At 33.1% G+C, this 116,747-nt stretch overlaps 1 protein-coding gene across 1 annotated transcript; it reads left to right on the top strand.

Annotated features, from left to right (window-relative positions):
* Nucleotides 1-5,817: 5,817 nt before the first annotated feature.
* LOC129233675 (soluble guanylate cyclase 88E-like) lies at nt 5,818-113,410 on the top strand (the record flags this gene model as incomplete). Its single annotated transcript, XM_054867655.1, has 13 exons — nt 5,818-6,096; nt 14,080-14,436; nt 44,772-44,898; nt 51,426-51,510; nt 53,298-53,427; nt 76,648-76,794; nt 83,414-83,560; nt 86,972-87,128; nt 94,282-94,391; nt 96,748-96,837; nt 104,780-104,998; nt 108,348-108,402; nt 113,235-113,410. Coding segments are annotated over 13 exons (2,079 nt in total), but the record flags the coding sequence as incomplete, so codon positions are not given.
* Nucleotides 113,411-116,747: the final 3,337 nt, after the last annotated feature.

The raw sequence follows: 116,747 nt of genomic DNA, 5'->3' as shown, positions 1-116,747 counted from the left end.
CACATAAACTAAAACTATTCTTTAAAACTGAATCGAAAACCTTTGATTTTGGTAGAACGAAGTGTACAGATATGCTTTTCTGTAATTGAACCGGAACGAAATAATTACTGTTTGAATCCCTTGTTTACTCTGCTTTTATTGAAGTGTATTATATCTTCTACATTTAGCAACCCGCATCGCAGAAACGCTGTAGTGTTCAATTTAACCCTTACTTTTTTGTCCACTGAATACCTCTTGAGCATATAATCAACCTCATCATCATATTAGAGAAATATGTACAAGTTTGAATTTTATGCGTAGAAAAATATTAATGAAGCCCCTCCCCCCCCCCAAGCATGCAGGCTGGCCATAATGGGGTTGTTTCCTTCAGTCAAAAGTAATACTTTTAGTCACTGAAATTAATAGAATAAGCAAAAAAAAAAAAAAGAAAAACATTTAACCAGAAAATGATTTTATTTTCCCAACAATTATTTTCTAAATTAATTTTTAAACTGTCCGATTTTTTAAACAAGGCGTGGTCTTGATGACGTTACAAATGATGCTCTTTGGCGCATCTTTCTACCGCATTTCCACGTTATGATAATCAAGAAGCGAATTAAAATTGCTCTCTACGTTTGCTATCACGCTTGTACGCTTGTATTGGAAACGATATCGTTTCTTATACAAGTGAGTAAAGATGCGAATTAAATATTTTGCTCTGTGAATGGCAACACTGAATGGCATTTCATCTTTTGTGATGTCATCGGCAGAAGCGTAAACAATGAAAACGCACCTATTTAAGTAATTTTTAAAAATATTAAACTTAGTCAAATTATTTAAATAATGGTCAGATCCTATGTTTTTAAACATGCTCTTTCAGAAAAAAAATACTTTTAAAATTTTGGAAACGACCCCATTAAACGACTTGACTTAAAATGTTCTTGCGACGAAACTATTTCTCAGAAAGAAACGAAATTTAAGGATGGGGATTTATTTACGCAAGTAAAAATATTAGTTCTAAATTTCGTCTGAAGAGGGAGTTTTTTTTTAATGAAATACACACATTTACTACTGCTTTTTCAGTTTAGATTTCACGATTGTTTTTCGTGTTAAAGACGTCGTGAAAAATTACTTCACAAAAGAATGTGTCATCAACACGGAGTAGGAAGAAGGAGAGAAATGTCCTACGGGTTTGCTAGTGTAAAAGTGGCAACGATTGTTCATTTTTACCAGAGCGCGCTGTCGGCGAACCGCTCCCGTCAATCGCAGCAGATCAATGTAAATGATGCTAAGTTTCTTATTTTTTTAGAGGCAGCTATTAAAGCAAAAAAAGAAACAAACTACTGGAAGTTGGTTGTAATAAGGGGACAATATAGTGGACGATGTACGGCTTTCATACACAGGAAGTTAGCGCAGTATTTTGATGGAAAAATTTATTTTATTTTTCATCACCAACTTGCCGAATTCGTCTGCTATTAATTAGTTGCTACCAAGTCGACCGCCAAAAAACGACCGCAGCGTTTCCGCACGCGGTTAAGTGACGTCACCGGTCCCACCGCAAGCGTTCCCGAACGCTTGCGATGGTACCGAGACGACCGAACCTTGTTTCTGAATGCACCCTAAAAGTTTACCTGATCTTAATAAAGTCAGTCTTTCCCGATATGTTCCCAGCATTTCCCAGAACACACTGCGGCTAGTTTTTAGATCATGCTATATTACGATTCCAGAAGGTAGTTGAAAATAATGGCCATCATGTTGAATTCAGTTTGTAGCAATATTTATTTTTAAACCGTCGCAAATCCTATATATAGGTAGGAGCTCCTTAATCTTAACGGTAACTGTATCGCTAAGCCGTGGCGAGCGGAGCGCATTGGAAAACAAGACGTGAGTAGGGGCCGTGGTAGCCCGATCGGTAGAGTGTCGGATTCGGGGCCGGAGGGCCCTGAGTTCGAACCTCGATGGTCGAAGACCCACCGTCGTCATTAAAGGGGACTGGGCGACGTTAAATATGCTCGTGGTCTCAATGTCCTACAAGTCAAACGATACCTCTGGGGGTGCTAGCACCAGGTAGCTATTAGCTCCTGGACTAGTTCTAAATTCTCATTAACTGTTCGATCCGGTGATGGTGCTGCCATCTATCGGTATATAAAATAATTGAGGCAAGGCGCTTAGTATGCAGTCCTCGACATAAATACAGTTGTAGTCAGTTGTGACTCTGAATAGGAATAGAAATAGACGTGAGTACGGTGCAAGACGCTAGTAAAAGATGGTTGAATTGTTCAGACGTGCCCTGGACACCGAAGTTTTACGTTTGTTTTCGTATTTATGTTCGTATATGTATGTTCTCATTAAACGTGTTTCGTCTACTATTTTCGTTTTAATTGGGATAAATTCACACATATATATGATAGCGAATGATCGAATAACCCTCCTGTTGTCAACAACAATGAAACTCACGTCACGGCATGATAATTTGATAATATATTTTGGTAATGTTTGACATGCAGGGAAATGCTTTAGTTTGACGAGGCTGAACTGGATCCTGTAACTTGACTGTCTTACTGGTAGGATTCATTTTAGGAGAATGAAGAAACGAAAAAATTGTCAATAATGAGCGCTACCTACTGGAGTTTAGAGTTAATCCACTGGAGTTATGGTTAAAATTTCAATCATTAAAATATGGCCAAGTAGGCAATTGCTTTGTTTAAATGTAGAAGCAATTTTCACCCGTCATACCTTGACGGGCGATTTTCTAGTGCATAATAAGTGTGTAAGGCATAACAAAATGCCCTCTAGGGGAGAAATTTTGAACAATTTTTCTATTTCCACAAAAAATTAAGATACCTTCATTATGTTCTTTGCGAAATTTCGTTTATTTTTGAGCAATAGTTTCGTCACTAGACAACTTTAAAGTAGGGTCATTTAGTAATGACCTCCACGTATGCAAAAAAAAAAAAAAAAAAATAATTTGAATTTTTGGCATCTTGAATTCAAATTATGTTTTTCGCAATCACGAGCGTGTGTGTTTGTGTAGGCGCATGTGTGTGGGTGCGTGGGTGCGTAAGTGTATGTATGCATGTGTGTGAGTGAGTGTTGTGTACGTGCGTGTAGGCGTTCGTATGTGTGTGTAGGCGTTCGTGTATGTGTCTGTGTAGGCGTTCGTGTGTGTGTGTAGGCGTTCGTGTGTGTATGTGTGGGCGTTCGTGTGTGTGTGTGTGGGCGTTCGTGTGTGTGTGTGTGTGTGTAGGCGTTCGTGTGTGTGTGTGTGTGTGTGTGTAGGCGTTCGTGTGTGTGGGACATGGACGCCACCGCCCAGCAAAAGTGGATTTCGGGGGACAGTGCTCAGGACCAGCCGCGCCGCCGCCGGTGGACGGTGGTGCTGCAGGCCTGGTCCAAGCTGAAAAAGGAACCACAACGCCAAAGACAGTCAAATGAAAGCAATAAGCAATCGTGATTGCTCAAAAAAAAAAAAGTCTAAAATTTTTCAACAGTACAAAGATGTTTGAGCATAAAGTTAGGTTTAATCTATTCTATATAGAAGCACTTGCACGTAACTCCCTGTAACGTAATTTATGCCAATTAAGCCAGTTAATTCATTAAACCGACGGGGAAAAAAACAATAAGCACAAAAAGCGTTCTTAAAACTGGTATCAAGTAAAATCACTCTTATCTGTCAAATATTACGAACTAATTTTATAAACAAAAAGGTATTAAAAATGAATTTGTCGTTGTTATTCTTCCACTTTTAAAAAATGAAAACCTATGAACTTTTCCTGCTCCTCCTATTTTATTTTTACAAAATAATCATTACGTAGAAACCAAGAGTACTTGAAGAATTCACTTTAAACTCATGATTAAAAAATTTCATTTTGACTGTTCAAAGAATTTAATTTAAAGAAAAAAACAAAACATGTAGACCAAAGTTGAATTTTTTAAAATTTTCTATAGGCATTATAAAAACAATGTAAACTTAAATTTGCAATAATTTACAACGAATAAGAACATTTTTCACGTATTCAACAATTGCGGTTAATTAACCCCACTAGATTTGGAAACCGAAATTTGAGCGAATTTTCATTTTTTCAAGAAAGGCAAATCCCAATCTGAGCTGATTATTAGAAATGCAACATGTTATTTTTCCTTTTTATGAATACGCAACCCTTAAAATGGAATGTACTTTTATTAATTTTTAAATATAGAATATAATTTATAAATTCAAACACTGAATATCATTTCTTCTCAAAGAGTTACACATTTTTAAAATTTAAATACTTTTTAAAGTATAATTTTAAAATCTCCGGTTTTAGCAGGAAGTAAGCTGAGATTTTTTCAAAAATCATTCACGACGTCCGAAAATTTCGAAAAATATTTCGACAACGATTAATTTAAAGTTTCGCTGCGATGTTGTTTGTTTTTCCTCCGAGATCAAAAGCTTTTGTATTTCATTGAACAAGCGAATAAGGCAATTTAGAACAAACTGAATTTCAATGAATTCTTTATGAAAGTTTGAAGTTGAGCTCCTTAAATTTACTACTGAATGCGAAAGATAATTCAGATAAGGACATTCGAGATAAAACTGTTCTAAGAAGAATTATTCATTTCGAGAGAGAATTAACAAACAAGTTTATAATTTTCTGCTCAAGTTTTGATTCTTTAAAATTTTAAAAGGATACAAAATGTATGACGGAACAAGATAAAGAGATAAAAATATGAAGACGGAAGAATATGTAAAGTTTTCTGGTTTTATCTCTCATCCTGTTTCACATGATGTGAATAAAATGGTAATATCTAGTTAATGTACAACGGTATAAGCGAGATAATATTTTGTGCAGAGAGACATATACTTGTGTTGTAAGTAAAACATTGCATAGGGGTTTTTAAATGTGTGAAAAATTGTGGTTTTATCAAAATTATCTTATTTACATCGTTTAATCGAAAAACCCCCTTGTAATACGCACGTACGCTTTTAATTGAAACCATATAGGTCGGAACCAAAAAAAGGGCCAATATTTAAAGGTTGGTTGATTTTCGCTGGATTTTTGCTGAGTTAACTTTTTTTAATGTTAGCAATCTTTTTCTATTTGTTAATATCACCAATAAAGTTTATGGAATCAGAAATACATTAGTCAAATTACAACGACTAATTAAGCTTGGCCATTAATATTGGTTAATTAAGCTTGGCTAATTAAGCAAGCCATTGGCAGGTAGTCCTGTTTTACTTTTTTTTTTTTTTACAATTGTAAACATGTTTTAAATCGTGGGAAGCCTAGTGGTAATCCATCGGACTCTGTATTGGAGGATCTCAGGTTCGATATCGGAGCCATGGACTATTTGCGGTTAAGTGCAGAATAAATCTGTAGGTTCAAATGTCCTTGTGTCGATTGCTGGACACGTCCCACGGGGGCAGGAAACCAGAGAAAAATTCCATCCCCTGAATGTTTTTGCATAAGTTGTAGTGTCGGAGATGACTAGTAATGCCATCTCTCGGTGGTTATTGCCGTTCTGTTATAGAAAATGATGGTACCTCTAAATAACCACTTCCATGACATTGACAATGGAACCTTCATCGAAAAAAAAATCTTCCATTTAAGATACACTACGTCAACAAGGAAAAAAAAAATCCCCACATTCTGAGTTATGTAGCTGGATCTTAGACAAAAGGGTATTTTCATATTCAGTCTTAAAAAACATTGCTTAATAGAGATAGGAAAATTCAGGCTTAAAATCTGAAATGTTTTGTAGAATTGTTTTTTCATTTAATCTGTTAGTTATCTCAAAGCTGTCTATAAGTTTTTATAGTTTTTCTAGTTCCATCTTCTTTATTTTTTTATCTTGCAGGTGCTAGGAGTATCGGAACGTGAATTCCTTGACCAGATGGGAGTCTACTTCGTATCTTTCGTGGGCCAATATGGCTACGACCGTGTTTTGGGAGTCCTCGGTAGACACATGAGAGATTTCCTCAATGGACTGGACAACCTGCACGAATATCTGAAATTCAGTTACCCCCGCATGAAGGCTCCATCTTTCTTTTGCGAGAATGAATCTCCCACAGGACTCACTTTGCATTATCGAACGACAAGGAGAGGGTTTTTGTGGTACACGATTGGACAAATACGGGTAACAATACATTTCATTATAATGATCTATTTTACTATGAACCGAGCTTGAGGCAGAAAATCTTTGCCTCCAGCTCGGTTATTTACTACCGCACGGCGATACCCGTGCTAAGAATTCAAAAGAAGTCCGATGAATAAAAAAAAATCCACGCCCGCCCCCCTCTTCTGATGTGAAATGGTCATTTCTCTTCAACTAAAATGCGTACACACCTTTTCGAAAAACCTATTAAAGTAAGTCTCTTTGGAATTTAAAATTATTCGCCAAAACACATAAAAAGATAGCCGACCAGCTGGTTCGCCTTTCTATGCAAGCAGTCCTAAAGGAGGGAAAGGGGGGGGGGGCGGTTACTCACAATGCCCAATTTGTCGGGGGGAGGGGGGAAAGCACGTCCACTTTTATGTGAATGTTTTATTTTTTTTTTTGAAAGTCAGAAGAGGGGGGGGGGGGCGGGTGGCATTGATCACCCGTTGAAGTTCCTTCAATACGGGCCTATCTTTTGCCGACCACCTACCTATATTGACCTCTATATTTATCTATCGATTATGCATACCTACCTCTGATGGTAATTAGCAATCTTTTTCTATGTATAAAAAACAAAGATCATGCGTATTTTTGAAACCTTTTTTTTCTGAAAAGGGTGAAATGTTTTTAATATTACATTGTTAAAATTTAGAAAAAAAAACCGGCATTTATACATTTTGCGGGATGAGCTTAGAAAAAATTAAACCCAGCCATAAAAGCGAAATAAGGGTCTTTTTTTCAAAAACTCATAAAAATACAAAAATCTCTCAATCCGCAAAAAGTTTTTTTTCATCATACTCAAAATTAAATTTCCTACATTTTGGTACAAGAAATATTTTTTCTGGTGCAATAGTTTCGGGGTTTGTGGGGTAAAAAGTACTAAAAACTGCTAAAACTATAAAACATTAAATAGCTTTTTTCTAATTAATATATCAAAGTAAATCATAGCATATAGCCTTCCTCAATAAATGGACTATTCAACACAAAAATAGTTTTTCAACTCGAACCAATAGTTCCTGAGATTAGAGCGTTCAAACAAAGAAACAAATTCTTCGGCTTTATATTATTAGTATAGATTTCGGACTCATGAGTCCATAACAAGAAGGAAACTGGGCTCAGGAAGGCATAACCGGGATGTCGGTATATTGCATGTAGTTCTGTAGCACCCCTGGCTTAAGGACGGTACAACTTACTTCTCAATACTTACTAGAACTTAAAAAAAAAAAAAAAAAAAAAAAAAAATCAGGTGTGGCCCTATTGTCGCCATTGAGTGATATCACAAAATTTTGATTTCCAGTTTCTTTGCGGTTTTACTTTTTTAATGACAATTATTATATGATTATGTTAGAGTACTCAGAAATCTTTGAAACAAAACATTGTTAATATTTACAATGAGAAAAAGCAAGTCAATCACGAAAATTTATTCATCGTAAAACTAAAGAAATAATTAAATAAATATCTAAATAAAGGGAGGGTGAGAAACTAAATGAGAGTAACAACGGCATTCAAAAGTTCACGTGGTATAAGACTGAACAAAAACCAACTACAAGAATTAACTGTTTTATCAAAGAGAAACAATACATAATGAAATTTTGATTTCTATTTGCTTTTCAACGTCTATAAGAAGGATAATATAGTTTATAACAATACTATTAAGGCAGTGTACTCAGAAACCTTAGAAGAAATGTATTGCTAATGATCCCAGTGAGAAAAAAAAGATAACAATAAAACTGTATTCATCATCAAAAATAAATGAAAGAATAAAGAAATGAGTGAATAAAAAGGGAATGGAAAACCCACCCTGAGTTGGAACGTTATTGAAAAGGAAAACAACATTAGTTTCCCAGAATATTTTTAACTACTAAGTGAGAATTATTTAAAAAAAAAACTCGATTTCTCAATTTATTCAATTAATAAGGAAATATAGTTCATGCGAAAACGAGCGTAATGAGCAAACACACAATCAGGAAACTATTGACACTTTTCTCGGAATTGAAAAGAAACACCTTTATTAATGAAAAAAAAAACAGAAGTTTCAATAATAAGAAAAACAAAAAGCTCTTTTGACTTCTCATACTTTGAAGCACACAGTAAAATTACAATAATAATTCGGAGTCTCGGTAAAAATTGTAAACAGAAAATACTTTAAAAAAATGTTTCATGAAAATAATGATTTTGTATTACATCCCAAGAAAAACTTACTTCTTTCGTAGAAGCTGGATATCAAATACACCGCAAACGTTAGTGAATTTAGAAGTTTATTGAAAAGTAATCGTGCATTCAACAGTCAAAAATTAGTCTTTTGTTCATATAATTAATCTTAATGCATATTCAATCAACGACATTGATAAAAATTGCTTCGTTGCATTTTAAAGAGATTTTTTTTTCCTTTCTTTCTCCAGACTCAAACAAAGCTTGTTAACAACTATGTCTTAAATTAGTTAAAAATGTCGGGATTCATTTTGATTATATTAACTAAAATTCGCCGTTTTGAATGCAGCGAGGCGTAAACTATTTATGTATTTTATCAAAATATGATTGAAATACTTTATCAGCTGTATTTTCAAAGGAAATGTTAATTAAAATACTTGAGGAATAAATTAAAATGTTTTCACGCGTGCTATTTGTTCATATCGCAACACGCTACTATAGAACTACAAAAATGCAGGTATTTTTAGGCAATATTTAAAAACTACTAACCTATAGAATTAAAATTGCAATTGATGCAATAAACTGTTTCATTTTCATTCATCATAAATATTTAATTACATGTTAGTATGTTAGGAACAAATGTGCGAAAAGTTAAACATTAAATTAGTATTTGTTCACTAAAAAAAGGAATATGAAATGACTTTGCCCCAAAATTATTAAACCTAAGCATTGACCTGAAATAAACGTTGAATAGTTTTTTAATGGAACTATTAAAAAATAAAAAACCAACATTAATGAAGTATCGTGGTTGGAATGATAGTGGCGTAAGAAATTCTGAGATAGCTTCGAGTCTCTCTAAAAGTTTCGTATATTTAAATGTCTGAAAAAAAAAGAATTTTGACATCTTGAATTCAAATTATATTTTTCGCAATCACGAGTGTGAGTGTGTGTATGTAGGCGTGTGTGAGGGGGTATGTTTGTTTGTGTGTAAGGGGGGGGGTATGTGTATGTGTGTGTTGGCATGCGTGTTTGTATGTGTGTGTGGGTAGTTGTGTGTGGGGAGGGGGTATGTTTATGTGTGGGTAGTTGTGTGTATGTGTAGGTATGTTTGTCTATGTGTATATGTAGGTGTCTGTATGTATGAATGTGTGTGTAGGTGCATGTGTATGTATGCGCGTGTGTGTGTAGGATATGGATGCAACCTGGAGACTGTTTTCGTTAAAGGAGCAGCATCGTGAGGCGGCCGACCGACGGTGGTGCTGCAGAGGGAGGGGGGGGGATAAAATTATAGGAATTCAAAACTGTCACAATAAGCAAAAATAAGCAATCGTGATAGATCAAGAAAAAAAATCAAGGCTGCGTAAACTTTAATTTCAAGGAAAGAATTTGTATCCAAAGATACTTTTTTTATTCTGCACCAACTTTATCAAAAGTTACTTGTGGATTAATTTAAAGTTTGCTTTAAATGACTTACAACTCGATCATTCTAAAATTACGATGAATTTTATAGAATTTGTGTAGTATAAATTTGACAAGATTTATGGGGATGAGGTTCCGGAGACTATACTGACAATGGGGCCTTGACTCTCGGCGGCCCAGAAGGAATGTTATGGAGTGTGCTCCAATCATCTGCATAGAAACTGACTCATGCCACTGTCATTCTCATTAGAACAGCAGTTTGGGTTATTGGATAGTTTACGTGAGTTACTATAGTAGGCAATATATTTCAGTATTTTTCTGCGCAATTAACAGATGACCTAAATAGAAACCAAAATCCATGCTTGACTGAATTTGTGCAATTTTTAACTTACACGACTATTATTTTAATCCATCCAAATGTAAATAATTCAAAAGGTTTTGTTTAAAATGGGACTTCTCATGATCAAGGTTCGTAATGAAATATTTTAGTGTCCATTGAATGAAATGCAAGATAATCACACTAGTCGAATTTCAAAACTTGTGAAACTTTCAAAGGTATTTTTTGAACATACCCTTTAGTTCACACAATTTTTAGTATAGAATGTTTTTCTGCATATAATTTTACATTACATGTGAACGATAATTGTTGTAGTGTACTGTTTTATAAGAAATATTTCTAAATGTTACTAAAATTTTTCCACTTACCATGGAAAAAAATTCCGAGAATCTATCAATCAATTTATTCCTGCATTCAAAAATATTAATCAATTTTTTGGTTATTACCAATGATTTCAGAGTCATTATGTATAGCTTTTATAATTATTTAATTTAAAAGTAAGCAACAACTTGCCACCCCCATAGCCTGAGCTAAGGTAGAATTGCAATGAAATACTGAATAGTTCGTTGCTCTATTCACATACTGCAGTCTCACCCTTGTTTGGGATCGTCTATCCGGAGTAGCTATAGCAGCCGTGCAACAAACCTTGTATGAAAGCCAGTGGCGTACCTAGCATGGGTGACGCCCGGGGCGGTAATTTATGGTGTCCTCCCCCAAACAAACAACACAGACGGGGGAAAAAAAAACATGAAAACACATAAAATTCGAAAACAACTACATTTGTAGTGTTACGAAATTTCAAGTGGACTAATGTACAAAAAACAAACAAAATTGGATGGTCCGGGCGTTTATCCTCCGGAAAATTTTCGAATTTGTAGTCTTAAAAAGCATTTTTGCTTCATATTTTTAAAAAACTTGCAATTCCACTTAGGGTGTAACTTTCCAGACCGATGACAACCAGAGCGTACCGCCCCCCGTAGTAACGCCACTGTAAAAGCTGAGATTACTTTCACAATACTAACTAAAAGGATTTCAGCACAACACTGACAGGCTCAAAAGTTGTTCACAATTTGTTTTCTATTTTGAAAGTAATTTCTTTAAAATGCATTTTTTAATAAAAATGAGTGAGCTTCTTTTTCAGGAAGCTGAAAAGTAATCCAGTCACTTTTAAACTCTGCAAAAACAATTTGGCTCTGGAAAGGAATATAAGATAATTTTCTAACGAGTTTAAAAAGGACTTAATAGTCTTTAGTAAAAATATGATTATCCACTAGCTTTAACTTGCTCATAACAGTTTATAAACTTTATTCTTACCATTATTATTTTACAATGACTGCATATGAGGCAGTGAGAAGAAAAGGGATGCAAGTCGCAAAATTAAAAATTTGGGGAAAACCAGTACAAATAGTAGGGAAACCTCTCCTCTGCCTTGAGGCAGAGATAGTATTAGTAGCCCTGGTAAGGTGCTGCTGAACAGCATGATTTAGAAAAAAAAATCAATGAAAGCTTACCTAGAACCTTATGTTTAAACGTGTTTTACTCAAAACTTTAAAATGTTCACTTACATCCCTTCGTTTCTCAATGTCGCATATATGTAATAAAATGTTGTGTTTTATTCGAATTTGTTGTTTTAAAACTGCGTTGCAATATTTTTGGTATATTTTACGGTTTCGCTCGGGGGGGGGGGGGCAGAAAATTTCCTGCATAATCCTAATGGAAACACTCAGAACCGAAAGTTACTCTAATATCTGTTGTTTAAAATTACTTATAATGCTATTTTAGTCAGTAATTTTTCCTTTAAATGATTTTAAAAATATTAAATTGATTGCTTTTGACGGAAAAGTTACTTTGGACTTTAGCTACGAGTTTTAGCAAAGTATCCATTGATTCATAATTTTCAGTTCAATTCAATAAAAAAAACTTAAAATTTATTTCAGAAAGCAACTTAGGGATGCAATTGAGTTCAGATGCACACACGTGCTTACAATAAAGCTCCTTAGCTCGGAATCTTCTTATGAACAGCCCCATCTGATCAAAATTTACAAGACACCCACTTCGCACTAATTCGAAACAAATCATTATTCCAAGGAAATACTTCCAACATCCTCACTTTAATAAACTAAGTATTAAAGATGTGGAAACCGTATGACTTCCGCAGCATTTTTATGACTTTAAGATAGAATGGGGAGGAAATATATTACTATAATTTTTGTTTATATTTAATATGATGAAAGGGAGATGAACGAAAGGCATGTATACTACTGCATCTCTGTTTACGAGTCAAATAGTCAGAGTTAAATGGTGCATTTTGCATGGGAAATGCAGTACACCGGCTTAAAGCGGAGAATAAGGATTTCCAATAAAATCCGTTTACGTGGCAACCTACAGTTCTCCAATACTATTCTGAACGAAAACTTTGGTTAGGAGTAGGTCGAAAATTCCACCTGCAATGGTTCTTTTCCCCCCTATGAACAGGGAATTATCTTATTGCAGTTTCAAAGAATCCCCAATGAGCTGTATGTAAAAGAGCTGTTCAAGGTGCATGCCAAAATTCACGTATTTGCATCATTCTTCCATCATGTTGAAGATGATAAAAAAGTGTGTCAGCGTATATATCTATCGATAAGTGAATCTACCATTACGCAAAACCTTCCTATTTGCGTTTGTAATACATCAAACAACTGATATCCAAAGTTAAAGCATATTACCAATAACCTAAATTAGTGCTGCACTTCAAACAAATCTTCCATCTTGATAATAAATTACCATCTTTCATTCTGTTTTCTAGTATACAAGTTTGCACTGCCAATAATGTAATTCAGCGTTTCATTTCAAACAGATCCGTCATCTAATTATGAAATTACCATCATGCATTGTTTTTCTTATAGCCAGCATGTTAGCACAACCAATATAACGTAAATTAGAGTTCCTTGTGAATTAGATCTCCCATTGAGATAGGTAATAAAAACTTTCACGTTCTACGTTTTATGACCTGCATGCCTACTGTTTGTACTAGCAATAATGTATCTCAGTACTTAAAACCTATTAGCCAGAAAGATAAGATATTACCATCAATTTTTTTGACCTACATTTTGGTATTACCAATAACGTGAATCAGTTTCTCATTTCAAGCAAATCACCAACAGAGTAAATCGGGATATGACGCCCGTCTAAGCAGAAACGGAAAAAAAACCTCTATGCTTAACGAAAAATAAAAGATTAGGTCCTGACGCTGTGTAAAATCTATCATGACCAAAAACTACGAATTAAACTTTTTATTGGAAAAGAAAAAATTGCTGCTTTAGGGTTCATTACAGACAGTTTTTTCCACTCCGGTAGGTTATGTGCCCCGCTCCAGGCAACATCATAAAACTTGTTATGATAAGCAAAAATAATTTAAAATTAACTGAGTTAGTGCAAATCAATACAAACCATACTATAAGTGACAAGATGAAACTTCAAAATCAATTTTATTCTAGCAAAATTAAAATGTAGGAAAATCTGTTAAAAAGTGTCATCCTTGCTTTTAGTTTTGCTATAAATCTGTGATTACCTCTAAACATTCACTGAAAATGACCGTACTGTATGCGAAAAAGTTCTTTATACACAAATGAGGCAGTGAGAAGCAAAGGGATGTAAGTGGCAAAATTAAAAATTTGGAGCTAGCCAGTACACATGGTAGGTGAACCTCTCCTCTGTCTTGGGGCAAGAGATGGTACTAGTAGCCATGGTATAGTTGCTGCTATGCAGCATGATTTAGAAAAAAATTCAATGAAAGGATACCTAGGATGTTATCTTTAAACGCGTTTTACTCAAAACTTGAAAATGTCCATTTACATCCCTTTGCTTCTCACTGCCTCAACTACTCTTGAAAAAGTCAACACAGGCATACTCTGTTGCTGAAATCGTTAAATAAATACATGTACTGGGGCGTTTTACCTTTCGAGGCGTGATACTTCGACTTGCTAAACCGTCACGCGTTTTCTATTCTGAATGTTTGACCACAGATAGTTCCGAAAAGTTTAAAAATCATGATAAACATTCATATTTCTTAGGAAGTTGGCCGTCACTTCTACAAAACAGAGGTAGCCATCGAAGTTTTGAAAGAAGAGACTCTCTTTGACACTCTACATGTGACCATGCGTCTAACTTTCGACAACAGAGCTTTCTTCAGGACCCTGGCTGACCAGCGTCGTTCTTCATCACAGAAGGGTGGAGCAGATGGAGCGATGATGCCTGTTAGAGCTTTCATGTTTCTAGAAATCTTTCCGTTCTGTGTGGTGTTCGACGAAGAGCTGTTAGTCAAGACCATCGGGAATAGTCTCCAGGCGGTGATGCCTGATATCGTGGGCAAAAAACTGACTGCCGTCTTCGATCTCGTGAAGCCACTTATAGAATGCACGTGGGTGGCGGTAAGTGTTCTTTGTTATTGTTAGCAGCGGTTATTACTTCATCTGCATCTATCAATTAATGCTCATGTGTTAGTATTATACTGCCGTGGGCAGAAAAAGGGCAGTAGCTGAAAAATTTCCTTTTTTTTTAGTGTTTTTGTCATGTGTTATGTTTTAACTTTATTGTACAAGCTTGCCTATTTAGTTTCCGCTACAAAAAACTCTGTAAATTCTATTATTTCCTTGTTCTTAGTATGGAATCCAAACCGTTTCTTCAAACATCTCAGCAATACATTTCAGCAGTTAATGCCATTTACCTGCCCACGGCAGTGTGGCTAGTTACAAGCCAAATTTTCAGAAGCAGCTATGACACACTATACATACACGTCTAAATTCAGGAAACTTTTATGATAAATATTACTGTAAAACGGAGTAATTAGAGTGCAGAAAGTTTTTTCAGAATTGTACCGAAAAAAATGAACGATTGCAGCGTCAACTGATACACCACGCGATTACAGTACGAAGCAGCTAACACCGTATTTCCTCTAGATCAATGTCGCCAAATAGTATAGTGATCAGCAAAGCCGCCTACTAGTACGAAGTAGGACTCGACCGATACATAGGCCTGGCCGATGCTAACTTGCAGGAAACATCGGCCCATCGGCCTTAAAAAACATCGAAAAGCCGATGCAATTGGCCGATGTTTTTGAAAAAAAAAAAAAAAAAAAGGACCTTTGATGGTTTTTTTTAAAAACAAAGTAAAGGAAGTTACTGTTTTCATACAAAATTGTTTACTTAAATTTCTGTATGACACCCCTATCAGTCACCACTGAAAGAGTTTTTAATACTGCATTCTTAGGTACCAAACAAGTTAATTATTGCTTTGTTTCTTGCAGCTGGATGTACGTATGTATCTCTCATAAGTTATAACTCAAAAATGGTAAGCTGTAGAAGGATAAATTTTCGCATGTGGGGTGTGCGTTAGGGTGGATCGAAAAAAATGAAATTTCTAATCTTAATTTGGAATACCCACCAAAAGCTGTGCATGTGTAAGAACAATACACATGTAAAATATTATCAAGTTTGAACAACTCCTTGAAGGTCCTACCAAGGCTTGAATTTCCCCAAAAAGAGGAGAAAATGTCAATTTTTCCAAAATTTTTATAAAAATAATAAGGTTCAAAATTTTTGTTCTAATACCATTAAAATGTTTCCTTTTAACACGCTTTTCATGTATCTTCAAAATTATTTATATTCTTTGCAGTATTAGGTTCGCACACAAATTCGTAAAATTTCGTAAAATTTCCAAAAACTGACTTTTTTCAAGCCTTTTTGCACATTGCAATATTTTTCTTTTAAAGTTCAATTTTTTTTGCAATAACTTCAGAATGCAATTTTAAATGGAAATGAAGTTATACTTTATTATATTAACAGCCCATCATCTACGACAAAGAGCGTAATTGCTTCAAACTGGACCAGTGGTAAATTATCGCACCTGTCTAGCAATTTACCTATCGGTCCAGCGAAAATTCACATGGACCAGCAGTTTCACTATCAAGTAATGTGAACAGGTGGCTCAAAGGCTGCTCGTATGCAGTTCGCAGATCAACCATGGGACAGGATTCCAATTTTATTCTCTATGGTCGCAATTGCACCGTTCTTTTTTCTGGTATTCGTGGCCGTGCCATCACAGCCAAAAGCTAAAAGATCCTTAAGGCTTAAATAAATTTTCAGTTCAAAAATCACATTGCTGTCGCGACATGCTTTTCTGTTCCAGAAGTTGGCGTCACATGACCCAAATAAAGAGAATTGTATTTTTCAACCATGGGTTCCTCACTTCTGGTTCTTCTATGGTATATGTCTCCAACCATTTTTTTTTTGTCATAGTTTTGTCTTCTCGGCTATCGAAAAATGTACTTTTCAAACCCTTTCACTTCTAGTTTGCAGGTTTTGAAGAGAAGCACGTACTTCGTGTGTGACACCTGTGACACTTCCGTCGCTGTCTTCGAATTTTATTCCTATCAACGACTATAGAGCGATAATTATTTGACGCAGTACCAAAATCTTGTAATGCTTCTGAAGCAATTGCTGCAGCACATCGCACATCTATCAGAAATGCCGTACTGGTAGCACACTCTTGATAACGTTGGCAGAGAAAGCCTTATTTGTTCCACTTTTGAATTGACATCAACACCAAAAAAAGATGATGGCTCTGTTGGTGGGAGTTGTAAATTTTTCTTCTTCTGGAATTGAAACAAAACTTTGCTGTTCCTCATCAGTGTTACTACAGCATCTCGTTACGTAAGTGAAAATCTGAAAAAAATATTGACCCTGTCATTCAACGAAATGCCTATTTTTGCCACCCGGAAAATATTCTCTTAACAGTGATTACTGATGAACGAGATACATCAGAGAACTGACTTGGCGAAGATTTTGAATGTCAATAAGAGACTTCTATAATTCATGGATTAACTTTAATGCATCAGACTACTCTGATGTTATCAACCGGCAAGAATGTGCAATATAACTGCCACCCCTCTTCTATTTTAGCTGGCATATCTAATGAAAGTCTTTAACAATAGATTGAAAACACCAACGCCGATTTTGCGTTTGTTTAGTTTCCCTGTCACACTTGGTGGTAGAACGCTGTGCTAAAATGGTGACAGAAGCTTCTTTGTGATTAGTCAATCGGCAAGAGATGGCTTCATATGAGCAAAAATCAAATCTCGAAGTAGCATGTCTTCGTTTGAATCAAAAAGAGATTTCATGAATGGATGTGACGAACTGACTATTTTCTGTGGCTTTAACTAACTGATACTTTTCAAGTCCCTCATTTTGTGAAATATTGATGCTTATATGTCAGAGCTACTGTGTGTGAATAACCATACATTCTTTGTAACCAATGCACTTCCCTATATGTTTTTTTAGTTAATACAACTAAATCATTTTGATAGTTTACTTCTAATGTAAAATGAATAATACATTTATACTTAATACACGTGGCTCGGCAGATGGAAAAGGTAGAATGGAACTCGAAATGCAGCCACCTCTTTTTAGTGGATGCTGGGCTGTTAATGTAATAAAGTTTAATTTCACTTCCGTTTAAAACTACATTCTGTACAGGTGTTGTAAAAAAGAAAACTGTTCTTTAAAAGAATATATATTGCAATGTGCAAAAAAGCTTTAAGAAAGTCAGTTTTTGGTTAATTTTGCGAAACTTAACGGCTTATGTGCGAACTTAATGGTGCAAAGACTGTAAATAATTGTGAAGATACATGAAAAGAGTGTTCAAAGGAAGCATTTTAACCGTATTATAACAAAAATTTTAAGCACTAGTATTTTCATAAAAATTTTGGAAAATTGACCTTTTTTTCTATTTTTGGCGAAATTCAAGTCGTAGTAGGACCCTCAAAGAGTTGTTTAAACTTGATAATATTTTACATGTGTGTTGTACTTACACATGCACAGCTTTTGGCAAGTATTCCAAATTAAGTTCAAAATTTCGTTTTTTTCGATCCACTCTAGTGTGCGTACGTTCCAGTTGTGCACTTCCCTTTTTGTTTTCGATCGCGTGTTCTGAAAAGCCTGTTTACTCATTTTTTGTGGCTATTAATTACTTATTTCAATGCAAAACTAATATAGCGTCTCTGACTGATGATCATTTGGTGATATATTACCGATTTAGAGACCATGGAAACAAATATGAGATGGCGAAACCGGTTTTTGTGTCATTTTATTAGATTCCCGTTGAACCGACGGTAATTTTTAATTTTTCGATATTTGTAACATGAATCACAGTAATGCAGTCTTTTCTGTATCGCTTCGGCGGAGTTACAAGTTTGAAGCCCGTCGAAACACATTTTGGGGCCCTATTTTTCTATCATAGAAGTTGTAAAACATTTATCAGAAGCATTTTTGTAACTCCTACGGTGTCCCTGTGGTTATGAGGTCTTTCGCGCAATTGCAACATTTGCTATATTTTATATCCGCCACTGCACGTCAAAACAAACTCGGATGCAAGTTTTGAAATAGTTTTTCTGCTCAATGTTTATGATTATTTTGAATTCTATTATTTATGACTATTTTTTTAATTTCCGAGAACACTTGCGTGCCCCTCCTCCCACTCCCTCAATTTCTGAAATGAAACTCTAGTTGTACTTCTGAGTTGTTTAAAACTAATACCATTCATAAAATTAGCGATTTTTTTTTCAAACTTTATCTATTGTTTAGGAAGACATTAGAGCATTAATGTAAGAAATTGATTAAAGACGTTTTGAATAGTGACATAATTCGGAAATCAAAGGGACTTGAATTTTTTCTTCGGAGGTGCTGAAGTAGATTCGGAAACTCTTCCGAGGCGTTGGTGGTTGCGGTTCTGTACTAAAACGAGCTAAAGTGTGCTTCACATGACTTCTTTTTACCCCAACTTAATGTTATTTCCCCATTATTGGCAATTTTAATGTGATTCAATAGTTAACTCTCTAAATATCACCAACAGCGGCTAAATTGAAACCAGATTAAAAAAAATAATAAATATATTTTTTAAATCGCCAAATTTGTCGCCAAGTTGGAAACAAAACTTGGCGACCAAAAGACTGGTAAATTATCGTCAAGTGTCCGCCAAATTATAACACCACTTGAGTTTTCATCGAAATTAACAATGATTCCCCCCCCCCAAAAGGGGAAAAAGCCCCCTCTAAAAACACCCGATTGCAACCAAAAGGGGAGGTGCACAACTAGACCCCACCAGGAGTCTACGTACCACATTTCAACTTTCTAGGACATACCGTTCTTGAGTTATGCGATATACATACGCACATACATACATACGGACGTCACGAGAAAATTCGTTGTAATTAACTCGGGGATTGTCAAAATGGATATTTCGGGTTCTATACGTTCTTAGGCACTTATCCGCGTGTGGTTGGTTCAAAAAAAAAAAAAAAAAAAAAACTCAACATTCATTTAGGGGTGAGCAAAATGGAAATTAAGGCTGATTTTTTAGTGAAATTTTTTTCGCGAATACAACACTTCCTTTTTTTTGTAAAAGGAAGTAAAAATGAGGCCGAAGTGTGAGTTACTCCAAAATCAGTGGGTGACCCCCCTACCCTCCCTCGTCGTTTCAAGCATTTCTTAAATATTTAGCGATTATTTATTTTAGTCAAGAAATGTCATTTTGCGTATTTCTCATACTTGTTTCACCTATATTTCGTAATGCGCCATCTTTTTTGCATCATTAATAGCGATCGATTTTTTTTTCTGTTGTAAGTAGCTATTTTTATGTATTTATATAAAATCAATGAATAAGATATTTTCGGTTTTTATAGAAAAGTTTCAAGGATTTTCTATTATGCAATTTTTTAAATTTCAGAAAATTGTCAAATTGAAAAATTTAATTTGAACTTGTTTGAAAAGCTTCATAAAAGATTAAACAATCAAATTGTTCAATATTACGTGTGCAAACATCAGATCAAGAAGTATATGTATTCAGTTATTAACTTGGTGTAAATATTGAGTTTGTTTATTGTAGCGGCGTTTAAAGAACCTCGCTCTTTTCATGGCTATTTCTTTTTTCAGCAAAATTTATGTCACTGTTATAGCTTTTATGAAAAATGCAAACTTTTCTATTCATAAATTTTAAATAAGTATAAAAATATTCCTATTTTGATTTAATATTGTAATTTATCTGTAACATTTTTTTTTTTTGGTTAATTTGATGACTAAAAAATGTCTACGTGCAATTTTTCCACTTTAATTGCGTGATTTGTTGACGGTTTCATAGTTTTATTCTTATTTTTTTTAATGATTAAACAACATAATTTAACGTTTTTTAACTATGTTTAATGTACCTAAATCCATACATTATTACAATATTAGTGAAATCTTAGTTGAATGTTCAATTAAAAAAAAAAAAAAAAAAAAACAAATCAATTGGTTATTAAACAGTCTCTTTGTTTTTCTTCCTTTTTCTTTCTTTCTTTCTTTTTTTTTTTTTTTTGGCTGTTGTTCTTTCTCTTTCATCATACAGCAGTCAAAAAAAGGAGAAGCATAACTACAATCTATACAGATTGTACGTAGTACGATCCAAAAGTTTGGGGACAAGCTGTATAAAACCTTACCCAGAATAGTTTACATTACTGAAGCACATCCACCTTCAAAAGGTCACCTTGAAAGACTAGGTACTTCTGCCAATGTTCTTATAACTTTTGGGAACACACCTGGAAGCCATTTTTCGCTACCTTCTATGATGCAGCTTTATCTTCTCCTGGCGGAAGAAAGCGCCGTCCATGCAAATGTTTTTTGCTGGGAATAGGTAACAGCCGCATGGAGCTAACTCCGCCGAAACGTTATTATCAGAGTATTGACCAATCAAACCGTGCATCCTCAACATGAAAATCGCCTTCTTTCCCACGATGAAGTTAAAGCAGCAGCGCAAGAGGCCTTACAGGAGGTTGCGAAAAATGTCTTCCAGGAGTGCTTAAAAAAGCTACATGAACGTTGGCAGAAGTGCATAGTCGTTCAAGCTAACTATTTTGTAGATAGATGTGCTTCGGTAATGTGAACTATTCAGGGTAAGGATTTATAAAACTTGTCCTCGAACTTTTAGATCATACTACGTACGTATGAGTTTTCAATTTACTATTTCATAACGTTTTTGAGTGACGCAATTTTACGCGCATGACGACATCACAAGAGAATTTGCGATAATTAGCTGAGGAGGCTTTCAAAATGGATATTTCAGTCAGCTATATGTTCTTAGGTACATATGCATGTACAGATGTGGCGAAAAAACTTGCGAAGTATAGATTGGGTAATCGTAAAATAGAAATTTAGGTCGAAATCTGATTTTTTTTTGTGATTACAATTCTTTATTTGTAGAAAGGAAGTAAAGTGAAATGAATCAATGATCCTTTAAATCAATGACAATCTTATCAATTTATTTCTGTTTGATTTTTTTTTTGCCATCGACAATCGGCCATTTGGAGGAAAACAATCGGCCATCGGCCATCTTTGAACAATCGGCCAACAATCGGCATCGGCCCATCGGCCAAAAAATGCCATCGGTCGAGCCCTAGTACGAAGGTTCCGAGATCAAACCTGCTGCTCGCCCCCCCCCCCCCATGTCGCGTTTTTCAACTCTCCTTTATTCTACCTTAACATTTTACAGTAAAAGGGCATTTTAAGGTAAAAATTACTGGCCAGAATGAATGCCAATAACTTTTACCGTAAAGCTTCAGGATTTTCTGTAAACAGTGTAGTATAAGGGATGTACTATTGAAGGGATGTACTATTTATACTACTTACATAGTATAAGAGTAATTTGTGTGCTTTATTTTGTGTCATTGTAATAAAAATTTTCAAGTGCGAGATAGTTTGTTGGTCCCTGTGTAAAAACATAAAAGTAACTATTCTAAGGGGATTTGTAATCCTTCTTTTCTTCTGCTCTTTCACTGTATTTTGAAGAAAAAAAGGAAGATTTGAAAACATCCATTAACAACCTTGAAGTTTTTGAAGCATTAAGAGAGCTTATTACTTTCTTCTTAATACATTTGAAATTTAAGCAGTAGCAGATAAACATGAAAATCTTTACTGATTTTGGAAAAAAATGTGATGAAAAATGTTCGCAAGCACTCACTCGTTTTACTTTATATTTGTTTAATTCTTTTCTGACATCAAAAGAACTAGGGAAAACTAGGGAGGTTTGACCCATAGGGAGACTTCACCCATGAGGATTTTTCCATGAAAAGAAAATTTAGGGAAAATTTCAGTCATATAATTGGTTAACCGGTCACAAAACAGTATTTTTCAGGGACTAGCTGTTTCAGAATTATCAGTGGTTTTAAGAAATTCAGTGATAAATAATATTGCACCTTAAAAGTAAAGTTAGAAAATTTTGGAACTTCTTAGATTTTAACCTCCAGTTTAGAGGGAAATGAATTTTAAAAGTGTTCATGTTTTAGTCACTTTTCTAGCTATCTATTGATATACAACAGTAGTTTTATGTAACTTTAATCTAAGTTGCTAAAAATTTAAGGTAAACAAAAGAAAGCTACCTATGGCGCTTAAACCCCAAGCAAACTAAGGAGACTTGAATCAGACTATTTTAATGTTTTTGTTTAATTTGGTGTTTTCTCAATGAATTTTTATTTTTGGGTCTAAAGATTTGATTTTATGTTAGCAATAACTCTAATATTGTAAATATTTAGGCCTGATTTTTTTTCTTTTTTTAAATGAATAACTAATGTATTATACTTTGGTCTAAAAATTGTTTTTATATGACAAATAACTAAAATACTAATAATATTTGATCCCAATGTGTTGTTCCTTTGTAAATTAACTGAAATATTGCTTAGGTTTGATCTAATAAAGTTTTGAATTCGACTTCTGCTTTACTGCTAATATGGAGAAAGATTAATTTTTTTTTTAAAAAAGTAACACTTCACCTAAAGAGTGAACATTTAGTACATTTACTTCAAGTATCACTTATTTAAACAAAAAACACCATTTTGATTTCAAGATATATGAGTTTTCTTACATCCATAAGGAGGGGTCATGTCTCCCTAAGTGTTGGGTAAAATCTCCCAAGCTCTAGGGACACTTGACCCGTATGCAGAGTTGAGGAACATAATTTTTTTGTACCATTTCTACTTAGAGTTAGGCTATTATTTTTAGCCATAATAATGTGCACAATGGCAACCTATTTATGTATATATTTTTTATTTCGTTCTAACTATTCTACAAAAAAAGTTAAGTCTCTCTAGTTTCCTCTATGACTTTCAAATGCATAGTTTTTTTTTTATGCGTTAAAAGTTTGAAAGAAAAAAGTTGAAGACTTTTTGATAAAATACCTAGGGTTTCTACATTATTTTGTCATATAACTCTTGGCTAATCTCCCGCTGTCTAAACGGTCACAAGAGTTTTTAAAATCAAAATTTGTGAAAAGGAGAACAAAATATCAGTTAGATAAAACGATGATTAGACTCGTGCTCCCTTATGGTTCAAAAACCTGGGATACGACGAAATCAAATGAATATCGGCTTGCTATCTTTGAGAGAAAAGTTTTGAGAAAGACTTTGGATCCAGTAAACGTCGATGGTATTTGGTGGCATGGGTATAATTATGACTTGTGGACAATTTTCAATGGAGATGATCTTATCAAACATAGAAAAATAGCAGTAGAAAATTTGCGAGACAGATTTTCAGAATCGACCCCCACTCTTTGACATCCAAAGTCATTTGCTGTTGTTTTTGTTGTGTGCCAGCTAGGCTGGCAATTTTGAAGTCCGACTTCTACTGTACATACCTGCCACAAGGATCCGTTTATAGGGTAGAAAACCATTAACAGCCCAAAAACATTCACACAAAGTAAGGACAAGGGCAGGAGAGAGAATGTACGTCCATGCCCGAGCCGGGATTCGAACCTGAACCTTCCTGTCGCAGTCAGACTTCTCTGACCACTAGACAAGGCAGGCGGCATCCAAAATGGAACCAAAATTAGAGCCTGACTCAGATTCACGTGGGTTGATTCTATTGATGAGGATTTTAACACACTAAAACTGACCAACTGATTAACAAAAAGCAGAGCAGAATGGAAGGACATTCTGAAGAAGGCCTTGACTCCTCAAAGGGCTATAGAGCAAGCGAAGACTTTTAAATGTATGCAACAGCAGTCTGTTGTGCAAAGGTTCGTTGGTAGACACCAAAAACTTTAGCTCTCCAAAATTTAGGAGCAGCAGTAATGTGTTTTTGTTTAATTAGCTGGCTAGTATAAAAACGTTTAACAATGAAAGGTTAACGTTGACACCTGTTTCGGGATACGATGTAAATTTTTTTTTTTTTTTTCAAAAACAATTCCTTGTACGGCCGAAAACAAGTGCGTGCAAGGTTTCTTTTTTTTTTGGTCACATATTGTGCTATAGTCAGTTACATTTTATCATTTATTTTTCTGAAGAAATAAAATCGTTTATATATTTTATCAATTAAATCATATTTTTAACTTAGACAAATGGTTCATATTTCATAATTAATTCTAAATTATGTATTTTTATTTTAAAAACAAGAAATGAATCAATAAAAAAAGAAGATGAAAGAAAAGAAACAGTAAGAGAAAAATGTTGTGACTGCAAAAATTTTGAAACAGTTTGCAAACACGTGTTTCGGGAGAAGCATTTTCGATGCAGAAAACTGAGTTTATGGAAGTAAAATCCTCTGACAAAAAAATTCATAGTCTTAAGAATGACTTTACATCCATAAGCTCACAATTCATTGCTTTAAGAATAGTTTTCCTTAACATCTAGAAACACACATTTACGCGATTATAACGTTGTACCTCTGACTCTTATTTCAAAAGCAGTTGCACATCGTTGACACAGTTCAAAGTAAACTATTGGAAAATTGCTGAGTCTATTAAAAACACTGTATTCACTTAAGAAGTAATGGAGGGATGATCCTTTCTATTTTCGAAAACTTGCTTCAGACTCCTCAGTTAGTTAATGCATGTTGCAATGCTGCTCAGGTAACAGATAAGAGCTTAAACTTCAAGACCTCTTCTGCCGGTGTATGTTTCCAAAAGATCACACGAAAGCGACAAAACGTTTTAACTTGTACCACTCAAGCCATTCATATGATGTTCAGGATGAATGTATTGATTTGCTTTAGTGTGTAGCATAAACATTCATTGCAGAAAACGTCAGTTTTATTGCATAAAGTTCGTCCGTTTTAACGTTAAAAGAGTGACTTCAAGATCAATTTGCAACTAAAGTTGAAATAAATTGAGTGCTTTTGAACGTCTTCAAAGGATACGCAACGTGGAGATCTCTTACCATTTCTATTCTGCAAAATTAGTTGCTGTTAGCTTTGTTCCCTGCTCTAGTTCAAAAGGGTGAGTAATCGTGTTTAATACAGTGAAATCCGGTTACAACTAAACTCATTTTAGCCCCCTCAGTCGGAATATATGAAATACCAAAAAAACCAAATACGGTTTTTTTTCAGACAGTGTACTAGGGAGCATGTCCAGTATTCCAGACATGCATTTTTTAAATACATGGGGACCAGTTTAAGGCAGAGACTCCTCTTCCACATAAAATGTGTCACCCTTGTGTGGAGGATTTGATGAAGTAGTAGAGAGGCACGAAAAAGTCTTTCTGTTTTCGTTATGGAAAATTCAGCAGTGAAGATATACATGAATCCAGACTACTTTAAACAGTGGCAACTGTTTTAGTTGCCATGAAATGAATATCCATGGTTAACACGTCATTTCTAATTGTTTGATGCACAATTTATTCATTTTTTAAAAAAAGCTTACAGATATTTTGTAAAGACTTTTCTTTCAGAATACATAAAATAGGCTTTTTTTGCCCAAATATAACTAATCCCATTTTGAGAAAATTCCTTATGCAATTGAAAAAAATGGATGCCATATTTAAATTCAATATAACAAAGTATAAAAGTCAGTCATTCCCGTACAATCACTTTTTCATGACCCGAATTTGGCAGGCATGTGTAGTTAATAGTATTCTTTTCTAAAAAATAATTTAAAAAAAAATAGAAAATACAAGTTCCAAATTAAAACTTTCTCGCAATTTAGAAATTTAATGAAAGAATATTATTTTTCCTAAAAAGTTTCGTTTTCAAGTTAAAAGACTAAGTTTTCAGGTTTTTTTTAAATTAAAGAGTATTAGTTTTAAAGTGGACAGAGAAAGATGCGGTCATAATTAGAAACACACGCAAAAGGAACTTTTAAAGGGAACGGAAACAGAGCACGAGGAGAAGGGGTGAAGACTTTTGAAAGTATACTCCCCTAATTAGATACCAATTACTGACAAAAAAAATTTAACTTATCTCGTTTTTCTTCCGACAAAAATCTTTTATTAACTAAGGTCCTCAAGGGAAGTTTTCTAATGTGTCAGCAAGTTGGTGCTTGCCATCTTGTCACGTGCTGTATGCGTGAGCTAGACTATATAATTCTACTAGAGGACCCGACATACGTTGTTCTGTTCAAGTTTCGTAAATTGAGAAGTTGAAAAACTTCAATAAACTATCAAGTGTTTGAATCGTTTTGTTGAAAAAAAATAAATAAATAGAAAATGTTTTAAGCTGCTTATAGTCAGAATGCGTATATTTATTACAACTTGATTTGTCTAGTGCCCACTAAGCAGTTGCTTATTCAACTATTTTTTCTCGCGTACTTGAAAGATCTTCATAGATTGTATGGTTTGTTCCTTCATCCATACCCAAAAGATAAAAATCATCCTCTGATATTAAGTATAAAAAATAACTACCCATGTAGAAAAAACGGGAAATCCCGCTGCAACGTCCCTCATATGAAAAAGAATAAAACAATCGAATGAATATCGTTTAAAAAAATGATAAAGATAAAAACAGTTCCCTGAATAAACAAAAATCACCGTCCTCCTTCCTGATGTAAAATAAAACCGTTCGTCAAATAAAATAACTAAACACTCTTTAAAAATCAAAAACAATTCTTTGCAATTTAAAATACTTCACCAAATGAACAAAAAATACAATAAATTACATTAACAGTAGTAAACAAATAATCACGCAATTGTATTGTTATGGCCAATGTCGTCAAGCCACCACGTTCGTGTAATCTAGCCGATCAGTGAGCGAAGCAAACTCCGACCGATTAGCGATCCCATCTTTTGAACGAAAACTTCATTTATTTGCCTAATTTGTTCTTTCCACCAAAGCTAAAAATCTTCCACTGCACTGATCTTGTGTGTACAGAAATACCCTGTCATAATTTATCTGAACGAAAATAAAATTTGTTTCGTCTTCAAATTCCACCATCTTTTCCTTTAATAATGTACTGATTAAGCAATAACTGATTAGTTTGATAATCCTTAAAGTATTCTTGCCATTGGTGCCGAAACTCAGATGGATTTGAACCGATAAACAAATGTTGTTGTGTACGGTACAATCCGATCATTTGGTTAAGAAAACCTAAAGCATCGATCCGGTCACTTTAACAACGACCAAAAATACGCGTTTTGCGTGAACCTAGTGAAAGAAACCCGATTTCTTTCAGTACTTTACTTTAAAATATATCACTGAACCTAAAATCGTTGCTTTCAAGAGAAATGAAGGCTTCACTCTCTCTCTCTCTACGTTTTATCTATTCGCAACTCCAGCGCTCGAATACGCTACCTTGCGGTGATTTACAAAACTGCCGGAAAAACTAAAACATTGCCACATTGCGTTCCACGTAAGTCTGTTGACTTAAACATAGGCAGTTTATTCTGAGTATTTATTAACGCGATCGATTTGTCTTGGATTGCTTTCAGCAACAGAAAGTGTTCGAGCTCCTCAAAATAATGTTAGTTTTCATTATTTCCCTCTAAAAAGTGATTTGATTGAGAAATGGTGAAAGCGCGTTAACACCAGAAAACTCTGGATTAACAAACTTGGATAACGTTATACAAGGTAAAAATTTTATTGTTTTGTGTGAATTTGTAAGAATATGGGTTTTTTTAAATCTTAAATTAATTTAACAAACCATATTTTACAGCAGCATTTAGTTGGAATAGACAGTATGCAAAAAATTTTCGTGAATATATTATCGTAGAACGAAATGAAAAATGTTTAACCGAGAAAGAATTTATTTTGTTGCTTTTATTCTCAGCTGAAAGGTTTCGCCAAATTTGTTTAGGGTTATAGTTTTAGTATTGTGCGAGCTAAGTATCCTTGGCGAGATTTCGCGTTTTTAGTTAAACCATTTTTAATTTTTATCATGAGTGGAATAAAATGGTAGTAAGATTACAGAATTCGATAAGTAAAAAGAAATAATGGTCAATCAACTGAAAAGAAAACTACCACCATATATCCGTGAGGGTCATTCCATAGAAATGTCAACCTCAACCTCAGAAATTTTTTTTCCACAAAGCCTTAATTGTGACCTATTATTTCATTCAACATACTTTCTAGTATATAAATCCAGTAACAGTTTGCGAAAATTTCATTCGGTGTTTTTCTGCTGGCTCTAAACGTGCGAAGTTGTAGAAAAGGCTTAGCATGTGCAAAAAACACGCGTCTACGTTTTCTTGTGTAATGTAAAAAATTTTGAAAATTTTTGAAAGAACAATGTTTATTCTAAATGATTAGATGTTGGCCCAATAAAATTGACTGTTCTTTTTGCATACATTATAAGGTAAGTATTTTAATTAGTTTGGTTATTTCACTGAAAATATTTACGTTACGTTAGTCACGAAAATGTACTATTTTCTGCTTAAAAACTAAACCAGATGATTGAACCAAACAGCACTTTTTATTTTCTTACATCTGTGTCATATCTACTTAAAAAGTGCAAAATAATTATTTCAGTATCAGTAGATATAAAATAATTAGTGTGACTAACGTAACATTTGAGCTGTGACTAACGTAACAGTTTGCATGTGACTAACGTAACATTTAAAAAATGACTGCTAATATTTAAAACTTATTTAATTTAATGTACATTTTCATGAACAATTTTGAACATGTAGGCATTCTATATTGATTAAAAATATAAAGGTTGAAAAATACCAGTAAAATTTCATTGTATAGACCTTTTGTTTACTTAGAAAAATACTTTTTTAAAGGTCTTTATAAAGATACTTCCAATTTAAAGAATTATTAAAAAAGAAGAAAAGGTGAGTAAAGCAAAATGAGTACTCTGCTGAATGTGCATTCAACACAAGAATCCAAGCTTAAAAATTAAGATAATAGAAATACTGTCTTAACAAAGGAGAACGTCTCTATTTTTTAGAAAATACATTATTAAAATGAAGTAATGGCTGCTAGTTGGAAAACATTTGAAGATGTTATATGATCAAGTGACAATAAGCGCTGCTGCCATACATTTCAGAAAATGCAAGAATGATCATTTAGAAATTCAAACATTTGCGGTGATATCTGGAATTAAAATGCATTTTGAAAAAACGTTCGAATATTTTTTTTTCAATATTACATTTTAATTCAAAATTATGCACAACACTAGTCGTTCGATGAATCAGTAAACCTTAAAAAATAATATGACATTGAAAAGTATTACGGAGTTTCTTGTGACGATAACTAGTATATCGGCAGAATACTAGAATTCGATGAAACTATCAATTTGCATAAAGTTTATTTTTTAAATGACAGATATATAGGATTTAATAAGCCCAAGAATGATGTTATTCGGTTTTTAAAAGCAGTTTTCTTTATTTGTTTATTTTTTCGCACATTCAAATTGAGTTAATTGAACTGATACCTTCCATTCAATTTCTTACACTAATATAGAAAAAAAGTAAAGAAAGAACCATAATGCAACACAAAAAAAGTTCCTAAAAAAATAAAAGTACTATAAGAGCAAGAAATTAATTACAAAAAGTTTTTTATATGCATTCATTGCTTGTTATTCGATGGTTACGTTAGTCACACACAGTTTTTCGTAAAATTACCATTAAGGGCCAAAAAAGATTCCTCTGTAACAAATCTGTAGTACATTTGTAAAAATAGATTGTTTACTTCTTACAAATATATTGGCCAATTTTAAATGCATGCGTAAGTTTCAGAAAAATTTGCCTCGAAACATAAGCATTGTTTCTCAGGGTTGCAAAAATGTTACGTTAGTCACGATGCCTTTTTTGGTGAAAAAACACCTGCCAGCGCTTATTTTGCTTCAAATTCTTGGTAGAAATGAAAAATAGTCACCTTGTACATTTTAAATCTGCATATTAAACCAAAACACATTTATTTTTACTCCCGGTGTAAGTAAAAAGAGTTTGAAAATCAGCTGCGAATGTTACGTTAGTCACTATGGAATCACCCGTGAGAATTTTGTTGATGATTCGCATAACATGACACAATTAAATCGTAGCTCAGAAATGAGAAAAATCGAAACAGAAAAATTTTTAATTAACCGATTCGGGAATTCGAGAGAAATAACTCAGCTACAAATGCAAAACAATAAGCGCTAGCCAAGCAAGGCAAAAAAGTATCATCTTCTTTCGATAATAATTTGTAATGTCATATTGAATTTTCTAGCATTCATTGTTATTCTTGTCAGGCCACAATTATTATTTAGTTTTATCAAGAATTGATAAATATCGAATTCAACATCGTGGAAATAGCTGCTTAGAACTACGAACTACGTAGTTTGCATTAATCTTTGATGTTTAGTAATGCTTCTTGAATTCTTATTTCTTTCTACGTGGGCCAGAATATCCACAAGACTTTGAAAATTAATTTAAAAAGAATAAAGCGAAAAAATCATGCATACGAACAAAATTTACTAGACTTATTACCATTTTCTTCGTTACCACATGCGTTTGTTTTAGTTTTTTCGTTCGCCATTAGTCAGTGACTGCAGTGCCCCCTATTGTTCGTTGGAGTTGCGAATTCTCAATTGACATATATCAAGTAGGAAATTTCATTACAAAAAGCAGAGCGGGCTTTCTTATTGTCCTTTGGCAACGGGTTAAATATTTATTTCAGTTCTCGATCAACAATAGGTTAAAATAAATATTAATCATTTTGGAGACATAAGCATCCAATATTATTCATTAATTAATTAACAAAAACGTTTCCGATTCGATCCATCGCGCTTCGAAACCATGCTTGCCACAACTTAATAACACACAAAAAATTTGATCAAAATCGGTCCAGCCGTTTAAAAGCCTTATGGTGACAAACGTCCGCACAAAAGATTTTATATATTTAGATGTATGTACAGGCGTCCCACGCATAACACGGTTAATTCGTTCCGCATAGTATCGAAACCGTGTTATACGATACTTTTTTAAAAATAACTTCTAAACTTAATTTTTAACACTAATTAATCCTGTACATAGTAAAAATCATGTCAACATGTATCGTGTTGTATCGAAACCGTGTTATACGAGATTTGGAAATAATGTAAATCAAGAGATGTGTACTGTGTTATATCGACACCAAGTTTCATAAAAACAAAGTAAAAACTTATTAGAGTTATCAAACATTAACAGAATATTTAAAACAAAACTGAAATTCTATCTTTATTAAAGATAACATTGGTATTATATCAAAACCATGAATAATAAAATTAAAGTTTCGTACCGTGTAATATCGAAACCGTGTAATAATAATCGCAAATTTGGTACCGTGTAATATCGAAACTGTGTTGTACAAGTATCGTGTTATACGAGGGACGCCAATATGTATGTTTGGAAAGCATAGAAGCAGTTCTATAACGTACATGATGCATAGTTCAAGATAAAATAAGGAAAAGTATCGGAAAATCCATTCTTAGTCTATTCTGAAGTTACAATTTTCGTTCCTTTTTTTCGGCAAATTTTAAAACATGCGCTTTAATTGTAATCCTTGCACAATGAGAAAAAATTAAAGCTATTTCCATATTCAGCTTTAAAGAAAAACATAACTCACTTATCAAATGTCAAGGAACTTGACACAACCCATACTTAGTAGATTAGTGTTATTATAACTTTCTTTATTCTAGTGAGATTTTAACTTGTTTTGTTAACAGAAACTACAGTTTGGTGAAACTTGATGCATAACTAAGAATCTAAATTTTCCTTACTTGATTAACAATTCGATTTTTTGAAACAATTGTCTCAAAGTGAAAATGAACATTTGAGGCAGTGAGAAGCAAAGGGATGTAAGTGGATATTTTCAAGTTTTGAGTAAAACGCGTTTAAAGATAAGACCCTAGGTAGACTTTCATTGAAAAGTTTTCCTAAATCCTGCTGCATAACAGCACCTACCAGGGCTACTAGTACTATCTCTTGCCCTAAGACAGAGGAGTGGTTCACCTACCATTTGTACTGGTTATCTCCAAATTTTTAATTTTGCCATTTACATCCCTTTGCTTCTCACTGCCTCATATGAAATAATAGGAAGCAGAAAACTGAAAAATAGATGTTTACGTGCAGGAAATTAGACTCACTTAGCCCTAAAAAACCTTATAATGGGGCTCATAAGCAAACATTTACAATAACGCATTAAAATTGAGATCTGTAAATAAACTTAAATTTAAATACACTCATGTTTCTGAAAATTGCAACACCAAGAAGGAATTATGCAAATGAACTGAAATTCACAGGAAATGTATAGAATGATAAGATATGCAAATGATTAGAATTACAGAGGCATCGCACATGCGTGGACCGAGTTACGCCCGCTGAACTGCGGCATAGATACTGTATATAAAGGGTTTTTTGGGACCATTGTATGATTATCTGCCGATGGTAGATGTTTCTCTAGTACTCAATATGTCTCGTCCAAAAGGCAGAGCATCATACGAACGAGTAACGGAGTTCGAATGGGGCTGCGTGATCTGCACGCGTGAGGGTGAACTTACGCATGGAGAAATCAGTGCCCGCACGTGGTGTATTACCTCAACTGTGATGCGTATTTGTAAAAGATGGACAGAGGACGATGAAATTAGCCGAAGGAGCCGCACCAGCCCAAGCGAATGAACGACGCTACGGGATTATTAACACCTAACCCACTTAGCTGAAATGGCTCGTATAGCGTCCTCTAGTGCACTAGCACAACGTTGGAGTATGGCTGCAGGTGTCATATTTGCTGCTTCCACAGTTCGTCGACGTCTGCTGCGCTAGATCCTGCATGCAGGGATTCCCCCATAGAGGATTCCCTTCACCCTCAATTATCGTAGTTTCCAGCTTCAATGGGTCTACCAACAAGCTCAATGGCGTGCGGACTAGCAACACATCGTCTTCTCGGATGAGTCTAGATTTAATCTGCACTATATCGATGGACGTGCACGCGTCAGATGTTACACATGAAAACGTCACCTCCCAGAAAGCGTAGTCCGACGTTTTACCAGCATAACGTCAGGCGTCATGATCTGGAGCGTTATTAAATATCAAGGGCAATCCCATCTACTCCGAATTACGGGCAATCTCAATAGCGAGCGCTACTTCAGGGACTCTGTGACGCCTGAGGTACTACCCTTTCTTCAGAGCATTCCTGGTGAAGTGTTTCAGCAGGAAAATGCACATCACATGTCGCACGTAACGTACAAGTGTTCTTCGGTGCATGACAGATTACGCTACTTCCTTCGCCTGCCCGTTCTCTGGACATGATGCCTATTGAGTATGCCTCAGATTGCGTTTGTCGGAGACTCACCCGTGTGTCTCGTCCGGCAGTGAGTGCGGATGAACTTCGGCTTCAGATTGAAGCCATATGAGATACTATTCCCAATCGTGGCATTCAACACCTCTATGATTCGATGCCAAAACGTGTACAGGCTCTCACACCTGCACGGGGTAGGTACATTCGATATTAATCTAGGCCTCTTATTTTCATTTCATTGATCAGTAATTTTAATCGTTATTTGTAGCACTATGAGTAATATGTGCAATAAATTTTATTCCTTTCCAATGAAGTCTTCATGTTGTTGCAATTTTCACAAACATGAGTGTATTATATAGACGTTTTGTGTTTACTCTGTAACACAGATGTTTTGAATTAATTTTATCATACATTTTGAAATTCAGATATTAAAAGTTCGGATTATATTGAAAACTGATATATAAAAGCATAATGATATTCATTAAACTCCACTGAGCTCCATAAAATATTCCTAACTCTAGAAATTACAAAAAAGAATTTTTTCGTGAAATTTAACAAGCATTATACATCAATGGAATTAGGAACTATATTTTGCTTTTCCCAAGGAAAATTCTACTCAAACAGTGTCAACAGTTGAGTTGAATGAAATCGAACAATAGCGCTTCTCGAAAAATAATGATGTGCAGCCTTTGTTTATGGTTTGCAAGCAAAGAATAAATAAGCACTCTCTTTGAAATCAAATGAATATCAAGACGAGAGACGGTTGTTTGCTTTGAACTATTCTTCATAGTTGACTTAGACGTAATGTTTTGCTATTCGGATAGTTAAAATATTTGCAATCGTACAATGTCAATATTCTAAGAAAAGGATGATATTTCTCAAAATTTCTTGTAATTTGAAAATGTTTTAGAATGGGGTCGTTTCCGAAATTTTAAGTATTTTTTTTTTCTGAAAGAGCATGCTTAAAAAGATAGGATTTGAACATACTTTAAATAATTTGACAAAGTTTAGTATTTTTTAACAATAATTTTAATCGGTGGGGAAATTCAATTTCATTTTTACACTTCTGCACACGACATCACGAGTGATGAAATGTCATTCACTGATGCCATTGACACAGAGAGCAATATTTAATTCGCTTCTGTATTAGCATAACCTGGAAACACGGTAGACAGCAAGCGTAAACATTCGGCGCCAGTGGAGTGCGCGTCGAAGTGCATCACTTGAGACGTCTTGTGGGAAAAATCGGACATTTTTAAAAATCAATAAAAAATTATATGTTGTGAAAATGAAAGTGTTTTCTGTGTCCATATTTTCAGCTCATTCTACCAAATTCAGTGGGGCGATTCTCGGAAAAATGTCCCGTGCGTAAGGCTAAGTTTTTTTATTTTATTCAAGTAACTATTAATTAAATATGGGATAAACTGTTATGCTTTGATAGTATGTTAAAGCATGTATTATTCCCAAACAGCATTATTTTTTGAATGCTTTGGCTAGCTGGAAAAAATAAAAAACTTAGCGTTATGCACGGGACATTTTTTCGAGAATCGCCCAGTGACTAAAATTATTATTTTAGATGAAGGAAACAACCCCATTCGAAACAAAGTATAAGAAAATATTGAGAGCATTTTAAGCCTCCAAGCTTATGTTAAAGTATTTTAAATTTCTAAGTTTACACTGAAATGACATATCTTTATATATTAATAGGCAAGCCGTTTTCTTTCGGTACCGATTCCTCCTCTGTTTGTGAACCGATTTCCTTCATTCTTTTTTTTGTTCAGTAGCTTCGGTCACTCGGCTGGTCTGTGCTTATTCTACATTAGCTAACAGTTTGTTTGGCCCTCTTGGCTTCCATAAGAGGTTTTCCATCTCCAGCTCAGTCACTTTCCTATGCCGGGCTGATGAGTGCTAATAAGCACGAAACTGCAGTCCTCGGCTGGAAATGACTCAGCTGGCGGTGTATTTCATGTACTTCTGCTTTAGCCCTGTCTAATGGGCGGTAGTTTACTGAATATACCATGCCTTGCCATCAATTTTCGAGTAGGACCGAACCATTGCTTCGGTCACTCGGCTGGTCTGTGCTAATTCTACATTAGCTACGTTTGGTTGGCTCTCTTGGCTTCCATAAGAGGTTTTCCATCTCCAGCTCAGTCACTTTCCTATGCCGGGCTGATGAGTGCTAATAAGCACGAAACTGCAGTCCTCGGCTGGAAATGACTCAGCTGGCGGTGTATTTCATGAGTTTTGATGCTTCATTTCATACGGGAAGATTTCGAAAATTGGATAATTGGCGATTTTTATTCATTGGCGTCAAATTTCTTGTTTCCAATGCCAGGGCCAAAATGTTTTTCCTTTGCATACGTAAACAAAGATAGAAAAATATCTATTTGAATAGGGTTAGCACAAGGTATCTAAAATAAAATTGTTCAAATCAAGAATTTAACGAGCACACAAATTTCTCAATGGGGTTGTTTCCTACAGTCAAAAATACTACTTTTAGTCACTGAAATTGATAGAATAAGCAAAAAAAAAAAAAAAAAAAAAAAAAAAAAAAAAAAAAAAAAAAGTGAAGCCAGAAAAAAAAAACTTTTCACAACAGTTATTTTTTATTAATTTTTTTAAAAGTCTGATACTGGAAATAAGGCACTGCCTTTATGACGTTACAAGTGGTGTATTTTGGTGCGCGGCTCCATTGCCGCTCTAAATGTTTACGCTTTGCTGTCAACCGCGTTTCCAGGTTACGATAGTTTGCGATGTGCGCTAATGGCATCAGTGAATGGCATTTCATCGCTTTTGATGCAATGTGCAGAGGCGTAAAAAATGAATTTGAATCTGCGCACCAATTAAAATATTTGTTAAAAAAATATTAATTTGTTTTCAAACTATTTAAAAAATGGCTAAAACCATGTTTTTAAGCATGCTCTTTCAAAAAGAAAAATACTTTTAAATTTTCAGAGATGACGCCATTACCGAAATATCCCCTTTCATCCATTTATTTTGAGATTAACAGACAAAAAGTAAAATTGGATTGAATTACTACTCTCTGGTATTGTATGTGCACATAAAAATTCTACGTTTTCCCCAATATTCAGTAAACATGAGAAAGATCAGAAATAAAAATGTTGGAAATAATTAAATTCGTTCAAGTTTTCTCAAATATTCATTTATGAATATGGTCGAGTTTCGACCACTGGGCGAAACTAGTATATGCATAATCTGAGAACTTTGACTATTTCGAAATAAACTATGTAGAGCATAAGGAAAGATTGATTCCGTCTAAAAGATTTCAGAGTCTCTGTACCGCTATGTTAACCAGGTTATACATTTGTTCAGCATTAGGAGCTTATGTAAGCGAAATTACTGTTTTGTAAGCATTCAATAGATATTCAAATTATAGTTAAACCCCGCAAATGCGGACACTAACGGGACAATTTTTTTTGTCCGCAATAGAGGGGTGTTCACAGGCTATGGGTTTAATAATATTATTTGCCTTGGAATTGGGGAATTAAAAAATCGTCCGTGTAAGTGGGGTGTTCGCATTTGAGGGGTGTCCGTTAGGAGGGGTTTTACTGTATTTATAAAATACAGGCGATTTCGTGTATAACGGGCCCTGATTTATGCTTTCAATTTCTTTTATTATTGTTTGAAAAAAGTTGCAAAATGATGTTTTTTTTAGTATTTAATCTTTTTTTATCTGAAATATTAATTTCAAAAATATTAGTCCGGAATATTGGGGCGTCTCGCAATTATTTTACTTTTTTGCCTACAAACTTGAAATTTCGTCTATAAGTTATTTTTTATTATAGTACACTGTGTATCAAATATAAAACTATTTGATTAAGTATTTAATAATTCCAACTGCAGGGGTTAACAAAAACTCGGTTTTAGCGAGAAAAATTGGTTGGTACAATGTTAAGTCTACAGTAGTGTAACTCGCTTTTAAAGAAAAAAAAAACATCCCGCTTAAAGGAAGCAGTGTTTATGTGATTCATAAAATTTCTATTGACTTTCAGCTCAGTTTATCCAATCTTGGAAAATTTCTTCAGTGACGATCAGTCAGTTTTATCCCAAAGGAGAAACGGAACGTGTTACCTCTTTAGCTAATTTTTTGAATGACTGTAAGGTGGCGTATTCAAGCTCTAAAGCAGCGAATTACCAACTGACGACAGATTTTAAATTTTCTTCAGCCTCATTTGAAACAGCCTTGAAACAGCGGTCAGGGGAAAAATATTACAAATTAATATAGAAAATGATAACAGTAATAAATTAAAATTTGTTGAATTTATACTCTTCTAGAAAATGAATTTAATGAAAACTGTTTAACGCGGAATAGTACTAACAATAGAAAAACGCCTTTAAAAAATTAATAATAAATTCATAATATGTTGTCTAAACACTGATGAATTTTTTTTTCATGATTATACATACCGAAAACATCAAAATTAATTAGCAGTTTATTTTTCTACCATGAAGATATTTGATCTTCTCTCGAGGGCACACTTTTGCTTTTGAAACGGAATTTCAAGAGCTTCTTAATTAGAAATGAATTACCGCGCTTGAAATTCTCCGAACTAATTCTTACAGATTTATGTAATGTAATGTTACATTCTAACCGTATGTTTATTGAAATGTTGAAAATTTGAGATGGATTCAATTTCATTTCGGGCTGAAAAGTGTAGAAATAGTATTTACGTTTAGTACAGGAAATGCTTTTTCTCGTTTAACAGAGGAATTTTCAATTCCTTTGAAAAGAGCAAATTTTCATACATTGTTCGAAATTGTTAAGATGGAAGGTATTATTTTAAATGATTCACTCGTACAAGTTACATTAATTAAGGAAGCCCCGAAAAGAAAATTCTTTGATGTATTTAAAATTTCAAAAAAAAAAAAATAATAATAATAAATAATAAAAATAAATAAATAAAAAAATTAAAAATAAATAAATAATAATAATTACAAAATAAATAAATAAACAAATAAATAAATATCAGAGCATATCTTCATCTCATAGTCATCCTTAGATCAAAAGATTCAAAAATTTACAACGGGTTGTCATATTGATGTGGACACTCAGAAAATTCCATGACTCCTCATTTTACGTACATTTCACGTTATTACTGGAGGTGCTAAGTCACGTTATTACTTTGTTTAAGAGTGTAAACTACTTTTATTTTATGTAAATAACTAGAAAGCCGCCCGTCAAGGTATGATGGGTGAAAATTGCTTCTTTATTTGAACGAAGCAATTGACCGTTGGGTGAAATTTTGATAGTTGAAATTTTAACCCTAACTTCGGTGGATTGACCCTAAACTCCAGTAGATAGCGTTTATTGTTGACCCCTTTTTCGTTTCTTCATTCCCTTGAAATTAGTCTTACCAGTAAAACAGTTAAGTTACCGGATCCAGTTCAGCCTTGTCAAAATAAAGCATTTACCTGCATGTCGAACATTACCAAAAATTATTATCAAACTATAATGCCGTGGCACAAGTTTCATTGTTGGTGACAACAGACCCATTACTCGATGAGTGAATTCGCTATTAAATATATGAAAATTATTTTTTTTTTAGTCTTGAGTGTGCATTGCTATGAAATACTAATAACTTTGCTTTCAGTACTAAAATTCGTAAGAATAACAATTTACTTAAATACAAGATTCCAACCCTACCATACTGTTGTTCAATATTCCTAGCCTCACAAGAGGTTCTCTTACTTACCGCTTACCTCTTGTTAATAATAGTATAAGTTAATCAAAAGAGGATTTCATTGCAAATAATCTTTTTATTTTATTGCACAACAATTATCGGTCAACATTTAAATCGTTATTTGCAGAAAAAATACATGATAAAAGCGGCTCCATTACTTACAGATACCTCCCCAATGGAAGATAGCAAATATTTCAGGTGTTTCCAAATCAGTCGTTAGCAAAATATAACGTAATTTAGATGTGAGCTTCATAATTTCTACGAAACGAATTGCATTTGTGACAGGAAAAGTATTACAATACCATGTTCTGACAAGACAACTGAAAATCTTTTACGAAACAGGAAAATGTGTGCTGTAAGTCTGAACAAATTTGCTCAAAAAGGAACCTTCCAAAGATGCCTGGCAGACGAAAAATTGCCAAGGCATCTTTCTGTTTACAAAAAAAAAATCACTTGACATTTGAAATTGAATAGGCTATGAGTTTGATTGAATTAGTGGCGCGATTACAAGCAACTGTCGTACGAGATGACAGAGAGCATTGTACGAGACTACTATGCCTTAATGCTCTACTGTATCGCTTCATGCACTCACTCTAGAAGTGGCACAACAGGGTACTTAAACCTCCATTCCTTTGAAATTTTTCCAGTAATAAATGATCATTTTGCTTTCATTTGTAATCACTTCTAATATGAATGTTGCCATTACGCGTGTGAACTTTCGTCGTTTCATTTTGACTGCTCCTTCTTAGTGTTACATTTTGCGTGGATCGAAGTGTATATATATATATCGTCGCCTCAGAGCAACAGTAGGATATCTTAGTGTTATTTCTGGGATTAGATGTCTTACTGTTGCTCTGAGGCGACGAGATATATACAAGGTGTTCCATTTTAACCTGCATGACCTTTATTTTCGCAACCATTAGTCCTTGATGTATATATATATATATATATATATATATATATATATATATATATATATATATATATATATATATATATATATATATATGTGTGTGTGTGTGTGTGTGTGTGTCTATGAACAACTAAAACGTAACGGTTGTAGAACCATCATGTCTCAATAAATAATTTCAATTGAATTTTAAAACTTAGATTAAAATTAATAATTAATACTATTCAAATATCTCGGTATGCGTAGATTCATTTAATTTCGACAATCTAAATTGCATAACTGTAACAATGCCGACGATATCACTGTATGCGATTTTAAATTGACGATTCTAACAAAAAATTAAAAAATTACGCAAAATCACTTTTCCAATGTCTCTTCTCAAGTCAGTTTTAATTTAATCTTTACAAAATATCGTTAATCGTTATGCAATACTTCCAGAATATATGAATCGAAATTTCTGAACCATGGCAAACGTGAAAAGACAGCACAGAATATCTCATCTTTGAAGAACGAGTGACTCAGCTTGCAAGTACTGACAGAGGCTTTCTGACGTAATGCGACGTTAATAAAGATCATCATGAATTACCTATGGTTCAGCTTAGTACCTCTAGGTTATTGATTAGCATTTCAATTGATTAGCGTTCATTATTAGGCAAAGTAATTTCACGTAATTTTTTGTTAGAACCGTCAATTGAAAATTGCAGACAATGTCATCGTCGTCATTGTTACAGTTAGGCAATTTAGTTATTGATTAGCATTTTCCCAATGTCTCTTCTCAATTAAATTTTAATTCAATCTTAACAAAATATCGCCAATCGTCATGTAATTCTTCCAGAAAATACTAACCAAAATCTCTGAGTCATGGCAAACGTGACAAGATAGCACAGAATATCTCATCTTCGAAGAACGAGTGCCTCTGCTTGCAAGCACTGACAGTGGCCTTCCTGACGTAATGCGACGTTAATAAAGCTCTTCATGAATTACCTCCGTTTCAGCTTAGTACCTCCAGGTTATTGATTAACATTTCATTGGAAGCAGGTTTCTATAAATGATGGTTCGTTAAACGACAGTTTTGGGATTGTAACTCCGAAATGACAAGAAAACATATGGAGTTCCAGAGAAATGTATTAACTCATGAATAGCATCTGATTACCGAGAAAATGCTAAAATGGGAGTCTCTTAACATTTCATTTCGAAATTTTGTAAAGATTTATACATTGTTTGGTTTCTGAAACAATTGTTTATTCCGAGAATTAGCTATTTAAGCTCTTTTTAAAGTAGCGGGAATATTTAATCCTAAAGTAAATTCTCAAAACTTAGTAAGGCGTGAAAGTTCTAGCGAAAAGCAGGGTATCACTTTACTAAAAATCTGCTTATATTTATTTAAAAATAAGAACATTTTCAGTTAAATTGAAGTATAGGAAATTAAAAGAATGTTTTTTTATAAACAATGTGCTCGATTAAATGTTAAAACTAATGTATGAAGATTAAAACTATAATTACTGTTTCTTTTTAATATTTTTTAAGTTAACACACGCGAGCACAAGAATACATATGAGGCAGTGAGAAGCAAAGGGATGTAAGTGGCAAAATTAAAAATTTAGAGATAACCAGTACAAAGAGTAGGTGAACCACTCCTCTGTTTAGGGGCAAGAGATAGTACTAGTTGTCCTGGTAGGTGCTGCAGTATAGCACGATTTAGGGAAAAAATCATTGAATGCCTACCTAGGACCTTATCTTTAAACGTGTTTTACTCCAAACTTCAAAATCTCTACTTACATCCCTTTGCTTCTCACTGTCTCATATACATACATTATATTTATGAACAGAGGATGCCAGCTTAAGTTCGTTGTCACCCATGAAAATGGTATGTGACATAAAAAAGTTTTTTAGCAGAAGTGAATTTAAATAAACTATATAGGAGGCGGTACAGTTTCTGACCAAAACTATGAGAGAGGTAAAACCGTAGACCAAGGATATAATATAACTAAATACACAACACCACATTGGTAACCACTAGCTTCCATTGAATACGAGAGGATTGTTTAATCTCGAAAGTAACCGGGCAAAAGTTATTTGCGTCACATATAACAAGGAATCTGCGCCTGTCGGTTGACACTTGCAGTTTTTTGTTTTGCATCTAGATGATACTACATGTATAAATAAAACAAAGGCTCACCCCCTTATACCTATTAAATGAAACATCTGCTTTGTCTGCTAAAATTGAAATGTTTAACCTCTTTAGCTAGTTTCTTATATCATCGCAAAGTGGCGTATCTAAGCTCAAACTGTGAGTAGTAAAATTGCCATGCGCTACGCAGTTGTTCAAAGCACCACCGGGTGTGACCAAACTTTAAACAACATTCTTATCTCAAAAATGGTATAATATACCAGAAAATAGTCAGTTCCAAAGATGCTCAAAATGAGAATCAGTTGTTTAAAATTTTATGTTTCCATATATTTGATTCAAATTCCATTTTTACAGAGTTTTTTTAAAACTATTTCCCTTAACGGATTGATCATAAAACATTCTATATAGGTGCAATATGTCATAAAGAACCACCTCAACTCAGGTTTGATAAAAAGTGCAAAAACAACTTTTGCGCTTAGCACGGCAGATGGTAGTGGCATAGAATGGCCTCTGTGATCCCCTGATCTTAACCTATAGATCTTCTTTTTGGTAAGAAGACATCACACAGCAATTGCACGCAATCTTTCCTCCAACATTGCATTAACTTTGAAACCGTATTAAGTATGCTTATGCCAGCGTGTCATCTGTCATATTGTACAATATGCAGCTGGAAATGCAATCCCATGTCCAGATGCGTATTTGTGCGGAAATGCACCGTTTTGAGCCTTACAGATATATAAGGCTCATTTCCGGTAAGTGCAGTTTTGTCCAACACTACTAAAATAAGGGGCGTTTTACACCTACTTTTTTACACTACTTTGCAGAAATGGGACATCTTTTCTTTCCTTATTTGATGATGCTGAGCAACTTAATAGTTATTTACCCCGTATTTCTTACTGTTTTTGATATAGGAGTCCTAACTCCAAAACTTGCCGCTAAGTGGTGCTGTAAAAGCCTTCATTGTGTAGTACATGGCAACTCTACAATATCTAGTATCTAGGCCTCAATTTTATTTCTATACCTCCTCCCGTTCAGAAACTATTCAGCTAATTAAAGCATATCTATCTATTTAGCTATATCTCTCTCTCTCTCCCTTTATATATATATATATATATATATATATATATATATATATATATATATATATATATATATATATATATATATATATATATATATATATATATATATAGAAAAATTATTTTATGTTTGATTGTTAATCTACACAGTGCTCGACACTATTAGAAACACTGATCAAAGAGCATCACGCGGAAAATATTACGAGACAAAAAAATCTGAAATAAGTATTTTGGAAAGGGTTTTCCTTATAATGTTCATGTTTCGAAGCATTTGACGTACCTACTCTATAAGAGATATTTTAACTGTTAACATTAAGCTTATAATTCCTTCAAATCAAAATATTGGCTATGAAACTATCGGAAAATGAAAAAAAGAAACTGAACCATCTCCAAAAAGGGGTGGGTGATGTTGAAAAATCTTGTTCACATTTGGATTCAGAGGGTCATTTTATATATAACAATTAGCAACAATGGTGTCAGAAGCATTCAACAAGAATTTTTTTGTCACGTGGTATCATTTAAATTCGTAAACAAAATTCAGTTGGTATTGGACATGATAAATAGGCCCAAAATAGGGCGATACATTTTTCCGATCATTTTCCAACAATTAAAATTACGAGAAATGCGCAGACGACAATCTATTACGATTTATCTTTTTTATTATTGCATTAACAAAGTTATTTTTATTCGCCTAAATAATGGCAAAATTCAGCTCCTCTTGGAGCGATTGGCACAAAAATTAAATCAGCGCCTTTTTACGTGTAGGTTCACATTTACTCCTAATTGAGAGTGATCCGAATTTACATGTGAAGATAATTTTTGTCTTAGACCTTCTTTGAAGAAAAAGTTAAATTTATTCTCTGCTGTGATCATATATAATCATCGTCACCGTTATTAATTCCGAATGAAGCAGTATTTTTCATATTTCGATGGTACTTAGGCAAACAGCCGCGCCCATCTAAATCTTTCGTCTGCAGACAATTTATGAGGATTTATGCAAAGGCGCGGTTTTTACGCTGAAGGCTTTAGCTTTTCGAGGTACCGAAAGCATTAAGAATCTTGAAACTTTAGTGTTCTAAAAATAGCGCTACAGATTTCGAAAGAGAAGAAGCTTGAGAGGCTTGACTGGAGAAGATAAGAAAGTAACACAATTGTGAGCCTACTATATTCTTAACAGAAAAAGAAAATTTGCTTTTTGTTTAATAAAGAAAGGGGGAAGAAAGAAAAAATAATAGCGTATATTGAAAATCATGTGAAGAGAGAACATCCTTTCAAATAAAAAATGTTCCAAAAACCAATGTTTTAATTCCCTCTGAGAATATTTTTTTAAAATCTATTGTCGTACCTCTTTTCTTTTATATACACAGACCTGAAAGTAATAACTATTTTGTTTTTTAAACTTATGAATTCAATTCCTTTTTTTTTTTTTTTGAGAATTATTTTTCTTTTTTCTCTTTTAGATCCACAGTCATACGAATAATATATTCGAACTTTGCTCAGTTGACCCAATCAAAGTTAAAGAAGAGCTTTTAGATGACTCGTCGTCTAATAACAGCTTCGATACCTACCCAACAGATGATGACACAAGTAAGGGTATTTTTCTTCAACATGTAATTTTCTACGATTTTTTGTTCAGTTCGATTGTTTTTAAAATTTAAACAGAGTAATGTTGTTACATATAAACTAGTTTGAGTTATTTTTGATTCTTTTGAGCAAAAAAGTGTGTAAAATATTGAAAAAAAAAAAAGAACCCCTAGGGTGCTTATTCTCCCCCTCCCTCTAGAAGTGATTGCCTATCTTTTCAACTAATGCAGAATTTCCAATAAGAACAAGGTACTATTTCAAAAGAGAGAAAAAGCGCCCTAAAATCACTTAAGAATTTTAATGGCTCACTGGTGTCAGACTGTTCCATGATTTCAGTGGGCATGACTCACTGTGACAACTAAAGAATACAAGTAAAACTCGTTAAAGTTCAATTGAAACGAAATAAACTATTAGTAGAATGAGAAAACGTAAATAAAAGTACAAAGAGTTATAAAACAAATTGTAAAAATACAACAATCTGCTTGCTAAGTTTTTAACTTACATTCTATTTTTGTGCTTTTATTTACGTTACTGAATGTTACTACTCAAAGAAATTATTTTGCTTTTGATAAAAAAATATTCTAGTCCATTAATGGTTGCAAATGTACTTTACTAGTCGTTAATCTCTTCCTAAAAAAAAAAAAAAAAAAAAAAAAAAAAAAAAAAAACGGGATTGTTTGTCGTAAAGACACACGGTAGAAATGAAACTTTTATCATTTCTTTCTTTTTTTATAAACATTCTGAACTGCTATTTCACCCTCTCGTTTTCTCTCACGCCCCGCTCGTGGTCTTTCTGCACCTGCCTTAGGCATATTCACAACAAAATTGGATAATTCTATGAAGAAAAAAGATTATAAACCTCGATAAAACTTAACAATAAACGAAATCCTCTTTTTTATATCTTTGCAAAAAGTGATGAAAATTAATAGTAAGTATAAAGTTCATTTCGTGAATAAAAGTTAAACATATTTCATGGCAGAACTTTAGCAGTGTGGATTACGCTTTTAAACTGATGACTTGACTTGGATCAAAGAAACCAGTTATAGGGATGGTTGGGGGAAGTGAGTCACTCGGATAAGTGGGTCTCCCCCCTAAAACTAAAATATGTATAAAGTTTTCAAAATTTTTTGCACAGATCATGTTAAATTTCATCACAGTGATTGGTTTTGCACATGTTTGGATTAGTAGAATTAATTTGTAGGTCATAGCACTTAGTCAATATATATATATATATATATATATATATATATATATATATATATATATATATATATATATATATATATATATATATATATATATATATATATATATATATATATATATATATATATATATATATATATATATATATATATATATATATATATATATATATATATATATATATATATCTGATTTTTTTTTGCGAGTTCAAGCAACATTTTAAGTGTTCCAGGTTAGATATGCTTAATTTAAATTTAAATAAAAGGGGGGAGGGATGACTCACTTACCCCTTACTATGGTGCAAGTGGGACACTCATCCGATTTAAAAAAAGAATCTAATCGTTAAGAATATTTAAAGCTTTATTTTGGAAAATAATGATGAGTTTTTGCTTATTATTAATGTCCAAGGTAAAGGTAAAATAGGACAATAAGTTTAAATTTTTTTGTTTCAAAACTTTCGTATGAGGTTTCAAAAACGAACTATCCTCAAAAGGGGTTCCACTTACCCCAACCAACCCTATTTGAAAAGATTAAATCCACAAATACGGTAAAACACCAGTAGTGGCTACTTCAAGTTTTAAAACACACTGGTAGTAGCCAAAGTGAAGTATATTTTTAAACTGTGGGTCTAAAATAATAATTACTTCTCTAGGAACTCAATGAGCGTATTACAGACTAACTCTTCCTTAATCGTCCCATGATCTAAAAATTACAGAATTTTAATTTGTTCAATTTTTCATCCATTTTTTTTCCCAAACCTCAAATTCGATCCATTAGCGTCAACTCCAAAATCTGAAAATTTCAGTAGTGTCCATCTGACATTATATCATCTGAAAAATTTACATTACTTACTTCAAATTCAAATAACTGATGAATAAAATTGATTCAATATGATAGTTACATTGGGTATCATAAAAAAATCACATTATTACTGTTCATTTATTTCTTCAATGTATATAAGTAAACTTGAAGTGGCCACTACTGAAGCACTGACCACTACTGGTGTTTCACTTTAGAGGTCTGCTTAAATTTAGCCTTGAAATTTATTTGTAAAATTTTTGTGACAAAACTAGCTGGATAATTACTAATATTTTTTATTGTTTTTGGCAATAACTAAAAAGAGGAAGCATCTTAGCTTTATAATTACTATTTACTTTCACTGTTTTTGGCTACAAATAAAAAACTAGTATGTTGTGGCCATCACGAAACTTTCTTCTATATTTTTCCTTTTTCTGATCCCTCCCCATGCTTGACGAGGAAGCAATATTCCTAATAAAAACAAAATTACACATGCAAAAACTTGACGACCATCCCAATGTCTGAATTATTGCAAAAGCAAAGCAAAGAGCGAAAATTGAAAGTTATTTTAAAAGCCTTGCTTGAATTAATTACAAATATTTTATTTGTTAACAAACATAAGATGGCAACAGTTAAAAATTTTAAATCATTGAGATAATATTTCCGATCATTTCCATACAATTAAAATCACGAGAAATACGCAGACGACAATCTATTACGATTTATCTTTCTTATTGTTGCATTAATAAAGCTATTTTTATTCGCTAAAAAATAATGATAATAAAAATAAACCAGCACCTCTTGGCGCGATTGGCGCCAAAATTGAACTAAAGCCTGTTTACATATGGATTCACATATATTCCAAATTTCAACCAGAACGTAGCATTACTTCTTGAGATAGGGCACTCACAATGGAAAAAAAGAACGGGCGATTGCGCTACTCCCTTTTTAGCTTTTGACACCAAAATAAAATCAGCTTTTATACCCATTAAGGGCTACTTGCCGATAATTTTTTCTTTCATTCCGTTCATTATTTCTTGAGATACAGCAGTCACAATTGACGACAAAAAACGTTCTATAGCTCAGCTTGAGTTATTGACACCAAAATTGAATCAGCACCTGTTCCTGTTACTGGCAACATATGGATCAAATTTTGTTTGATTCCGCCAGTTACTTCCTGAGGAATAGCAATCACGCGTAACTCAAAAAACGTCCCATTGCTCCACCCCTTGGATGACTTCGCGCCAAAAACCAATGGGCACAAGTTCACATAGGGGCACATATGTGTACCAAATTTCGTTCGATTTCATGCGGTAGTTTTTGCTGTAGAGCGGCCACAAAAAACTGGTCACACACAGACGTGACACACATACACACATACACACATATATACACACACATACACACAGACAGACAGACATTTTCCAAAAATAGTCGAAATGGACTCAGCACACCTCAAAACGTTCGAATCCGTCAAAATTCGAAATTCGAAAATTTGCACGAATCCAATACTTTTTTCTATATATTAGATATAGAAGAAAGTAACAACTACGTCGCTACGGTCATGCAGAAAGTTTGCCGATTACAGTTTCAAAATCCTCGCATAAAAAGTTTCTCTTCAAAAATTTTTTGTACTTGGAAAATAATGCATTGTTCGTGTTGTGGATGAGACCTTAAAGTCGCAACTGTTGTTGATGCTTATGTTGGTGTTTGTTATTCTGTCAGAACAAATATTTGCTGCATTTTTTGGAAACCTGAATCCAAAAAAATTTGCATTATCAATTTTTGGAGAAGAACGCGAACTGTTTTTGCTTTGAAAAACACGTGCTTTGAGAACCACTACTACCCATTTTTACCACATGTTAGAATCTGATATTACTCTGGAAGTATCACCTTTTAAGATGTTATATTTTACTTTGAAGTTTTCATATTTTGGAAAAAAAGTGAAAATGTTTATTCTTTATCCTTACAAAAAATATTTTCTTTTCAAGATGTATTAGATGAAAGTAAAAATCTATTTTTTTTCACAATAAAAAAATTACAATAAAGTAGAAAACACATGAACTACTTAATGTAGTTTTACAAGTGTTTGGGTAAATGTAGTTAATGAGCAGTAAAAATTCTAAAATTTGCTTCTGAAATTATCTAAAAACTCGCCACTTTGTATTTTAGGGTGAAAATAACCCCCTGAAACTACGTTTTGAAATTTTTTTTTATATCGATTACAGTTCATGCAAAACATGTGTGGACGGGAATTTAATAAAAATAAAATGTCTTTCTTGATACTCTGAAATGATTTCCGTTGATTTGCTTAAAAATGAAAAAGCTAAGTTGCAGCAAATAGAAGATAAAAAAATTTAAAATGTTGATAAAAGAGATTTCTTCTTTGTTAGAACAATGTGGTTTAAAATACAAAGCTGTTGTCTTTGAAATAAGGAACATGATCAATAGAGTCACCCAGGGCAATTTCTGGACAACATATTTCAGGGGTAATTCTTGAAGGTAGCTATATTTTTTTCTTTTTTGCTAGGAAAACAGCTTTTTAACAAATCTTTAGAATCCTCGATATAGTTTGAACTAACTTCTTTGTAATTTATTACTCAAGAAAAATTGCTTTTTATTTATTTTGGAAAACAAATTTTTTTTTTTCTAAACAGCTTGTTTGTTTTCTGTAAAACAACATTGCGTCGTTTATACTATAACTAAACTGCAACCCGCGGCGTTGATGTAGATATTGTCAGTCAATTCTGGTTAATGGCAGACAAAGGCAGAAGTTAGAGCTGTAACTGGTGACTAAAAAGGTGACGATACTAATTTGATGCAAAGGCGAATATGGCGAGAATTTTAGCCAAAATATTGGTTAAAATGCAGCTATTTTGCAATCCATTGTAAAAAAAAGGCGACTGTACCAGTGAAAAAAAGACTAAAATGCATAATCATTACTTTTTTCTCTTTCCCAGCGTTAAAAAGAAGAAAATTTGCAAAAAGTTTAACCCCTACTTTCCAAAAGAAAAAAAAAAAAAAAACGCTTTAACGGTTTTTTTCCAAAAAAAAAAAAAAAAATAAATAAATAAATAAATAAATTAATTAAAAACAGTAAAACAAAATGTAGTAAATATATTTTCGATCAAAAAAGTTAGATGTTAACGATTTTGAAACGCTTAGTTTCGTTTTTGTAATCACGATTTTCATAAAGGGTTCGCTTTTACAATCGCTATTTTTGTAAAAAGTTAGTTTTTACGATCGTTCGAAAAATTCGTTTCCGCTACTACTACTGTTTTCAACTGGTTTGCCTTCTGAATGATGTCAACAATATTTTACTATTCAATTTCATTGTTTCGGGCAACCTAGATCCCCCATGAGTTCGTGATCAATGAGGTTCTGCTGTAATTTTATTTCTATGTAAGTAGTTAACATTTCATTTTCATTTAGGCATAACACTACTTCTAAATATATGTAAATATTTTAAAAATAGTTTTTTTTAGCTAAATTAAGTAAAGAAACTATGATTGTTATTACTTCCTTTTACAAAAAAGGAAATATTGTATTCGCGAAAAAAATTTCACTCAAAAATCGACCTTAATTTCCATTTTGCTCACCCCCGAATGCATGTTAAGTTTTTTTTTTTCCGACTCGACCACACGTGGATAAGTGCGTAAGAACGTATAGATACGCGTAATATCCATTTTGACGATTCCCGAGTTAGTTACAACGCGTTTTCTCGTGACGTCTGTATGTACGTATGTATGTGCGTATATGCGGAGGTGCGTATGTATGTCGCATAACTCAAGAACGGTATGTCCTAGAAAGTTGAAATTTGGTACGTAGACTCTAAGTGGGATCTAGTTGTGCACCTCCCCTTGTGGTTGCATTCGGGTGTTTCTAAGGGGATCTTCTGCCCCTTTTTGGGGGGAAATCATTCTTAATTTCGATGTAAACTCAAGTGGTGTTACAATTCGGCGGACACTTGGCGATATATCGCCGGTCTTTTGGTCGGCAAGTTTTGTCGCCAACATGACGACAAATTTGGCGATTTTGTTTTTTTTAAAATCTGGTTTCAATTTGGCCACTGTTGGTGATATTTAGAGTTTAAACTATTGAATCACATTAAAATTACCAATAATGGGAAAATGACATTAAATTGGAGTAAAAGGAAGTCAAGTGAGGCACACATGAGCTCGTTAAGAAAAAGTTTTAGATTTAGCTTTTTTTACTATCACAATTTGCCCCTCGTTAGTGTAACAACCAACCGGGTGCAGGGTTAAAAGTTACGCCGTTCATTTCTCATAATTGACTTGTTCAATGTTCATGTCTCTTCTAATAGGCTCGTACCTAGTGATCTTTTAAAATAATAAAGCATCATAATTACTTCTACATATAAACCTATATTTATTTAAATTAATCAATCATGCAAAAACTTATGCCGATGTGTTTAAAAAATGTCACAACCAGCTCCACTCTCCCATGCAATATGAATTCGTCTTTTCTCTTCTATATTTTCTCTTTATTTATTTCTTTTTCTCCAGAACTGGAGGATAGACTGCTGCATCTCAAAGGCCAGATGATGTACATGGAAGAATGGCAAAGCATGGTGTATCTGGGAACTCCAGTGTAAGTGAACTTGTGTATTTTACAGTAAAAAAATGTTTAATTGCAACAGCAACTGTGCTGAAAAACACACAATTTTGAAAAAGGACCATTTTTAGATATTTCTTATTAGAGAAATCGAAACATATTTTAAATTCAAGATAGTGCTACAAATTCTGTAAATAGTAATCATTTTTTATGATTAATTTTTTGTAATCTGGCTAAATTTGGCTTTTATTCCATTATTTTTCATCTAAAATTGTCTTAGTAACGTAACCTTCAAATAGTTTCTTGTAATCTTTATACAGCCCCCTTACATTCGAATGAAATATATGGTCCCTCCATTTCTGAACGCTAAGATTTGTGAATAGAATAAAAAGAAAGTATGAGAAAGTGGTAGAACGAAATAGGATTTTCTGGATATTTCTTTGCTGAGTATAAAGGCCGTGTGGCATTTGAATGAGAGTTAGTTTTTGCTTGTGAATCGTATCCGCCATGCGCTGGAGAGTATGTATTTAGCTCTGTGTGTATTAGCCTTTGCGCTGTGTTTTTGCGTATTTTGAAGTAAAAACGTGTGTGACTGTTGAATTTATACTAAACAATCCTCTATTTCAAGCCTAGATCTGTAACTTTCAGGTTCCATTACAAATATCAAAACAAGCCCTATACGTTTTTTTCAACTCGTATCTGAGATGCCCATTTTATTCAAAGTCGCTATGTAAATTTGAACAGGATTGAAACTTTTTTTTTCAACACAAATTCAAAGTTCACCATTGGAACAGGAAATATCATACTATCCCTTCAAGGCTTTTACAAGGTCAACCCAGAGATCAAACCAAGTGATATACTTTAATTATTATTATTTTAATTAAATGTAACCCAAGTTTAAGAAAATTGCCTTACGTGAGACTATATAATCTACATATGGTTGCCGCTTCCGAAAATTTAGTGCTCACAACACATTTTAAAACCTGAAAAATTATTTAAAAAAAACTTTAAAAATGGTTGTTTCAATAATTTTTGTATGCAATTTTAAATTTTTTACAGTGGGGAGGGGGGGGGGAGGAGGAGAAGGGGGATTTTCTCAGTTTTTGAAAATTTCAGAGTGTCTTCAAAAAATTTTACTTGCTTTCACTCTCACCCCTGGCCATGACCCCTCCCCCCCAAAATGAAATCCTGTATCTGCCCCTGCCTAACAGTACCACACATATTTCTTGCTCTTTATTCATCATTGTTAGAATTAATTTTGTATTTTTAATATAATTTCCACAACTCTTTCTCATCGTTTAATTGACGGTAAGTGCTATTATACATTATTTCTTAAGATTCCTTTTTGATGTAGATTACTTTCATTCATTTTGAAAACATTTCTTTATTATTATAACTAGTTTATATTAATCGTTGCATGTCTTATTATCATTGTTTGTCCTATTATAGTACCAAGATGTTGCGAAATTATTCCTATTAAATTATATTCATGATTTTAAGTTCAATATTTTCAATATATTCGTCGTGTACGTATTCTTTTGTATTGATTAAATTAACACACACACACACACACGAATTGACGCAATACCGAAAGAATTCACTGATCCACTAAGAAACCATTGGTTAGTGTAGTATACTTTAGTGTAGTATACTGTAGTGTAGTATATTTAAAAATGTATGTTATATACTGATAAAAAGATCTTTCTGCTTTAGCCCGGCTAATGGGCGGTACGTTACTGAATATACACATATATTCTTTGTTTTATTTATATATATTTTTTCTGTTTGTCACGAATACGATTTCTATTGGTTGCTTGTTCCAGGATGCGCGATCTTGATGCGATGGTTCACACGGGGCTCTATATCAACGATCTTAGCATGCATGATTTCAGCAGAGATATGGTATTAGCTGGACAGCAACAATCAGCAGAACTGAAACTGGCACTGGATCAGGTAAGCTTCCTGTTTTCGAGTTTTATTTCAGAGCAGTTTCAATAAGTGAATGATCACATGTCATTACCAAATTTTTCTATGAATTACTTGATGGCGTTGCTATTGCTACAGATGCCATTTTAGAGACATAAGTCTCTTTACTGCTTATACCTTTATAGTATTTTTATTTCTTACCATTCTTGAGTGATGCAAATTAGTTCATCTATACAGCGTTTTTCTTTAAAAAAAGCGTGACTTTACAGAAAAAATCTCGTTTTTTAACCCCTTTAGTCGTAATTATGAAATACTGAACCAAATATGTTTATATTTGGTACACAGTGTACTATGGTATAGAGTATCTTATAGACGAAATTTCAAGTTTGTAGGCTAAAAAAATAAAAGGGTTATGACACTTCCAATATTCCAGACTAATACTTTTGAAATTATTTAATAACAAATAAAAAAGAAGATGAAATGTCAGACTAACTTTATTGAAAAATGCTCTTCAAAGACTAATATTACATAATATAGGTATTTGACATGATTTAAGAAAAATATGTATTTTGTGAAAAAAGTGAAAAAAAAAAAAACCTTGCCTTTGCGACGAGAATCCATGGATGGAAAAATGAGCCACTCTCTATCTCTCAATCCCTATATATTAGTGTTATCAATCCCAAAGCGGAAAATTCTTTCACAGATAGTAATAAGTAGAATATAAAGAGTCAACCGCAAAAACCTAAAGAAAAAAAAAACAAGTAATATAATCAATTATTAAATGATTAGCAGCTGTTTAAAGCTCCTGTCCGGTAAAAAAAAAGATTGCTAACCGCTGACCATTTGCGACCATGACTGTGAAAGTTCGTCTCTCTAAACAAGTATTAAAAATCTAAGACCTAGACTTATTCCTTTCGTCATGGTAATCTGAAAAATCAAAGTGAGGATAATAAGCAACTCGTGATTGCTCAAAAAAGTTTTTAACAGCCCCATTAATTTTATAAAAATCTTCAAAGCAGTAATATCACGAGTGATATTGTTCTCAGTGAAGGGTTAAAGAAACCGACTTTTGTTCACTAGATTCCGGTTTTAAGGTTCTACAGTGTTTTATAGTTTAGTTTCGGAAAAGATCAATTTTGTCTTTATTCTACAGTTCCTGTTGTATGAGATAACTATATTAATCTTGAATAATGTCATGTGCTACAATGTAATACCTTTATCGAATTAGAAGTTACTACAGAACAAATGAACCCTATCTTTAAACATGCTTATGAAAGTTTAACAAGCAAAAAGAGCAGTACCTTGTCCTCTGCTGCTGCATTTCTTAAGTTGTGTTCCGCGGAACCCTAGGGTTCCACGGAGATCAATCGGGGGTTCTATAATTATTTTCCGAATTAGCCACAGAGAAAATAGAATAACGTAAGGTTGATTATAAATAGGGCTTCATTCCTCACGAAAGAAGAGCGGGAGGAGTATTGTAGGGTGGTTCTAAAAAAAAACGATTTTTTATTTCGGAATAGCGTTACCTCTCAAAAGCTGTCGTTTGACATCCTCAATTGGGGCAAAATTTAAACAAAATTCTAAGTAGACATCTTCAGTTCGCGCATAGGGTTGAAAGTTTGAAAAAATATGTTAAAAATTAAATTTTCAGAAAATGATAAAGTTTTTATTTATTTATTTATTTTTTTTTTTGTGTTTTTCATATGCAACAGCTATAAATTGTCAGTATATAGCGTAGTTTGAACCTAAAAAATATTTTATAGCTTTTAAATAAGATCTTTAGTTCACGCATACGCCTTAGATTGAGCAGGATATTTTAGCTCAATTTCAGTCGTATGCGCAAACGAAAGATCTTATGTTAAAGCTATAAAATATTTTTTATTGCTTTAGCAGTGCCCGACTAACTAAAAGTGAGATCCTAGGTCCACAATAATTAGGAGGCCCCATGAAGGCTCAATAGCGAAGTTCAGTAGTCGATTTGCAGGTTTGGGGCACGCCGGAATGCATTTTTAGAGCCTTTTTGTCTATCAAACTATGAAAATCATTTATCATGTGCATTTATGAATAATTGCGACGTGGTAAATTCGCTATTGGCAGAATGAATAAAAATTCTCTTTTAAGGATTTTTTTCCAATTAACAAGTCATTATGTTTTAATTATTATTTTATGAATACATGTATTTTTTATATAGTTATGATGCTTTGCATAATTATTTAAGTAAAATTTGGGGCCTCTTAGGAAGATGGGGCCCCAGACTTAGTCCTAGTATACCTGTGCGTTAATCAGGACTTGCTTAAAAGGGTTACACTTATCAAAGAAATTGAAAAACGCTGTTCTACTGTGATTAGAAAGGATGTGAATGCTAAATGTACACAAGTCTTAACAGTAGCCAAACAGCCGCTTTCATGCTAAGGCTCATGAGACATTAAACAACAAGTAAACAAAAAATAAAGAAATAAAATTTGATGTAAGATGTATTCCGTCACTTCACCGGAATCAAAGGGAAAAAGATGCAAAATTCTAAGTTTCTCGAGGAAATCATTGTTTTCTCACGGAGAGCAAACAATATTGAATCGGCTCTTTTGTTGCATTTTATAGTAATCTTCAATTTGATATGAAAACAATACATGAAAACATATATTTGTCGGAGAATATTTCTGGAAATTCAACACTTTTGAGATGTGTTTACTTGTTATTTTAACAACAATTGTATCTTGCTACTATAACAGGGCTGTAAAAATGAAAATAACTTTCTAAGTCAGGCAAAATGTGCTTCTGTCTGGGAATATAAAACTTGAATGCTAACGAAAATTTTACTTTTTCAAACGAAAAAATAGTTTTACCAAGATTTCAAAACTCAATACAAAATATCGAATTTCAAATGTAATGTGTTTATTGTATTTCACACGCTCAAAAATATATGTTGATATTTCTACCACGTTGTATCTACATATGCCTGTATTTATCGATGCATATTTTCTACTTATCTATTCACCAATCAACCTACCTATTTACCAGCTAATCACCTACCTGCCTATCTTCCTACTTACCTACATATCTATCTATCTACCCACTGAGTAGCTAATTATTATTATCATCCCCTCAATTTTATGATAGACCACCCTTTGTCAGCAATACTACATATATAAAATCTTTTAGGCATGAACTGCATGAGATGTTGGTAGGTTCTATGAAATATTTGAGACCATATAGATGAACTGAACTATCGTATTCCTTGAGATTGAAAGGTATTGTATCTAGCTGTTTAATGTTTTTTCTTCGATACCATCCACAGATTCTCAAATGAATTAAGATCTGGTGGTGTGCAGGCCAACAAATCAGTTAAATTATCTTTGACGCTCTTCGAAATATCTGCCGGCAATTTCAGTTATATTCCAGGCAGGATTATTTTTCTGAAAGTATCCATTACTAGCAAGGTTGGCCATTGATATAAGAGGATGTACTTGACCTACTACAATACTTAGGCACCCTTGGGCATTCAGATACTATTCTACAAAAGTTTAAATACCCGTACAATATCAAAAAACATCCCCTAAACCATACCATAAAAATGTCTCAACTATCTTGAAGTGCTTTGGCAATGCAGTTGAGATCCATACTTATAAGCTGTTTTCTCCTTGTAAAACTAGATAACCCCTTTCCAATTCATTTACCATCCAATCATTGTTCTTTGCGAACCGAGGGCATCTGCTTTTGTTCAATGTAGACCAAAGAGGATTTTGGACAACTCGTCACCTTCTATGGGAAATATGGTGTGATGTCAGGCAAGTAGTTCGTTTAGAGACTTTCACAATTGATTTTGGTTTAAGTTTTAAGGAAATTTGACGTGCTGTCGCTCTTCTACTGGAATAAAAAAACTCTAGCAGATATCATTTCAGATCGATAACTGAGCCGCCTATGACGATCCCAATTCTGACATTGGGACTGAGGTTAGTCTGGTCATCTACTCTCTGTAACTGCTGCTCTCAAATACTTCACAAGTTCAACTGTTTTGCTGGAACTGGTTTCGACTCTTCAAGTGCATAAAATCATCCCCAATTCAAATTCGGTTAACACATTGAACACATTTCTTTACAATCAATGAGGCTTAGTCGATTCTTCGCATGTCCATCATTCCTCTTTTATCTTGCCCTACAGCAAACAACAATAACGGGTGCCTCAATAGATATGAAAATTTGGAATTTGCGCCGAAAAAGTCATTTTTCAGGCATTTTTAGAGTTTTTTTTTATTTCTGTCATAGTGCTGGAGTTGTTTCAGAAAAAGGAGAGTAAAGTCATGGAGCATGGTGTTTGAGCTTAAACATATGCCAAATAATTTGTTTTCCGTTATTTATTTTTTTTAAATTCAATTTACCAGAACTAAAAATAATAATCCGAATTGTGTCCACCTCCATTATACCTTGTAAAAAGAGTAATAATGGTTTCAAAACCAGGTAATTATAACAAGTAGAGATTAAGAATTGTATTACAGAAAACTATCACAAACTGTGCATTTTAATACAAATATTTAAAGATTAAACAATCCAAAAAGCTTCACAAATGTTTTTTTTTTTTAAACTCTTCCACCCCGGAGCACATTTCATGTTGTCACGAGGCGCATTTAGAGCAACACACCTATATTTCTCCATGTTTGTATTCACAGAAACCGGCTTGTTGTTCTACGTGAAGTGAATCAAACTTGTCAAAACGCTCAAATCATTCAGTCTATAGTGTTTCCTAAATAAACATGTCAAATACAACTAAATAAACTCATTATAATTATTCAACTAAATGTTCCTTCTAGAACTAAACGAGCCTACTTTTCCGTATACCCATACTACTTTCTAATACCTGATCAATATTCTCAAAAATAGCTAAAATCGCAAATTGTTTCAAACATATTTTTTTAAATATTTTAAGCTAATTTCTAGGAATAAAATATTCTTCACTCATCCAAAAAAGCAGATGCGTAAAAAAATAAAGAAATAAACGAACAAATAAAATAGCACCACCTTTTAAACAAAGCAGCTAACACTTTTTTTTATTAAAAAAATTCTTTAACAGCTTTCAAAATGAAAATATAATAATTAAAATTAATAAGCTCATTAAAATAAATAACATCATATCAAAAAAAAAAAAAAAATCGTTTCTTTTCCCCTGTTGCCAAAAATAATTTTTTAAACGAATTAACGCACTTACCAAAATAAATAAAAACAATAAAATGTCAACTTAAAGAAATAATTTTCACTGTCAAAAAAAGAAAAAAAAAAAAAAAATCGTCTGCGCATACCTTTACGTAGAAACATAAATGACATCGAGTTTATACGCCGAAAACTGAATACCTAAATTAAAACTTTAGCGTGAAAATAAAAACAAGTTATATTACCAATAATTATTTCACAGTTAAAACCATAGCTGCGGAGTCGGAGTCGGAGTCAATCTCATTTTGAGATAAAATAGTCGGAGTCGAATATCCAAGAATCGGAGTCAGTCATTTATCCTCCGTGTATAAATTTTTGCCAAAGCTACGAAGTCAGAGTCGGAGTCGGACTAACTGTCGAGCACACGAGCCGGAGTCGGAGTTAGGTGCCCCTAAATTCTCGGAGTCTGGAATTTGTCGTCAAGAGCTATTCCCAACAAAACTTGTTTAAAGTAAATCCGCCTTCAAGTACGAAATCTGCATTGACTTTCCCCGTAGGCGCTAATGTTAAAGGATTTGAACCGTTCAAAATTGAACGGAAAATTGTTCAAATCAAAAAGACATTTTATATACAAGTTTTTCATCAAAAGCTTTTTCTTACAAAGCTCGAAGCAAATTCGCCTCACAGTTTGGAATTGCCTTGAATTTCCCCGTAAGGGCTAATGTTAAGTTTTTTTGAACTGTTCAAAATTGAACAAAACATAGTTCAAATAAAAAAAATGAAATATAGGAATGAGGTGTCCTCGCCGAGATCTTTCGAACAAAAAAAAAAAAAAAAGGTTCGAATCGGACTATTCACTCATAAGTTATTAGGGGGGACAGACAGACAGACCGACAGACATTTTTCCCCATCTCAATACCTTACTTTCTAATTTTTAATTTTTCGATATTTATTTATTTTTTTCGACTTTTTTGTTTTTGTTTTTTGTAATATTTTCAAGATGTATTAAACTTTCTTTCATGCTTTTTTCATTTTTCTCTGACTTTTACTGGGAAAGTAGGCTAAAAAGCGCACTTACAAGAAGTATTTGGATAACTCTCTTTGCAAAAATCAGAATAAGTGCTCCCAAACGGCAACGCAAAGGACTAGAATCATGAAAGTTCCACAAATAAATATTGTGAATAAATAGTACTCTTAATCGCAAAAAAAAAAAAAAAAGAAAAGAAAGGGAAAAAAGCAAAAAAGAAAGAAAGAGAGCGAGAGAGAGAGGGAAAAAACTCTAGTAATGACACCTAGCGTCAAACCAGATAAGCGTAGGGGATGAAATCGAGTACGGGGACGAAATATGTCAACTTAATACGACAGAAAAGCATATTACAAAAATAATGAAACAGTAAGAAAAGAAGGAAGGAATGGTGATTCTGAAGCAGATTTAAAATTCAATGATAAAGAATGCAATCTGGTCTTAAAACTGTGGAACAAAACAAATTGCAAAGCAGCATTATTAAAAAACAGCAGAAAGTCAGAAAAAAGTGGCTTCAAACCAACTTTTGAAGTAAAGTTGAAAAGCATATTGTCTCGCATATGATTTTGATTCAAGAAGAAAAAACACGACATTGTAAGATTTTTGACGATGATACAAAAGGGTATTGTGAGGTGTGGATAGTAGTAAAGCTCAAGTAAATGGACAAACAATTTTTGAGAAAGAAAAGAAATTTCACGAAGTTTTACAAAACAAAAGCTTCCGCTCTACTTTTGGAACTGATACTTTAAAGGAACTTAATAAAATAAGTCAGAAGGTAACCATAAAATACGGAAATTTTTTTTTGTCAAACTACAAATAATGAAATTACTCGTCACAAGGGAGCAAAATACAAAACACTAAAGTTGTTCGATATTATTTAAAATTAATAAAGAATACGGGGATACTTTCTTTAATTAAATAATAGTAATTCATAAAACAATTGAAATGTGTTAAGTACAAGTCACGAAAATTTCAAAGACTTGGGTGGGATAAAAAATGAATACTTTAGAAAAACAACTTATAATTGAAAAAAAAAAAGAGTCGTTCTTTGGAATTCTAAATGTGGTAAAAAAAAATCTAGTTATGTCTGTATTGCTCGCCAAACCTTCAATGTTAAAAAAAGAAGAAAAAAAATGTAACGTTCAAATTAAATTAGAACGCAGGAATTTTACATGTTTGTGCTAAGATCTTTTAAATGTTTTCTTCTAACACGCCTTTCCGTATACAATCTTTTAAAACAATTACATTCTTTTGCGATTATTAGGTTGCGCAAAAGCCGGGGAAGTTTTTTGAAATTTAACAAGAATTTGGCTTTTTTGGCTTTTTTTTATTGCATATTGTAAAAGTTTTTTCTCTAGAGTCTCATTTTACTTTTCGCAATAAAATATGCACTTAAAATGAATTCTTCGTTTGTAATGTTATTAAATAATTTATTACATTAACAACCCAAAATCCACCACGAAGAAATGACTGTACTTCGAGTTCCCCTCTACCTTTCCCATCCACCCAACCAAAGGATTTGGACCTTTTTAACATAGTTTTCTTACGGTTCTGAACAACTTTTTGCCTCTTGGAGTTAAAATCATGACTCAGATAAGGCATGATGATCGTGAGTACAAAGTTGTTCTTTTAAATAAGTACCCTGCGTCTGCATCACATACTTTTCTGCAGATTCACTGACCAGTATCACAATATTTTCAGCAGCAGTATTTCGCAATTATTTAGTTTTTAGAAATGAGAAAATATCTGCCATATATTCCTCCATTAAAGAGAAAGAAAGTGAGCACTATAACCCTGTATTAATTTCATAGTTTAAAGAATCAAAACTTAGAGTTGATGGGAGGAAAATGTCTCGTAGTTGTAGAACTGTTTCGTTTTGGCCCTTTTAGTGTCAAAATTTTAATTTATTTCTCCTACTTTTCGTAACAGGATATACAAAAGAAATTCGTAAGTCATTTATGTATTAACAGAAAGAGCAGTGCAGACGAGTTTTTCATGATATATATATATATATATATATATATATATATATATATACATATATATATTTTAATTGAACATATTATTATGATTTATTTATTTTCTTAAGTACATTTAATTACTTTTTTTCCTTTCTTTTTTATGTTGATAAAATGTTTTTATTTTGATACAATTTTTAATTTTAATTCTTTTTTTTTCTTTTTGTAATCTATTAAATATTTTTTATTATAGAAATAAATGCGTAAGCTGCATTGTTTAACTGCTTCATTTAATATATGCTACTACTTTATTATTTGTCCGTTTCGTTATTTTCACGTATCTATTTCATTAGATGAGCAAGGCATATTTTATTTCTAGAAATCAGCTAAAAATGTTAAAAACGTATTTTTGACATAGTTTCCTGTCATAGCTAATAAAGAGAACATTGATTAGATACTGGAAAGTCGATGTTGCTATACGGGAAAGTTAGGCTTGTTTAGTTTTGGGCGGAAGTTCTCGTTAAAGCTATCAAAAGGATATGTTTTAAAAATAAATATTACATAAACTACTTAAAGAATTTTTAACTAGAATCCATTTCCAGCTGAAATTCGCGAATGCAACATTCTTACCATTTATTTCTTCGAAAGCGCGTTGAAATTGAATACCCTTGGGATTATGCATTGAGTGAGAAAACGTGTCAACTCTAATAGCACTTGTACACAAAATTTATTGTTTAAAAAATATAATCAAGCAAACCTCAACGATGCATTTTAGTAATATAAGAGAAGGAAATCAAAAATGACTTTTCATTACAAACTTATTATGAATATTTCAAAAATTAGTTTTGACATCTGAAGAAATTATGACGGCAGAAGACCAGAAAGCTTTAATAAATAAAAATTAAGTTATCAGAATTATTAATTAAAGTTATTATTAATTCTGCAAAAAATGTAAAAAAAATGGGTTTGTCAAAACAGAGGAAAATATGAATGCTATTAAAAATTGCTCTTTTCGAGTTTTTCTTTATTAAAAATCACGTACGGGAAAATAAAATTTAAAAAAAAAGAAAGAAAAAAAGCAATGCATAGTTATAAGCATAATAAATAGATATTATATTTATGTTTTCATGTGCTTAAATTGCGCATAAAAACTTGTAATATTGTTTATTTTTGACATTTATTTCCTTAATTTTCATTCAAAATTACCTCACTTTGAACTTACTATTTAAATAGCTCATTTTACACAATGCAGTAATTTCACATTTCATCCTTAAAAAAAAAACCGTTTCTTCACTATGTTTTAAAATTAAGGACATATGTTTTTGACTGTTTGATAATAAGTACATATGCTCTGATCCGTTGCAAGTACATTTACATAGGTCAAAATCAAATTTTTTTACGCATCATTAACATATTACAGGACGTTCTATTCGATCTACAAGGCTATTTTTTTTAATGACCATAAAGTATCAAGTTGTTAAAAATTGTACATTTGCATTTGTTCTTCGAGTAAGTAAATATTTACCATGATAATTATTTGGATCGATTATCATTCTTGTACTACATCATTCTTGTTTTTAAATCATGCCAAACATTATTTAAACCACAATGATAAATACGGTATAACGAATATACATTTTCAAGTACTATTTTTAAAAGGATAGTTCTTATTTTACAATTTTCAACATTGCATAAAAGAATTTAAAGAAGCTCCAATTTCAGAAATATTAATTTGATTCGTTGTGGCAGTATTCATTTTTGCTTCAACTGCTGATTTTTATTAAACTGCAGAATTGATGTATCAATTTAAAGTTATTTTTCTTAGGAAAAATAATGAACGTATATCTATTAGTGAAACTTTAAAATAAAAGCTTGCAGTCATATGTTTCACTTGCTTGTTCATTAAAACATAACTAATCAAAATATTTTTCTCGAGCAATCGTTGCTGGAATGAAACCTTTCGCACAATTGATACTAAAATGATTTTTTCACCGGGAGTATTAAATTCCTAGTAAAGTCAAAAAGAAATGCTCCCTCCAATCTTAACATTAGTCATAGGAATGCAATATCAACTCTGCATGAAAACGTATAAGCTCTTGTCCAGTATGACCGGGTAATCAGCAGAATACTGCCGTGGGAAGTTAAAATGCAGTATGTACAAAAGTGAGTATCTATTAAACTCAAAACTGCGTTTGGATTTTCATTTTGAATACTAGGAATGCTTATAAAACGTTTTAAATGTGCGTACACCTGTTCGCGATTACTCGAATAGCGTTCTTCTAACAGTGACCACGCTAATTGATAATTCTACTACAGATATAGACTGAATAATTCGTAAGGCATCACCTTTCAGATAGGATTTTAGGTATTGCAATTTTATTCCCTCTGACAGCTCCTTATTTGAATGAATAGTTGCATTGAAAATATCTCTAAATGAAAGCCATTCATGTAAACTCCCAGAAAATACAGGCAATGATATTTTTGGCAATCTCACGGTGGTGCTCTGGTTTGAAACCGAGACTGGTTGTTTCGAATCATCATTTTCGCGTTTGATTCGGTTTAACTTGAAATTAATATCATCCCTAATGTCATAAATCTGTTCTTGTTCTGATGAATAAATTTCTATTTCATCGTCTTTGGAATTAGTAAAAAGATAATCAAAACACTCGTTTAATTCATCGATAATGGATGCAAGTTTCTTTTCACAAATATTGACATCTTTAAAATCACAACCTTCTTGTAATTTCGTCGCAAGTTTGGTTAACTGGGCCTTTTGGACTCGTTTCATTGCCAGAGCTTGTTTTAAGGCGGTAATTGGCATGTTTAGACAATTCTATCTCAAGGCAGGTAGCACTATTGACTCAAAAAACACTAATTATTATAAATTATCCAGAAATAAGTTGCATAACAACATTACCATTCGGATTCGCTTCAATTGTAAGCACAATGCTTCGACGCAAATCGGTAAACTCAAACCGAAGTCACTCGAAGATCACACACAGTGCATAATGAACTTAGAATATTTAACTACTATTCTCGTAAATATCCATAGATCTAGTCCTCCTGACTCGTAAAGGACCAAAAGTGTTGTTGCACAAGCAACCTTAATAAAATCATCGACGGACCATTTGAAAACTTTTGTTCACATCTTTAAAACAACCATAGACTAATAATAAGAGTAGACCGAGCTTTCCCAGACTTGCTGACGAAAAAATTGGTTCATGGATACATCATGTGACTGATGGAAGGCTTGGCGAAAACTTTGGCAGCATGGTTGCTAGATGGCAACATTATCTATAGTTTGGCACTCGACATGTATTTTAAGTAATGTGTTTTCATTATAATTTTTTTCCAGGTGCAGAGATTGAACTGTTTTTCTTTTAGTTATGAATTATTTTGACATTAGCAATTAGTTTTTGATCACAGTTTTCAGTAACTTTTATTTCATTTGGAACTGCTACGTCAGCGTTGGCGTGAACGTAATGGAGTAAACGTTTTGCGTTAACGCAAAAATGTACTTATCGGAATCTTAAATTGAAATTGTAGGTAAAAATCTTACCGTTTGCCGATTCTATTTGGGCGCTTGCATCTTTAATTGCTTAGAGAGTTATTGAAATTGACTAAAGAAAATGCACAATACTATCTAAACGAAAAACTCACTATATTAACAAAATATTTACAACTTAGAATAACCAATTTACAAATCGGACTCCATAAATATTCCGCGTTCCATCAATTCTATTTATTTTATTTCTCGCGGTAGTTGATCGTCTGCTACGATCAACGCCCGCTGTTGCTAGGATATCCACTAGTCACATGGTTTGGTTCATGAGCAGCAAAGGGTTGCCATAGCTCGGTCTATTCTTATTATTAGTCTATGAGAACAACAGAAAAAAGCCAAAACTAAATATGGTAACTATGGCAACTAACAGCCAGCGCCATCTCACAAGCGAAGAGGCACTCACAAATGGAGAGGTCTCCCAAGTGGAGAGATACTCAACAGTGAGTTTTCGAGATATTTGAATTAACGCCTTTTTGACTCCACACAAACAATATAAAGGTTTTTTTTAGAGGCAGAAAATTTTAGGTTCAAATAAAACACAGTTAAATTTTGTTAATTGCCATGAATGTTACTTTATTCGAAGATGATTCTTTGCCATTTTCATTTAAATATGATTTCTGGCGTATGGCCACCTCGGCTGGCTCGGAGAAAGTCCAATTGGAAAGTTCAATTTTCTCACTTTTTGCAGCAATAGAGGCCATGTGTCAGTAATACGGTGGCGAATGAGAATGTTCTCTTCTAAGGCGTCAATCGTATGTGGCTTATCGGTGCAGACCAAAGACTCTACACAGCCCCACAAAAAGGAGTCCAGCGGTGTGAAATCGCGTGATCTTGCAGGCCAATTCACGGGTCCATTACGCGAAATTATTCGTTCACCGAACGTTTCTTTCAATAAATCAATTGTGACACGCGTTGTGTTGCATGTTGCACCGCCTTGTTGTCTATTCATGCTGAAATGGCAAACCTAACTGAACACAAAACAAGTGACAGCTATCAAAATGGCACACATATCAGTGTTGCCAACTTAAAGTTCTATACCTCTAAAAAAACACCCTGTAAAAATGTTGGAATTAGACGTCGTTTTCGTGCTATGTTTTCAGCACAAACCAAACACGCAAGTTTTTACAATAAAGCTAAAATATAATAGATTACAAAATAAAAAATAAAAATAAATAAATAAAAATAAAATAAATGTAGATTCTGCTGTTCATTTTTCCAAGGTAGAGTTTTATTCAAGTGTATTTTTAGTGTTATACACATAAATTAAAACATGAACATGATTATTATCAGGAGAAAAACTGGCGGTCAAAGTAGTTTTTTAATGTATAAACATAAAGCTCGTAATTGAATTCAGTACACATTTGTTTTTCCCATTTCTCTTAAGCTAGTCATGTACATGTGGAAAATCACATATAAGTGTTTTACTCTTGATAAAAAATAATAACATAAATACTATTTCAATAGCAGTATTCTTTAGCGTAGCTAGTTAATATTAATAGCATTTCACTGTAAAACAGTTTTTTTTACGTAAGCTTTGTTCAGATGTATATGTAAGCATTTCTTTTCGAACACTTTTGTTTATTTTTGAAATCTTCTTTGGCAAATAAAGCTTAGAACTTCTGGGATTTCTAGTTAAAAGGAAGACTAACATTTATTATTTATAGCCTCTGATACATTTTCAGTGTACTTTTGCGTACTTACTGCGTCTGTTTTCTGCATATTCGAGAAAGTCAGTTCTGAGGAGCTATACTATGGATTTTAAAAATGTAAAAGTGTTGTAAATCCTTTTGCATTCTTGTGTTAGTATTTTCAACGTCATTTGTTTTGTGCAGTAACTGTTTTATCGTTTTGAGGAGTTTAAACATTTTGCTGCATCTTAAAGGATGGTCGTCACATTTTCTGGTGTTCAATAAAACAGACCTTTGCATTCTTTACTAAGGTTTGTGAAAATTTGTCGAAGTATATTTTTGCCAATCAATTTCAAACAATAAGTCTTAAAAATGTTTTTTCACTGAAAAAATAACGATGTAATAAAATAATTGCTCATTTAAAAAACCCAAAAAACTTCTAAATGCAAGTTTTGTGAAAATTTAACCTCAACTATAATTTTGAAAGAAACTAATGTGCCCATAGTTTTGCGCAACATGTCTGAGCATTCAGTTTACAAGGTGAGCCAAAATATTGAGGGCATTTAATCCTTGGACAAAAAAAAATAAGGTACGTAAATGTTGTTTTCATTGGAAAGACAACATAAAACAGTTTTATATATAGCACAAGTTTATACATTAAATATCTTTTACATTAGCCGGCAGCAATTCTCGGCAAACTTTACTGATTGACTCAGTCTAGAAATGGCTATGGTACAGGAAAAAGCAATGTGCCAATCATAGTTCCATTGAAGCAAATATACCTGTTGGCGCGGGTCCGAGCCTGAAGGGGGGCCAATATTTTTAAAACTAGGCATGAAAGGGGTAAAGAATATGGACGGGGGGGGGACGGAAAAGTCATTCGTGACGTGTCCCCCACCCCACGCCTCTAGTTTTCAGACACCAAAAATCTACTTGAAGAACGTTAAAAAATCTAAAACTGAATTAAACAGACCACATCTAATAAATATTGCCTTGCATAGGTTGCTTTCAGTTTGGAATACACAAGTTCAAGGTCAGGAATACACTGCATTTGCCATTTCAATGTACTTCTTTTAATCATATGTTTTAAGCTCTATTATTCATTATTAAAATATTTTTAAAGATAATTCAGGTTAAACTACTTGTATAATTTGCCAATATATACAATTACTAGTGGTATCCGTACGGCGTGGCCCGTAGTTGAAAATTAAAAGGTCATTCGGTTCGCCTGTATATTTACAAATAATGGATGACGAATTTCTCGCCAATTGGCTATGTTCATTCGCTCTCCCATTCCACGTCATGACAATTTCGTAATTTACTCGTCCATATTATGATAATTTTGCTCCGGGAAATGTTCTTAAAATTGAAATAGAAAAAGAATAAAATCGAATTTTCGAAAAATCGCTTCGAGGTACACACACCCATGCTACAAACTAACTTTGTGCTAAATTTCCTGAAAATCGGCCGAACGGTCTAGGCGCTATGCGCGTGACAGACGTCCAACAGACATCCAGACAGAGAGACTTTCCGCTTTATTATTAGTAAAGATTATGCCAGCTGTTATACATTTATAAGATATTATACGTAATTTAGCTATACATAATTTAAAAATTGATGCTGAATTGAAAGTGTTAAGAAATAATGAGAAAAAAACTCGTAGTATCGGGTTATTGAAAGAAGCTTGCGTTAGTGCATTGCAAAAAAAAAAAAAAAATGTGCTTATTTATGATAAGAAAAAGTCATAAATTAATTTCTGTAAATTGTGCCTAATGTATGAATAAATTTAGCAATATTTACATGGACTGGATTCGTACTGAACATTCAATAAAATCCATCATTGAAATACCAAAACAAAAACATTATTAAAAAAAAAAACTATAAATTCAAAACTATAATTTTTGATCTCAAATATTAGAAATATTCCATCAATAGTTCATGAAATATTAGAAATAGTGCATTGCAAAAAAAAAAAAAAAAAGTGCTTATTTATGATAAGAAAAAGTTATAAAATACTTTCTGTAAATTGTGCCTAGTTTATGAATAAATTTAGCAATTTTCATATGGACTGGATTTTTTCGTACTGAATATTCAATAAAATCCATCATTGAAATACCAAAACAAAAACATTATTAAAAAAACTATGAATTCAAAACTATAATTTCTGCTCTCAAATATTAGAAATATTTCATCAATAGTTAATGAAATATTAGAAATATTTCATCATGCGTATAAGTATAAACGTATAGATCCATTAATTAGGATTATTTTTTGTTTTTGCTTTATCGGTTAAATGAGGAAAAAAAATAGTCTCAAATGTTCTAAATTTAAACGAGCTGATGTGTGCATCACATGACTTCCTTTTACTCCAATTTAATGTCATTTCCCCATTATTCGCTATTTTAATGTGATTCAATATTTATTCTCTAAATATCACCAACAATGGCCAAATTGAAACCAAAAAAAAAAAAAAAAAAAACTCCGCCAAATTTGTCGCCAAGTTGGCGACAAAACTTGGCGACCAAAAGACTGGCGATACATCGCCAAGTGTCCGACAAATTATAACGCCACTTGAGTTTACATCGAAATTAACAATGATTTCCCCCCAAAAAGGTGCAAAAGACCCCCTTAGGAACATCCGAAAGCAACCAAAAGGGGAGGTGCACAACTAGACCCCACTACGAGTCTATGTACCAAATTTCAACTTTCTAGGACATACCATTTTTGAGTTATGCGAGATACATACGCACATACGCACATACGCACATACGCACATACACACATACGCACATACATACAGACGTCACGAGAAAAGTCGTTGTAATTACCTCGGTGATGGTCAAAATGGATATTTCGCGTGTCTATACATTCTTAGGCACTTTTCCACATGTGGTCGAATCGAAAAAAAAAACTCAACATTCATTTGGGGGTGAGCAAAATGGAAATTAAGGGCGATTTTTGAGTGAAAATTTTTTCGCGAATACAATACTTCCTTTTTTGTAAAAGGAAGTAAAAAAAGGTGTTTACGCACAAATGACGCAAATCTTACTTGACAATTATATTATTTTATAGAACGTTTATATACTCAGTGGTAAAAAAATAACTTATAAAAGATTTGCTAGTAAAAATCCTTAGTAAAATAGGGATTTCGCAATCATTATGTTTGTTATAAGGGTTTAATTATGAAAGAAGTAAAATGTTCCGTGTACGTTGCATAAATTTCGCTTATCTATAACTAATTAATCACCTGGGAGCTGACAGCTGCGTCAATAACGAAGCCACGTTAATGGGAAAGATAAACTGCAATATTAAGTGCCTCTAAGCAGGGGCCACAGACTACCATTTCAGGGGGGATCATACTGAGGAATGAACCTCCCTCCCACTCCCTACGAACGAACCTACGGTTTTGTGTACGAAATATCACTGAAGCTGCTTGGGTGTCAATAAAAAGCACCAAATCGCCCAGGAATAATGCACCTAATTGGAAAAAACGTTACTTAATACATTTCATAAGCAATAAAAATCATTAGAATTTTGAAAAAAAAAATTTTTTTTTGATGATTTAAAAAGATTACTGCAGTCGTTTACATTTTATTCTCAAACTGATTGAACACATTGTGGATCGATAATGCAGTCAACGGAATAGCGGGGGTCATAATATCCATGACCCTCTATCCGCCCCTGCCGCTAATGTATGTTCGTAAAGCTTAGCGAAAATTCTTTAATTCTTTCCTAAGTCCTGACGCTCTTAGTGTTTTTTCTCTACTATCCTTCTCCCTAGGATTTTGAGAACCCCTGTCCTTGAAAGAAAAAGCTTAAGATAGTTTAAAACAATTGACATCATAAATGATGAAAAAAATAAATGTTATAAAATATATAAATAGGAAGTTTATTCTTATATTAGTCCTTTGGAATTCGAAATATTTTTTTAAAAAATAATATTAGTTCAATATATTCATGTACATATAACTAAATACAAACATGCTTGAAAACATCTACTTATCTTCTATACATATGAGGCAGTGAGAAGCAAAGTGGACATTTTCTAGTTTTGAGTAAAACGCGTTTAAAGATACAGTAAAACTTGTAAAGTTGACCACCCCTGTAAGTTGACCGCTATTTTCAAGCACAGAAGTAGATCTTATCATATAATTCAACCTCTATAAGTTGACCACCTGCTAAAGTTGACCACTAAAGTAGTGCACCGCAAGTGGTCAACTTACACAGGTTTCTCTGTAACTTGCTAGGTAGGCTATCATTGAAAAGTTTTTCTTAATCATGCTGTATGGCAGCAACTACCAGGGCTACTAATACCATCTCTTGCACCAAGACAGAGGAGAGGTTCAACTACCATTTTTACTGGTTATCTCCAAATTTTTAATTTTGCCACTTACCTTCCTTTGCTTCTCACTGTTTCATGTATAAAATATATTGTTTGTGTAAGTGTGGCACGCATACTGGAAAAACGAGAACGCCTAGACACATAATACGGAAAGGTCTAGATAATATTTATACCAATGTATGTCATAAAAACCTGTCTTAAGTAACCTGCCACATGACAAGCAAAACTAGATCAAACAAGTTACTTCGCATTTGTAGACCTGTTGGATCGGAAAATGTAAGATCACTAAATTAAAAAAAAAAAAAACAGCTTAGTGTCATCTTCAAACAATGATTGCGCCCAAGGAAATGTTAAGAAACACGCAAAACTCTCAGAATGTCTTCTATCTGTTAAAGCTTGACCACGGAGAGATGGTGGATGACCTTGAAGTGGAAACATCATTTCTATCATTTGCAATAGACAGAATCAGCCAGCCATAGTCGAGGAAAGAAGCACAGCTTCCGTGTTCATCGAGGAATGGAGCACCAAGAGGTGGAAGTCTGACTCAGCTCTTGAAGAATTTTTTACGGGGTAGAGAGCTGTTGACCCTACAGCCAACCTTTTTTCGGCGCCTCTTAGGACATGCGTTGGGATACATTGGCACTATCTTACCCCTTGGTTACCACATGGTCACCTGAGGGGCACTCCGGTCACCAGCGCACTCCTGGTACCAGGGTAAACGTCCTGGTGGTTCTCTGTCTCTCCGTTGCAGCAGGAAGGAACAGACTGCCATACCTCGTTTTCGCATTAGTCATATGAAATCTATGCCATACAAAGACAAAGTAAAAGATCATCCTACGTGTCCTAAGTGTAGCTTATTAGGCTACACCGGACCATATCCTCGCCTGTCTTGATTCATATGTTGATCCAATCTATGTGCTACTACTATGTGCACTTCTGGTACCAGAGTAAACGTCCTGGTGGTTCTCCGTCTCTCCGTTGCAGCAGGAAGGAGCAGACTGCCATATCTCGTTTTCGCATTAGTCATATGAAATCTATGGCATACAAAGACAAAGTAAAAGACCATCCTATGTGTCCTAAGTGTAGCTTATTATGCTGCGTCGGACCATATCCTCGCTTGTCTTGATTCATATGTTGATCCACTCTATGTGTTCGATATGCTCTGAGTCATTGGAGCCATAGACTTGGTTTATGCAGCTTTGCTAACAAAGAGGACAAGCAAAAAGCAACGAAATCATCTAGAACAGCGTTTCTTAAATTGTTTTCCTCGGAAGCCCAGGGTTCCACGGAGCTCTCTCAGGAGTTCCATGAGACTTTCATGTATTCTTTTCACACCTTTTAAATTTGTTCTTTAAAAAATTGATTAACGCTTTTTTAAACTTAAAAATAAATTTACTTTTACTTTCGCATACTAACCTAAGTGTTATTACCTATCAGGGTGAGTCACTATAGGAATAATTTTATTTGTTGCCTAAAATAATGCAAATTTCAGACCATCGAAAACAGCCTGAAATTGTGCCTTCAAGATTTCAACTTCAAAAATTTTCCTACATTAATCCCAAACACCTCCTTCACACCTAATGTCTCCAAAGATAGTCTAATTATGCATTTTAAAAACTTCTATTTCGAAAAATTTCCGGAAGAAACTTTTTATCTCCTAATATTACCAACAATTTTTAAAAGTGATTTCAATATTTAAAACATTTTGAGAGTCACATCAAATCCCTTTTCCTACAACATTACCAAATATTGCCTAAAATTACGATTTTTGACGTCATTTTCATATATTCTGCTCTTGATACTAGCCATTCTCCAAGTATCTGTGGCAGCAGTTGAGAGGACAATTTCAACATTGAACGAGTGAAGATCAATTTTAGGAGCAGTACTGGTCAAGGGCGTATAAATGTTAGAACTCTGTCGGACGTCATATTAACATCTAAGTCCATGATTTATAAATAACTAACAAATTGGTGAAAAATTAAAAACATTTTAATTTTTAAGGTTCAAAAACTTTTTGTGTGCAAAGTTAAGTGAATTATTAGTGTACCATTTTAGGTAAAACACTATTTCTTTTCCTATTTAAAAAATATAACACATTCATAAATTCTGAGGTTTTTTGTCCCTTTTAAAAATGCTCAGGATAGGAGTGTATTGGTATTTTACAGTAACAAATAATAACTAGCAGTTATCAATAATTAGCATGATTGCAAATGAAATCTATTTAAGTAGCGATTTAATGAAAAATAGTTAATATGATAGTCCGTTTGAGGTAAAAACATGGGCCCTCTCCGAGTCAGAATCCTGGCTATGCCACTGCAAACTGGTGAGGAAAAACCAGGGGTTCCATGAAAAAAAGGAAGCATTAAAAAGGCTTCCACTAAAGAAATTAAGAAACATTGATCTAGAAAGCGCAGAGTAATAAGAGGCGATTTCTGGCTGATCCTGTCTATTACAACATAATAACATAAAACCTATTACAAATAGTAGAGCCCGTTAAATGGAAAAGCCTAATTTCCACGAAAAGTTATTCTAATAAGCGAGACATTCATTAAACGGGATTAAAATACTAGACATTAACTGTTTGGTACATTAAAAATGTATTACTTTAAGCGTAACCTTACTTTAATTCTTTTAACTGATATTCTATTGCGCGGGCTTGACTGTATTACAAATGAGGAAGTGAGAAGCAAAGTGATGTAAGTGGCAAAGTTAAAAATTTGAAGATAACCAGTAGAAATGGTAATCTCTGTCTTGGGGCAAGAGATGGTACTAGTAGCCCTTGTAGGTTCTGTTTCACAACATGATTTAGAAAAACTTTTTAATGAAAGCCTACCTAGGACGTTATCTTTAAACGCGTTTTACTCAAAACTTGAAAATGTCCACTTACACACCTTTGCTTCTCACTGCCTCAGATGTTTCGACTTCAAGATCATCCGCCACCTCTCCCTAGTCAAGCGATACCTAGTCTTTACTCACCGCCAGTTTACTTTCAAAAATTATCGCGAGTGTGGTAATGGAGTTTCTTTCCATTTACCTAATATTTCTTTTTTTTTTCAGCTGACCCTACTTTTAAACTATGTGCAATTGAAATTTCTATTTTGAACACCCCCCAATGTATTATTTTGAGTGCTGTCTTTAGTACGTATAAATATACGTCTGTGCGTATTTGTACGTATGTGTATTGTGTGTATTTCACATAACTTAAAAAATGGTATGCCGTAGAAAGTCGAAATCTTGTGTTATTTTATTTTACTAATTTTTACGAATAAGTTAGAAACAGATACAGATTCAGATCTGAGCAAGTTCATTAGGAATCGCTTTTGAAATAGAAAGTTTAAATCTGTTTTTGGCAATCTATGCATAAATTTAACGGATTTTTTGATAAAAATAAAAAACGATGCAGAAAAACCTTAAATTCTATAAGGCAGGTTGCTGTACCCACGGACGGTGGTACCTACGGACGTTGGTCGGGAAATTCCGGGTATCGTCGAGAGAGATCCCAATCGGGGTTCAACGTGTGTGTCACAACCCTCTCCAATACCCCAGGAAGTTTCAACGCCATCAAACGAACATTTAAGATTATATCACATTTTGTCGGTTTTAGTAGGATGTAAGTAAAAAAAAAAGACATGAGCAATTTATCTTTTTTTCGTCCGTCGTAGATTGTACTGTTTATTTTTGTTGTAGGTATCATGATTCCCTATATTTTGAAGGTTTTGTTTCTGATTTTTAATGTTGTAAAATTGTAGTCCTGTCGATGTGAATGGCTTGCATAACCAAAATGGCGTACCTTTGTACCCAAGGACACATAACCATGTGTATCTACGGACGGCAATTTTTAGTCTCCTTGGGTCACACCTGAGTCTTTTTACAATGTGAAGTATCAACGTCAGAAATTTGCTTTCAACAATGATGATAAATTTGAAGTAGGGCTTGAAAAGATATAGTGTTGATGTAACCCCCACCTGTTGTAGGATCTACAGACCGTCAATCCCACCTGTTTTCATTTGAAGTCGTCTTTTCTAGTATTTTGTCGGTTGAATCTAAACTGAGTTTTTTGTAATGGGTTAATTTTGGTTAAAGGTTTCAATTTGCATATAAATTGAAGTTATTATGTAGGTACATAGCGAGCCATACTATCATACAATCTAGTTATTTTTTTGTTTAAAAACATATTAATTATTTTTTAACTTTTTTAAAGAGTTCACGATGTTAAAAATTAAGGAAAATTTAAAAAAGGGAAAAAAATCCTTCGATAATTTTCAAAGTTTAATTTCTGTTGGTTATTTTATTTAATGTTATTTTCAATGGATGTTTAAAGTATTGCAATATAAAATGTCGTATGAAAATGTATTGAGTATAATTGAGTTCCTCAGAACTATTTATATATATATTTTTTATATCTCCATGGGTACAAAGGTACCTGTCCGCGTGGTGAACGGGGTGTTGTACCCACGGACAAAAAAGATAGTTTTTAAGAAAAAATTTTTGAAGCTGAAAGCTTTGAGGTTTTCACCTGACAAAAATTGCCAAATTAGATGATAAGTTGTAGATTCTGCCAGAAAAATTTTCCGATCGATTATCCATTCCCAGAGACCAGCAAAAATTGAAAAGTAAATTTAGTCCGTGGGTACAGCAGCTTCCCCTAATTCTAAAGATATCCAGAGGATCTTTACTTGAAAGTAAGTTCCGAACAACTAAGCGATAATCAGAATAAGGCATAGACTAATAATAAGAGTATAGACCGAGCTTCCCCAGACTTGCTGAAGAAAAAATTGGTTCATGGATACATCATGTGACTGGTGGGAGGCTTGGCGAAAACTTTGGCAGCATGGTTGCTAGATGGCAGGATTATCTATAGTTTGGCACTTGACATATATTTTAAGACGTAATGTGTTTTTATTATAATTTTTTCCCCAGGTGCAGAGATGATTGAACTGTTTTTCTTTTAGTTATGTATTATTTTGACATTAGTAATTAGTTTTTGATCACAGTTTTCAGTAAGTTTTATTTCATTTGGAACTGCTACGTCAGCACTGCCGTAAACGTAATGGCGTAAACGTTTTGCGTTAACGCAAAAATGTACTAATCGGTATCTTAAATTGAAATTGTAGGTAAAATTCTTAGCGTTTGCCGATTCTTTTTGGGCGCTTGCATCTTTAATTGCTTAGTGAGTTATTGAAATTGAATAAAGAAAATGCACAATACTATCAAACGAAAAACTCACTATATTAACAAAATATTTACAACTTAGAATAACAAATTTACAAATCGGACTCCATAAATGATCATTCTTCCGTGTTTCATCAATTCTATTTTATTTCTCGCTCGCGTTGATCATCTGCTACGATCAACGCCCGCTGTTGCTAGGATATCCACCAGTCACATGGTTTGGTTTATGAGCAGCAAAAGAGTTGCTATAGCTCGGTCTACTCTTATTATTAGTCTATGGAATAAGGGTTGTATCGATCAATGTTATCCATGCTCTGGTTGGGATTCGAATTGAGTGAGGGCTTCGTATCCCACCACTAACCTCACCTAGATATTTTCTGTTAAGGGAGATGTAATGTGAGACAAATTATATCTTTCCAGGAACTTCAAAAAAGCAAACAGCTGGAGGATTCCATGCGCAAATTGGATGTCGAGATGAGGAGGACAGATGAACTGTTGTATCAGATGATCCCCAGACAAGTCGCAGATAGACTCAGAAAGGGCGAACCGGCATTGCAGACATGTCAGGTAGAACCCATTGCGGATATTCGTTGTCTTCTATTTTAGTAAACTACGGGGTGATATAAAAACCTGTTATAAAATATTTTATTTTAAGAATATTGTCAATTTTAAATACAAAATATTTTGCTTGTTGGCAATGCAATATTTATCGGAACGACACGCTATTTTGAACACGCTTTTGTCGAATGTCTTTTCATTTGTAAGCTCACTTATTTTGCATTGAAAAAAGGGATTCCTTGTAACCCGGAAACACGTGTCTGCATTAATCAGCAATTTTGTGCAATTACACAATGTTATTTCTTACTTTACTTTTCAAACTCAAACGTATTTATTCAACTTTATTTGTTACACGCCATTTTTATTTACTTTTTCAATATACACTGACTCATTCTGTAGTTTTTTTTTTCTATTCATTTTTTTAGCATGGTCAAGATAAATTTTCCCAGAATTAAAAATGGGGTCACTTCCGAAATTTTAAAAGTATTTTTTTCTGAAGAGCATGTTTAAAAACATAGGATTTAACCATTTTTTAAATAGTTGACAAAGTTTAATATTTTTAAAAAAATATTTTAATTAATGCGCAGATTCAATTTCCTTTTTTATGCTTTTACATATGACATCATAAGTGATAAAATGCCTTTCACTGATGCCATTAGCGTAGATCTGGAAACGCGGTAGACAGCAAGTGTAAGCATTCAACGTGCCAGTGAAGTGCACGATTTTTCAAACAAGGCGTGGTTTGTATGACGTCATAAGTGATGAACTTTGGCGCGCTACTCCACTGGCTCGCTGAATGCTTACGCTTGCTGTCTACCGCGTTTCCACGATACGATAATTAAGAAGTGAATTAAATATAGGGCTCAACGCTTGTTATCAACCGCATCGTTGCCAATGCATGCGAGTAAAGAAGTGAATTAAATATTGCATTCTGCGCTAATAGCATCAGTGAATGGCATTTCATCACTTGTGATTCATGCAGAAAGTAAAAAATGAAATTGAATCTTCTCACCGATTAAAATAATAAGTTAAAAAATATTAACTTTTTCATATTATTTAAAACGTGGTCAAATCCTATGTTTTTAAGTATGTTTTCTCAGAATTTTTTTTTTATAATTTCGGAAACGACCCCATTGCGCCATTAAATTTGTAGTTACTGCTTAGAAGCTATTTTTGGACTTATGATGTAAAAGCTGTTGAACGAATGCACTTAATAAAGAAAAACACAATAGTTCCCAGAATTGCAAAACACATTTTCATTTTTCGTATTAAATGGCATTTGTTTTAGTCGTTGAAATTCTTTCCATTAGGTAACACAGTAAACCCGCAAATAAAAGCTGTATTTTTCGCTTCAAAAAAGAAATTTTTTGCATTTTCTCTTCTTTTCCTGTAATTCCACATTATTTTACGTTAAAAATATTTTAAGAATGTTTTTTCAACTCGACGATAAAAATATATTCCTTTCTTTCTTTCTTTTGTGTGTGTGTGTGTGTGTTTGTGGGAGAGAAAATTTGCTAACGCGTAATACGAGTTTTATTTTGCTGAAAATGCCTTACTTCTTTTTTAATACAAACCATGATTTTTTTTTTTTTTTGGAAACTTTCAGCAACTAAAAACGTTGAAGTAATCTATTTATAACGAGTAAAACGGAATAAAACTCTTTCAAAATGTTGATCTCCAACGTATACTCAGTCAATTTTAATATTTATACTGGAGAAATTGGTTGACTCTCTTTAAAAAATGTATTCATAAAAGATTACCTCCAAATAGGCAAACTTTCCTTTGATTAAATTAATTAGTTTAAAATACTTTGTACATGCGCGAGAAAAATCATGCAGTTGTTGAACAAAAGTATACTTGCTTAGTAAGCTGCTTATTACTAATCGGCTTAGTTTTTTAAATTTATGCTGATAACAAAGACTACATAATTAATATTTTAGATATTTTGTATGATGCTGCTCCATACACTGTATGCGTCAAAAAAAACGTTGTTAACTAATCAACTCTGACGCAACTTACATTTTTCTGAAAATCTCCTGCATGACAAGTTTTTGACATTTTTAAGTGATATGAAGTTAATAAGTTATGTAACATGTGAAATTATGAGCTGGCAGTTTTATCTTAGCGTAAATACATTTCATAAAAATGTATGCTGTTATTTCGTTTAAAACTACAGAAAAGAATGATGTCATATGTATTTAAAAAATATTTGAAAAAACTGCCAACTGACATAAAAGCAAACATTGTTTTCAAAATTAAATTACCTGTTTTGCCACTGGATAGATTTTCTTTATTAGAAGCGATGCTTTGCTTTAAAATCTTGAGAACAGTTTATTGAAACGGTGAGTGAAAAATAAGTACTAGATGTAAATCAACCATTTTCAGAGAACTGCAAAACAGTAAAAACAAATGTGTTTGTTAAACTTCGTGTTGAAATAACAAAGAATACAATTTTCAAGACCTTACCCGTTATAACGGGAGAGGTAGGGTGGTTCAAAAAATACATTTAAAAAAAAGTTTCTCCTAGATAACGGGCCACCTCTCAATATTTTTAGACTTGTGGATAATAATAAACTGGGAAAATTTTAGCTTTCTATTTCAACTGAAAGAGGGTGCTAAACCCCATCCCCCAGACTTCATACGTATTGGGAATGGGGAGGGGTAAATAAAGCATTGAACTGAAAAGAAATGCTACATATAGTAATATACACTAGTAATATGCATATACATTGCAATAAAATAATTATTCACAAAAAAAAAAGAGATGAAATCATATACTAGAAAAATTTTATCTTCCTATTTCAACTGAAAGGGGGTGCTCAACCCCACCCCCAGACTTCATACGTATTGGGAGGGGGGTTAAATAAAGCTACATCACATGACTTCTTTTTACTCCAAATTAATGTCATTTTCTCATTATTGGCAGTTTTAATATGATTCAATAATTTACTTTTTAAATATCACCAACAGTGGCCAAATTAAAACCAGATTTGAAAATAAAAAATAAAAAAAATTAAAAATCGCCAAATTTGTCGCTATGTTGGCGACCAAAAGACTGGCGATATATCACCAAGTGTCCGCCAAATTATAACACCACTCGAGTTTACATCGAAATTAACAATGATTTCCCCTCAAAAAGGGGCTAAAGACCCCCTTTGGAGCATCCGAATGCAACCAAAAAGGAAGATGCACAACGAGACCCTACTAGGAGTCTACGTATCAAATTTCAACTTTCTAGGACATTCCGTTCTTGAGTTATGCGACATACATACACACATACACACATGCGCACATACATACGTACATACAGACGTCACGAGAAAACTCGTTGTAATTAAATGCAATTAACTCGGGGATCGTCAAAATGGATATTTCGGGTTTCTGTACGTTCCTCGAGAGTGAGCAAAATGGAAATTAAGGCCAATTTTTGGGTGAATTTTTTTCGCGAATACAATACTTCCTTTTTTGTAAAAGGAAGTAAAAACAGCCAGGTAAGTTAAATGTTTCTTTTCTTGGGGCATTTTCTATATTACGGCTAATGTTAAATAAAGGTTTCATTGAGCTTTGAGCAACCTATTAAAATTTAAGTAAAAAGCTAAAACTTTTACAGCATAATACTATTAAGTCTTTTCTTTTTTAAAGGGGGGGGGGACTGGACTCTAGGTGAAAAAAGAAGGTTTTTTTCAGCTAAGGGGGTAGAGATTGGTTTAGCGTTAAAGGAGTGAGAAACCAGTTTAGTACTAGTGCTCTTTTTTCTCTCACACTCCGAAGAAAAACGCAGTCTCAAATTTTGGCTTTGACTTTATACACAATATCACCATTGCCTTGAACAACATGTTAAAAAAAAAAAGAAAAAGTCTTTTACTACGAGTGTTTTGGATATCCATAGTATTGATGACAATTTAGGACGCTGTTGTATATGTGAAAAAGAGCCTAATGAGGTGTGTATAGTTTGACCACAGAGAGAAGGCGGATAAACTGGAAGCGGAATCGAACCACTTTGTTTTGTAATAGATAGGATCAGCGAGATAGCGTTATTAGTAAAACCTTTACGGCCCTTGCTTTCTCTGGTAGCGCGATCTCGCTGATCTTACATATGAGGCAGTGAGAAGCAAAGGGATGTAAGTGGCAAAATTAACAATTCGGAGATAACCAGTGCAAATAGTAGGAGAACATCTCCTCTTTCTTGGGGCAAGAGATAGTAATAGTGGCCCTGGTAAGTGCTGCTGTACAATGAAATCAATGAAAAAATAAATAATGAAAAAAAAATGTAAAAATCAACGAAAGCCTACCCAGGATGTTATCTTTAAATGCGTTTTACTCAAAACTTGATCTGATGACTGGACTATCGGTAACCTACTGCTTAATATCTGCAGTTTCTTCCCTTTCAAGAACCTTCTTACCCACCCTTGGAAATGGATTTTCCAACGAGTAAAAGAAACATAGTGAATGACATACTGGGGGCATGAAGACATGATCACCACTAGTAGAAAAAGTAATACTTTACAATGAAAACAGTACCTTACGAAGACACAGATCAACTGTAAAGATCGGTGAGCTATCGTTTCCAAGATAACAAGTAAATCAATAAAAAAGGACAACAGGGAGACAATTGCTGCATCATTTAAGTATAAATAGTTTGTATTTGGCAATGCCAAATAGTGTGTTGTGTTAGAGGTACAACCTTTTGCAGACCTAGTGTGATCCCCTAATATAACATCCATTCTTTCACGTGGCACCACTATTGGTGGAAGCATTCACCAAGAGAATTTTTACGCTGAGATTCCCACACCAGATGGAGGCAAAAGGGCTCTCTTCGATGTAAAACTGCACTAGGCGTTTAATTTTGCCAAGGGCACTCCAAGCCAATCGAGTTTTCAAGAAATCTTTACTTTGCCAATCTAGAGTTTATGCAAAATTATGCGATTTCATTTTTGAGTTAAACATTAGACTATTCTAGATAGTCAGCTGACCAAAAATTAGCGGTAATCTAAACCTACAAACAACATGTTGCAACGATTGCAAAAAAAATTGAATATGTCACTAAGTTGATGAAATATGTGGCTTATAAAACAGGAGCCTTTTACCAAAACTAGTATGTTGTGGCCATCACGAAACTTTCTTCTATATATTTTTTTTTTTTTTCTGATCCCTCCCCATGCTTGACGAGGAAGCAATATTCCCAACAAAAACAAAATGACACATGCAAAAACTTGACGACTATCCCAATGTCTGAATTATTGCAAAAGCAAAGCAAAGAGCGAAAATTGAAAGTTATTTTAAAAGCCTTGCTTGAATGAATTACAAATATTTTATTTGTTAACAAACATAAGATGGCAACAGTTAAAAATTTTAAATCATTGGGATAATATTTCCTATCATTTCCATACAATTAAAATCACGAGAAATACGCAGACGACAATCTATTACGATTTATCTTTCTTATTGTTGCATTAATAAAAATATTTTTATTCGCAAAAAAAAAAAAAAAAAAAAAAAAAAAATCAACACCTCTTGGAGCGATCGGCGTCAAAATAGAACCAAAGCCTGTTTACATATGGATTCACATATATTCCAAATTTCAACCAGAACGTAGCATTACTTCTTGAGATAGGGCACTCAAAATGGAAAAAAAGAACGGGTGATTGCGCTACCCCCTTTTTAGCTGTTGACACAAAAATAAAATCAGTTCTTATACCCACTAAGGGCTACTTGCCGATAAATTTTTCTTTCATTCCGTTCATTATTTCTTGAGATACAGCAGTCACAATTGACGACAAAAAACGTTCTATAGCTCAACCCCCGTTTGAGTTATTGACACCAAAATTGAATCAGCACCTGTTCCTGTTAATACCAACATATGGACAAAATTTTGTTTGATTCCGCCAGTTACTTCCTGAGGAATAGCAAGCACGCGTAACTCGAAAAACGTCCCATTGCTCCACCCCCCTTGGAGGAATTCGCGCCAAAAACTAATGGGCACAAGTTCACATAGGGGCACATATGTGCACCAAATTTCGTTCGATTTCATGCGGTAGTTTTTGTTGTAGAGCGGCCACAAAAAACTGGTCACACACCGACGTGACACACATACATACACACACACACACATACATACACACACACACACACACACAGACAGACAGACATTTTCCAAAAATGGTCGAAATGGACTCAGCACACCTCAAAACGTTCGAATCCGTCAAAATTCGAAATTCGAAAATTTGCACGAATCCAATACTTTCTTCTATATATTAGATATAGAAGAAAGTAAAAAAGGGGGGAAAGAAAAGAAAAAGTATTTGGACAATCACAACGGAAGAGTTTTTTTTTTTTTTTTACATGTTTGAGAGTCGTGATATTGTTTTGCTTACTTAATATTTTTTCTTATACCAAGTCTGTATAGATGTATCTTTATAACTTATGTTCCTCTATGTTAGTGTTAGTAAATTAATTGAATTAAATGGAAAAACCTGTGTTCATGTAAAGCAACAATCAATATTGAATACAAAAATATTCTCAATGTAACAAAAAGTAATTACTAGTATTGTCTTTTCGCTCACCAATTCACTTTAAAATTCTAGTGTGTAGCAACTGGAGGAAAAAAATAACTTTTTTGATTTTTCAGTTCTTTGAAAGTGTCACAATTTTGTTTAGCGATGTGGTGAAATTTACAGAAATCTGCAGCCGCATAACCCCTATGCAGGTGGTTTCAATGCTTAATGCAATGTACAGCTTGTTTGATCAATTGACGGAAAAGCATAATATTTACAAGGTGAGATTATTCTTGTGTTTTCTTTTTCTTGCTTTTTTTTTCTTTGCTGAAAATGGATTACATTAAGTAATTAAGATTTTACTGTTTAATGATAACTAGCTGCGTTGCCCGGCTTCTCACGGTCTGCCTTGAAAATAAAAGTTATGTCAAGTGATATTTTCCCCGCTATAGCCAACGTAGAAAGTCTGTTGATCGCTTTATACGCTAAAGAAATTAAAATAAGAAAGAAGAAACAAGCGAAGAAGCTGAAAAACGTAACCATGGCAACAAAGTTAAAAAACGATTACTTGAATCGAGAAGATATTTTTAAACTCGACTTAAAATGCTTGTAACTATTTTAAAACTGAGACAGAAGTTTGGTTCTGCGACCATAGGTTTGGTTAGATCTGGGTTAAAAAAGTCGTTCTTTTCAATGGTGTCAAAAGAAAGACTCGGGAACTATTTTTTCGCTTTTTTTTTTGTGGTTTTAATGAAGAAAGAAGCGTCTGGAAACTAGCAAAGATTTTAAAAATTCGAGTTTGAAACACAAATAACACCCGCCGTAATTCAGTTAGAGAACTGGAACAAATTGTATGGAAAGCAGATAAGTTTGCCCTTTTGAACGACGCATAATATTAATATGTGCAAGTAATTTATCATCCCCATCTTCGGTAAGTCATGCGAAAATCGTGTCTAAATTGGAATAAAAAATAATTATTTGTTGAACTGTTTTCTATCTAGTTTCTAAACCTTTTTGGTTCAAAAAAGACCTAAACTGAAAATTTCAGCAAAAACTGGCGATTAGTTCTCGAGTTTTACGCATTCAAATACGCGGACGCTTTTTGGAAATTTCATTTTATGCTGCGTAGAGAAGTATGCAAACATATGATGTATTTCTATTGCAATACATTGTTATTTCAAACGATTTTTGGTAAATAAAATCTTCATGGAGTCAGCATCAGTTAATATTGAAATGCATTTTGGATACCAGATATAGTAGTACACAAATGAGTAAAAGCCTCAAAAGATCCACTTGCTTTCGCTGTCTAAACTTATTGCCTACGTTTTGCAAATATTCAATATTACGTAGTTTATGAAGAAATTAAATGCTTAAAAGAGATTAAATACAATAATAACTTCCTACATTTTACCCTAAATATGTAAAAGTCAATTAGTTTTGAATTACTATTACATTAAAAAATGTACTTTAAATGTTGATTAGAGGGAAGATGTTTCATCTGGGAGGAGTGAAACATGGTTAGTTAGCAATTTTTTTATTCGGATTCAGTAAGCTTTGAACTTTGCTAATTATTTAGATTCATTGTTAACTCTCAGTTTTAAAAGATTTACTGAAATGATTTTTTAAATATCATTTGTATGATATTTAAAAAATCTGCTGAGTATAAAATCAATGAAATAAACAGTGCTCCAATTAGATTTTTACTGGTACATAATCAACTATTATAAAAAATAAAGATACAACGTCCAAGAATGAAATACAGAAGACAATGTAAAAAAAATTAAAAATTAATATGAATTTTGACATCTTGAATTCAAATTATTTTTTCTCAATCACGCGGGTGTGGGTGTGTGTGTATGTAGGCGTGTGTTTGTGTGTGTGTGTAGGCGTATGTGTTTGTATCTGTGTGTAGGCGTATGTGTTTGTATCTGTGTGTAGGCGCATGTGTTTGTATCTGTGTGCAGGCAAGAATGTGGGTATGTGTGTGTGGAGGTGTTTTGTGTGTGCAGGCATGTGTGTGCGTATGCGTGTGTATGTGTGTATGCATGCGTGTGTGCGTAGGATATGGACACAACCTGGAGACGGTTTTCGCTAGAGGAGCAGCATCGGGAGGGGCCGGTCGACGGTGGTGCTGCAGAGGGAGGCGAGGGAAAAATCAAAAGACATCATTCAACAGTCAAATAAAAACAATTAGTAATCGTGATTGCTCAATAATTTTTTAATGAAAAAATTGACAGACAAAGAAAGATCTAAATCTAAGAGAATATTTGTGCAGTATATGTTGCAATCTCATTTGGTCGCTCTTTTCACATTTTCAGTTTACGTCAGAATGCAAGAATTATTATTTAACAAAATAGCTGTTCTTATGTTTTGGAAGTCCTTTACTCAAGGCCCTCGTCAAATAAGCAGAGCTGTATGAGATGCTCAAAAGGTAGTTTTTCGCTGTTGCTGATTACAGAGAAATAGTCTTTCAAATCCTGATTTTGCTTTCCGTTTCCATAGTCGCATAATGTAGGGTAAAGTACCAAAGCGTGACGAAGTGAAAAGATAAAATAATTTACTTAGCTTTAACCGCCACCTGTTTACTTTAACGGCAATACTTTAACGTTGTTATTAAACATGTTGTCGATTCCAGTTATAAAATAAATGCCTGTGAAGATTAAGGTACATGATAGTACAAGCCAGTCCTAAAATTAGACGATGATATCGTTGTATTTTAAGGCAAATAAAAACATTTTTTGCATTTTAAAATGAGAATGTTCTTTCTACCAATATTTCAAAACATTTTTCAGACATTTTGAAATTCAGTGCAGAAGTTTATCTCTTAACGTAGGACATGTTTTGATTTTAGATGTGTTATACAAATTGTAAATTGCGTGTCGGTAAAAGTGAAATAGTTATTTTTCTTTATTTATCCATTTATTTCTTAACTCTTTTAATACATATTCGTTGCTTTATTTGTTCATTATTTATTTCTAAAACATTATTTATTCGTTCACCTAATTATTCTTCATTGTCATATTTATTTAATCATTTTTTTTACTTCTATTCCTAATCTTTCCATTAATAATTTGATTCATTTATTCATTATCTTTCTATTGCACGTATAATTATGCCAGTTTTGTTAAAAAGTAAGAGTTTCTTTAAAAAATGGAAAAATGACATTTTATTACAAATTCTATTACAGTAAAACCTGTGAAGTTGACCATTCTTGTAAGTTGACCACCTGTCTAAGTTGACCGTTTTTTTCAGGCACGGAATTAGCCCTTATCATACAAATCAACCTCTGTAACTTGACCAACTGTTTAAGTTGACCACTAAAGTAGTGCACCGCAAGTGGTCAACTTACACAGGTTTCACTGTGTGAAATACATCGTGCTCTCTTTATGAACTGTAATTTTCAGAATAAATTTCACTTTTTTTTCATTTTTAAAAATGTTATTTATCTAAACCATTTCACTTTGCCCCACACATTTTGAAACTAACTTTCGTTTCTCTTCGTATTTCGCAGAAAATGAAGTTTTGAAAATGAGAGGCTCAATTGATTCTAATAACTTTAAATAACGTAACTTTTCCTACTATCAAACATTTTTTACAACAGGTATTAGAGTAATTAAGAATTGTTTGATCTTGAAATGTTAGAATTCTTTAACATATTTATTCTGTAACCCATTGTGTATTTTACTTTTGAGGTCGAAACAATTGGAGATGCTTATATGGTTGTTTCTGGCTGTCCTGAAGTTGAAGAGCGACATGCAGACCGTGTTTGTCTCATGGCGCTCGATATGGTAGTGGTGATTGGAGGACTGGAAGACCCCTCAACGGGGGATAGTCTCAAAATACGAGTGGGTGAGTACTACAATTGTATAGTACAGTCAACTCTCGATAACTCCCAAGAAGCTGGCTAAAAACAATTGAGAAGATATACAGTGGCGGGGAATGGAGACTTCATTCGTGAAGCGAAGATTCCAAGTCAAGTGATAGATTTTGAAGCAAAGCATTGGAAGAAATCAGGTTTCTTTCGCTAGTTTCATTTTATCATTGTTGAGTCACGTGACTTGGGGACATTAGCTCAGCTTTTGCTATACCAATGATTGGATATGCTTAATCCATTTACGAATTCCTGCTCTAAGGCAAATACAATAAACAAAGAGAAAAAAACGCTGAACTTCATTTTTTATTCTTTCAAGGTTATTTTATAAACGCTCTACTCTACTGACTTAGATGAACAAAGTTCATCTTGCACAAGAAAATTATAGCTTTCGATTGGTATGAATAAATGAATCTTTGAAAGAATTTTTGCCCTCAAATTTAAAATGTTTTGTGAAAATTATTTTTAAATATGAAATTGTTGTTGCACCTGACCTTTCTTAACTTAAGATTAGTATCCTTCATGGACCAAATACATAAATAAATAATACTATTAATAATAAGTCATTTGTTCTACAATATACGGGCAACTCTCGATTATTTGAAGTGTTTTAACTCGAATATTTCTTCGAGTAAACGGTATTTCGAGCGGACAAAAGTAATTATTAGTACTACGACAAAAAATCTTCACAGATAATAAATTTTATCAAGATGCTTCGAAAAGAGAAAATTTTCCTGGTACCGCAGTAAAATATTTTCAAAATATGATACTTGCTAATTATATGGTGGTGGGGAATATTTCTCATAAGAATCTGCACCAGTAGAGTCTCCATGAAGAGCTTGCAAAAGTAGAAAATGAATTCACACATAAGTTACATTTTCCTCAATATATTCAAGTGATTTTTCAATTCTGTCCAGTTCACATCAACAAAAATAAGTATCTCAAAGATCAGCCGGCAATGAAATTTTAGATCGTCAGACCCGGTAAAAAGTAGCCTTATCTGCCAATTTTCATCAATTCTGCAACACTGTGCGCAAATAGGAGCATTATTGTAAGCAAAGCAATGTCTTAAAGGAAAAAAATCTTATTTTGGCTGCATTTTTGTGCATAAAATGGAAACGAAACTATCTTAAAAACTTCGACTTAAAAGAAATACATCCGAGATGTGCAGACCACTTTGTATTAAAAACACAAAATTATTTTGAGACTACTTAACTGAGACTACTATAAAAACTTCGAGATAAAAAATATTCGTGTTATGAAACTTTGAGTTATCGAGGATCGGCTATATATTGTAAAACAAATGACTTATTATTAATATTATTATTTATTTATTGGTCCATGAGAATTTCTTAAGTTAAGAAAGGACAGGTGCAACATCAATTTTATTTTAATGAACAAAAGTCTTATCGTTTTATTAGTTATATAGGACATGAAAGGCTTATCCACCCTCTCTTAGTACTAATTATAATAAAGGGAAGCAGAATTTAGATCATTAAAAATGTATTGCGTCATTATATGCGGACCTTTTTACCAGTTTTAACATAATTTTCACAAAACATTTTAAATTTCATGGCAAAGAATCTTTGAAAGATTTTTTCATTCATACCTATCGAAAGCTATAATTTTCTTACGTAAGATGAACTTTGTTCATCGTTTCAAAGCTCAGCGTTTTTTCTTTTGGTTTATTGTATTTTTGAATGAAAATTGGCGGTTTTTTTATATTTTCAAATCATTCTCTTTATTTAACTCGTATTTTTTCCCTTTGTGAGATACAACTTGAGTGAGCAGTTTTAAGGGGATAAAAAAAAAGATCATAAATAATTTGAAAAAATTAAAAAATCAAGCTCAGTGTTTTTTTTTTTTTTTTTTTTTTTGTTTATTGTATTTTTGAAGGAAAATGAGCGGTTTTTTAAAATTTAAATTATCTTCTGTATTTAATTCGCATTTTCCCCATTGTGAGATAAGACTTGAGTGAATAGTCTTGAGAAGATAAAAAGGGATAAGATTTAGAAGGATCACAAAACTTTGGCAGTAGATACCAATGAAATTATTGTTATAACTATTATATTGTTTTTATTGCTAGTTCGAATCCTACTTTCTGAGTTCTTCATGAAAACATTAAACAAATTAATGTTTCACTAACATTAGGTTTATTAATTTGATCAGAAAAATATGTAAAGGTTATATTACTTTCTTTTTACTATCTTTTAATTACTAAGAAGCTCGATTTCTACTGCATTGAAAGATGCAAATAGCAGAAAATTAATTAAAAACGATATATATCGAATTCTAGATATATTACACGAAATGTAGCTTAAAGCAGAATACTTCTTTCAACAATTTTGATATGCATCGGTACAAATGTTAATTAATGTATAGTTTTAATGTGCATTAATATACATTTTTAATATACTTGTTATTTCTTTTATTACTTTTCTAGCACAAAGGTATTTATTCAACTTCATTGGTTTACCTTATGAATAGATTTTTGCAAATACTTCTATTTATATTGCCGAAAATGTTATTTTGGCATTTTGGCAATATTTAATGCTAGTTTAAAAACAGGTCATGAATACAATGCTGCAGCGTTCTTCATAAAAATTTCGGAAATCGAACGAGTAGAAATTTTACAGCTTTGAAAAGCAAGCTTCTATTTTCTTGCTTAACACAAAAAAAGAATGCATGAAATTTCGAAACACATTATTTCATAAAATATTCTTTTTATCTTGCACACCTTGCTATTGAATTTACGCTTTTTATACCTAAAAGTGAAAAAACTCATTCAAGTTGTAGATGTAGCATGAAATATTTTCCAATGCACTTAAGTAGAACTCAAACGCAATTTGAATTGCAAAACTGATTAAAAAAGATGAACAAGATGATATTTGAATCATTTTTTTTATTATTTAAAGAACAACTTATGATAAAGAAGTTTTTTACCGAAGGTTTATATTAAAAATTATTTTAAAAATTCATGGGAATGTCCGAGAGGCACATGAAAAATATTTTTAAAGGAAAATTCACTTTTCTAGATAGTAGCGACGAACATACATAAAATCCTTTTATTCAAACAATAAGTTATTACTTTTTCCATTTCAAAAACAAACATAATATTCATAACAATATAGGAAGATTTATCTTTCAGAGAAACTGAGATTCATAATCCTGACAAAGAGAAAAATACACCAAAACTGCACACGTATTGAACTTTTTCGTTACCCGATCTCCAGTTTTACTTCTAAGAGCAATTTACTTTTCGATTTTGTTTCTCAGAAATGTTCTTCTTTACTTTTAACTCGCCGAAAATATAATATTACATTTGATGCGTTTTTTGTTTTCTTAACGTATTGATGTAATCGAAAAGTTGTATATGGAGGGATTAGAATGATAGTGGCATGAGTCAAAAATTTTACAAAAGGATTTCTACATGAATTTGGTTTCCTGTTTAGTTTATCCATCAAATATACCAATTGCACAAAAGAACACTGAAATATATTGTAACGACAGTAGTATAAATTAGTTTCCATGATCCTGATTGGACCAAGCATTGAGCAGCAATATAAATGGAGGGAGCAAGTCCAATCAATGGCTTAGCAAAAGCTGACCCAAGGATCCCAAGTCACGTGACCCCACAACGACGAATGGTTGGCACGTTTTGCGTGAAACCAGTGAAAGAAACCTGGACGAACGAGAAAGCTCGTTCGATTTCTTCCACTGCTTTGCTTTAAAATATATCACGTGACTTGGGGTCTTTGTTTCATGAATGAAAGACTTCACTCCCTCCATTTTATCTCTTCTCAATGGGACCAAGCAGTAAAAATTTGCTGCTAGGCAAAGCACTGTATGTACTTGACTTTATTTTACCAAAATAATTGTAAATGTAGAATAACATTGGTGCAAGTCAGTTTCAATGCCAGTGTATGAAAAATTGTATATACTAATCAACTTCTGTGTGAAATATCTACATTAATTTCTAATTTTGTACTATTTCTAACGTTTTGAAGAATAACGGTTCGATCCACGAAAAAACTATTTTGAGAATAACTAAAACAAAAAGCGTTTCTTTAATGAATCAATCAATAATTTTAAAACCACGATGTTTCAGACGTTGAAAACGTAAAAAGAAGGGAAAAGTAAACGAAATGTACTATATTAGAGTATATTCAGTAAATTACCGTCCATTCGAGTTGAACCGAACCATTGCTTCGGTCACTCGTCTGGTCTGCTAATTCTATATTAGCTACCAGTTTGTTTCGCACTCTTGGCTTCCTTAAGAGATTTTCCATCTCCAGCTCAGTCACTTTCCTAAGCCGGGCTGATGAGTGCTAATAAGCACGAAACTGCAGTCCTCAGCTGGAAATGACTGAGCTGGCGGTGTATTTCACGTATAAGAGAGTACTTTTTTTTTCTTTTAGAATAAAGTAATTAAAAAAGTTCAATATGAGTTAGTAGGAAAATGAATAGAATTAAAAGTTTAAATGAATGATTTAAATGAATAGAAGTAAAAACTTCGAACTCGTATCAAATAAAATTATTGTAAGCTATTTATAACTACGTAAATAAATGCATGAACATACAAAATGAAAACAAGCTGATCGCAAGGTTGAATTTTTTAACGAAAAATATCTAATTGGCTCTTATTTAGTTTCCAATGTACATGAAAATAAAAACAACTGAAATACAACGTACCTTGCAGCATTTTAAAAAAAATTATATTTTTGCGTCAAGCCGGTTTACCTTTTAAAAGAAAATATCTTCGATATTTGTGTTTAGCAATTACACGTTAATTAGAACGTAGACGCGTAAGAAAGGAAGAAAATATGTTTTTTACAATGTTACTTTCATGGACTCGATTTTTGTTTTGCTCATGTATACTACTAACGTTTTAAAAAATTAGGTATTCGTTCTTACATTATATTGCTGATATTCACTTAGTTTTTTTTTTCTCTCGTACTAACTTTTCTACGTCTTTCGCTTGAAATTTTATTAGCCTGATAAATTATTCTGCGCTCCGCAATGCTCTAGATATCCCCCCCCCCCAAATGAAAAGTTGTAAAATTTGAGAAGTGTTTTCAGTGGATTTTTAAAACTTTTTTCATTTAAAAGAACTTGCTTTTTTTTTGCAAAAAAAAAGTAATTAAATTTTGTCTTTTCTTAGGTTTTTATAGTGAAATTTGTTTCTGAAGGTAAAAGAATGTGTAAATGTGTCTTCATTTTTCTTCTATACGAACTTGTAAACAGAGAATATTTTTCTTCAAATTTGCATTCTGCAACTACAATCAAATTCGATAGTTTTTTTACTGAATCACTGATGTAGTACTTTAAAAAAACTATTTTTTTCATCATTAGTTATTTTTCTTCGAAAGTTAAGGTGATTTTTGCTCGATAAACTTTTTTTTTTGCTGTGAACTACAACAAAGAAGGAGCAGTTGAGGATAATGATGAGGGAATACATATTCGTATACAGAGGTATATGCGTGCATATAAGCATATACGTGTATATGCTAGTATATATGCGCAAACACAGTATGTACGTATTTATACGCATATACTTGTGTAGGTATATGGTAAGGAATGTTGTAGGTATAAGTATATGGACCATTCCACGGAAAATGGTAATTTTCTCCCGCACGTGACACCTCATATATTTTTTTATTAAAAATAATAATTTATAAGGCTAATGATAAAAAATTTATTGCTCAACAAATTACAAACGAATGTGTGATTCCTTAGGCAAAAAAAAAATTTCATTTCTTTCTTAAATGACTACTTTTTAATGAAATATATGAACCGTCATATGCGGGTGTGACTACTTTTTCGTAGAAGGGTCCAATACATAATTTTTTGTCAATGGTTTAAACTATAATTTCTGAACAAAAGAGATACGTTTCTTTTACATTGGAGCCTTTGCTTTCAAAAATCAACCATTAATTTCAACATTAATATATTAGTAGAGCAAAAATATTAACCAATTCATGATCAAGTTACAAGAGGTTGACTTTAGATGTCCTGCACGTGACACATGCAAATTAATTAAATTTTAAATGACAAAATTGTTTAATAAAAATATAACTGTTGGGAGTATCTTTGTATCAAAAGTAAAGATTAAAAAATTTACTCACCCCTGTTTAATTAAAATATTAAGAGATGTTAATGAAATTTCTGCGTCTTTTTGTCCTGCACGTGACGGTGGAATCGCCATATACGTTTTTACGTAAGCACACCAATAAATGTGTGCTTGCGTACCTACAAGAATGTGTCTATACAGGTATCTATTCATCAATACTCTTTTATACTCGCTTATACGCGTATGTATACGTTTGTACACGCAACACGTAAATGCTCGGATACACACGTATATACTCGTATACTCGAGTATACATCTGAGTTCAAGCCATCTGATGTATTCATATACATAATCGTGCATAAGCTCCTTATACTCTAATACATTTGTGTACACTTACATATTCATGTATACTTTAGAGCAAGAATTATTAATGGAGGAACAAGTCCAATTATTGACTAAGCAAAAGCTTGGGCAAAGACCTCAAATCACGTGACTCAATAACGGCGAGTGGTTGGCCCCTTTTACGTGAAACTAGTGAAAGATACCTGATTTCTTCCAATGCTTTTCTTTAAAATCTGTCACGTGACTTGGGATATTTCCTTCACGAATGAAAGTCATCACTCCCTCCAGTTTATCTCTTCTCAATGGTGTATACACGCATGTAAAAGAGTGTTTTGCTGCTTAAGATACTTCAAACTATGTGCGATTTTTTAAGCAAGAAATTTTGTCCAAAAATGTTGCTGTTGTCCTAAAAATTACTACTGTTAATGAAATATATTATCTATTGGCACGTATATATGGGGACAAAATGCGAGTTTTTCCTTGCAATGGTCCGATGAATTTCAAAAGCAATCAGTTCAATCTGCTCTGTTCAAAAAGTGTATTTAAAGCAGAAATGTTCAACGCTTAAGTAAAATAAATAGTATGATATGGAAGTTAAAAATTAACTAAATTAATCTGAAATGTAGAAGCAATAAAATAATTTCAGCGACAACTAAAGGTTTTCTTTCAATAAAATTGAAATGTGTTTAGCTTTTTTTTTTTCTTTCTGGTATTTATAGGAGTACACACCGGGGCCGTAGTTGCAGGTGTTGTTGGTTTGAAGATGCCAAGGTACTGCCTTTTTGGTGATACTGTTAATACTGCGTCAAGAATGGAAAGCACGTCTGAGGTATGAATATATATTTGTAGCATTATATATATATATATATATATATATATATATATATATATATATATATATATAAACTACCATCCTATTCTCTACTGAAAGCTATCCGTCTAAGGAGAAAAAAATCATCACATAGCAATAGAAAGATTAAGGATAACCAGTTCAATAGAATTAGTGTTCCAAATCAAAAGTACATTTTCCAAAGGAAAGTGCAAAATGAACCTTAAATCATTAAACAACCATCATATTTTCTAAAATTTGTTTAAAGCAACAATGCCCGGAGATTGCACTTCGCCCTTGATTGGGACTCAGTCAATCGAGAGGAACCGTAACTAAGCTGAAGGAGAAACACCTAATAGGGAAGTCCAATATATTTTCATACTGGCAGCTAAAAACGTTTTGCACTACTATGCAATATCAGCATTTATGGATTTTATTGCGATTTAGGAAACCTTTGAGCAAAACACTTGTTTTTTTTTTAACAGGAAACTGCTCTAAACCCTTAGAATTCCGAAACGTTACCTGTAAGTAATCAGTGACGTTCCGATTTTTTTTTACTGTAGATTGCCGTTGATAAAAGGCATGTGACAGCATTTAATAGCTCAAATTTTAAATCAAGCATTCGTCATTAAAAAAACCCAACACATTAAGCACATTTTCGTTACATTTACATAAAGAAATCCCCTCTCTCCAATCCTCTCTCATCATTCTGCATTTCAGCTCTTTGAATGATTTTCAAAATAAGATTCAGATTTCCATTAAAAGTATTAAAATAATACCCTAAAATATTTCATGTTAGAGAAAACACTTGGAGGCTCATAATGTCTCTTTGCATTTTCTCCGCAGACTGCCACTGTATCTACAACTGTGTCCCCGCTCTTCATTCTGCATCTGAACACTTTGACTGATTTTCAAAATAAGATTTAAATGTCCATAAAAAGTATTAAAATAATATCCTCAAATATTTTTTGCTGAAGGAAAAAACTTGAGAGTTCATGTGTCTCTTTGCACTTCCTCCTTGAATTGCCACTGTACTTACAAACTGAGAATAAAGTCAAATGGGAAGCAGGAAACATCTTTTATAAAAATACAACTCATCTTTGTATTGGCAGCAAATAAACTTACTTGAATAAAGACTAAGCAAAGGTGACAAATAAATAAAACCATCGTCTTTCATTTTCTAAAATCCACTTCATCCTGTTTTTCCTTAATGTTCATTGAAGTGGTTTTTCTTTTGTTTTCATAAAGGTTTCATATTAGCGCAAACTAAATCTCCCCGACGTAATTTGTTTTTCCTGAAATCTATTTAAAGACCGTCTTTGTTTGCTTCATGCGTTTTTGAAATTGAAAGAGTTATTAGATTTCATCAAACTTCATTCAGAGATTGCTAATGCTGGCCTAAGGGATCATCCATAAGTGATGTCACTTTTTGCGAGTTAAGGAAATGTGACAGTAGGGGAGATAGAAATGTGACTTCACATGTTGGTTAAAATTAAAACAGTTAAAAATGTCAGATTATTGTTTTTTTAATTATTTTTTTGGATCATTTTTATTTGCTTAATTTGGTTTAAAAATTAAAAGAGTTATTTGCGTTCATCAAATTTTATTTAGAGATTGCATTGTGGGGTCACCTATAAATATGTCAATTTTAGAGAGTTTAGGAACCTTGACATTATGGGAGAAAGGAAAGTCAAAACACATTTTGGTTAAAGTTGAAACAGTTAAAAATTTCAGAAGGCAATTTTTAACTGTTAAAACTGCTAAAACTAATTATGTTAATTTATTTTAGAGTCACATGTGCCAGAGGTACGGGTCGGAGTAGGGAGTTGGTCCTTTTCTCACCGACTCCTGATCCCTGGTAAAAACATTTGCGCATTGAACTAATTTCATTTTGATTCAATCATATTTATCTCTGATTTGCGTCCACGAGAACGCACGTCCACGTCCTTTAAGTCCAAGACGTATGGTATTTCAACTTTAAGAAATTTTATCTATTTCTTGAGATCAAAAATTGAGAATATATTCAGAACTGGTACGATTTTTTCAATTTTTTTGTGCCAAAAATAAGTTTTTCGTGTTGTTTGTTCTCAAGGATAAATTGTTCAAAATATACCCTGTTGTAAAAACTATTAATTCTTAACAGTAATCAAGTAAATTGTACGGGCATGATTAATACTTTCATGAGAATTATACATATTTAAGTACTCGAAGAACTTAATTTTAGCTTTCAATGCCAGAACTACATGTACTAAACCTTTTTGACAATAGTCATCATGATTGCGTCCTAGTTTGATTATCAGCAAAAAAATAATTGTTCTTGTTCAACTTTTTAATCTTTGCTTCTTCTTCCATAAAGCCTCTCAAAATTCATATCAGTCAGAAAACGAAAGATAGATTGGATCCTTCAGAATGGGACATCACTGAGAGAGGAACCATAACTGTTAAAGTAAGTAATATTTTAACCATTGTTTCATTTAATCAGTCAAAATATGCTGTTTAGATTGTTATAAAATTATAACTTCGTTGTTGTATGATAAATTTATGTGTTCATAAAAATAATCGGAGCTTTAAGAAGACAATAAACATTCATGATTGTTTACTATCTGCCCATAGCCTAATTAAATACCATTCTTACAATAAAAATTAAAATTATATTTTCACTTGAGATAACTAGATTTTTGAGCAATGTTGGACTTATTTTCTTGCAGTTCTACTCACAATTTGTCTTTTATCTTTCATTTGAAAAATAAGTCAAACAGATAACCATGTCTCCATCACGCATAAGATTAATTTATTTATTGCATGGACAATCATATTGATTCGGTGACAAATTCAGCGTATGCAATAACACAGTAACACAAGTACAATACGTCTGACATCAACACATCCTTAAGGTATAAAATGAAATTTTTAAAAACTTTTTTCAAAAACATGTCTAAAAGTTTCTGTAAAAAATAGTTCGCCTGAATTCAATTTTCTGACTTGAGCAACCTTGAATTTATAGTTGTAGGGGAGACTGGGGTAATGGCGGTCAGCGGGTAATGGCGGTCACTATGATTTCTCGTAAAGTGAATAACTCAGATTTAAACTGATTGGGGCTTCCACTTCATGGCAGATTATAGATGTACTACTGAAGCTCTGGACATCTTGCCAGTCGTCGTTTTCCTGTTGTGTAAGAAATGCTTTTTTGACGTTTCGCCTTATAAGAATGATAAAATAGTTTAATCCCCTATCAACTCTTACTGTTTACCTTTCTTGGAACGAGACTGATCTCACAAGAACAAGATACGCCATATTATTGTATCACGTAGTGTTTTATTAACGTTTTAAGCATTGGTATTTGTGTGTGTGTGTGTGTGTGGGTTTTTTTTTTTTTTTTTTTAAACCGTTGACTGAAAACGCGCTTACATATTCTATACAGGGGTGCTCACAAGGAGGGATTATAGCGCAAGTTGCGCCATCAAAATTTTTGGGGAGATTTTTTTTTAAAATTATTTCTTTAAATTCATTTATTGATTTATTTTTAATTTAAATTTTTTATTTTATTTTATTCTGTTTATATTTTATTTCATTTATTTACTTAGTTTGTGTGTGTATATATGCCCTTAAAAGTCAGAACTTTTCTAATAAAATAATGGTAAATAATAATGAAAAATAAATGAGTAAATAAATTTAAAAAAAGAAATAAATTAAAAGAGAGAACTAAAAAAAGGGGGGGGGGAGAGGGTTAAGTAAAATGGGGGGGGGGGGATTTGCACCATTGAACTTGGGGGGATGGGCACCCCTCATACTATATGTAAGCAATTTTGTATGATTGTGTTTCAACTTTAACACAAAGTAAAGTTTTATATTCATTTTCCCTTAGGTGACTGCCATTACCCCAGTCTCCCCTATTTAAAACTGAAAAAGTTATATTTTAACATTACACATTATACATAAAAAAATCGCGAAACTTAATTATTACATGTGGTGGGATTATCTTCATATACTATCCCATTAAATTTAAACACATTGCTAATGTTTCAAAATATATCAATAATCCCGTTTCGTTTTTCTCGTGCTTAATATTTCGAAACCAACAACAGCTTCCTAATCCTAAAATAAATTTATCAATTAATTACAGATGGCTCGTTAGAAAGCAAATTAATCATAATGAATAACGAAGTTTTAGGAAAGTTTTCATTTTAAGCGCATTTTGACAATTAAGTACTTAATTAACAAAACTATGAAATCTTTTATACAAATCGTTAATCCTTTTAACTTATATATATATATATATATATATATATATATATATATATATATATATATATATATATATATATATATATATATATATACATATGTTTTAAAAATGTCATAACTAACTGAACTCGTCATTTTATCGTTCATTAGTATCAATCTGCTTGAGGCTTTATTCTTGGTATCTTTTAATTATTTATTTATATATGAAAAGTCCAAACGGCGGAATAAATAACTTTTTAGGAAACAAACATATTTGCTAAATTTAATTTCGTTTGGCTTGTTTAAAAAGCTGAAAATTTTGCTTTTTTTTTTGCAGAGAATGACAGATAAAATTTCTTGTGAGAAATCAATCAGAGGGGAAGTTTTCAGCATTACGATAAAAAGTTTTCCAAAACCTATAAAACAGAAAGATAATTAAATTTATTTTTTCGTATTTCTGTTTTAAGTTCGATACAATTTCAGGACAGGTTAGACAAAATAGTCCCCAGAGAAATAGTCCCCTGTGGTATTTTTCAATTTTTCTATTCTTATTTGTTGTAGGACGACATAAAGTTTTGTTGTTTTATGTAAATTGTGACACATTTAGTTACACTGCATATGAATTGCAATCATTCTCTAAGTTTCTATGAATTCGACCATAGCTTTGATTACGGTATGATTTCCTTGTGTCTTAGTCCATGGCTCCACTAGATGGCGCTGACGCTTTCGGGTCTTGACAATTTATTACTTTTATACGTTAAACCGATGCAACTATGATCTGCTCTTGAAATTCTCGAAAAATTTGAAACTTCATATGTTGCCCATTTTGACCACAAGAGGCGCTGAACGGAATCCTGTGCATCCACCAATCAATGACAAGTTTCAAAATTGGTTTATTTTTCATTGGATGTCGCTCATTTTGACCGCAAGAGGCGCTGAGCTATCCTGTGTATCCATCGATCAAGGGCAACGTTAAAGGAAAACAGGGATTCCCTGGAGCGCCCTCTTTGTTGCCATGAGTTTCAGCGATTGTCATGGCCTATAAGCGTAAGCGAAATTTAGTGGGGCCATGCTTACTCCTATGCTCTTTTGGGTCATGTCTCTAAAAAGTCGCCATTGTTTTCCAGCATAATAAGTATTAATTTTAAAGGTAATGAACATAATTTTTTTTAAGAATCCGACGTTTTTGTTTTCATTACCCTTTTAAATTGTTATTTTTAATGAAATATATGAACTATTACGTGCGGGACAAAATGTCTGTTTTTTCGTGAAATGGACATACGGTTTTGAAAAAAAAAAACGTTTGACAACAGTGGGTGTTATTTAAAAACATGACGATGTTAGTAGATTATTACCTTACGGCGTTGGAAAATCTGGTTCTGGAATAGTCTAATTCAAAAAAAAAAAAAAAAATCTTTTCTTTTTTCGATTTTTTTAAACTTTAATAGGTACATTCCAATCTAATATGATATCTCTGTAAATTGTAAAAGCGGTCGATTACGTTATAGCACTAGAATACGACGAAATATTTGTGCTATAATACACTCATTACTATCCCTCTAATTCTAATCTTAAGTTATTATTATTTGAAAGTCATTTGAATACCTTTAAAAATAGTTCGGACTCTTGTTGAAGCAATGGTAAAAAAAAAATCAACTTAAGTTCAGCTCATAATGATAGAACTTAGTTTTTTGAAAATGTTTTTGAAATATCTGCTTAGATTTCGCACGACCTAATATAACAAAAAGCAGTGAATAAATGCAGCTTACCACAGTAGCCATGATACATACGGTATTCTTTTTAAAAACCTATTGTCACTATTTTTTTTCCAATGCTATCAGTCTTTTCTTTCGATTCAGGGCATAAAACCAGTTTTAGCTTTGAGCTTTAAGAAAAACTAATCGCAAACTGAACGGCAATGCCTACTGAAGCAAAATCTGCTTCGTGAACTGTATCGTTATGGTATTATTTTTGAACAGGTATTATTTTTTAAAATCCATTGCACTATCTTTTCTAATACTACCAATCTTTCCTCTCGATTCAGGGCATAAAAACCAGTTCTTAACTTTGACCTCTAAAAAAAATTAATCGGAAACTGAACGGCACTGCCTACTGAATAAAGGTGTACAGTTCATGAAGCAAAATCTGATTCATGAACTGTATCATTATTATGTTATTATTTTTGATCTGGTATTATTTTTAAAAATCCATTGTCACTATTTTTTCCATTACTACCTGTCTTTTCTTTCGATTCAGGGCAAAAAACGAGTTCTTAACTTTGACCTCTAAGAAAAATTAATCGCAAACTAAACGGCAGTGCCTTAGGGTGGTTCATAAAAACTTTTTTTCTGCTAGAGTTCAGGACACCCCCTATTTAATTTAGACTTACTAATAGCATTATGCTGTAAAAGATTTAGCTTTCTACTGAAATTTTTAGAGGGTGCTCAATAACCCCTTAATTTAACATTAGCCGTAGCACAGAAAATGCTAAAAATTTAGAAACATTTAATTTCCCCAGCTACTTTTTTGTAAATAATTATTTTATTGCAATGTATATGCATATTACTAGTGTAAATTATAATATATAGAGTTGTTCTTTCAATTCAATGTCTTTTTTAATCCCCCTCCCCATACTTATGAAGTTTGCGGGAGGGGGTTGAGCACTCTCTTTCAGTTGAAATAAGAAGCTAAAATTCTTCCAGGACATTACTATCCACAAGTCTAAAAATATTGAGGAGTGTCCTGTTATCTAGGAGAAACGTTTTTTTACATGTATTTTTAAGCAAAAGCTGCCAGAGAAGGATATGATGAGATGTTTATTCAGCTACATCAACGAGACTGAAATCAAAAATTTAACGGGAGAAGGAAGATTTCTCCATCTGAAATATGAACGATGTCAGTAGAATTCAGAAAAATGCAGTAGTACTTCACAAAAATATAGCAAGATTGAGAAGCTTAAGTTTTAATGATACCCCCCCACACCCAAAAGTACTTTTTTTGAATTTATGCAATAATTTTTTTACGTAAAAATGTTTAATTAGTTTAAGGATATAATCGAGTTAGTAAAAACAAGTAATTATTTAATTTCATAAAGAAATATGATGAGAAACTTTTTTCAGGTTTTCAGACATTGGAATCCGTTTCGGCTCACTTCACATAAAATGAAAAAAAGACACAATTTCAAGTTACTCTTAGGAGAAAGACAATGAGAGAGTACAACTGAACCGAGAAACATTTTTCGCAACACTTCTTTCGTTATTTCATTGTGCCTAACTTCACTTATTGTTTACTTAAACTATTTTTCATATTTGTGCTTTAAAAAAATCAGTTTAAGTTCAAAAATACTATGTTTGGAATTTTTTCGTGAAAAAATTATTGATTCCTCAAACTTGCAGTACTTTTGAGTAATGTATGATGGGGACTATACGTATGATTTCTTTGCACGCCAGTGGTACATACAGTCTGAGTAAAAACTTTAAGTCCAGTGCATTTTTTTGAGAAATTGGACACACCTTAATCTTAGGATCAAAAAGTCATATGAGTGATAATTATTAACCTTAAATACAAGTAAAAAAGAGAAAAAAAATTAATTGTAAGTGTTTCATTATCAGAAAATATTACTGATCAATATTTGAACCTGAGTAAAATCTTTAAGGCCAACATAGAAAAAAGCATATGAGGACAAAAATTCAAATATTTATAAGCTTGTGTGGGAGTCAATACTTCAAATTACTTCAAATATTCTTGTTTTCATGAATGAAACTAGTTTTTGACAAAATTTGGAACGTATTTTTCACCATCATCTTCGGTGGTAGATTTCAGCTCTATTGATGAAGTAAAATGTCTCTCCTTTGCATAAACTCTTCTAGCTAAGTCATCCAATTAGTTCTCTACTGGGTTAGGATCTGGAGACTTAGTTGGTCATTTCAAAGTTTCAACATTGTTTACTTGGAGCCTATTTTTTGCACTGTTACTCGGATGGATAGATGCATTGTTTTGCTGATATTTTCAATTTTCTAAAGCAATAAATTCAGCATTTGGTAAAAGATGACTTGGGAGGACATTTTGATATGCTTCTGAGTTCATTATACCTGAAACAAACGCAACTGAACACACACCATTGTAAGCAAAGCACTCTCAAGTTCTGGCAGAGCCTCCATCTAATTGGCGCTTGTAGAATATTACTTTTTCTTTTCGTGAATCATGCCAATAGTACTTCCGTCCGTTTGGTCCATCCAAACTCTACTTCTTTTCGTTAGAAAAAATTATTTGCATTCATTGGTTATCCCAGGTCATGATTTCCTAGCTAAAGTCGAAACGCTCTACATTGTGCATTTTCAATAAATGAGGTTTAAGCATTTTTGCCGCATTAGTAAAATTTCCACACCTTCTAATTGTGTTATATATCGTTTTTGACAAACATTTAAACCTATCGTCTGAATAAGTTTCCTGGTTGAGTACTTTTCAGGTTATGTAATAATTTCCAAACTTTCTTTCTATGACGCGAGGACAAAGCTTTAAGTTTTCTCGGGTTTTCTTTTTACCCAAATTGTGTTTTAATCAAACACAAATGTTGACTTCAGTCTTCGATCTTCCTATTTTTCGCAATAGTACGCCTACGTATCCTTGTTGAAGAAAAAGCATCAATCTGCCCTCTTTCTTGAACAGTTAACTTTTTACCTTACGATATCGTCACAAGTAGGACAAAAACTTTGAAGAAATTAATCACAAAACTTCAAGTTGAAGGGTTTCCACAATCTTGTTAACTGAGGTGACATTTATTACCGTATAAGTACTTGCAGTTTTTTAAAAATGCTAGTGGCCTTAAAGTTTTTACTCAAGCTGAAATGCTAACGTTGAATAAAACACTGCTTTTCTGGTAATTACATGCTTTACAAATCCTGTCTGTTGCGTTATTTCTTACCAATGAACGTTAATAATTAATAATACAATAATATTAAAATCCCTTTAATTTCATTTCCCTTTTTTCAAAGAAAATTATACTGGCCTTAAAGTTTTTACTCAGGCTGTGCATTTGTACTCGCTTAATTCAAAGTTCCTAAAATTAACGAATTCGTTCTTATTGGCCGCTAGTCGTGAGAACTGTGAAAAAGTCTACCATAAATTCCGTCGAATTTTCAATAAGTACTTGAAGAACTTTTTTTTTTCTCTTTGGAAATAAAAGACACCTACGGAGATTTCTTTAGAAATTTCGAAGCCAAACCTGAAACTAGATTTCGTGTCCCATGTATTGCACCACATTGTGAACTACTTAATAACGCAACCATCCATTGTATTCAGTTCCATGTTGAAATTTTACCTTAATCGCATCAAAAAGAAGTGACATTTAAAAAACTGGTTTAAAGTCTAACAGTCCAACAGCACATGAGTGTCAGACGTACGTCATAGCGCACGTAAGAGGAATTTTTCCTGCGTAAGGACATCAGAGTAGGTAAGAAAGGTTCGGACAGGAAGGGCACGAAGGCAGGAAACAGATAGCAAAGGTGCGTAAAATTGCTGCAAAAGCTAAACATCATAGATTCATTCCACATCACGTGCACTGATGATCTTCACCCAACCATCTCTGATTTGGAGGATGTTCTTGAGAGGTGCAGACAGGCATGCCTTTGAAACTAACTTAGCACATTTTCAACTTCCAAGACACAAATCATAAAGATCTAGTATACCTCAAAATGAAAAGAAAAAAGTGGGCTCACAAATATCCTCCAAGGGGGATGGAACCGTGCTAAACATGGTAGTTCATTTTAAAGCTGATCCCTCATTTTGGAGCGCCCCCCCCCCTTTTTATCGATCCTAGATCCTCAGGATTTGGATCTCGGAAGCTGAAAATTTGTATAGGTAAATTTCAAAGGCATGTCTGCTCCTCTAAAAACTTTCGTTCAAATCGGAGATGGCCGGGTGGAGACGACGAGGTCACTTGACATGGAATGACTCAACTTTTCACTCAGCTCTTGCCACCTGTTTCCTGCCAAAATCAGCGCGACTCAGCTTAAATAATAGCCAACCTTTCCTACCTGCTGTGCTGTGCTTACGAAGAAAATTTTTGGGCCTTCATACTATGACTTTGGTTTGGCGTTGCCTTGCTCCTGATCTCATTTTCCACCACCAGCAGTTTTAATTTTCGATTCTCATTCTTTTCGCAGGGAAAAGGCGAGATGAAGACATACTGGTTGCATGGTCGTCTGAGGCCCACAGAGATCCTGCCACAATCAAGGCTACAAAACTCTCGGCTTCTGGAACCTTTAGATGCTTCGGACAGTCGTTCCCTTTACTCACCGGTGACCTTCGAAGAAGTCTCGCGGTACTCGCCCATCCCTTCTCCCACCAACAGTTCCCTAACCAGCGAGATCCTCCCTCAACAGGTGGGCGATCGCATACGATTATCGATGCCAGCACAACTTGCAGTTCCGGTTAGCAAAGGTGAGGCTAAGTTCACGTGCGTAAAACAATTGATATTTTAAAATATTCTAAATTCTTAAAAACCCTAACTATTCAAAAAAGAACTCCCATTTTTTTACAATTTTTTAATTTATACATATTTTTAACGTTTTTTTTTTTCAGTTTAAAACAATTTTATTTTTGAATTAAATTTTGTTTCTTTTACTTTTATAAGCCTTTTTTTAATAGTTATTATTACGTTCTCCCCCTCCCTCCCCAAAAGACAGAAAAAAAAAGAAACTACCAAAAAGCGTGTTTTTCATGCAATGTTTTGGAACTTAATCTGCTCACCCAAATTCGTTGGGTTCGTTGACTTTTTTTAAATAATAAATACATCTTTTAATAATAATAAGTCAAATAAAGCCATCCTAAGGTTTCTTGGCCCCGTATCTTATTCATTCATGATTCAATTGGCTCCAAATTTTGCACGTTCATTACATGGCTCATAAAAAATGGGAAAACAAAAATCCGTATTAACATTAAAGTTTCAATTTTTTTTTCAGCTGTTTTCACAAGGAAAGGTGATTTAGCCTGAGTAGGAACACGAGTCACAAATAAGGTTCGACTCTGAAAAAAAAAAAAAAACACACACACACACACACACACACACACCAAAAAAAAAAAAAAAAAAAAAAACGCTAAACTATCGCTAAAGTAAGAAAAAGAAAATAGAGAAAATTTCTTTACTCTCAATATAAAAATAAATTAAAGCATATCTTATAAGCTCAAAAACAATATAAAAACCCCATAGTTACTTCAAAAGAAAGGATAAAGATCAATTGTCACATTCGGGCACACTAGTTTCAAATACTTTTCAGCATGTATTAAGTCAACACGGAGATGTATCCCGAGCTTAGTGACCCAATTGTAACAATTTCGTATTGGACATAAAATGTTCTGGTAAATCCCTACCTTACATTTATTGCTTTTGAAAAATGATGAAACTTATTTGTTGTGACACATTGCCTGATCCCGATCAATTTGCCAAACAGGGGATTTTCCATACGTTTCCTTATTCAACTCGTAGTCTTTCACTGAAGTTTTTAACGAAAAAACTTATTCATTTTGGTCAGTGGATCCCAATCTGGAGGCGATCGCCCCCAAACAGGCAATTGGCTCCTCAAGCACGGTGATAAGTTCTTGAGCAGCGATAGGGGGCAAGGAGTATTTAAAAGATAAAATAATAATAATAAAAAGCCTGGGAATTTCGAAATTGAAAACGCTTACGATTGTTCGGAGTTCAGACAAGGAATCACAGTTGAAAAAGAAATAAATTACAGTTTAAGAGCTTCCTCTTCATAACCCGGTTAAACCTATAGGAAGTCTTTCATCATTCATCCCCAAGGTTATAAATGATGAAGTTTTCATTTTTTTTCTTTAAATTTTAAGTCTTAGTGTTTTTAATTCCTCAGTTTCCAATTTCAAAAAGAAAATCTTATGCTTTTAAAAACTGAATGTATCCATCTGTGTATCTATCTATCTATGTCATTGTTACTCCTGGTGAACGACAGAGAACTCACCATCGGACCAGATATCGATTGATTCGTAGTTTTCCAGGCTACATGTTTGTCTGGGTTGCAAAATTGCACGACTTCAACTAGCGGAGACATTAAATATGAAACCCTTTTTTTTTCTCCAACCTTTTTTCCTTCCGACAAATTGGATTCTGCTCAGCAAGTGGCCAAAGTGGAAATAAGTTCTAGACGGGAAGGTCACGCGGGTAATACCAATGTTTCTAAAAAATCTTTTTGAGTAAAGCGTGTTTTTTGATGCGAAAAGGTTTCGAATAGCTGAAGTAAAGCGCATTTTTTATGTTTTGATTTTTTCCTCTTTCAATTTTAGGGAAAATATTTTACGTCTCAAAAGCGTCAATATAAGTTGTTTTGATAACTTAAACTGGCTTAGGGGTAGAAGTAAGAAGCGAATCCCCTAAGGGACTCCCAGGAAAGGAAGTTGTGCACAAACCCATTGCAATCAGGTTGGGCGAGCCGCTTAGTAATGTCATAAAAAAAATTAATTCTGTTTTTAAAAACTACGTCAATTATCTTTAAGTATTCCCTTCAAATACCTATTAGTTAGTTTTGTAAAAGAAATAAAAATAAACCTAGAAATGTACTTCTATTTATTTATTTAGTTAGTTAAGGAGTGATTGGATAAAATTGTTTTATTGTAAGGCTCTTCTTTTCAAACTGAAACTGAAAAATTTTTCCATAATATTGATGTTCACTGGCACCAACTTCCAGAATTGAATAATTTCCTGGCTAATGAAAAGCATTTTTAAGTGACATTCTATTTTAAAGGTTATTATATTTATTTAGATGATAATACAGGGGAATGAGGGGCAAAGTGAAATGGCTAAGATGACTGAACTTTTTCAAAATAAAGAAATTGGAACCTTGTTTTGAAAATTTCTGTACACAAAGAAAGAGTATTGTATTTTATCACAAAACTTCCATTGAAACATTATTTTTTATTTTTTGGTAATAATTTTAAATCTTTCAAAAAAAAAAAAAAGAGTTGAAAATATTCACTTTTTTTTATGGGGCAAAGTGAAAAACGAAATATTTTTCTAACGAAACATTTTCTTTTTGATTATAAAGAACATTTTTGATCAAATGAATCTGTAATAAAATTTTGAATTAGTAAATGAAAAGAAAATGAAACACCAAAAGAATAATTAAATTAACTAACTGATTAATGTATGAAGAAAAATAAATGAGTCAGTAAAAGAGTGAATGAATAAGAAAATGAGTGAATTTATAAGCGCAGAACGTAAATGAATCAAATAAAAAATGAATACGTAAGTTATCAGTAAAGGATTGAGTGAGTAAACGAAAAAAGCTATTTCACTTTGCCCCGCATGTACTCTACTACTTGAGCAAAATATTTAGTATACAAATACGCTTAATATAAACTAAATAAATATTGCACCGCATAATAGAAGGTCTGAATTCATATTTAAAATATTAATAACAGAAACTTTATCATTTTATAATATCAAAATTAATTTTTGACTTTCGACAAATATTTCAATAGGAGTATCAACTTTTGAAAATTGCCTGTATTATCAAATGCTTTAATCTTTGGTGGTACTTTTTTCCTGTCTGGAATAGACTGAATGTACAACTTCATTGTTAAAATATCACTAGATAGGTGGCGCTAAGCACAGAGTAGATATTTCACCTTTTTATTTTGTCCCGCTATTTCCCTTTGCCCCATACTATACTTACATTTTCTATGTTTCGTGAGTTCATTCGTGTTGTTCATTCTTAGTTTCGTGAAGCGAAATTCCTAACGAAGCTCGTGAAGGAAAAGGGTGGTTTGCCCAGTTAGAAAACATGGCGCCGCCCATTGCATGCAATGTTTAGGTTTTAAATGCGATATATGTGCGGTTCATAATGAGTTTATTGTTGAACATATGAAATCTTGTAGCGAGAAAACATCAGGGTTTGCAGGATTGAGAAAATTTCAATAAAAAATATTGAAATATACTTCGCACTTTAATTATTTATTTGTTCTAGATAATTGACAATAAACAAAATAATAATAATAATTCATTTTGATTTTTAATAGCCTTTACAAATGAATTATAGTTTACTTTTAGTCAAATAATTTAAATACACCTTTGCCTACAATTTCTGAACGGGGGAAAAATGTGTCCGAGATTTTAAATTAAAATCACGTTTTGCATTTTCTGTAACTTATCAAGAATTGATTCAAAATACCTTGTTTAAGTCAGGTCATATCTGATTTTATAAAAGTTAGTAGATTTATAGTGAAATGTTTACTATTCAAAAAGCGTTGGACTGACTTATTTTCCGCATATATCGGGGCATGCGCCAATTTTAGAGTAAACAAGATACTGTTTTCTACACATATTTTTCAGATTTTTTAGAAATTAACTGTATTTGCAAACACTGGGGCAGAAAATAGAATGTGTGAACACTTTTTTTATGTTTAAAAAAAATGTACTATTTGTTGTTATGTGCTAAGAAACGATGATGGAATCTAAAAAATTATCTGAATTAAGATGAGATTTAGTTGAAAGGAATCTTGAAATCTGTTTTCTTCTTTTTATTTTATTTAAAAGAAGAATCCTCTAGTCATTTTTTTCATCACTAACTTCAAAAAACAAGTCCTCCGAAAAAGCAATGATTTGCGTCCTCTGCTTACCTAACATTCGCCATCTTTATTTTTAACTGATCGTTCAAAAAGTGAACGCGGGTAACGAAAAACCGAAGAGTTATCGTTCGTTGAGCCGGTGAGTTTCGTTAGAATTTATGAATGCACCCCTTGATATCCCTTACAGTTCTATTGTGCCATCATAAAACAGCAAAAATGATTTACAGTCAATTAATATTAAAGGTGTCCTTTCATTATTTTACTAGAAATAGAACTTATAATACCAACATAGAAATCAAGTATTGTCCACGTTTCTTTATATTTTAGAGAAAAGTAGTAGGTCAATGTTGTATGAAACCAAAAAATTTAGCTCGGCATATGGATTTGGTATCATCAAATTAATCTTTTATAGTGCACGTGAACTTAGCTTTACATCTTTATTTTCATTTTTTTATTAAAAAATGAAATTTTGTTTTTGATTTAAAAAAATAGATATAACAAAATGGTTCTTTGTAATATTTTTAAACGGTAGTTCTGCTTCGTAACACATTGTAAAATGCTTTATCGTTTCACAAAGAATTACGTCAGTGTAAAAACTTTAGGGCAGTTCTGGAAACAATTGAAGTTAATTAAGTTAATGCTACGCGATAAAAGGCTCATCTATTGTTGGTAGAAACAGAAGTACTATTGAAATAAGTTATTGAAACAACGCTACTAAGGCCCCCACTTGCGAAAATAATGCAGACCCATCTTTGGAAGTTGCATGGAAACTTCTTAACCGAAGCGTAAGTGTTTAGTTTCAAGAGAAAAATCGCCGAATTACATGATGCCGAGTAACCTTTCTTTCATTCTCTCCAATGGGGCTGCAATAGAGGCATAATCTTCTACAGTCCCAGTGAGTTCCCCTGGGATAGCAGCCATTCTATCACATGGCACCACCATTGGAGGGTTCTTTTACCACGGGAAATTTGAAGCACAGTGAGTGGAGAAATCCGAGCTGTGAAACTGCATTAGGAATTTAATTCCGCCAAGAACACTCCAAGCCAAACGGGAACTCGAAGAATCTTAGAATCGATGATACTAGCAGTATCATCGTACTACATGGTCGCTATCGATATTCTGCATAAATGCACCAACTGGAGCCAGTTCCAAACCAGCGCGTTTGGGCGTAAGAGACCAGCGTCTGACCACTTCATCACTCTGTCGGCTTACCGGTCGGGCGAGTAACATGTGCAGTCATATAGAGTAAATGTGAGCTATAGGGACAAAAGTTGAGCCACTTCAAAACATTTCTATATTCAACTAAAAAATCTAGAAATCCCAGTGCTACCCTAAATTTGTAAAATAATTTGTTTACTCTTTATTTTGAATAAAACACATTGTCAATAAAAAAAAAAGTTGAAACAGCTGGTTGCATTATTCAATGATCTTGAAGTTACTTTTTGGAAACTACTTTTGATGTTGTGAAAAGTGATCTGCCTATATTGTGCAGTGTTTTGAATGATAGAATTTATTTTATGTTCTGAAGTAAAAACGGGGAAAGAAATTTCATTTTTATAGCTTAAAGTTCTACTTTTATTGAACTAATTTATTTTTCTGCAATCTGTGCAGCTTAAGCTTAGCCCAGAAGTTTAGCCTAGACACCAAGAAACGTTGTTTATAATTTTTCCAGAGGAAGGGGGGGGGGGGAGGATTGTATTTAATGCATTTTATAGGGGAAAATTTGAGAGAGATTCCTATAAATTGTAGCTTGCATACACTTATTTCTTATTTTCATGACCAAGAGGAAAAACTTGATATTTTCCACCATTGAACGACGTATCCCACTCAACTGCCCACTTTGAAATTTAATCTAAATTGTCTTGAAGTTTTTTCCTTTGTTCTTCGCTGTGGATACGGAATACAACGGTCAAAAAGTAATTATTCTGTTTTAGGCCCACAAATACGGTAAAACTAATTATACATATGAACTTAAAATAGAGAAATTGTGGATCACAATTAAAATGAAAGCCTGTGCTCGGTTCAGGGGGGTCATTTTACATGAGAATCAGCAAGAGTAATGTCACAAGCATTTTGAACGGGGTTTTTTTTTCCCGCACAGTGTCATTATAGTCTTAATTGAAGTATGGAGGATATTTCTCCTTGAAAACTGAAACTGAATCTTTTCCGGTAGAACTAATAATTCTAAAATACGGAATCGTTAAAAAGGTTTTGAATTTAATATCTAAAACAAATCGTTACTTTTTGAAACTAAAATGTTAGCCTTATTTGTTGCCTAAAATATTTAGATATTACGCACAAGTAAATTTTACAGAAAGCGGCAGGGAGAAATACAATAATTATGGTTCAGTCGTTACTTTTTGGAACTAAAAAGTTAACCTACATTATTGTCTTAAATGTATAAAAATTACGCACAAGAATCGAATAACCACGAACAATAGTTTAAAATAAGAAAAACATTTCTACCGCAAGAACTAAAATGAGGAACAGCATATTTCTTGCGCCTCGTATGCTCAACTTCGTGCATAGACATACCGAAATGGGATTAAAGACTTCACATTATTAGGAAGAAAAATGCAAATGTAAGCACTAATTAGTATCACATGCTTTCATTGTAAGATATTGCTCTTTTGAATAGCGTATTTAGACACAATAAGGCAATAAGTTTTCCTTTTAGATAGAGACGGATTGTTCGTTTCAATGAGCAGTATAATTTCACTGCCCCCATTCAGAACTTTTATGAAAAGTTTAGTTTTATATTTTTTGTTCAAGAATTTTCACCATTTGGAGCATTTTTGATTGGACTGATTTCTTGACTTGACAGCTTAAGAAGAGAAAGGTATGATTACTTATATATATATATATATATATATATATATATATATATATATATATATATATATATATATATATATATATATAGCCAGTACTGTCAAGTATTCCGCGATTATGAGATTATGATAAATGGTAAAAGCGCTTAACACATCATCGGCAAAAGCTTTTAAAGTCAAACCATTTTTGTTTGATTTAAAAAAGCTGCTCCATTCCTTCAAAGTTTGGAATATTATCTTTCCTATTTACGTGATTTAAAGAAATTAGAAACTATCCTTGACTCATATCCACGCCGCCCTTTTGCCGAGTTAGTGTCGGATTTCTTATTCATTTGCAATTAGTATAGTGACTCATTTGTGCGTAATCAAAGTATTGAAAGCACTATCAAATAACTCATCAATCATTATCCGCATTTTTGTTTTTTGGAAGGCGGCATTTTGAGAAAAAACAACTTTGTAGAAAATCGCTTAAATATACTGAAAAACTGCCAAGAAACAATATTGTGTTACAAAACTCCATTTATCATCCAATTTAATGCTAATAAGAATTTTAAGAACTTAATTTGGATATTGATTATAGTTCATATTCATTAATAAAGCTATTTCGGACACCATTTTGTTATTCTTTTATTATAAAAAGGGATTCTTTGCAACTCTGGAACGCGTACATGCAACTTTATTGAAAAAGTTACAGTTAATTTTGCAACTGTTAGTCCTCATTGTTTTTGGCAGCAATTAGAAAATAACTACTGTTTAAAGCTTACAATTTAAGTCATCCTAACGTCACATGCTTTATTATAAGCATGTTCTAGACCGCAACGATGCCTGAAACATCTTCCATTAGACCGAAGTGGTTGTATCGTTGAAATCCAGCACGGTTGTATCCTAAATCTGAGCTTTTACCCGTTAACAATGCACAATTGAGGCAGTGAGAAGCAAAGGGATGTAAGTGGCAAAATTAAAAATTTGGAGATTACCAGTACAAATAGCAGGTGACCCTGTCCTCTGTCTTGGGACAAGAGATAGTACTAGTAACCCTCGTAGGTGCTGCTGTACAGCATGAGTTAGAAAAAAAATCAATGAAAGCCTACCTAGGACGTTATCTTTATAAGCGTTTTACTCAAAACTTGAAAATGTCCACTTACATCCCTTTGCTTCTCACTGCCTCAGTTGATCAGCTTTGTTAATTGTTTTCTTTTATTTTCAGCTCTTAGATATGGAAGAAATCCACAAGAGTTGTCCTTGGCTGTAAAAAGAGTTGCACATTTATCGAATGTTGGTGTACAGACAAGTCCACCACCACCATTCTGTCCTTCGGGATTATTCTCTCATTATTACCCCACAGTCGCAAGCCTTCCTGCTTACCCATTTGCTGAACAAGATGTAAGTATTGTCAGCAGATGTTTGTAAGACAAAAAATGATCTTCTTTACTCAACATTATGTGTTTTTCTTCAGCTTAACCCTTAAATGCCTGATTCTCTTTTAAAGACCTTTTAAAAGTGTTCTTTGACTTGACCCTTTGCTTAAATTATGAGGAAAGTGCGTTAAAAGTTTTATTTTAATACAAGTATCGTTTATGGTCAAAAAGTCATGGTCTTCAACTTAAAATAAGCACACACAAACAATAAAACAAATACATAAAATACACCGCCAGCTCAGTTATTCCATCCGAGGAATGAAGTTTCATACTTTTTAGCATTCAGCCCGAAATAGGAAGTAACTGAGCTGGAGGCGGAAAACCTCTTAATAGAGTCAAAAGAGTCAAACAAACTGGTAGCTAATGTAGAATTATCACACCAGACGAGTGATCGCAGCAATGGTGTGGTTCAACTCAAAGGTTGAGGACAAAGCAAGGTATTTGCTGTAAGTTATCAACCTAAGCCGGAGCTAAGGAAGAAATACATAAAATACACCGCCAGCTCAGTTATTAAATCCAAGGATTGCAGTTTCGTGCTTTTTTGCACTCGTTAAAGCACGAAAGGAGTGCTTAAAAGCACGAAACTGCAGCCCTCGGATGGAATAACTGAGCTGGCGATATATTTTATGTACTTCTTCCTTATCCCGTGCTTAGGGTGGTGACTTACTGCAAAATAAAACAAATACTTTACTGTCAAACGTCCCGAAACGTTGAAAAATATTTTTAAAAATCTTACTCTTCAAATTGTTTTTCTTTTTTTTTTTTTTTAAATTCTTTAAAGAGCAGCAAAAAGTAGCTATTCTCAAGCACACAGAACTAAACAAAACGTACTTGTCACAAACTGTGAAAAAAAATCTAGTTTTACTTTCCGTCTGTATTAAGGCTTCTATCTTTTGGTTAAAAATTTATTTAGTAGCATCGTTGGTGGGATTTTTATTATTTTTAATGGCAACAACACCGTTTCAGTTTTCTTCTCATAGTACTATTTTAGCTGGTTGAATTGTTTGTATTTGCTTTCATGCAATTCACTAATATATAGTATGACAACCCTATTGGAAAAAAATCCAAAAACCAGTATCGAAATGATACCAGACCCAGTATGATTTGTACTGGAAAAAAGAAAATCATACCAGAAATTTATATTCCGGTATGAAATCTTAATGGAAGTTTTGAAACCAGTATCAATTTAACCTGGATTTTTTTAGTACTTGTTCTTAAACGTACCCTAGGCCCAGAATTATACTTCAGGTTAAAATTTTGATTATTTTGTTGATATATTTTAATTAAATTTCACATACATGGTTTAATTGAAAAGAAAACTTTTTATATAAAAGGCAAATGTTGCCCGGGAGAGTGACTGCAAAAATGTTACAGACCACTGTTTCAAAAGTTAAAAATGTAATGAGAGCACCAGGTAAATTAAATCTACGAAATACTTAACACATCCAACAAAATGGTGGGAATAAACAGTATTATCATACAGCAGGTTTAAAAGGACTGCTTTTCACAATTATTGAAAACATTCCAAGGCCAGGAGAAGTGATAGGAAAACCTTGAGACAAACTTTTAAATGATGGACCTCGATTAGTTTAATAATTAAATAGGTTACAGCATTGTTATTTTGTCTCTTTAAGTATAAATAAATAGTTAGCACTCATTTAATTTGCAGAATTTCGACATAATGTCTTTTTTAACATTTAAGTAAATTTATTGAAAAGATTTGGATCGGCCAAGAGAGTGACTTTGTACTAATTTAAGATTTTTTTTAAGGTGAAATTAAATGAGCTATCTTGCTTACTTGAATGGAAATGAGTTCAAAAAGGATATTTTACTATTAAAAATTCTATAGTACTTTTTGTTTCAAGTAACTATCCTGTTATTCTTCCCGGACTATTGCTATGCTTTTAGATAATCGACCATTAACGAGTTCGTTAACAAAAGCTTCTTTCACGAAATTGTCAAGAAACTCTTGAAGTATCCTGCATTATTTGCGTATCCTAAAACTTTTTGGGTCAAGTAATTTTTTTTGTTATTCTTCTCAGACATGATATTGTTAGGCTTTTGGAGAATCACCCACTAACGAGTTTGTAGACAAAAGCTTCTTTTACGAAATTGTCAAGAAACTCTTGGAAGTATCCTGTGTTATTTACGTATCCTAAAACTTTTTAGATCAAGTAATTCTTTTTATATTCCTTCCAGCCATGATGTTGCTAGGCTTTTGGAGAATCACCCACTAACGAGTTTGTTGACTTAAGATTCTTTCACGAAATTGTCAAGATACTCTTGAAGTATCCTGCATTATTTACGTATCTTAAAACATTTTGGGTCCTGTAATTTTTTCGTTATTCTTATCAGACATGATATTGTTAGGCTTTCGGAGAATCAACGATTGACGAGTTCGTTAATAAAAGCTTCTTTTACGTATTTGCCAAGAAACTCTTGAAGTATCCAGCATTATTTACGAATCGTAAAACTTTTTGGTTCAAGCAATTGTTTTGACATTCTTCCCAGACATGATATTGTTAGATTCTTTGGAGAACCACCCATTAACTAGTTCCTTAACGAAAGCTTCTTTCACGAAATACTCAAGAGACTATTGAATTATCCTGCAGTATTTTCGTATCTTAAAACTTTTTGGGTCAAGTTTTTGTTTTGTTATTGTTCTCGGACATCATATTGTTAGGCTTTTATACAATCATCCATTAACGAGGTCATTAACATATACTTCTTTCACGACGTAAAGAATCACTTGACTTGAAGTATCTTATCCTGCATTATTTACGTATCCTAAAATTGTTTGGATCAAACAATTGTTTTATAATTCTTCCCGCACATCATATTGTTAAGCTTTTGGAGAATCACCTATTAACGAGTTCGTTAACAGAAGCTTCTTTCGCGATATTGTCAGCAAACTCTTGAAGTATCTGCATTACTAACGTATCCTTCAGATCAAATTCTTTTTCTTCCAGGTAAATGGTTACATTCCCCTGAAGCCCCGTCCATCCATGCCCATTGCATCCTCAAGGATTAGTTGATAATCCTTCTTTCTACACTCTTCCTCACGCACAGCAACAGGAGGTAGCCCGACCACCGTTCTACTCTCAGAGACAGTGCAGGCAGGGGAATGTAAAAGTCATCCATGTGGCGCCAAGAATCCGGGACCAAACTACACCGCCTGATGCTGAGGAACAAACTCAAGCAGTCAAGAGCAAACGCTTGCACATTCTTGTGAAAATCTTCCTGTTCTGTGATAATTGTTTGTAATTTATTGAGCACTGTGAAACACTATCTGTACATCACAC

This window comes from Uloborus diversus, unplaced genomic scaffold, assembly GCF_026930045.1.
Source record: "Uloborus diversus isolate 005 unplaced genomic scaffold, Udiv.v.3.1 scaffold_612, whole genome shotgun sequence".
NCBI classification, from domain to species: domain Eukaryota; kingdom Metazoa; phylum Arthropoda; class Arachnida; order Araneae; family Uloboridae; genus Uloborus; species Uloborus diversus.
The sequence above is the reverse complement of the archived record's forward strand: the minus strand, read 5'-3'. Positions and strand labels throughout refer to the sequence as shown.